Source organism: Sorex araneus, chromosome X, assembly GCF_027595985.1.
Source record: "Sorex araneus isolate mSorAra2 chromosome X, mSorAra2.pri, whole genome shotgun sequence".
Taxonomy (NCBI): Eukaryota; Metazoa; Chordata; class Mammalia; order Eulipotyphla; family Soricidae; genus Sorex; species Sorex araneus.
The window spans coordinates 146,988,392-147,132,570 of record NC_073313.1 but is presented as its reverse complement, the minus strand read 5'-3'; the positions used below and the strand labels follow the sequence as shown (position 1 = coordinate 147,132,570).

Sequence of the window (144,179 nt, the reverse complement as noted above, 5' to 3'; positions counted from 1 at the left end):
ACTCTCCAGACCACGTGGCCGCGAAGCTGCCATAGACATACCATAAGACTTTTAATACCCATTATAACCATACCATATTTGATAGGGTTCAAATTTTGGTGTGAACCATGGTAACACTTCTAAGGGCGATTGGAGGCTGCCCTAAAAGCCTCAGTCCCTCTCAGAGAGCCCGGCAAGCTACCAACAGTATCGCGCCCACACAGCATAGCCTGGCAAGCTACCCATGGCATACTCCATATGCCAACAACAGTAACAACAATTGGCCTTATTCATCTGACAAAATTCCAACTAATGTTTATGGCCCCATTCCAAAAGGACCAGCTGGATTGAGCTTAGGTAGAAGTAGTATGACTCTGCGAGGTGTTAATGTAAAAGTGGGACTCATTGACAGTGATTTTGTGAATAAAATCTCAAATATGGTTACTGTTCAAATGGATATCAGAATTTTTAAAGGGGAACATGTCGCTCAACTGCTTTTGCTTCCATGCATATTAGGGAAAAATACAAGTATTAAAAGAAAAGGTGATTTTGGAAGCACTAATGCAGAACTATTTTGGGCAAACAAGATTGCTGATGATAAGCCTACTTTGGTTATGACCTTTGAGGATGGAACAAAACAGGAGGGTATGTTAGATTCAGGTGCTAATGTTACTGCTGTCGCCTCTCATCATTGGCCTATGGTTTGGCAAAACAGTTGTGCGGACATTACTTTTTCGGTTATGGGTATGGTCACTGATATTCAACAGAGTGTGCAACCTCTTCATTGTAGTGATCCTGATGGAGACACGGCAGTCATCCAACCATATATTGCTCCACTAGCTATCACCCATGGAGACGAGACTTGTTGCAAAATCTCGGTGTGAAATATATTAAAGAAAAAGAGGTGTCTCAGCAATCGCCTTTTTAATTTGGGCCGCTGCTCAAAGAGCAGCTCTCCCAATAGTCTGGAAAAAGGTTCAGCCTGTTTGGGTTGAGCAGTGGCCCTTAACAAAAGAAACACTTAAGGCTTTAAATGAATTAGTTACAGAACAGTTTGAATTGGGACATGTTGTTTTCAGCTCTAGTCCCTGGAATTCATCAGTATTTGTTATCAAGAAAAAGACTGGTAAATGGCAAATGTTAAGTGATCTAAGAAAAGTTAATGACTGCATGGAACCAATGGGCCCTTTGCAAATGGGCCTACCTAATTTAGCCATTATTCCAAAACAATGGAATATTATTATAATTGATCTAAAGGATTGTTTCTATACCATCCCTTTGAGAGAAAAGGATAGAAAAAGATTTTGCCTTTACTGTGCCTTCCTTAAATAGTGAAACTCCTATTAAAAGATACCACTGGACTGTTTTGCCTCAAGGGATGATGATGTGTCAATAATTTGTTAATCAACCATTGGATATAATTAGGGAACAGTACCCTGACGTCAAAATTATTCACTATATGGATGTTATTCTAATCACCGCTCTACCTCATATAAATTTGCAGAAAGTTTATGAAGCTATAACTTATGAACTAGAGTCATGGGGTTTAAAAATTGCACAGGACAAAATTCAACGTCAGTTTCCTTGGGAATTTTTAGGACAAATAATAATGGAGAGTAGAATTACACCTCAAAAAGTCCAAATTTGGAGAGATAAGTTAATAACTTTAAATGACTTTCAAAAAACTATTAGGAATTTAGGATTACATAGCTTCAGGTAGTTTAGGTTTATTGGGTTACTCCTGTCACAGTGCTCCCATTCCTCTGTGTTTATTTGTAGCTTCTTTCTTAGTGTTCTGTTGACTTGTAAATAAATGTCTTTCTCTTCTCCTTGAGTCCTTTGCATAGCTTATTCAGAGCAAGTCCTTTTTGTATGGACAAAGAAGACATTTATTAATATGCCTTTGCAATTGGGATTTAATTGGCTTTGAATATTATTAATTCCCGGGCATCTGCTTTCTTGACTGTAGTCTTGGTTGCCCTCAGTTCCTAGCCCTCTAAAAGGCAGGGTCCCAATGGGGGACGAGACGGACCCAGGGCAAGTGGTAAGTTATGTGCTACCCTGGCATCGAGATGGGCCTGGCCAAAGTGCCTCATTCTTAACTGTAAGTTAAGAGTCTGATCATGGACAAGTGCTGTCATGATCTTAAAGTAATGATGAGACTAGGACCCTGCTAGGGATAGGAAAGACTAATCTGGCCTGGGCACTGTAGTCTGAGATTGAGATGACCCCAGGAGAGCAATTCTAAAAGTTTAACGCATCTCTTGCTATGCCCATACAAAATGATTAATATTAAAAATGCTTATATGTTTGTTGGACAAGGAGAGGAGAAACACAACCATGGATTTCATCATTGATGGGTCCTGCTGAAAGAGAGAATAGGTGTTCTGCTATTGTTATTGAATCTTTTAAACTTGCATTGTTACATTGTAGATTCCAGGCTCTGGCCCAGCCTAGTCTTTGGGATATAGATTTCAGGTGCTGCCTAGTTTGTAATTGACAATGTAGATTTCATGTGGCAGCCCAGCCCAATTTTGGTATGTAAATCCAAGTGCTTTTCAGCCCAAGGAAGGCTTAGGTTTTGGTTTTATATCTTCTTTCCGGAGGCCTAGATTACTGGCCTGCAGATACAAGAGAATAATGTTGTCTCAATGTTCTTCCTGTAAGATCTTTTGGTGCCTTTAGTAACTGTCAAAGTATTGCACCATGGGGTTCGGAGAGAGAGACATGGGGAGCGGAGTAGATCCAGAGAGAGGCTGGAGCTGGGAGTGTGGGAGATGGAAGCTTAAAGATTGAATAAACAGTAACAAGTCAGCAACCTTAGTTTTTTACAAGGAAATATAAATTGGCTATGGCCTTCTTGGGGTATTCCAATCTATGCCCTACAAAATTTGTTTCAAACATTGGAAGGTGATCCCTTTTTAAGTAGTCCAAGCCAACTTAGCCCAGCAGCTGAAAAAGAATTAGAAATAATTGAGGAAATTTTTAATAAGGATCACATGGTTTAGAATTGACTCTTCAGAAAGTTTAAATCTGATAGTGTTGCGTACTTCACATTCTCCTACTGGGATTTTGGTACAAGGAACTAAAATTGTGGAATGGAGTTTTTTATGTAACAAGTCTAGTAAAACATTGGTTACTTATGTAAGCAAAATATCTCAAATAAGTTTTAAAGGAAAAAGAGGAACTAGACAATTAATAGGGAGCTATCTTACTGAAATTATTGTACCATTGACTAATGAACAAATTCAAGCGCTATGAGAAATTGATGAAGATTGGCAAATTGCTTGCACATTTATCTGGGCACATATATCTGGGCAAAATTCATCACAATTTCCAAGGCAAAAGATATTTCAATTTCTTAAGTGTACTAACTGGATTTGGACTGGGCAAAATTCATCACAATTTCCAAGGCAAAAGATATTTCAATTTCTTAAGTGTACTAACTGGATTTGGACTGGGCAAAATTCATCACAATTTCCAAGGCAAAAGATATTTCAATTTCTTAAGTGTACTAACTGGATTTGGACTAACATTATAAAAGCTGAACCTATTGAGTCCGCTGTTATATTCTTCTCAGATGCTAGTAAAGAAGGAAAGACTGCTTATACTGATATGCAAAATGACAAGGTTTTACAAACTCCATATAAATAAGTTCAGAAGAATGAATTGTTTGCAATTATTTCTCTTTTACAAAATTATTCTGAATCAATAAATATTGTAACGGGCTTTCAGTATGCAGCTTGGACTGTCAATCATGTTTGCTGTTGCTTTGCCTTTGAGTGACTCTGAGCTTATTTCTTTATTTAAAAATTTGCAGCAAGTTTTGAGAGACTGTAAACATCTTTTATACATTGTTCATATGCGAGCTCATACGGATCTTCCTGTTCCGTTAGTTCAAGGCAATGATCGAGCTGATAAGTTGATTGCTTTTGTAATAAATGCAGAAAAATATTATGTCTTACATCATCAAAATGTTCGTGCATTGAAAACCAAATATACCCTTACTTGGAGGCAGGCTAAAGACATTATTAGGCAATGTCCTACTTGTCAAACAATCAATATGCCTCATATGCCTTTGGGAGCTAATCTTTGAGGTATAAAGACAAATGAAATTTGGCAAATGGATGTAACTATTGTCCCAGCTTTTGGTGAACAAAAATATGTTCACCAATCAATTGATATCAATTCACATTTTCGATGGGCTTCTGCGTTATCTTCGGAAAATGCAGGAGCTGTGATTACTCACTTGTTAGAAACATTTGCTGTTATGAGTGTTCCTAAGACAATGAAAACTGATAATGCGCTTGCTTATACCTCTGCAAAAAATGCGTGATTTTTCCTCTGCTTATGATATCAATCATATTAGGGGAATTCCGTATAACAGTACAGGAGAATCCATTGTTGAACTAGCAAATCGTTTGCTTAAAGATATGTTACTTAGACAAAAGGGGGGAATATATGCGGATTCTCCTAGATAGCAAATATCCAGAGCACTGTTCACCTGGAATTTTTTGAATTGCTCTGATGAAATGACACTGGCGGAAAAACATTGGGAAATTCAGGATAGTTCAGAAGAAATGTTTTAATAGAAAGATTTAGATAAAATTAATCAGAGGGACCCGGTCCCTGGGAGTTGGATGCCAGGCCAGATGGAAAGGAGAGGACGAGGTTTTGCTCTCATTTCAGCAAACAGAAACCACTTTTGGTGTCCTACAAAAAGACTAAAGCTTTTCAGTTAATAAGAGATAGCAAATGAAAAAACTGCAGTATGGATTCCTTTTTCATAAATTTTTGCCAGCTTTGTAAAAAAAGAAGGGCTTCTCTTCTTTTCTTTTCGGACCCAAATTTATTTATTTATATATTTTTTTAAGTTTTTATTTTATTGAATCACCTTGAAAAAAAAAATACAAAGCTTTCAAGTTTAAGTCTCAGTCATATACTGATTAAACCCCCATCCCTTCACCAGTGCACATGTTCCACCACCAAGAACCCCAATATACACCCCTCCCACCCACCCCACACCTAAGTAGCTAATGATCTTCACTTTATTCTCTCTATACTTTGAATACATTCAATATTTTGATAGAGAACTCACTATTATTATTTGGAATTTTCCCCCAACAATCAGGCCTGCTGAAAAGGCATCATTTAATAATTTCTTTTTCATTGCTCTATGAGCTAGGTTTTGGATTTCTGATATTTTAGTTCAGTTTACAGTCTAGATGCATTTCTGTAAGAAGCCGCTCTGGATGCCAAAATTGAACCCAATTTTAGCAAGCAGGAGACAGGCTAGTTGGACTGAGAAATGGGGGATAATCCAAATCTGCCGACAGGGAATTTTTACCCTGGGGACTGCCCTTCCTTTCTCTGTCCATCAGTTTTTCTTCCCTGGTTCTTAGAGGGTCAGATCGATCGATGTATGAGTGCACATGCATGTGCTTTTGTTGTCTTTCTGTATGTCTGTCTGTGTTAAGTGTTGAAATATTGAAGTCAGATTGAAATCAGAAGTAGAAATCCTTGTAACTAGGCAAACAGCCCCATCACAAAGATCAGTAATAGGTACTCCAAAAAAATTTTTTTAAAGTTTGACTGTTTTTTGGAGCTTATTAAGAGTTGTAAAATTAGAGCATGAAACCAAGGTGAAAACTCTTAAAGATTGGTATAAAAGTTTCATGATTTAAAATATCTAAAGTATAAGAACTATTAAAATTAATTAAAAATGTTTTCTTCATGCTTTGTAAAAATGATACAAGTTTTTATTATGTTAGTACATTTTTCTCTCCAAATATTATAATTTTTGTTTTTATCTGCATTATATTAAGTTGTTAAAAAGAGAATTGAAATAATTGTATATAAAAATAGGTTCAAAAGGTACTGGTTTGATTCAAAACATAAATTTTAAGAGATAACAGGTTTATTATATTAGACTGGATAATATTCCATGCATATTTTATCGGGACATCTATGAAGTTTGAGAAGGAGGAAGTTTCTAATTTTACTTATGGATGCTGGTGATTCTTTGTTCATGAGAGAAGAATCTGATAACAGGAGTCCTTCGGCAGTTACTGATTGTGGAAAAACTTGGACTGTGAAGTTCATCCAGAAATGGCATGAAAATGTTTATGTTTAGAGACTAATTGGTCTTTGTTGACAAATATCTCTGAACCAGGACTGGAAGTGAAATATTAATTTGTGTGTAGAGTTTGTATATGTAAACTCTGTATTGTAAAATGAAAAACAATTTCTGTAGAATAAGATTAGATTTTCTTAAAACAGCATTGAGGTATTACTGGAAAGATTTGTGAAAATATTTGTATTGTTTATTACTGGTCATTTTAAACAAAAAAGGAGGAAATGTTGGTGTACAACATCCCATAATCTCAGGCCTGGCTAGGCTTGTATGTTGAAATTGATTTTCTGTTACTGTTACTTTAACGGACTGTGCTTCCGGTTATGTAACTGACTTTGATACTGTTTCCATTGACCAAACTTGGTCAATGGATATCAATTTGCATATTCTGCCTATGTGGCTGAATATCATTGGTTAGAACATCAAGCTAGTTAATAAAAGGGGCTGAACAGGCTGCTCTCCGCATGCCACAGCACAACTCTGGAGACAGTCTGTAATCCTCCCAGAAAAGTATTTCTTTTGTGCGCATATCTTTTAAGATATGCCTCAGACTGTCTAACCAAACCTTACTGAAACATATGTTGCAACAAAATCCTCTTGCATTTTATTGGCATGGCTTTCCATTGTTTCTTTTAGTTCCCTAAGCATCCTCAGTATCTCCCTTCTAAATTCCTTGTCAGAGAGGTTATCTAGTACTTCATTGCTGTTGGGGTCTTCTGGGCTAGCCTCTTCAATAAGTAAGCTTGGTGGGGTTTTTTGTTCCTTTACCACTGTGACCTATGTGGCCTAGCCCTTCACACTTACTGTTACTATTCAGCTTATGATGCAGTATTAATTGAGGTGGGCTTAATGAGTTCTTGGCTAATGTGTTTCTGGTGGTTAAGCTAACCTGGTGAAACTTCCAAGTAAGTGGGTAACTTGTCGTTCTTATGGGATATGGACGGGGGAGAATAACTTGTGGTGATGGCTCCAGGAAGGAGCCCTGACATGGGCTGATACCTGTATGGGATGAGTAGAGGGTGCCCTGAACTTTGAAGCTTGGGGTGCACGTGTTGTGCCTCAATTCCCGTCTTCCGCAGACCAAGGATGGAAACAGGCTTTCTTGGGGACTGGTTAGAATCGCGGCTCCGGGAAGAAGCCCTGACACGGGGCAATACCTGGATGAGATGAGCTCTTTCATTCCTTGTTGATTCCCACTAAATTGATCTTGGGGAAATACTATGTTTTATTTTTCGTTTGTATGGTATGAATGGTATTGTTTTTTTGTTCCCTTTTTTCTACTTTATGGTTTACTTATAGAAGCACAACAGATTTATGTGCCTTAGTTTTGTAGTCTAACACTTTATAGGTTTATTGTTTCTATGAGTCCTCATGATGGAGATTAGTGCTGTTATGTTATATCATGTCATCTGCAAATGGTGATAGTTTGACTACTTCTTTTCCAGTTTTTATTACATAAATATATATACATATGTAAAAAACTAAGGCACGCCGATGGGGCGTGTGCACTCGAGGCTCTCTGGGAGGCTCTGTCTCACCACCCATGTTCAGTGTTCTGGAACCGCTGTGTGTGCTGTCGGTCAAGGGCAGGCGATGGAAGGAAGAAGGCCAAACTGGTTGCTGATTAGTTTATTTCATTCTCTCTCTCTGCTTCTCCCTCGGCTCTGAATCTCTCTCTGGATCTCTGGATCTTGGCCCCCAACCCACTCTTGCAGCCTAGTTAAATCCCCCCAGCATGAGGGGTTTGGGGCGTACACATAGGTGTGGTCACAATCAATAGGGTAAGGTTCCTTTCCCTCAGGGGCTGCTTCTCCTAGGATTGACTCTCTTTCAGCAGGAGGATCCACCCAAGGGTGGAGTCCCATAGTGTGTTTCTCCTCTCCTCATCCAGCAAACATATAAGAATTCATAATATTAATCATTTTGTATGGACACAATAAGGAATGCATTAAAGCTTATATAATTTCTCTCCTGGAGCCATCTCGATCTCAGACTACAATGCTCAGGCTGGATCAGTCTTTCCTATCCCTAGCAGGGTCCTAGTCTCGTCATTACTTTTGGATCATGACAGCATTTGTCTATGATCAAGCTCTTAACTTATAGTTAAGAATTAGGCACTTTGGCCAGGCCCATCTTGATGCCAGGGTAGCACATAACTCATCACTTGCCCTGGATCCGTCCCGTCCCTCGTTGGGACAGTTGCTAGGAACTGAGGGCAACTGAGGCTTAAGTGGAGAAAGCAGATGCCCAGGAATGAATAATATTCGAAGCCAATTAAGTCACAATTTACAAAAGCATAATATTGTCTTCTTGTGTCTATACAAAAAGGACATTGCTTTAAAGTAAATTATTCAAAAGGCATAAGAGGAGGAAAAAGGCAATATTAACTTATAAGTTCAGTATCCTAGGAAGGTCTGACCTTACAAATTAGCAGCGTCAGATTAGGGGGAGAAGCTGAATAACTGTTTTTGGGGAAAAGAGCATAGAGAAGTGATTACAGCTAAACAAAGGGATGGGAGATATTCGGGAACACCTTTATGGGTGAGACTGGGGTAAGCCTAAACTCCGGGAAAAACCGGGACAAGCTCCTCGTGGCAAGGTGGGGAGAGGACAAAGTAATGTCATCCTACATACATACATATATATATATATATATATATCTTTTGTCATAATAGTGTGACAAGAATTTCCAATGCAATGTTGAATAATAATAATAATAATGGATTTGTAACATTTATAATCTTAGAGGAAAGACTTTTAGCTATTCAGTGTTAGGTATGATATTTTTATTGATGTCTCCATCTGCTTTTGGAATCAGAATAATATTGACCTCTGGAACTACTCAGGAGTATTTCTATCTCTTTGAAATTTCTGGAAAACCCTGAAGAAGGATACAAAGAAGATTCTTTGTGAATGTTTGAAAGAAATAACTTGTGAACCCATTTGAGATAGACTTTTATTGAAGGGAAGGTATTTTTTGATAGTTCTTTCAATTTTGTGTAAACAATTGGTATGTTAGATGATCTAATTCCTCCTGATTCAGTCTTGGGAGTTTACAGGGTTTCAACATTATATTCATTTATTCTAGGACCTCCAATTTCATTTCTATTTAAACTGATATTTTTATTATTAATATAGTGTATTATAGTTTGGGTGATAGGGTTACAAGGTGTTAATGTTTCTGGTATTGAGGTATAAAGATTCTTCCCACTCCCAACACCGAAGTGCCCATGACCCTCCCAACATCCCTATGTCCACTCTGGTCAAACATCCTCTTTATTTTTTAATTTAATTTTTCGAATCATAGTTAACAATACTGTTAATGGTAGAGTTTCTTTTAGATTTCATTCCAGCACTGTACCCTCCACCAGAGTAACTCCTTGTCCTCACCATTGTACCAATATTTCCCCCATTCTATCCCCCCTTATTCCTCCCACTATAATATGCTCTATACTGAAGACCAGTTCTCATTTAGTTACATTTAGGCATTCCTTATTACAGTATGATATTTATTTATAACACATATTATCTTTACAGTGTATATTTTTATATTACCTATTACCCTGTGTTACCCCTCTCCTTATGACTAACTTCACTCAGCAAAATCTCAAGATCTATTTACATAGCAGAAAATTGGATGATTTTATAGTTTCTGATAGTCAAGCAGTATTAAACTGAATATGTGCATCATGATTTCTTTATCCAATCATCTGATCTTGGACACTTAGGGCGTCCAGCATTATGGCTATTAGCACTGTACAGGTGCTCAAGAACTTCCAATTAACTTCCTCTTATATTTTCAGCAACCTATTTTTTCACTTCCTAAACCTCATAAACTAGCCTTAGGTCTTTAGTCAGGTCTCTAGTCCAGTATCTGAGGTGAGGTATGTTGATTTTCCATAAAGATTTTCATAATATGTTTGCATAAGGTTTTGATTTTCTTTGGTATCTCTTTCAAATGCTCCCTTTTCATTTCTGATGTATTATCTTATTTCTTTTGAATCTAGTGAGGAGTTGTCAAACTTTTCTATTCTTTTTAAAATCTTGCTTTAGGTTTCATTGATATTATAATTATTTGATTTTATATTATTTATTTACACATTAAAATGGTTTTAATGTGTAAATAATATAATTATTTATATTATCTTGACCGTCGACGGAGTTTGGAATTCGGATTCCTTCTCTCACTTGAATGAAAAGTGATACTCCAAGCATAGCTCTTTCGATTCATCTTTGGGATACCCAAATAGCGTTCTCATTCTGTTTTCGTAAAGCCCAAGTCTCTGAGGCATATATTAGTGCAAGAGAAACAGTGGAGTCAAAAGAAAAGATGTTCCTGGAGCCTTCCAGAAGTTCTTCATCCTCTTAACCACTTCTTTGATGCTCTTGAAGGCCTACCATGCTGCTCTCTTCCTCCTGCACTGTTCTGGCGCCAAATCGATCCACATGTTGAGTTCTCAACCCAGGTACACATGGCTGCTGCATTCGGAGATGTTCGTTCTATTGAGAGGAAAAGGAACATCAGGGACTAGTTCATTTTTCATGAACATTGTTTTGCTGAGATTCAGCTGCAGTCAGACCTTTCCACACTTGCAGTCGAAGTTGGCCAGCATTTGTGCCACTTGGCTAATGTTTGGTGTTATGAGAACAATGTCATCAGTGAAGCAGAGGTGATGTAGTTGCCGACCGTCTATCTCCACTCCCATTCCTCCCCTTTCTAGTCATCGCAATATGTTCACTGAAGAGTTTTGGTGAAATGGTATCACCCTTCCGATCCCCTCTCTTTACGTCAATGATTACTTCCTTGTAGAACGGTGAGCTCCTGGTGGTGAATCCTTAATACAGCTTGCAGAGGATCTTGATGTACTGAGTTTGAACACAGTGTTTGGCTAGGCCTTCGATGACCACTTCAGTCTCAACAGAATTGAAGGCCTTCTTTAAATCGATGAACGTTAGACAGAGCAGCATCTTGAACTCTCAGAAACTTCAATGAGCTTGGTCAGTGTGTGGATATGTTTGATCGTGCTCAATCCATTTCGGAGCCTGGCTTGCTCATATGGTTGTCCTTCGTCGAGTGTTCTGTCTATTCTATTCAGGATGACTCGAGTAAACAACTTGCAGATGACGGACAACAGGCAAATTGGGCCTAGATAGTTGCTGAACCAGTGGATCGTATTCCTAGTCGATGTTGTCAATGACAGCATCTTCCAACATTACCACAATAGTGCCAAATAGCTCCCAGTTGATGGTCATTCTAGGAGATTTTTTCTTAAACTTTGCAGTCATTTCTCCTCACTCTGTGAAGTCAAATTTTGCATGGAGGAGACAGTGGTCCCATCCTGTTTGGAATTTTGGGACAACAGCTACATCGGTCAGGCAAAACCGTTGACCGAATATGATGTCAATTTCGTTGTGGAACTATCCACCAGGAGACTCCCATGTCCAAAGTTTAGGTTCGGCCTTCTAGAACTTTCAGTTACCACGGATGGTCTTGGTCAACATAATGAACTCAGTCTTTCACCCTGTTCGTTCCATTCTAGGCCATGGGTCCCAATGTGGAGTTCTTTATCCGATCTTCTTGGACCTATCTTGGCATTAAAATCGCCAACAATGATCTTGTAGAAGGTGTGGCCTTCTTTATAGAACTTCTCCAGCTCCATGTAGAACATCTCAATTTCTTCTTCGTCATAATTGGATGTTGGTGTGTAGACAACGAAGACAGAAACTGTCGGCAGTTGAGCCACATCTGTTCAAGTGTAATGGTCTGATTCAGGTTGTTAGGCATTTGAATGAATCAATGCTCACGGCCAAGTTCGTGTTGATAAGGACATCGATGCCACCGACACCTCTGTTGTCACATGTTCCAACGAAGAGTTTTTTTCCCGTGTCAAAAATGGCGTGATGTGATTGATGCCTTTTCTTTTTGGTCAGACCAATGATGTCATACTTGATCTTCTGTACTTAAACCATCAGGTCCTCGCTCGATGCTTCCAATACTAGCCTACATGCATTGAAAGTACAGATAGTCATTTTAGTCTTTCTTTGTTTTGGTACTCTAGTTCGTCCCTGAGATTTTATCAGGCAATCCTTGCTCATCCTTCTTAATGCTGCCATAATGGGGGCTTTTTCGGTGTGGGGCGGATGAGGCCCATTGTTGTTACTGTTTTGGGCATATCAAATACACCATGGGTAGTTTGCCAAGCTCTTCGAGAGGGATGGAGGCTTTTAGGGCAGACCCCAATCGCCCTTACAGGTGTTCCCATGGTTGAAATCATATTTGAAACCCATCAAATATGGTACGAAAATTGTGGAAAATGGGTATTAAGTGTGTTATGGTTATTAAGTGTGGTCCGGAAAGCGGCCTGGAGCATGGCAGTGGCTGTGTAGTGGAGGTAGTGGAGGTCTGCCGGTGAGGTATTTATCTGGATCTAATAGGGTAGGGCATCTGGGTTTGATCCCTGGAGCACCGGATATTGGAGAAAGCAGACAGAGGATCTTGTTTCCGGGTCTTGTTGACCCTGGAGTCTAAGGTCGCAAATTTCTGTTTTACCTGGTTCTGTGGGGCTTCACTCATGCGTGAGGTTCGCCAGAGTGTCCAGAAAGCATCCTGGAGCATGGCAATGGCTGGGTAGTGAAGAAGAATTGAGCAACAGGAAAACTAGGCATAGACACTGTAAACCAATGCATGAAGAAGAGTCGCAGTGACAATAACTGGGATTGGGGAGTTGTAGTTACTAAACAGAGGAATTAGGAGCAGCACTACAAATGGTGGAAAAACTTATCTTTATCACTTCTGATATCATGACTCCTCTACTGCAATTTGGCATTGAACAGTATATATAAAGGGAACATATTTATAGAAAGTTGATTGACTGAGGAAACACCTTTTATGCTTCAATTTTAGCAATGAGTTAACAATACATTTTGAAGGAGTGTTAAATTACATCTCCAAAATAGACTTGCAAACCAATTTTACCTCAATAAAACTCTTAATAACCAGATAAAATAAATGGCTCTAATATTAATAAACAGGGGCCTTAGTAACATGAAGATGGCAGAAAAGCATCATAAAAAGTCATTAAAATTAGAAATTACATTGGTATTGAAGGAGGAAAACTGTCAGACCAGTATCTATAAACTAAAGTTCTGATATATGGGGCTGGAGCGATAGCACAGCGGGTAGGGCATTTGCCTTGCACGCTGCCTACCCGGGTTCGATTCCCAGCATCCCATATGGTACCCTGAGCACAGCCAGGGGTAATTCCTGAATGCAGAGCCAGGAGTGACTCCTGAGCATCGCTGGGTGTGACCCCCCAAAAAAGCAAAAAAAATAAACACAATGATACACTAAATGTAAACAGATTGTACACAATATGCTCAACATTCTAGAATGCCATCTATAAGGATATTAAAAATTAACAGAGACAGACACAAAACACTGAGATGAATCAAATCTTGAAATTACCTGAATCAATTTTTAAATCAGTCATTGCAAAATTGATTCATTCATAAATTTGCCTGACATAAAGGAAAAATAACCTCAACAAACAGTAAAAATTAGTGGACAGAGAGATAATACAGGAGTTAATGTGCTTATTTTTCATTGGCCAGCCAGTTTGATAGTCAAGCATTGCCAGGAGTTCTGAGTAACACTTGGTGTGGACCACCCAAACAATGTCTCCCAAGTAATAAATAACAGAAAAAAATAACTGAAACTCGAAATTAAAATAATTATGATAACATATATTCAATTCGCACTGTTTGGACCCAAAAGTGGACTAGAAATAACAGAATATAATTAGCAAGCTTGAAAACAGATCAATATGATTTAGCTAATGAATATGAGTGAAAATAGCTCAGACTTATAAAATAATTAAATACATGCAATGTTTATATAACACTCAGAATAGAAGACTGCACAATTATAGAATATTCAAAGAAATAAAGACTAAAACCCCTTCATGTTTGACAAAATATGTCTGTAAGTTAAAAAGTAGAATGAATAAAAGTTAAGAAAATACCAAAGAAATCTACATAAAGTTATAACACATTTAACTTCTAAAAAAAGGGACAATGAGTTAATACATTTTGAAGGAGTGTGAAATTACATCTCTAAAACAGACTTGCAAACTAATGTTACCTCAGTAAAAAGTATGGTAGACTTGCACTGCACTGTAGCACTGTCCTCTCTTTGTTCATCAATTTGCTCGAACGGGTACCAGTAATGTCTCCACTGTGGGACTTGTTATTACTGTTTTTGGCATATAGAATACACCACGGATAGCTTGCCAGGCTCTGCCATGTGGGCAGGATACTCTCACTAGCTTGCCAGGCACTCCGAGAGGGACAGAGATGGTAAACTTATTAAAATATATGTAAATCTCTTCTATTTTAAAAGTTTTTAATTAAATAACTTTTTTTTTTCAAAATTAGTGATATTTGAGTTTTAGGAGTATAGTTTCTCAACAACAATCACACTAAGAATGTCCGATTTCCCCCACCAGTGTTCCCATAGTCCATCCCCACCTTTTTTTTTAAAAAAAAAGGCCGCATGATATGGCTCCTTTGCTCCTTAAAGACTATGATCCGGGAGGTCTACTAACCCATTTTGGCACCCAGAGACTTATAGAAATGCATCTAGACTGTGAGCTGAGTTAAGACCTCCTGCCGCCCGGGGAGGGGGAAGGATTTTCTCTCCCAACCCTTTATTTCTACACGGATGATAGCAGCGACAGGAGCAGCAGCGCCCATGTGGCATCTGCCATTTTATCGGACTCACAACCCAGAGGTACTTGCTTGTAGTGACATGGCGCTATAAAAAACAGAAATCCAAAACCATGCAGCCACAACAGCGGCCGTGTGAGCTCCTATAATCTTCATTCTCAGCAATGGAAAAGAAACTATCAAATGATGCCTTTTTAGCAGGTTTGATTGTTGGGGGAAATTCCAAATAATAATAGTCAGTTCTCTGTTGAAATATTGAATGTATCCAAAGCATAGAGAGAATAAAGTGAAGATCATTGGCCATTCAAGTGGGGGGATGTATATTGGGGTTCTTCGTGGGGGAACAGGTGCACTGGTGAAGGAATTGGGGTTTGATCATTATATGACTGAGACTTAAACCCGAAAGCTTTGTAACTTTTGTCAAGGTGATTCAATAAAATAAAATTTAAAAAAAGTTTTTATTAGTGAATCATCGTGAGGTACAGTTGCAAACTTATGAACTTTCGTATTTGCCTTTCAGTCATACAGTGATCATTGATCCATCCCTCCATCAGTGCCTATTCTCCTCCACCAATGTTCCCAGTATCCTTCCCACCACCCCCACCCCATCCCCTACCACCCCATCCTGCCTCTGCAGCAGAGCATTACCTTTTGTTCTCTCTCCTTTTGGGTGTTGTAGTTTGTATTAGAGGCATTGAGTGGCCTTCCCAGTACCCCAAAACACATGACTGGTTAAAGAAAGTTTGGTCTATCTGCACAATGGAATACTATACAGCTGTTGGAAATGATGAAGTAATGAAATTTGCATATAAGTGGATCAACATGGAAAATATCATGTTAAGTGAAATGAGTCAGAAAGAGAGAGATAGACATACAAAGATCGCACTCATCTGTGGAATAAAAAATAACAGAATGGGAAACTAACACCCAAGAGCAGTAGAGATAAGGACCAGGATGTCTGCCCCATCCCCACCTTTAACACTTGCCCCATCCCCAACCTGTCAACCTGAAAGGAACATTACAAATTTTTAGTTGTTGCAGCTTAGCTCTAGTATTTTCAGTGTTGTTGAGGCTGTATTTTTTATCTAAAATATATATGACATAACTGAAAAATTATTCCATATATACTTATATAAATATTTTACATAAGTATAAGTAATATTTAGCTCAGTGCCAATAACACTGTAAGCATGAGACCCAAACTACAATAACTAAACTGAAAATATGCCTGTCCAGGAGGCTACATCAGAGAGTGGGTATGGACCTTGGTGAAATTAGTGGGGGGAAGTTCATATTGGTAATGGTATTAGTGTTGGAACATTGTAAATCTGTAACTCTGTCATAAACAATTTCATAAATCTTTAATCCTTAATAAATGATGACCAATAAATAATTAACATTGCTAAAAGCACCATTATATACAGTGTTATACAAATTCAAATTTTCTGCACCATGAAAAATATATTAAAACAGAAAGATATCCTACTGAAAACTATTTACACATTATATATAGTAAAGGATTAATATTTAAGATGTATGAATAACTTACAAAAATTAAGAACATAAAAACAATAAAATGATGAAAATAACATAAATAGGCATTTCTCCAAATAAAAATATACATGCAGCCAATGGGGAAATTAAATAAAGTTAATGTCACTGAATATCAGAAAAAATCAAAATCAAAATCAAATGAGATATAACTCCAGGTAATTGAGAGCACACTACATACATATGGCTGGAAACAACAACTACTGAAGATTTTGAAAGGAAAAGCCATTTGCAGTTGGTGAGAATATTGTCTGATTTAGCCTCTATGTAAAACAGTATAAAATGTTTCAAGAACTTAAAAGTATCTATATGCCCTTGATATCTGTTCCTTGCCTAACTGCTATGGCAAGAACTTCCAGTACTACATTGAATAGGAGTGTGAGTGCAGGCAACCATATTTGTCCCCTATATAATCTCCAGGCAGCTAGGAAACCCTGTGACTCTCTCTCTTGCCACCTGAATTTGGTGGCTTCATACCGTTGCCCCACTCAGGACTGCCGATGCCATGTACAGATGTAGGAGGAAACAAGGCCCAGGCTGATTGGTGATCAGTTAATGTTTATTCCATTCTCCCCACATGCCTGTTCCAATCTCACTAATTTCCCCATTCTAGTCTGACACTGCGCCTCATTCCTGTCTCTTCCTGTCCCCGTGCTAGTCTCTCCACACTCCGACTCGTTGCCTTGGTCTCTCTCTAGTCTCTCCTCACCTCTCTGCATTGGTGGTAGCCACCACATCCCATCCAGTAGCACAATCAACATATGAAAGTCCTTCTTTCCCTCAAGGGTAAAATACCACTTAGGGGTGTTTCTCCTCTCCTTAATCCAATAATTTAATTAACATCTTAATTAACATCTTAATTATACTCCTCAATATTAGTTAATTTGTATGGACACAGTAAGAGATACAATAATCTGGTAGGGTGGCTCTCCTGAGAACATCTTGCTATAGATCTCAGACTACAGTTCTCAGGCCAGATTAATCTTTCCTAACCCTAGCAGGGTTCTAATCCAGCTGTTACTTTTTGGATCATGACAGAATTTGTCCAAGACCATTCTCTTAAATTATAGTTAAGTATTATGGCACTTTGGCCAGGCCCATTTCGATGCCAGGGTAGCTCACAGCTTGCCCTGGGTCCACCCAGTCCCTCGTCTGGACCCTGCTTTTGGGGATCTAGGAAGTAAGGGATACTGAGACTGAAGTCGAGAGAACAGAAGCCTGGGAGTGAATATCATTTGAAGTCTATTAACTCCCAACTTACAAAAGCATAGCATTAACTGTCTTCCTGTGTCTATACAAAAAGGACATTACTTTAAATTAACTATGCAAAGGACTTAAGGAGTAGAGAATAGCAATATTTGCAAGTTAACAGAATCTTATTAGGAGATAAAGATGATTGACCACAAAGAAAGAGGTTCCAAATAAACACAGAGGAATGGAAGCACTGTAATGAAAGAAACCCAATAAATCTAAGCTCCTTATGGCAAAGCTGAAAGGACAAACCAATGTTGTCCTACAGTCCTGATCTTAGGGTGAAGGTTTTTAGTTTCTCCCCATTGATGGGTTTGTGGCTGATGGCTTTGACTATATTGAGGAAAATTCCTTCAATACTCATTTTGCTGCGAGTTTTCATCATAAACAGGTGCTGGATCTCGTCAAATGCTTTCTCTGCATCTTCATATGATTATATGGTTTTTATCTTTTTCTTTTACTTATAGGATAGATTATATTGATTGATTGTGAATGATAAACCATCCTTGCATCCCTGGGATGAATCCTAATTGGTCACAGTGCATGATCTTTTTGATGAGTCATTGGATTCTGTTTGCTAGAATTTTGTGGAGGATCTTTGCATCTGTGTTCATCAGGGATATCAGCCTGTAATTATCTTTCTTCGTAGTATCTCGTGTGCTTTTGGTATCAGGGTGATATTTGTTTCATAGTAACTGTTTGGAAGTGTTTCTGATTCTTCAGTTTCCTAGAAAAGCTTGAAAAGGATTGGAAGTTTTAAAGATTTGGAAATATTTAAAGATTTGGAACAATTCACTAGTGAAACCATCTGGGCCATGACTTTTGTTTTGGGGGAGAATTTTTATTGCTGTTTCAATTTCCTTGATGGTGATAAGTCTGTTTAGGTACTTAAGGGTCTTGGTTCAGCCACGGGAGGCTATAGGAATCCAAGAATTTATCCATTTACTCGAGGTTTTCTTGTTTTGTCACATACAGCTTCCCAAAGTAATCTCTGAGGATCCTTTGACTTTCTGTAGCTTCTGTTGTGATGCCCCCCTTTTCTCTCTCCCTTTCTTTGTGAATCTTGCTAGAGATTTATTGATCTTGTGTATTTTCTTAAAGAATCAGCTCTTGGTTTTATTGATATTTTGGATTATTTTAGGGCTTCCACCTCATTATTGCAGATGATATGATACTAAGAAAACCCTAAAGACTCTACAAAAAGCTCCTAGAAAAAAATGGTTTGTGAAACAAAGTGGCAGGTCACAAAATCAAGACCCAAAAGTTCATGGCTTTCCTATATGCAAATAATAAAAGAGTAAAAAGAGATACTAAAACAACAATTCCATTTACAATAGTGCCTCATAAAATCAAGTACCTCAGAATCAGCTTAACTAAAGTGGTGAAGAACCAATACCAAAAAAATTACAAAACACTTCTTCAAGAAATAAGAGAGGACACTAGAAAAAGGAGACACATCTCCTGCTCATGGATCAGGATGATTAATATTATCAAAATGGCAATATTCCCAAAGCGCTATAAAGTTTTAATGCAGCCCCTATAAAGACAACCATGATATTCTTCACCCTATTTCCTCTAAGGATACTACTTTTTTGTAGTATTCTCAGCGGTTTTTCATAACAAACAATATAAAATATATTTTTCAGTTCTGCTGTGGGGCAGGGATTGGAGATAGGGATGGAAACACTCGAAATATGATGGTGGGTAAGTGTAATAGTGGTAGGTTTGGTGTTTGAATATTAAATGTAATAAAATATTGTGAACTACTTTATAAAGTAAAAAATACATAAAAATGTAATTGAAGGAGTTAAACAATTATAAACTGGAACACTAATATAGCAGGCAGGGTGCTTGCCTTGCATTGAGTTTGATCATAGCAACCCATATAGTGCCCCAAGACTCACCAGAAGTGACCCTTAAAGGAATAGCTAGGAGTATTACCTGAGAATCCTGAAACAGAATTCTGAATGTAGAGAACTGTATTGATGAACTTGAAGACAAAATACAAGCCAACACCAACAATAAAGTAGCAAAAGATAATGAAGGTAAAATAATCTAAGGGAATGTAAGTTTCTTAATGGATAGTAGCAGAGATATAACCTCTGGATTATAGGAATATCAGAATCATTGTAAAGAGAGTAAAAAGAAAAAAACTGGTAAAAGAGGTAGTACATCAGAACTTCTCCAGTCTCTGGAGAGAGATTATTTTACCAATTACTCTACCAAGTGAATGAATTTTCCTACTTACTAAATTCTTATTGAATGTCACAATTTAATTAAATTGAAAAGGACACCAGGAAGTAAAAAAAATCCTGTTCATTTTTTTCATGGATTTTTTCATGAATTTTTTGTTCATGGATTTTTAGAGTTATCATTGTCAAAATGAACATCCTAAGTATTTTGCAGATTTAATGGACTTCTTACAAAAATTCTGAAGGTCCTAGAGTAAGCTCTATTAAACTTTGACACAATCATAAAATTCTTCAAATTCCTATAACAAACTCTACTAAATTTTGTACTGGAGTATGAAATTCCTTAAATAACCTAAGAAATTCTAGCTGTTAGGAAAGATGAAGTCATGAAATTTGCTTATAAGTGGATGGCCAATGAAAGCCTCACGCTAAATGAAATGAGCCAGAAAGAGAGAGACAGACATAGAAAAACTGCACTCATTTGTGGAATATAAAATAACATAATTGAGACTGACACCCAAGGACAGTAGGGATAGGATCAGGAATATTGCTCTATGGTTGACAGCCTACCTCATGAGCTGGGAAAGAAGACAGCTGGAATAGAGAAGGGATCATTAAGTCAGTGATTGCTGGAGGAATTGTTCAGAATGGGAGATGTGTATTGCAAACCATAATGCCCAAAAGTAGAGAGAGTATGGGGGAAATTGTTTGCCATAGAGGCATAAGGAGGAGTGGGATGGGGAGTATACTGGGGACATTGGTGGTGGGAAATGTTTACTGGTGGAGGGAGGGGTGTTCGATCATTATATGACTGAAACTCAAGCATGAAAGCTTTGTAAATGTATCTCACAGTGATTCAATTAAAAAAATCTAAGCAATTCTAAAAAATATATGAGGTATACTATTTTCTTTCTTAAAGTGTATCATAAAACTATAGTAATCAAAATTACGTGGTACTTATATAAAGACTGACTTTCGTAACAGTTCTATAGTATTGAGAAGCCAAATATTAAACCCTCAGATTTACGGATAGTTAATCTATGACAAAATGTTGGGTTTAGGAAATGTAGTAAAAATTTCTCTTAAAGAAATGGTGCTAGGAAAATCGGTGAATAGCCACATTTTATTTTATTTTTTATTTTTTTCAACTTCTCTGTTTTATTATCATAAAACAGACAAACTACTCTTTTAAAAGGTCTGTATATAGGAGTTTGTAAGAAAGTATTCAAAGTATCCGTTAAACACTCTCTGTTAGTAGTAGAGCACTTGTTACTAGTATTTGGGATATAAGTCAAAATTTAGTCAGTGGTCCCTTGGCCAAAATATTTTTTTTTTATTGAATCACTATGTGGAAAGTTACAAAGCTTTCAGGCTTAAGTCTCAGTTACATAATGCTGGAACACCCATCCCTTCACCAGTGCATATATTACACCACCAAGATATGAGATCATGTGGCCACAGTAGCGGCCTTGAGATTCTAGATTTCTGTATTTTAGGCTTCTGCACCGCAAAAGACACAGTGACCCAAATACAAAGGCAATCTACAGAATGGAAAAGGATATTCACCCAATACCCATCCGATAAGGGGTTGATATCAAGGGTATACAAGGCACTGATTGACCTCTACAAAAAGAAAACATCCAACCCCATCAAAAAATGGGGCAAAGAAATGAACAGAAACTTTCTCAAGGAAGAAATATGAATGGCTAAAGGTACATGAAAAAATGCTCTTCATCAGTAATCATCAGGGAGATGCAGATCAAAACATCTATGAGATACCACCTCACACCACAGAGAATGGCTCATATCCAAAAGAACAAAAACAACTGCTGTTGGCGTGGTTGTGGGGAGAAAGGAACCCTCCTACACTGCAGGTGGGAATGTGGACTGGTTCAGCCCTTTTGGAAAACAATATGGCCGCTTCTCAAAAAATTGGAAATCGAGCTCCCATTTGACCCAGCAATACCACTCCTGGGAATATACTTCGGAGAAGCAAAAAAGTATAGTCAAAATTACATCTGTACCTGTATGTTCATCGCAGCACAGTTTACAATAGCCAGAATCTGGAAAATAACTAAATGTCCGAGAACAGATAACTGGTCAAAAAAACTTTGGTGCATCTATACAATGGAATACTATGTGATTGTTAGAAAGCATGAAGTCATGAACTTTGCATATAAGTGGATCAACATGGAAAGTATCATGTTGAGTGAAATGAGTCAGAAAGAAAGAGACAGACACAGAAAGATTGCACTCATATGTGGAATATAAAGTAGCAGAGAGGTACGAGCTAGCAATGATGCAACCTTTGGCAGAAAGCCCTCTGGACTTAGTTGCTAAACTACCAGAATAGCCACATTTTAAAAAAAAATTACTGCACCCCTAGTTCACACTACACTCTGAAGTTGAGATAAGGTGCTTGCCTTGAACGCAGTCAACCTGGGTCTTATCCCCAGTACCATATAGGGTCCCTTAAGCAACACCAGTAGTAAGCTCGGTATGTCTAACTCCAGTCATTGGCACCTTTGATCTTCATCCAGGGGAGTATGTCACAGAAAATGAGGCAAACAAACACATAAAGACATAAACTATCACAAACAAAGACTCTAAGATTTACAATGTCCTGGTAATCCATAATTGAGCACATAGACTGGTCATTTATTCAATAGTTAGTTGCACTTCCACACCTTGATTTCAACATGTGAGTTATTATTTGTTTACAAACACATTAAGAAAAATTAGTAAGCACACCAAAATTCATTTATGTACATATATAATAGACTACTCAGGTTGATCAACTCAGGTTGATTTACTGATCTCTACAGGTTAGGTCAGTGAGTAAGGTGCTTGCCTTGGTATAACAGTGGTATAGAGTCACATGGGTGACAGTTCTGTTTCAGTTCCTCTGGTTTTTATGCTGGGTATAAAGGGGAAAGAGTTACTTTCACATAAACAAGTACTTTTAATAGACATCTGTAGCAAGAGATAGTATTGATTTATACAAAGTAGTAGGAATAGAAAATTAAGAAAAGTTGGAAAGTTAGACCTATGAAGCATGAGGCTTCTGCTGTCCATATTCTGTGTTTTCCTTTTAGTCTTCTTTTTATAAAGTTCACAATATTTCATTACTTTTAATATTCGAACGTGAGTTCAAATGCACCTCATCACCACCATATTTAGAATATTTTCATCCCAAATCCCAAACTGTGCTCCCCCAGCAGAACTGAAACAATTAATTTTGTATTTCTTGTTATGAGTAATCTGCTAAAAATGGTCCAATAACTTTTCCTTAGAGGAAAATGTGTGAAGATATGTTGTATTTCATCTGGAACCATTAAGCCCTTGTATAAGAGATAAGATTACTAACATGTTTGTTAAAGGTTGAGTCTTGTGTGCAGCCTTATAAGATCAGTTGCCTTCTACTTTAAACTCCATCAAGTGTTGTATGCTACTCTTGGTACATCAGTGGTATAGAGTACAAGAGGTTGTGTGGCCTCCAGGAATTCTAAAATTTAGAATACGATTGAACTGGACCAATAGCAAAGCAGGTAGGACGTTTTTGCCTCGCATGCAGCCGACCTGGGTTTGATTCTTCCCTCCCTCTCAGAGAACCTGGCAAGCTACCTAAAGTATCCCGCCCGCACAGCAGAGCCTGGCAAGCTACCCATGGCATATTTATGTGCCAACAATAGTAACAACAAGTCTCACAATGGAGACGTTACTGGTGCCCGCTCGAGCAAATTGATGAACAACGGGACGACAGTGCTACAGTGCTACCAAAATTCATTTGGTATATTAAGAGCAAAGAACAGGATAGTTCATGTAGCCAATCAGCCTCAAAGTAAAAGGTAGTGACATTTTCCTGATCTAGTTTTGTCTGTGTTGCACTATAGATCGAAAAGACCCTAAACTATTTTTTCTATTCTTTTATGGGTGCAATTTTGCTTGCTCTGTAATCGATTTTGTTTTTTCTGGGCACAGTTTTTCTATCTTTTTAACATTCTAAGACCTATGCTGTTTTTCCCAGAGGAGTGTCCCAACCTCTTTGTTAGAATTTTGTTATGGGTGCAACCTCCCACATCCAAGCATCAAGAAGTAGTTCTTCAACATAGCACTACAGATAAACTCTCACTCTTTTTGTCCCTATCTTTCTCTATCTCTCCCTCACACACATACACACATTTCTCCAACATATTGAAGTCTGATAATTAGGCCAGAATCCATAAGATATAAAGAGGGTGTTGGATATCAACCCTAAATGCTTTAGGCTTTCTCAATGAATTCCTCCTTTCCTCCTCCCAGAGAAGCTTACCATGCCCTTGCTAACATCCTTAATTTAGCCAAGGTCTATCTTCAACCTCCCCTTTGTGTTGGATATTAACCCTAAGTGCTTTAGGCTTAATCAGTGTATTGTCTCCTTTCCTCCTCCTAGAGGAATTTATATTACCCTTGCTAGCATCCCTAACTTAGTTAAAGTTTATTTGTAATCTTTCCCTTGTATTTTACTTCGCATTGTCACAGTCCCCCATGTTAATCTCAATTGCTTGTAAAACAAAACTTTCTGGTAATTCTGAACTTGTATTGATACTGCTTTGTATTTGAAGTGCTGTATATTTGTACTTGCTTTTCTGTTTCCCCTATAGCCTTTTTATATGTTACCATAGAGCAATGTTCTTTGGTTAAACACAGAAAGACCATTACTGCTATGCTCCTAATATTTAGGAGTTGATTGACTCTGAAATATATCTGCTCCTAGGCATAATTACTTGATCATAACTACTTGACTCAGGCTTCAGTTTCTGTGGTTCCTGACACCCCAAAGGGGAGGTCCCACCGTGGGACTGGGATGGACCCGGGGTGAGTGGCAAAACTACCCGGAAGTGAAATGGGACATTCTAGAAAGCATAAATGCATGGTTTTCATGCAAACTGTTACAACTTTAGAGACAGGACCCTCTGGGGAAGGACTAGCTGAAATGGCCTGAGGACTTAGTCTGGGATTTACGGTAAAAGACTTGCTTGCACTCAGAGCCCAGAAAACCAAGTCTTTAAAGCCTTGATTGCTCTCAGCCCAGAGAACTAAGTGTTGGGATCTTTGTCTCTTATTGTGTTTATTTAAACAACTGCAAGTATTGATAACTTACACAATTAGAGGGAGACATAAAAGCAACGCAGTTGTCCCTGGGAGACAGAGTGTCTCCTTGAGTTGATCGCCCTAAAAAATTTTCCTCTGCCAAATGTTTATCTATGTAAATGACTATCATACCTGTGCTTACCTCAACCCCCTTCAGATGTTCTATAAGTATGCTGGCAACTCTGCATTAAACGGGCCATTTTCCTTGGAAGCTAGCCTCACATGCTGGGGGAAAGTCATCCCAGATAGAGAAGGGAGCACCAAGTAAAATGTGATTGGAAATCCCAAGTGGGGAGGGAGATGCACGCTGAAAGTAGACTAGAGACTGAACATGATGGCCACTCAATACCCCTATTACAAACCACGACTCCCAAAAGGAGATAGAGAGAACAAATTGGAATGCTCTGCCACAGAGGCGGAGCGGGGTGAAGGGGATGGAATAGAGGGGTGGGAGGGATGCTGGGTTCATAAGTGGTGGAGAATGGACACTGGTGGAGGGATGGGCTCTTGAACATTGCATGAGGGAAAAACAAGCACGAAAATGTGTGAATCTGTAACTGTACCCTCACTGTGACTCACCAATTAAAAAATAAATTATAAAAAATGGGCCATTTTCACCATCTGACTGTGGACCCCGGCCTCCCCGTCTCCCCATCCCTATCTGTCTCTGTTGGCGAGTCCTGGGGAGGCGGGGAGGTGGTTCAGGGCTACTGAACACACACAGGTGTCCAGCAGCAGCAGCAGCTACCCCAAGATCATTCATTTTTTTGTGATTACACGGACGGAAACCTAGGCAAAATTCTCCAAAACATGAACTGCTATTTTCAAATGTTTATTTTACTCTATTGTCAAAGACAATTAAAACAAAAATAAATGAATGTGACTGCATCATATTCATAAGATTTCACATAAAAAAAACTCTGACCAAAATTAAAAGAAAGTCAACTGAGTGGCATAAAATATTCACACATAACATTTAGATAATAGGCAATAGGCTAATAGTCATGAAACAAAAAAGTACTCATAAATCTCAACAACAGCAAAGATACAATAATTCCTTCAAAAAACAGGAAGAGGAGATGGACATAACACTTCACCAATGGGGACATAGATGACCTGTCGTCATATGAGGTGTTCAGGGGTTCATCATTCTTCATTATCAGGAAAATTCAAATCTCACAACATGATGATGTTATTATATCCAAAATGCTGGAAACAACTAAAGTTACTGTGAGTGTGGTAAAAAGAGAACTCTTTTATTTTTGTAAATGTATTAAATCATTGTGAGATGCAAACTTACTCATGACTGATTTTCAGTCATGCAATGTTCAACCAATGTTCAAGCACCAACCACTCACCAGTGTCTACTTCCATTAAAGAGAACCATTTTCCACTCTTGGTGAGGATGTCATCTGGTTTAGCTTTTATAGAAAACAATATGTGGATTTCTAAAAAAATAAAGCTTCAGTTTCATTCAGTAATGCAGTTTCCTGACACATAATTCCAAAATAAAAAACATCAATTTGAAAATATGTATTGATACTCATATTTATTTTAGTGTTTAGAACAATCACTAGGATATGGAAAAGTCAACATATCTAATGACTGGTGTGTGTATAAAGAATCTATGATAATTACATTTTATGAAGCATTAATACAAGGGGATAAATATTGTAATATGCTTAAACTGGAATGACTCTTGTGCATATCATGTTACATAAGATGATTCAGAAGAAGGACATATACAAGATAATCTCATTCAGATGGTATGCATAGAAAAATAAAAAATAGAATAACCGTACTGTGTGTTAAACACATGGCTTTGGATTGAGAAAACTCAGATTACTAAGCAATTTGGTAAGTGAAGGGACAAAGAAAAAACAGATCAGAAGTAACATAAGGGTATTGATGAAGGTAATGGGCATTTTGTTGGTGGTGAGGTTTAGTAAATGTATATCAAAAACAAGAGAGTATCTTGCCCGCGTGCCTGGCTATCTTCCCCGGGGCCCCTTGGAGGGGGTGGGCTCCAGCTTCCTTCTACGCCCCAAGCAGCGCTCCCTTGGCCGAAGACCTCTGGAGCCTAGCCACAGCCATGCTCAAGACCCCTCTCCACACGTTCGGATGAGCCTCATGCATGAAGGTACCGGCAGAGGAACCCAAGTGTGTGGGACCCGGGGCTGAGACCTCCAAGCCTGCTCGGATAGGGACTGGGCCTCTTCCGCCCAGATTTCCCATTTTCCAGTAGCTAGGCGGTCACACCCAGGGACTGTCCCCAGAGCCATGTAATCCCACCAATGGCCAACATCCAGAGACTTAAAACCAAGCTCCCGAAAGTGCGCGGCAGTGCAACATCTTATAGCCTACTTCTCCCTCTGGAAGAGCCTGGCAAGCTACGGAGAGTTTCCTGCCCACATGGAAGAGCCTCGCAAACGCCCCATGGTGTATTCATATGCCAAATGCCAAAACCAGTAACAATGGTGGGTCTCATTCCCCTGACCCTGAAAGAGCCTCCAATGCAGCATCATTTGGAAGGAAGAGTAAAGAGAGGCTTCTAAAATCTCAGGCTAGGATGAATGGAAACGTTACTGAGACTGCTAGAGAAATTTGACAATCAATGGGATGATGATGACGATATCAAAACCAAAAATATTAATATTATTGTAAACATATTACCAAAATCCTAACAATAAACATAATTTTTGAAAATATTATAGTGTAATGGAAGTTAACAAAGTGCTCAGAAGTATTATCTTCTAGTGTATATCAAGAATTTCAAAAGCTCCTACATTATTTTGCATGATAATGATGACTTGTATCACTTGTCATCCCATTGCTCATTGATTTGCTCAAGTGGACACCAGTAACATCCCCATTCATCTCTGTTATGTGCTAATGTAGCCCAATGTAGTATGCTCGATTTAGGAACACGAAGAGCCTCAAACCATTCGTTCAGGGTCTTGACGAAAATGTCTGACCAACTCGTAGGTGGGTTGCCAGGCATTCATTTGACGTCCCATGGAATCCAGTCAGCAACAGCTCTAGTCTAGCAGTCATCCTCAAATAGCATTATGTGTCCAACCCATCTGATTTTTGAAGCTTTGGCAAACGAGACAACATCCCTGATTCTCAATTGTCAATGGAGGTTGGAACTCCGGATTTCTTCTCTCACTTGATATTCCAAGCATAGCTCTTTCAATTCCTCTTCGGTAGAACCAAATAGGATTCTTATCCTATTTTCTTAGGGCCCAGGTCTCTGAGGCGTATGATATGTTGGTGTACAACATCCCATAATCTCAGGCCTAGCTAGGATAGGATGTTGAAATTGTTTTTCTGTTACTGTTACTTTAACTTAACAGACTATGCTTCCGGTTATGTAACTGACTTTGATACTGTTTCCGTTGACTAAATTAATTTACATATTCTGCCTATGTGGCTGAATATCATTGGTTAAAACATCAAGCTAGTTAATAAAAGGGGGCTGAACAGGCTGCTCTCCGGCAGGCCATGGCACAAAAATCTCCGGAGAGAGTTATATGATTCTCCCAGAAAATGTATATTTCTTTTGTGTCCATATCTTAAATGCCTCAGACTGTCTAACCAAACCTTACTGCAACATGTGTTGCAACGTGTTAGTGCAGGAAGAACGGTGGAGTTGAAAAGATGTGCCTGGAGCCAGAGATTCTTCATCCTCTTAACAACTTCTTCTACGCTCTTGAAGGCATTCCATGCTGCTCTCTTCCTCCTGCACAGCTCAGGTGCCAGGTCATTCGTCAGGTTTAGTTCTTGACCTAGGTATACATAACTGCTGCATTCAGAGATGTTCATTCCATTGAGATCAAATGGAACATCAGGTACTAGTCCGTTTCTCATGAACATTGTGTTGATGAAAGTCAGCTGCCGATGTTATTGATGTCTCCCTTCTTGTTCAACAGGACGGTCCTGCTGGTTAGAAGTAGATTTACTACAACTATTTAAGTGGATTACTAGCCGAGGAAAGAAGAAAGCGACACACCCTTGTTTGGATCCCACCCTTGAGTAGATCTCCTAGTAATCTGGAGTAATCTCCTTAGATGAAATTTTGTTAATCTCCTGGAGGAGTGGTCTTACCCTTCTTTGTTGATTTGTTAATGTTCAACCCACTTTGTGTCACCAACCTATGTGATTGCTATATAAACTAAGACTGTAAGAGAAGTAAGGGAAGAAGACACAGTAGCAGGGAGAGAAGACACAAAAGCAGGGAGAAGACGCAGAAGCAATGGAGAGGACACAGAAGCGGGGAAAATACAGAAACAGCACAAGGTAAAAGAGAATCAGGGAGTCATCAGAGCCAGAAGCGAGGGAAAGAAAGAGCACAAAGTGAGTGAGAGCCAGAATCAGAAGTAAGGGTCAGAGTCAAAAGTAATAGACAAAGTCAGAAATGAGAGCGAGAAGGGCTGGAGAAAGAAACGCAGAAGGGGAATGGAGATTGGAATAAACTGCAATTGATAGAGCATTGGTGCTCTATCACTCCCACCGCCCGCGTTCGCTAGTCTCACGCTGCTTCCCCCACCCCAGAAGTGCAATGGCAATAGATGGGCAAAGGAAGCAATGAGGGCCAGGGTGGTCGGTATCAATTGTAGTTTATTCCAATCTCCATTCTCCTTCTGCTTCCTCTCTCTTCAGCCCTTCTTGCTCTCACTTCTGACTATCTCTTATTTCTGACTCTGACCCTTAGTTTGTGCTCAGTCGCTTTGTCCTCTTTCTTTCCCCTGTTTCTGGCTGCGATGACTCCCTGCTTCTCTTTCACTCTGTGCTCTGCTTCTGTGTCTTCTCCACTTCTGTGTCTTCTCCCTTGCGTCTGTGTTTTCTCACTGCTTCTGTGCCTTCTTCCCTTACTTCTCCTATAGTATTAGTTTATATAGCAATCACATAGATTGGTGACACAAAGGTGGGTTGAACACTAAAAAATCAACAAAGAGGGGTAAGACCACTCCTCCAGGAGATTAACAAAATATCATCTAAGGAGATTACTCCAGATTACTAGGAAATCTGTTCAAGGGTGGGATCCAAACAAGGATGTGTTGCTTTTTTCTTTCCTCAGTTAGTAATCCACTTAAATAGATGTAGTAAATCTACTTCTAATATTTCTAACAATGTCACACTGGATGAGCACACTAAGAGATATAAACTTAATGTTTGGTTCTTCCTGGGGACATCTCACTATATATTCCAGACCACAGACCTCAGTCCAGGTTAATCTTCCTAACCCCAGGAGGGCCCTAATCTCGTGGTTACCTTTGGATCATGACAGCATTTGTCCATGATGATGCTCTTAACTTATAGTTGAGTATTGTGGTGCTTCGGCCTGGCCCATTTCGGTGCCAGGGTAGCTCAAAGCTTGCCCTGGGTCCATCCAGTTTCTCATCGGGACTCTGCTTTGGGGGTGCTAGTAACTAATGGGAAACTGATTTGAGAAAGCAGATGCCGAAGAGTAAATATTATTCGGAGTCAATCAACTCCCAAGTTACAAGAGCATAATATTAACTGTCTTCCTGTGTCCATACAAAAAGGACATTGCTTTAAACTATGCAAAAGATGAAGAAAAGCAATATTTAACTTACAAGTTCAATGTCCTAGAAGGATCTGATCTTACAAGTTAACAGAATCTGATTAGGGGAAAAGGTGATTAACTGGTTGGGAAGGAGGGTGCAGAGAAAAGTTTACAGATAAACAAAGGAATGGGAGTGACTCCGGAGCACTGTGATGGGTGTAACCCGATAAACCTAAGTTGCCTGCAGAAAGACTGAAAGGACAAACCCAATGTTATCCTACAAATCACCATCATCCAATTCCTCAGGGAGCCATGTACTCATACTGGAGTGAGAAAATGCTCTTTGCAGGAAAGGAAAGGCAATCCTAAGTCTTATTCAGGACTTTTGGTTTTATGCTTTCTAACAGAAAATAATTTCAGGAGACAAGACAAGTGGAGTAAAGACAATTTTTTGGAGGATTTTAAGGAAAGAGAAGGAGGGAGGGAAGAAGGGAGGGTGAGGCAGAGAGAGAGAGAGAATGAAGGCAAAGGAACAGAGAGCCCCCAGCACACATCCCAACATTAGATATAAAAGTGTATATCTCAAGAGTGGAGATGTGGACAACACATGTGCTCAGAAACCATCTGAACTTAGCCACAACACATGGTTACAGGCACCACAAGGGCTTGAGCAGCATACACACAACTTTCCTTTTAATGGGGTTCCTATATACACAAGGTGTGTACTGATAGCCGTAAAGCTAGTTAATTGTTACTTGCAAGAAATTTCGTTGTCATGGGTACCCTTCCCTATCTACCTGACTGCCTCACCTGTATCTCCTTTCTTGAGATTTATACTTTTATGCCTTTGTAATTTACGTAAGGGATGTGTACTGGGGATCTCTCTCCACTCTGGAGAAGCTGGTGTTCTCTCTTGGGCAAATTACTTTCTATATGTCTGTCTTTCTCTCCACCCCCTTCCTCAAAATTTCCAAATGAAACATGTTATACTTCATTCCTGAAGCTCTTTTTCTAGAGACAAATGTAACTGACCCAAATGGCCTGGGTAAGGTGTAGGACTTGAAGTTGCTGGGCCCCCAGAGGTGGCTTATGTGAGGCAGGGAGGAGAGAGATGGTTACTTTGCCCCAATATACCTCTGCCACCCCAGGACCAGCTGGGAAGGCTATAACTGATAAAGTCTGCAATAAGCCCCTATGCACCAGGGGCCAAATGCCTCCCTGCCCTCACCAGGTGTACATCAAGCTACACTGACATCTGACAGCTGCTTTGTCTTCTCAGCAAGGGAGTTTATTACCACCACCAGATTATTTGGGGATCCTCGGACTCGGGCTGGAGCAAGGAATCATTCTTTTCAGAAAAGGAGTCAAGCCTTACCCAGGGTTTCCAGGTTGTTTTTATCACAGTAAGAAATTTCAGGAGTAGAGGAGCAGTGAAGTAAAAACAAATTTTATTTGCAGGTTTTTAGTAAGGGAAAGGGTGAGAAAGAGAGAGACAGAGACAGAGTAATGAGTCCAAGAGAGAACACCAGCTTTTCCAGAGTTGAAGAGAGCCTTGAATGCTTTTTTATGGCCATATTTTGTATGAATAAGCCCTTAAGATTTGCTTGGTCTGGAATGTTTTAGAGTCTTTTGAGACCTGAGTCCTGATGGTTAATTAAATTAAAGACAGCAATTGAGCGTTATTGAGAAATTTCTTTCAGTTCCTTTCTGTAGGGACGGGTCTACTCCCCTCAAGGTCAGATGCTGGAGAAGGTCTGAGACACATAGAGACAGGACAGATATTTCAAGATTTTATTCACACACCAAAGCAAATACATACATGGGACTAAGTGCTGAGGCCACTCATACAAGGGATTCAGTGTTGAGGGTTCTCAAGACTAAGAAACTTGGAACTCCAATGTCCTCCAAGAGAGGTTTTTAAGCCCTATCCCCTCCTGCCCTGGTGCATGCCTGTGTATCTGGGTGCCCCTTGCCAGGTGCCTTCTCACAGCCTTGAGGAAAAAAAGCGGGAGCTAAGGAACAGAAACAGAGAGGTGAACACATCTTGTTACATTAACTTGAACCATTCTTGATATCTGTGGTCAGATGTCTGGCCGTTTATGTACATGCCTTTGGGAGGTCTGGCATGTTTCTTTTTACTAGGTTGGGATGTTTATCTTACTAGGTTGTAAATTCATAACCCTAAGGCACAAAATGGAGTCTGGCTTTCCAAAACAGAGTCTCCATGCTACTTTCAAATGAAGCTAGCACACAGTATAAGATTTAAGCAAATTAAAGACAGACAGAATTAACTCGTGAATAAAGATGCCACAAGTTTGCAAGGCAGAAATTTTTTGTTTCTAAGTCCAGAAGCTAGATATCTCAAGATCATAGAACTCTAGGTCATGCTAGACACATATCTGTGTTCATGTTCAAGGCCAGATCAGACCACAGGGACTCTTGGGTGATACACAGATATCACCAATGGAAATTCTGAATCTACTGACTCTAGTATTTTGGGGGGACCCTTGCCAAAGCATGGGATTGTGTTTTCTCCTGCAAATATTAAGGTAACAAATTCTTCCCACAGAATTTGCATCAGATAATGGAAATTTACAACTGACATTTAAGTCAGAAGTGGTTAAAACTCCTCAGGAGAAGAAAATTAATTAAGAGACCCTAAGAAAGACAATGCCACAGATGCCTAGGTGCCTGTTTTAGATTTTCCTCTCTATAGATTGTTGCTAACTGGTAAGAAATATGGAAGATTAGTCATCAATTCCCAAATACTCCCTTTTAGGGTGTTTGAGAAAAACACTGGCAGTTAGAGTCTCAAACATACATAATAACTGCAGGAAACTTCAATTCTCACACCTTCCCTTCTGAGGAATCCTTCTCCCAGGGAATATTTTTATGTTTGTTGATGAATCAGCAATGTAACAGACTAAAGGGGAAAAGATAAGCCTTTTTAAAACTCAGCTACATTGCTACTTTGACTTATGATTTCTAAGAATGGATAGTGGCAGGAACTGTGGCAAATAATTGTAGTCAGATTTTCAGATTATATTGATAATTAGTCTATACACTAGATGGAAATGTATGATGTTATTAAGATAAATTTGTTTCATGAAAGCCTTACAGCCAGATGTCAGACCTACTCTTGACCTTGAGAGAACTAAGCTTTATCTACAAGCATAGATATTTCTATTTCTTGGTAAACTTTGTGAGTGTTTTAACCTGTTAATGAAAAGTTTCCTAGGGACCAAATGACTGCCAGCTGGTAAGATTGCACATTCCTGCAATTAGAAATCACCCTGGAAGCCCCCTCCCCACCCCACCTCAACCCCTCACCCCCATATAGAAGACATGATTTATCAGCCTATCTTGCCCCTGGTAGCCACAGGGCTGCGCTTCATGCTTTCTTTACATCCATCCCCTGTGGATAACGGGATGTCAGACCAAATGCGCCAGTCATTTGTTCCCTTCTAATGACACCTTAAAATCTGACTTAGTCTCTCCCAGGGCACAGCTCTATTCCCAGCCTAACTAGATGTCAGTAAAGTCCCAATAAACCTATATTATTTCTTCATTTTACTTGCCTTTGTCCCTATATTCACACTGTAACCTTGGAGTTAATAAGTGCTTTTCCTAGAAAACAATGTTCTAAGAATAAAACTCTTAAACACAAATATTGTTAGTTCATAATGTGAAATAAATTTTTTCCCAGTGTAATATGTGCTATAAGATTTTTAATTGGGGGCATCCTAAATCCTGTTGGCATCTATAGAACTGATTTAATGCTTTTTGTTTAGAAAAGACTACAACAAACTTTAATAATGCATCAACAAATTGTAATTGAATACTGAAGGTAGGTAAAGGGATATGCATGATGACCTGTCTGTACCTGTATTGCAAACATAGAGGCGGACTAGGGTGGGTTAGGGGATGGCATAGTGACAGGAGGGAAACGGGACAATCATAGTGGGAAATCTACACTAATGAAGGGATGGGTATTGGAATATCCTATGATTGAAACCCAATCATGCAAAACTTTGTAACTTTGTATCTCACAGTGATTCAATAGAAATTAAAAAGAAAAAATAATAAGTAATATAGAGTAAAATATTACAGTAAGTGAGGCAATGACTAGAACATTTTCTTATTTTCTGGAAGATCAATTTATACTAAGTTCAGTAATATGATGAATTTAAATCTGTGAGATGTTATATAAGGAGCATAGATAAATATTTTAACTAAGAAAGATTATAGACAGAGATATTTTTAGGGTAAAGAAAAAAATCTTTTAAATGTGAAGTTAGTTAACTGTTTACAATAGCCAGAATCTGGAAAAAACTGAGTGCTTGAGAACAGATGACTTGTTAAAGAAACTTTGGTACATCTACACAACGGAATACTCTGCAGCTGTTAGAAAAGATGAAGTCATGAAATTTGCGTATAGGTGGATCAACTTGGAAAGTATCATGTACAGTGAAATGAGTCAGAAAGAGGGATAGACTTAGGAAGATTGCACTCATTTGTGGAATATAAAGTAACAGAATGGGAGACTAACACCCAAGAACAGTAGAGATAAGTACCAGGAGGATTACTCCACAGCTTAGAAGCTGGCTTGCATGCTTGGGGAAAAGGCAGCTCAGATAGAGCAGGGACCACCAAGTAAAGGGTGCTAGGAGGGCTTGTTCAGGATGAGAGATGCGGGCTAAAAGTAGACTCTAGACCGAACATGATGGCCACTTAATACCTCTATTGTAAACCACAATACCCAAAATGAGAGAGAGAACAAAAGGGAATTCCCTGCCACAGAGGTGGGGTGGTATGGGGGGAGGATGGGGTGGGGGTGGTGGGAGGGATGCTGGGACCATTGGTGGTGGAAATTGGGCACTGGTAGAGGGATGAAGTGTAAGCACAAAAGTTTGTAAGTCTGTAACTGTACCTCGTGGTGATTCACTAATAAAAATTAAAAAAAAACCCTGAAGCTTGTTAGTTCTAAAATGGAATGAAGAAAATTCGCAGGATGGAATGAATATAAATGAATTTGTAGAAGATTTAAAGTTCTATTTTTTGTTTTGATTTTAATGAATCACTGTGAGATACAGTTACAGACTTACAAACTTTTGTGATTACATTTCAGTCATACAATGTTCAAGTATCCATCCCAACACCAGTGCCCATTCTCCACCACCAATGTTCCCAGTATCTCTACCTCCACCCCCAACAATCCTCAACCACTGGCCTCTTTAGCAGGCACATTCCATTTTACTCTCTCTCTCCTTCTGGGTGTTAAGGTTTGTATTACCGGTACTAAGTGGCTATCATGTTTGGTCTATTGTCTACTTTCAATAGGCATATCCTATCCCGAGCCAGCCCTCCAAGCATAATTTACTTAGTGGTCCCTTTTCTATCCCAGCTGCCTTTTCCCCCAGCACGAGGTCAGCTTCCAAGCTTTGGAGTGATCCTCCTGCCCTAATTAATATCCTTGTGTTTTAGTCTCCCATTATATTACATTACATTGCACAAATGAGTGCAGTCGTTCTGTCTGTCCCTCTCTCTGCCTCATTTCACTTAGCATGATACCCACCATGCTGATCCACTTATATGCAACTCTCATGATTTCATCTTTTCTAACAGCTGCAGAGTATTCCATTGTGTATATGTACCAAAGTTTCATAACCAGCTATCTGTTCTTGGGAACTGAGTTTTTTCCATATTCTAGCTATTGTGAACAGTGCTGCAATAAACACAAAGGTGCAGATGTCATTTCCACTGTATTTTTTGCATCTCTGGGATAAACTCCTAGAAGTGGTATTGCTGGTTCAAATGGAAGCTCAATTTCTAGTTTTTTGAGAAATGTCCATATTGTTTTCCAAAAATCATTTATACTAGCAGTGAAGGAGAGTCCCCTTCTCCCCACATCCATGCCAATACCAGTTGCTTCTGTTCTTCTGGATGTGTGCCAGGTTCTGTGGTGTGAGATGATATCTCATTGTTGCTTTGATCTGCATCTCCCTGATGGTTAGTGATGAAGAACATTTTTTCATGTGCCTTTTGTTCATTTAGATTTCTTCTTTGAGAAAGTTTCCGTTCATTGCATTGCCTCATTTACTGATGGGATTGGATATTTTCTTCTTTTAGAGTTTAATTGAGGTTTTATTTTAAGAAAATAAAACGATATGCTCAAATTGGATTATTATAAGATCTTTAAATTTTATCTGCAGAATTATTCTAATATTTTTGGTGAGATCTATGGAAAAAGGTATTTGGCAAGTGCTCCAAACTCATGTAACAGTGCTCTTAGATAACTGGAAATCAAAGGTTTTATTATGGGACTCAATGAATTAAATATAACTATAATATCATAATTAATATAATATATGAACACATTAATATATTCTATATTAATATAAACAAATATTATAGTAATATAAATATCACTGTATCACTGTATCAGTCATCCCGTTGTTCATTGATTTACTTGAGTGGGTGTCAGTAATGTCTCCATTCATCCTATCCCTGAGACTATGGCAGACTCTCCTTACTCATCTTTCCCAATGCTGCCTAATTGGAGGCTCTTCCAAGGTCAGGGGAATGAGACCCGTTATTTTTACTGTTTTTGGCATATCGAATATGCTACGGGTAGCTCTCAAGGCTCTGCTGTGTGGGCAAGATACTCTCGGTAGCTTACCGGGGTCTCTGAGAGGCATATATATATATGTATATATATGTGTATGTATGTATATTTCCCTCTATGATTTGTTACCTACTGTCTGAACCCCATTAAATATGGTGTGGTCCTAACACCACAAAGACTGGTACACATCCAAAAGAACAGAAGCAACTGCTGTTGGCATGGATGTGGGGAGAAAAGGACTCTCCTACACTGCTGTTGGGAATGCCGACTGGTTCAACCCTTCTGGAAAACAATATGGTCACTCCTAATAAGTAATCGAGCTCCCATTTGACCCAGCAGTACCACTTCTAGGAATATACCCTGGGAGGCAAAAATATATAGCCAAAATGACATCTGCACATGTATGTTCATCGCAGCACTGTTTACTATAGCCAAAATATGGAAAAAACACGAATGCCCAAGAACAGATGACTGGCTAAAGAAACTTTGGTACATCTACACAATGGAATACTATGCAGCTGTCAGAAAAGATGAAGTCATGAACTTTGCATGCAAGTGGATCAACATGGAAAGTATCATGCTAAGTGAAATGAGTCAGAAAGAGAGAGACAGACAGAGAAGAATTGTGCTCATCTATGGAATATAAAACAACATAATGGAGGCCTAACACCCAAAAATAACAGAAATAAGTACCAGATTTGCTCCATGGCTTGGAGACCAGCCTCACATGCTGGGGGAAAGGGCAGCTCAGATAGAGAAGGGAATACCAAGCAAAAATATGGTGGGAGGACTCGTTCAGGATGGGAGAGGCGTTCACGGAGCAGACTATAGACTGAACACATTGACCACCCAAGACCTCCATTACTAACCACAACGCGCAAAGGGAGAGAGGGAACAGAGGGGAACTCTCTGCCAAAGAGGCGGGGTGGGGAGGGGAATGGGGTGGGAGGGTGTGGGAGGGATGATGGGGTCATCAGTGGAGAAAGGGCACTGGTGGAGGGATAGATACTCAAGCTGTATATGACTGAAACAGAAGAACAAGAATATGTAAACCTGTATCTGTACCCCCACGGTGATTCATTAATAAAAAAAATAAAATTAAAATAGAACAAAACAAAAAGAATATCACACAGCACAAACCTGTAAAATAAAAATAAATAAATAAATAAATATGGTGTGGTAATTATGAAAAATGGGTAGGGAGTGATGTGGTGTGTGGCCACAAAAGCAGCTGCGTGGTCCAGGGATATGTTCATTCATATGTGAGGCTTGGCTCGAGCATGTGAAAATGGCCTGAAGCATGGCGGCTGTTGAGAAATGGAGGTCGGCTGCTGGGGCTGGGTCCCTTGGGGTGGAGAGGGCTCTCACCCAACCCCTCTGTGGCACCCCGAGTGAAAACAGCCAGGCACAGAGTACGGTGGAATGGTTATGGGGGCCTCATTATATGGTCCCTTCCAGGAGAAGCATCAGTGAGTTCTGGAGCATGACCAAAGAGGCAAAAAATATAAATTAATTAATAGTTAATCAATATAATATCAATTAAAAGTTAATAAAATTTAAGATAATAATTAATATAAATATAGAGTAGTATATAAATAAATATATAATATAATAGAAATATATTATAATTAAATAAAATACTGTTATTTAAACCGTATGTCTTATCTCTAAAGATTTTACTGAAGCTTCTTTGATCTCTGACCCACAGCAAATGTGTAGATTACATCTTACTATGAGTAAAGTGAAACATTTGCTTTTCTCTCTTCTTGGCACCTTCAGTATGTCTCAATGTTTCATGGCACTATGTTGGTTTGCATAAATCCAGATAGGAAACCTCTCTTCTCTATATTAGTGTCTACCCCACATACAAACAAGTAATCTCAAAGATAGCTAGCTATGGGTCCACAGAGACCTCTTCCAAGGAAGCAGAGAGCTAAAATGGGATGAATTTAAAAGACACAAGAATGTCCAGTAATAGCAGGCACTGTTACGAGTACTCTACACACTTCAGGAAACCCTAGAGGCAGGCAAGTTCAAAGAAGAAATGGAACTTTCCTTTGCTATGGAAAACAAAGAAACCACAGATTTGTAAAGAAACTCTAGACCTTCAAAAGCTGACAACCACCTGGGCCCTGCTTTCAGTGTGAAGACAAGTCCTGGAGACCTGAATCTCTCATAAACCAAGACAGTGATGCAATGGACTCCTTTCTACCTGGACACTCCTACAGAAGATGAGAGACCTGAGGCCAACTCCAGCTCCTTGAGCTGACCCGAACTTCACACTGACAGAACCTAGGTAACTCTGACATGATAGCTAATATTATTTATGTCTTTATTCATATAAGATACCTACTTTGTTCTTTAACAATCACAAGTACTATCAGTAAATAACATACCCCATTGGAAAGTGCCTCATTACTCCAAATGGAGAGTTCTCCAATTTTGCTCTGCTTATACAAAGAAACAAGACAAGTTTATTAAGTCATGTGGCAAAATTCAAAGTGAAGTTTGAGTGAAAATTGTTTCTGCAGCTTGATTTTTGTAGAAAAATAAATATACATTTAATACACATCTAATGGGCTTTATTTAAAAGATACCTCCATGATTAATCCAGATGAAGTTGGGTTTACTGATGGTAGCAGCCTGGTTCATGAAGGGATTCAAAGCTGCATATGCTGCCCACTAGTCTCACCAGGATAGTGGAAGCCAAAACTTTACCAGGAAAAACATACACACACGGCATAAAAACTCTTTCTTAAGCCTGCTAATAGGCTGAGGGTCTTCCAAACACATCTATACTAATTCTAAATATGCTTTCCTAGTTCTATATGCATATGCAGTCCTTTGCAAAGAACAAGGATATTTAACAGCTAAACCTGTCCATCAAAGTGATGCCTATTGGGTCTCTGGGTGACTTATGTGAAGTGGATAGAAGAGAGAAATAGCAGTTTCAAGAAGCAAATCTGATGATTTATCCCAATTGACCTCTGCGACCTCAGGCAGAGCTGGGAAGTCTAGGACAGATAAAGTATGTGATGAGCCCCTACAGGCTATGGACCTCAAGTCCTGCCAGCCACCATGGACAGCCATCAAGCTGCACCTGACGTCCACTTGTTCTGCACAGCATAGGAGTTAATCCCCACCACCTGAGTTTTTTGAGAGCTGTGAACTCAGGCTGGAGTGAGGAGATGCTCTTTGTAAGAAAAGGAAAGTCAGAAAATCAGTCCTAGACCTTGCCCCAGCCTTTTGGGTCTTTTGCCTTTCTCACAGAAAAGAATTGAGTAAAAGATATACAGTGAAGTAAAACAAACTAACAGATTTTATTTGGAGATTTTGAGGTAGTGGATGGAGGTAGGAAAAGAGAGAGAAAGTAAAGTGCTCAAGAGCCAATGCAGGCTTCTCTAAAGGCTAAAAGAGCTCTGAATAGGCTTCAAGACCTATTTTATATTGATATTCTTCAGATTGCCTTAGCTTGAAATTTTATTGGTGATGTAGTCTGGTAGGTAGTGAACCCCCCATCCCCAAGGCAATGGAATGCATGGGAAGTAATAAAACCAATAGCCCCAAGGACTCAAAGAACCCACCTTGTGAGCTCAGAAATTAAGACTTCATTTGGTTTCAGAGACTCAGAGAAGGCTGGACCCCTCTCTGAGAGAAGCTCCAGCAGGAACAACAGCCAAGGAATGAAATTTCAAAGAAGACCATCAACCACTCCCAACTTTACACCCTTGACAACCATCCTAGCAACGGACTCTTACCTAGCTAGAAGCCATATATAAAGTAGCTTGGGAAAAATTGTAAAAGAAACCTTAAACAAAGTAAGCATGTGCATATGCTTCTAGAGCCCATGTGCTGCTTGTGTCCTCATGACCCAGCACATGTGGTGCCCAAGAACATGTGTCATCTGCATCTCCCCTCTTGAGATGTGTACTGGAACTCTCTCTATACTTGAAAACACCCACTTTCTCCCTTGAGCAGATACTCTCCCTCTTTTTCTCTCCCTCCTCCCTTTCCCCAAAAAGCCTCAAATAAAATTTGTTTTAATTTCCCTGCTCTTCTACTTCGAAATTCTTTTCTGCAAGAAAGATAAGGACCTTAAAGGCCTGGGTAAGGCCTAGAACTGGCTTCCTTTTTCTGCAAAGATAAATTCCTCAGTTAATCTTGAGGCCATGGTTCCATAAGAAATTGGGTGGTGGGGATCAACTCCAGTGCTACACAAAACACAGGATCCTGAGGTCTGGTTTCACAGCAACCTAGTGAGACCTGTGCTCATGGGCTCATCGTAGACTATCAGTCGTAGCTTTCCCAACTGGTGCTGGGGTGGCAGAGGTGGATCTGGAGAAAATGACCATCTTGCTCCTCTTCACCTCACAGAAACTACCAGTGATGGCCCACTGACTTCATTCTGAAGTAAGAGTTGATTAGATGTCAAGAAGGAAGAACTGCGAAGTCTTTGTGAATTGAGACATATCCTTATTGCAGTCGTTTGTCTTTGCCAAAGTTTGTCCTCTCTTTAGGAGGTCCAGCCTTCTTTTTGTCTGCTCTAGAACCAGATCATGGTCTTATTTGGCCTTACTTATTTTGTCCAGGTGGTGGGCTTTTCCAGCCTTGGGGCTGTTGCTTTTATTGCTTCTTAGGAAATCATTGCCAAGGGAAGGTCATTACTTATCTACTGCCTACCTCAAAAGCATAGTAAAGCAATTCAGGTACCAGCCCGGGTTGGGGCTCCTGCCCGGGGCCGCGTTCTTGCCTGGTTCCCAGGAAAGCCAGGTTTCATCCTTAATCTTTGGGGGATGGGAATTGAGGGACACAGTGTCGAATCCAAAGCTGAATAGTTCCCAGCGCTCTCTGCCACCCAATTCATGTACCAGCCCAGGTCGGGGCTCCTGCCAGGACCTGCGGCTGCTAACATGGTCGCTAGTTTTTCGTTTCCCTCCATATTCCACAAGAACCAGAAGTTACCCTTTTAGATAGAACTTTAACAAGGTTAGCTTGAACAACAGAAACACATTAGCGAATATCTCATTAAGCCCACCAAAATGAATATTGCATTATAAATAGAATAATATAATTGAGTGTGAAGGGCTGAGCCACATAGGTCACAATGGTAAAGAAACGCAGATCCCCACCACACTTACTTGTTGAAGAGGCTAGCCCAGAAGACCCTAAGAACAATGACGTGCTAGACAATCTCTCTGGCAAGGAAATTAGAAAGGAGCTACTGAGGATATTTATGGAGCTTAAAGAAACAATGGAAAGCAATAACAATAAAATACAAGAAGATCTGAAGGTTGAGATGTGGAAAACACAAACAGAAATGTCAGACGTGAAAAACCTGGTAGGAGAATTAAAAAACTCACTGGACGGCCTCAGCAGCAGTGTAACAGCTGCTGAGCACAGAATTAGTGAGCTTGAAGATGAAGTCCAGAAACTCTCTAGGAAACAACAGAAAATGGAAAAGAGACTGATAATCCGGAAACAGATGGCAAGAGAAGATCGTGATGAAGCCAAGAGGAGTAATATAAGAATTATTGGCACCCTGGAGGGACAGGAAGAAAACCCAGATGAAGAAGAAACTGTTAAAGACATCATTGCTACTATGTTTCCAGAGCTGAAGAAAACATGTGACCATATTCAGGAATCCAGAAGGGTACCAGCTAAAATAAATGCAAATAAAAATACCCCAAGACACATCCTGATCAAAATGACCAAAACCTTAGATAGAGACAAAATCCTGAAAGCAGCAAGATCAAAGAAAGAAATTGACTATAAATGAGCATCCTTAAGATTCACAGCCGACTTCTCTGATGAAACCCTCATGGCTGGAAAACAGTGGTGAAATATAGTGAAAAAACTCAATGAAATAAATGCCTCACCAAAAGTACCCAGCTAGACTCTCATTCATAACAGAAGGAAAAACACACAGTTTCACAGATAAACAAAAGCTAAGGAACTTCATAGACTGAAATTTATGGTTACAAGAACACTGAACGGGCTACTTTAAGACAAGACAGGACCCTCAAATACACCAAACTTCAACAGAAAAATGAGACAAAATCCCATAACAATAATCTCTCTCAACGTCAATGGGTTAAATGCACCAAATAAAAGGCACAGAGTGGCAGGACGGATTTGAAAATTGAACCCAACATTCTTCTGCCTGCAAGAAACACATCTCAACAGTCAGCAAACACAGGCTCAAAGTCAAAGGCTGTAAAACAATCCTACAGGTGAACAACTCCCATTAAAAATCTGGTATAGCCATCTTAGTATCAGAACACATTGATTTCAGACTGAAGAAGGTCACAAGAGAGAGTGAAGGGGATTTCTTATTGATAAAGGGTTCTGTACAACAGGAAGAACTAACAATACTATATATATGCACCTAATAAAGGACCAGCAAAGTATTTAAAACAACTACTCATAGACTTGAAGAAAGACATCTATAGCAACACAATACTAGTGGGAGAATTCAACACTTCTTTATCACCTCTTGATAGATCAATAAGACTCAAGCTTAGCAAGGATATACAGTATCTGAGGGAAGAAATGGAAGAAAGGGATATAGTAGATATATACAGAACACTTCATTCTCAAAAAGCTGAATATACATTCTTCTCAAGTGTGCATGGAACATTCTCCAAGATAGACCACATGATGAACCACAAAATATACCTCCATAAAATTAAGAAGATAGAGATTGTATCAACGATCTTCTCAGAGCACGATGCACTGAAATTAGAAATAAATCACACAAAGAAACAGAAAATGAAAGCAAACACCTGGAAATTAAACAGCTCAGTATTGAACAATGAGTGGCTTAGAAAGGATATCAAAGAGGAAATCCAAAGATTCCTGGAAAAGAACGACAATAAGGAAACGAGTTACCACAACCTATGGGAAACAGCAAAAGCTGTATTAAGAGGAAAGTTAATAGCTCTACAAGCAGTCCTCAGGAAGGAGGAGCGAGCCCACATAAGTAACCTAACCTCAAAACTTAAGAGCTTGGAGAATGACCAACAGAAGGACCCCAATCCGAACAGGAAGAAATAATAAAACTCAGAGCAGAAATTGGGCTTCCATATAACCCCACAATACCATGTCTGGGAATATATCCCGAGGATGCAAAAGAGCACAATTGAAATGACATCTGTACCTATATATTTATTGCAGCACTGTTCACAATAGCCAAAATCTGGAAACAACCCGAGTGCCCTAAAACAGATGACTGGTTAAAGAAACTTTGGTATATCTAAACAATGGAATACTATGCAGTTGTTAGGAGATGAAGTCATGAAATTTTTTTATTTTTTTATTTATTTTTTTAATTTTTGGGTCACACCCGGCTATGCACAGGGGTTACTCCTGGCTCTTCACTCAGGAATTTCCCCTGGCAGTGCTCAGGGGAACATATGGGATGCTGGGATTAGAACCCGGGTCGGCCGCGTGCAAGGCAAACGCCCTACCCGCTGTGCTATCGCTCCAGCCCGAAATTTGTTTATAAATAGGTAAACATGGAGAGTGTCATGCTAAGTGAAATAAGTCAGAAAGAGAGGGGCAGACATAGAGGGACTACACTCATTTGTGGATTGTAGGGTAGAATCACATGAGGCTGACACCCAAGGAAGGTAGATACGAGGGTCAGGGGGATTGCCCCATAGCTGGTAGACTGCTTCATGTGTAGAGGGTAGAAGGCAGATGGAATAGAGAAGGGATCTCTAAGAAAATGATGGCTATAGGAACAGTTGGGATGGGAGATGCATACCGAAAGTAGATGATGGACCAAACATGATGACCTCTCTGTGTTGCAAGCTATAATGCCCCAAATTAGAGAGAGATTATGGGAAATATTGTCTGCCATGGAGGTAGGGGGAGGGTGGGAAAGGGGGGTATACCCGGGATATTGGTGGTGGGGAATGTGCACTGGTGGAGGGATCGGTGTTTGATTTTTGTGTGATTGTAAGTCAAACATGAACGCTTGTAACTATCTCACAGTGATTCAATAAAATTTAAAAAATTTAAAAAAAGATAGTAAAGTAATCCCCAAAATAAAGGAGATAGATCAGGCAAGCAAGGAAATAGCACTTATTCACTGCTATAAGGCAGGTCCATTTGTACCACCAACTTCCTATTGAACTCAAAAGTTTAGAACTAACCAAGAATGTTGTTCATCTGGGACAAGTGTAACGGGCAAATCAGAAATATGGGAATGCTGCTCTTGCCTCACAGAAATAAATATTGCCTCCAAACAAAATACATCCTGGTAGTTGGGTCTTACTAAAAGCTTAGAAAGCAGTATCCTCTTCAGATCAATTGTTACCTAAGTGGAAAGACCTCACCAAGTTACTTGGTGGGTTTCCTGCTGAAAGAGAATCTGTCCTAGAAGAAGCATCCCCTGAGGGAAAGAACTTTACCCTATTGATTGTGACCACACCTATTTTTAATCCCTGACCCCTCATGCTGGAGGATTTAAGGAGGCTGTAAGAGGGGGTTCGGGGAAGAAGCAGAGAGAGAGAGAGAGATGGGAGTGTATAAAGAGGCGATTGGAATAAACTGCAACTGAGACCAACCAGCCTGGCCCTCGTTCCTTCCTTCGCCTGCCTCATCATCGCCATTGACATCCTCGTAGTGGGGGAAGCGGCTGGAGACTACCGAATGCGGGCAGCGGGAGAGATAGAACACCGCTGTCTTGTGTCCTGTGTAGTGCCCTGTGTGCCCTTTTTTGTGTGTTTACACACAGTCTCATTTTTGATTGCCAAATCCTACATTTTTTACTTTTAGGGAATTCACGTGCCCTTTCTGATGAAATGGGAATCAACAATTGTTCAATATAAAATTCATCCCCAGAGTTTATGCTCACCTGTAAGCTATGATAATGGGCAATACCTAAGACAATTGGCCAGATAAGGGTATTTATATTCTTGCAATCTCTTAAAGGCTTGTCAATTGTTATGATATACAAAGAACCAAATTTTCATTTAATAGGGTCAACAGGATACCAGCTCTTAAATTTCTGCTCTAATTTTATTGTTTTCTTCATTCTGCCTGGTTAGGGCTCCATTTCTTGGTGATTTTTAAAGATCTTAAGCTCTGAAATCAAAGTATTTATGAGGGCACTTTCTTCCTTTCTGTTTAAAAAGTTGCTATTTTTAACTTATTAAATCACAATGAGTCAGAACATTACTAAGCTATGCATAATTTAGCTTCAGTAATACAATGTTCCAAGACCCATCATTCTACCACTGTACATTTCTAATAACCAATGTCCCCAGTTTCCCTACAACCATCCCTAAGCCCCTCTCCCCTTGCCTACATTTACGGAAGTACCTTTATTCTTTACTCTCTATCCTTTTGTGAATTACAGTTTGCAATACAGATTCTTTATTTTTTTAATTTATTATGTTATTGAGTCACCATGTGGAAAGTTGCAAAGCTTTCAGGTTTAAGTCTCAGTTATACAATGCTCGAAAACCCATCCATTCACCAGTGCACATATTCCACCATCAAGAATCACAGTATACCTCCCCCACGCCCCCACTGCCCCAGCCCCCCACCTCACCTATGAAACTGATAAATTTCAGTTTACTTTGATTACATTCAATATTTCAACAAAAAAAAAACCTCACTATTATTGTTTGGAGTTTCTCCCCCCAAAGTCGGACCTGCTGAAAAGAAAGCATTTGATAATTTGTTTTCCATCGCTGAGAATGAAGAGATATGAGGTTGAGTGGCCACACTAGCGGCCATACGGTTTTGGATTTCTGTATTTTAGTATTTAAGTAACTAACTCCAAAGAAATATTTGCCAGAAATTGTATCATTGCAAGTTTGTACCTCTCAGCTACTTTATATTCCACATATGAGTGCAATATTTCTGTGTCTGTCTCTTTCTTTCTGACTCATTTCACTCAACATGATACTTTCCATGTTGATCCACTTATATGCAAATTTCATGACTTTCATGTTTTCTGACAGCTACATAGTATTTCATTGTGTAGATGTATCAGAGATTCTTTAACCAGTCATCTGTTTTTGGGCACTCTGGTTTTTTCAAGATTGTGGCTATTGTGAACAGTGCTGCAATGAACATAGAAATGCAGATGCCATTTCTACTATACCTTTTTGCCTATCCGGGATATATTCCCAGGAGTGGTATTGCTGGGTCAAATGGAAGCTCAATTTCTAATTTTTTGAGAATCGTCTATATTGTTTTCCAACAGGGCTGAACCAGTCGGCATTCCCACTAGCAATGAAGAAGAGTCCCTTTCTCCCCACATCCACGCCAACACCGGTTGTTTTTGATTTTTGGAATATGGGCCAGTCTCTGTGGTGTGAGATGATATTTCATTGTTGTTTTGATCTGCATCTCCCTGATGATTAGTGATGTTGAACATTTTCTCACTTGCCTCTCAGCCATTCGGATTTCTTCTTTGGGAAAGTTTCTGTTCCATCACCCCATTTTTTGATAGGGTTGGCAGTTTTCTTCTTGTGGAGTTCAACCAGTGCATTGTATATCCTTGTTGTCAACCCTTTATTGAATGGGTACTGCGTAAATATCCTTTCCCATTCTGTAGATTGTCTTTGTATTTTGGTCACTGTTTCTTTTGAGGTGCCGAAGCTTCTTAGTTTGAGATAGTCCCATTTATTTATCTCTGTTTTCACTTGCTTGGCCAGTGGCGTGTCAGCTTTGAAGATACCGTTGGCTTCAATGTCGTGGAGGGTTTTGCCGACCTTTGCAATACAGGTTCTAAGAGGTTATTGTGTTTGTTCAAGGCCTTCAGTATTTTTATCAGGAAGCTAAAGCTAGAGTAGCTTTTTTTTAACTGGGTGTTAGGTGTGGACACGAGTGCCCCAGAGATACAGGGATGTGTGGGGAGGTAGCCCACCCTAACCCAGAGAAAGCCAAAAACTTTCAGTCACAAAACCCATATGCTAAATTTTCAGCAGATTAATATCTTGGTAAGCACCATTCCAAGAGGGTAGAGTCTGAAGAGAGCCATAGGTGATTTTGGATTGTGGCAATAAGCATCTTCTTGGGACACTGTTTGGGCAGGCAAAGTAAAATCCACCCCTCCTCAAACCCACCTTTCCCCCCATTCTGTTCATCCTTGCACAAGTCTAAGATTAAGTGTAACTTTTGATCTCTTTTGAAATTTTTTTATGGGTCTCTGGACCAAGGATGATAAATGAACTTAGTAGTTTGTTGGCATGGCCTCCATAATACCTAACTTTTGGCTGTTTAATTTCTTGTTCCTGAGTTGTTGGAATCTACCAGAGGAATAGCTGCAACTTTGGGTGTGTAAGAAAAGCTGAGGGGACCGTTAGGCTGTGGATACCTTTGTCCCCAGTATCCAGGTTGACTCGCTGGTGGTACTGCACCCTCTGGGCACCAATTGCAGCAGTATCTACAGCTTCATAAGGCCAGGACTAGTACTGTTCATGGGTTGGGTGTTTTGGATGGACCCTATCCACCAGTCTGCAAAGCCTGCCAAAGGGCACACCCCCCAGCTTCATTCTCTAGATAGTTAGCACTATGGAAGGTTTTCCTCCATAATATGCTGTGAGTGGCACTCGCAGTACGAACTGGTCTGGGGAAGAAATGGTGGCACTGTCGTACTTCTATAGGTGAGTTGCCTGAGCATGGCTCTCATGGTGGGTACATGGGTGCACCTTCAACTCCGGAACCTGTTCTCCATGGTGGTGGGTTGGCCCGAATAACCCTACTCATTCACACCAAAATTGGCTGCATGGCAGCTGGTTGCCCATAGCACCAAGAGCTATGGTAATTCTTGTAGCTCTGTCAGCTTGGGGGTGCTGCCACCATCTCCATGAGTCACACTTTCGTCAATGCTCTGCTACAAGCACCCGTATGGTGCCACTTAAAGTCACTCTAACAGAAAATATTTAAAGTGCGCTTACAGTGATTCATGCAGAAATGTTATGATCCCATTGACCCAGCTATTCATAGCGCTAAGAGTTGCTACTAGTCTGCCAGCCCTTGTCCCTGATGCTGCAATTGCTGCCATGCCACCAATATCTTCTCTCCCATCTCCCCTTTCTTCCTTTTTGACGAATGATTGCAGAATTATAAACTTTCCTCTTAACACTGCTTTTGCTGTGTCCCGAATGTTCTGGAAACTCCTTTCTTCATTCTCATCTGTTTCCAGGAATCTTTTGTTTTCCTCTTTGATTTCCTCTCTAAGCCACTGGTTCTTCAGTAGTGAGCTGTTTAATTTCTACGTTTTTAATTTGACTGTCTTTTTTATTAACTTCCTCTTTCAGTGAATCTTGGTATGAAAAGAGAGTTGATGCAATTTCTGCCCTCTTAATTTTATGGAGGTATGTATATAAATATATATTTTTTAATTTTTTATTAGTGAATTACCATGAGGTACAGTTGCAGACTTATAAACTTTCATGCTTGCGTTTCAGTCATACAATGGTTGAGTGCCTATCCCTCAACCAGTGCCTATTTTCCACCATCAATGGTCCCAGCATCCCTCTCAACACCCCCATGCCATCCTCCCCCCACACCTCCCTGCCTCTGTGGCAGAGCATTCTCTTTTGCTCTCTCTCTCTCTCTCTCCTTTTGAGTGTTGTGGTTTGCAATAGATATTAAGTGACCATCATGTTCGGTCTAAAGTTACTTTCAACCCGCATCTCCCATCCTGAATAGGAGCTCCTAAGACCTTTTACTTGGTGGTCCCTTCTCTATCTGAGCTGCCTTTTCCCCCAGCATGTGAGGCCAGCTTCTAAGCTGTGGAGTAATCCTCCTGGTACTTATCTCTACTGTTCTTGGTTGTTAGACTCCCATTCTGTTACTTTATATTTCCACAAATGAGTGCAATCTTTCTATGTGTATCCCTCTCTGTCTAACTCATTTCACTGTACATAGTACTTTTATGGAGGTATATTTTTTGGGTGAACAACTTATTCTATTCTTTTTACTGTACAGTTTTTGGCATATTGAATAAACCACGGGTAGCTTGCCAAGCTCTGCCATGCAGGTGGCATATTGGTTCGCACTTCACTGATTGGTACCGTTGCCACCCCCTTACCACCACGAGGTGGTGAACCATCGAGGGGGGTTCACTCAAAGCATCCTGAATAGGATTGGCAGAACACTAGACAAAGGACAACCATGCGAGAAAGCCAGGTTCCAAAAAGGATTCAGCATGATTGACCATATCCACACAGTGACCAAGCTCATTGACGTTTTGTGAGAGTTCAAGATGCCGCTCTATCTAACATTCATTGACTTATATAAGGACTTTGATTCTGTTGCGATTGAAGTAGTTATTTAAGCTTAGCTAAATACGGCATTCAAACTCAGGACATCAGTATCCTTCGTGAGCTGTATTACGGATTCACCGCCAGGATCTCACCATTCTACAAAGAAGTGATCATTGACATTAAGAGAGGTGATTGGCAGGGAGATACCATTTCACTGAAGCTCTTCAGTGCTACCCTTGAGAATGTCATGCAACAATTGGAATGGGAGGAATGGGAGTGAAGTTAGATGATCAGGAACTACACCACATCCACTTCACTGATGACATTGTTCTAATAACACCAAATATAAGCCAAGCAGAATGAATGCTGGCCGACTTTGACCATGAGTGTAGAAATGCCTGACTGTAGCTGAATCTCACTAAGACAATGTTCTTGAAAAATGGACTATTTCTGCTCTCAATGGAACAAACATCTCCAAGTGCAGCAGTTATGGGTACCTAGGTCGAGAACACAACATGATAAATGACCTGGCACCTGAACTTTGCAGGAGGAAGAGAGTGATGTGGAACACCTTCAAGAGCATAGAAGTTGTTAAGAGGAAGAACCTCAGCTCCGGGCACATATTTTCAACTATACCATTCTTCCTGCACTAACATACACCTCAGAGACCTGAGCCTTACAAAACTGGATAAGAACGCTATTCAGGTCTCCCAAAGAGGAATTGAAAGAGCTATGCTTGGAATATCACGTGTCATTCAAGTGATAGAAGGAATCCGGAGTTCTGACCTCCATCAACGATTGAGAAACAGGGACACTGACTCATTTTCCAAGGTGTCAAAAATCAGATGGAAAAGACATATAATGCAATTTGGAGATGACCACTGTAGAGCTGCTACTGACTGGATTCCACAGGACGTCAAAAGAACACCTGGCCGCCCACCTACGAGATGGTCAGACTTCTTCATCAAGACCCTGAGTGAATGGTTTGAGGCTCTTCTTGTTCCTGGAGTGAGCCAATGCCATTGGGCTACACTAGCACATGACAGGGACAAATGGCTACATTACTGGTGCCAACTCAAGCAGATCGATGAGCAATGGGATGACAAGTGATACCAGTAATATTTTGTTGGTCACTATGTGGTCTATGTACCAGGTACACTGGAAAACGATGTTTATTCAGATTTTAGGGGATGAAAAGCCCTGTATATACCTAATAGCTCCTTCTATTTCATTTCTTCCTTCAAAGCCAGTATTTTCTTGCTCAGGTATGGTCTTATTGATATATTAAGAGGTGACAGGATAGTGATGAAATCTCCACTTACTCTTTTGTTGTTACTGGTGTCCTCCATGAAATCTATTAAATGTTGCTTCATCTATTTTGCTAGTACCTCACTGGATGCATATATATTTAAGAGTATAATTTATTCCTGTACATATAATTTGATAATTAAGAAATGATCTTCAATGTCTTTTCTGTTTTCATCCCCAAATCTACTTCATTAGATACTACTGCAGCTAATCATGCCTTTTTGAGAGTTGTCTTTTTGAAGAATTGTTTTTTACCTTTGATTTTGAGTCTGTGTTTGTTCTGACTATTCAAATGTATTTTTGTAGGCAGCAGAATGACAGATTCAATATTTTAATCCATTTTCCACTCTGTCTCTTAATTGATACATTTAGAATACTTTAACTGAGAGAGATTATTCTCATGGGGTTTTATAGATTCTTTATTTAGATGTTAGTTGTATTTGTGGAGTGTGTTTTGTCTAACAGTAGCCACTTCATTTCTTTTTTCAAAAGACTTTTTGAGCCGATAACGTTTCTGTTTATCCATGAAGTTGTGTATCATTCCTTGAAATGTGAATGAGAGTTTAGCTGGGTAAAATATTTTTGGCAAGGGCTTCATTTCATTATTTTTTATTTATTATATTCCATTGTTGAACTCTAGCATTTCACTTGATATGCTACAAATCTAAGGAATGTCCCTTTGTATATCACTTCCTACTTTGATATTTCTGCTTTAAGTGTTGTAAATTTATCTATGATTTTCATCATTCTATTTGGGATATGTCTTGGAGTGCTTGTATGAGGATTTTTCTTAGCTTTTAGCCCTTTTAACACCTTGGGCTTCTTGAATCTGGATACATGTGTTCTCCAGCACAGGGAACTTTTCAAAAATGATGTACTTATCTACTACTTCCTCACTGGGATTGCCTTCCTGTCCCTATGGGACTATGATTGCTCTCATGGTGGTGTTCCTCTTAATTTTATTCCATAATTCTCTTTTCTGCCCTTGAGTAATTTTGAGGACCTTAAGGCAACTCTGATGTTGCCTGAAGGTTGTCTGCATCTCATCTTCAAGCTCAATTCTGTCCTCAGTTGCTATTACTCTACTATATAGTGTATACAATGAGTTTTTCATATAATCTGCTGAACTTTATATTGATGACATATCTGTTTGTAGTTTTCATATTTCTTCTCTCATATCTTCCTGTATTTTATTGGCTGTTTTACTGTTTTTCTCATATATCCTGCATTTTATTGAATGTCAATTCCACAATTTATTTGAGCTCATTAAACAGGCTTACCACTTCATCTTTGAATTTTTATTTTTTATTTTTACACTTTTGGCAGTGGTCAGGTGACCATATGGGGTGTTGGGGATTGAACCAAGGTCAGCCACTTGCAAGGCAACCCTACCCACTGTACTATGACTCACTCCAGCCCTATTATCTCGTTTTTGGTGTTCACAGTTTGTGTATTTTTTATAAAAATAACTCGGGGTTTTAGAAAGATGTGGCATCAGTTGATTATTTTTATATAGTCTGTTGGGTTATAAGTTCTTTATCTAGAAAGATATAAAAGGAAAGTTTTATTAATAGGATTGCTCTTCCTCAATTAAAATCATATTATAATTTACTCAGCATTGTTGTGACTGCCCTTCCCTCTTATACCTATACTTGGTTCTTATCAGCTTCTGCATGTGTCTTAGCATTTATTAGCCTTGAGAAAGTCACTAAATTGATTTGTTTCTTCACCAGTAAAATGGTATAATAGCACATGCTCTGCTTAATTCACCAATTGTAAATGGTTGAGTAATAAAGCTTATATACTCTTAAAGTAATACCCAGGTATTAATAAACAAGAAGCAAACGGTACAGAATGCTTGACTCTTTGGTTATTACATATGGCTATGTGAGAGAGGACTCTACCGTGTTGTATTTGGCAGCCTAGATTCACATGGGAAAGTCTGAGATAGATCTCAGGTTTTATTTTCCACTTCCCCCGGGTGTAGGGAGAACACCTAAAGGTGCTCAGGGGTTACTCCTGGCTTTATGTTCAAGAATGATTCCTGATGAGATACAGGGACCATATGGAATGACCGGGATTGAACTCAAACTTGTGGCATGCAAGGCAAGTGTCCTGCAAGGCAAGTGCCCTGACCACTGTACTGTCACTACAGCCCTACCTCAGGATTTTGATTAATGAATGATATGATCACGAATAGATTGAAAATCTTTAATCTATTCATGAATCTTTAAGGAAACTCTGTTTGTTTCCCACTTCCTTAAGAATGCTTGTCATTTGGGTGAGGAGCAGTTTGTGTAGGGAATACTAGTTATTAAGAAATTTTATTCTATTTTTTTAATTTTCAATATAATTTAGAAAAATCTTGGAGCTGATTTATGAAAATGCAATAGAGCAGAATTGAAATAAGCAGCTGAGGAAATGGGGGAAGAACAACGAAACTACATTGAGGCTAATGGATAGAGACACAAAGAAAATAGTCTTATACAGTAGGCAGAGGGGGGCACATATTTTGCTTTCCAGGGGACAGAACAAAGAGGAAAATAATTGCAACTTTCTTTTCCTTAGAAATTTCCTCAAAGGAGAGAATGAAGCCATTCACCCTACCCTAGAAACACAATAGTAATTTGTGAAACAATTGTTTTTATGCCTTTTCATAGTGTAAATTAAAAACATGGTGAAAATCATGATTTAGGGAAAGAGGTAAAAAGGGGTAAGATTGTGTGTTCCAACATAGCTCTGAAGGGCAGGCTTTAGCCAAGGACAACATTCAAAATTTTCAAGGAGTGAATAACCTCCTTGTCCTCAGGAAGTCCTCCACAAATATTTGTTATTTCATCTGGGAGCAGCCATTACTTCCTGATTGATTTCTAATGATGGTGTGGCACTGTTCACTGGCCAGGATCACAGAGATACAAGGATGTTGATGTCTGTCCTGTCTTGAGAGATTTACAGTCTTAATAAGTTGTTGGCATCTCCTTATCGGATCTAACATGTCTGTTGCAAGGATCAGACAAGTGAACTGATATATTTCTGTTGGAGTGAGCAGCTAAGTGCCAGTTACAGTTTGGGGGCCCTAGCTATGCCAGGAGTCACTGGAACCTTCTAGGTTCCCAGTAATTAAATTTACCCTAGCAAGTTTGTGATCATTCAGATTACCAATATTGTTACCAATATTGTTACGGGTTGCCCCCTCTGTGCTAATAAATACATATATATATTTGATCAATATATTTATATATATACAAATATATATATACATATAAATACATTTATATGTATTTATATATACAAATACATTTCCAGATCCCACATTTTCCAGTAGCTAGGCAGTCACACCCAGAAACTGCCCCTGGCGCCATATAACCTTATCAACGGCCAACATCCAGAGATTATAAACCCAAGTTCCCAGAAGCACATTGCGGCCATGTGACATCTAATAGCCTAGTTCTCTCTCTTGGCGAACCTAACAAGCTACCGAGTGTCTATTGCCCTCTCGGGAGAGTCTGGCAAGCTCTCTTTTGTGCATTCATATCCCAAATTCAGTAACATATATATATATATATATATATATATATATATATACATACCTCTTGGAGAGCCTGGCAAGCTACCGAGAGTATCCTGCCCGCACGGCAGAGCCTGCCAAGCTACCCATGGCGTATTCGATATGCCAAAGACAGTAACGATAGGTCTCATTCTCCTGACCCTGAAAGAGCCTCCAATCATTGGGAAAAACGAGTAGGAGAGGCTGCTAAAATCTCAGGGCTGAGTGTAATAGAGACTTTACTGATGACCGCTCGAGTAAATCTATGAACAACGAGATGACAGTGACAGTGATGTAATTACTGCAGTAATCAGTTTATTACACAGATTAATCATTCTTGAATGTACAAGCTACAGAGGAGCAATTGGGTCTTTAAATATACACAAGAATTTCCATCAAACAAATTTTTACCCTTACATCCATATAGACCTAAGCAGTTAAAAACATAAGAAAAATAAGAGCTATTAGCTATGTATTAAATGAGAAACCACATACAAACCAAAGAATATGGGAAAGAGAAAGAGGGGCTGAAAGGATGAAAGTAGAACGGTAGGGAGATGTAAAATAGTTGGGGAACAAGTCCATCACACTTTATGTACTAATAGCTCCAATCCATTTAAATGTGGACAAGTTAAACTTAGACTTTAAAGTACAGGATGGGATGCAGGTGGAGTTTTATCTGTTTGGTCACACTTTCACCTAAGACACAGGTCCTTCGAAGAAAGTGAATACAGAAACAGGTTTGTGTTCTTCACTTTTCTTTTTTTTCCTTTTTTGTGCTTTTTGGGTCACACCCAGGGTTGCACAGGGATTACTCCTGGCTCTGCACTCAGGAATTATTCCTGGTGGTGCTCAGGGGACCATATACGACGCTGGGAATCGAACATGGGCCGGCCGCATGCAAGGCAAATGTCCTACCTACTGTGCTATCGCTCCAGCCCCCACCTTGCTTTTCTTAACTGTTTAAACCTTCCACTTATACACACTCTCTTATAGATCAGTGGAGCTTTTCTTCCCCATTTGAGCACACACCATACCCACCACCCCTCACCTTGACATTTTCCAAGCTTAAATCATTAAGGAACGCTTTTAATCTCACACGTAGGTTAGGTTTGGAGAACTGGCTTGTCACACACATTTCTCTGCTAGGAGGCAAATGTTGGTACAGAAGTACAGTATTTCTAGTTTGTTGTTCTGAGTACGTACAACACGCAGCACTGCTGTATCAGGTAAACATATGCACAGGGGAAGATGAGGCGTGGGCTCATAGAAAGCAGTCAAATGGAAATCAAAAGGACTTCCTCTTTCACAGTTTCCCTATCTTTTGTTTGTAGAGGAGAGGTTATCCAATAATTTCTTTAATTACATTGCATACTTCTGAGTCCATTCCCGAGTATTCTGTTGTACTTTTCTCTGTTTTGTAGATCCGGCAATCTCAGGCACTAAAGGATCATCTGGATTCGGATCACACAACAGAGAATAGATGGACAAGAGCACTTTTGAAATAGTGCTGGAGACAGCTGTGACCGTACAATATCAAGACAAATACTGCCATTACTGTTAATATTTGGATGATAGATTCTTGTTTTAAATGCAACCTTGGGTGGTTTGAAGGGATAATCTGGTGGAAAATGAATTGTCAAGAAAAATATTCCATCTTAATAGAGATTGTCATTTGGCCCCAGTATTGTAGCCTGCCAATGGAACATATCATCTCCAGCAGGACTTATTTAACACTGTGCTGGGGGTTCAGTACCAGGTCATTCAATTCCTTATGGATTCTTTTCAGAGCCATTGTGGGAGGTGGGTGGCAGCAACCCCGGGGGGCAGGGATGGTGGCATGGGAGGGATTGGGAAGGGACGAGGGGGTGCTAGGCCGCCTCACGGTGATCGCAGGTCTGCCAGAAAAGATGGGAGAGTTGGGGAGCTTGACTCTGACGTGACCAATGGAGGGCCGGGGCCCGATCGGCTCCTGAGCTTGCCACAGAGGTCACCGCATCACTCAGTGGCAGCCCCTTTATGCGCTGCATGCTGAGCCGCCGCCGCCTCGCCGCTACAAGATGCCTCTTCTTAAGCTCAGCGCTGCCTCCTCATCTGCCAAGAATCCGTTTGCCAGGTAACGAGAGCCCAGGCCTAGTGATCGGCCAGCGCCTCTGAGTTGGACAGCCGGAGTGACTGCTGGCTGCAGGTGGACGGAGGGATGTGCAGGAGAGCGGGCCTTTTATTTTTAATTTTTTATTAAATCACTGTGAGATACACAGTTTCAAAGCTTCCATAATCATGTTTAAGTTATATAATGTTCCAACACCCATCCCTACACTAGTGTACACTTCCTACCACCAATATCCTCAGTATCCCTTGCACTACCCCCACCTCCCCTCACCCCTTCACTTGCCGTGGCAGGCACTTTCTTATTCTCTCTCTAATTTTTCACAACACGGTTTGCAGTATAGATATTGAGTGGCCATAATGTTTGGTCCCTCATGGCATTTTAACCCACAGCTCCAATCCAGAGCTAAACTTCCAACCACTATTGTAACAGTGGTCCCTTCTCTATCCCTATTGCTCTCTTCTCCAGCACATGAGGCAGGCTCTTAACCAAGTACAAAATCCTGGACCTTGTTTCTATTGCCCTTGGGTGTTAGTCTTATACTATGTTATTTAATATCCAACAAATGATTGCAGTCTTCCTTGCGGCCCCTCAGAGGGGGTGGGCTTCAGTTTTCCTCCCCACCCCGAGCAGAACTCCCAGGGCTAAAGACCTCCAGAGCCTAGCCACAGCCATGCTCAAGACCCCTCTTCATATGTTCAGACGAGCCTCACGCATGAAGAAACCGGCAGAGGAACCCAGGTGTGTGGGACCTGGGGCTGAGACCTGCTCAGATCAGGACTGGGCCTCTTCCCCTCAGATTCCAGTAGCTAGGTGGTCACACCCAGGGGCTGCCCCTGGCACTGTGTAATCCCACCAGCAGCCAACATCCAGAGACTATAAAATCAAGCTTCTGGAAGCAACATCTTATAGCCTTATTCTCCCTCTGGGATAACCTGGCAAGCTACCAAGAGTTTCCTGCTCACATAGGAGAGCCTGGCAAGTTCCCCATGGCATATTCATATGCCAAAACCAGTAACAATGATGGGTCTCATTCCCCTGACCCTGAAAGAGCCTCCAATGTGCTACCATTGGAAAGGACAAGTAAAGAGAGTTTTCTAAAATCTCAGGGCTAGGACAAATGGAGACGTTACTGAGACCGTTTGAGAAATTCGATGATCAACGGGATGATGATGATAATGATGATGATTGCAGTCATTATATGTCTGTCCCTCTCCTTCTGATTTATTTCACTTAGCATGATCCTCTCTATGTCCATCCATTTATAGATGAATTTCATGACTTAATATTTCTAAACAGTTGAATAGTATTCCATTATGTAGATGTATATGTAGTTATATATAGTGTTATTGATTTACATGGGATAGACTGTCAAGTTCCCTGTGGCATATTCATATGCCAAATACAGTAGCAATCATGGGTCTTATTCTCCTGACTCTGAGAATGCCTCTAATGCGGCACCGTTGGGAAGGATGAGTAAAGAGAAGCTGCTAAAATCTCAGGGCTAGAACGAATGGAGACATTACTGGGCCCGCTCAAGCAAATCGAGGTTCAATGGGATGATAGTGATAGTGATAGTGATTATTGTTTTAGTATTAATGTTATAGTATTATAGTTTTATATAGTATTATTATTTTGTATAATAGTATCATATAGTACTATACAAAATAGAACGGCAGAGCCTGGCAAGCTACCCGTGACATATTTGATATGCAAAAAACAGTAACAGTAACAACAATAGCATGCTCTTCGTGCTCCTGGAGCGAGCAGATGCCATTGGGCTGCACTGGCATGTGACAGGGATGAATGAAGATGTTACCAGTGCCCGCTTGAGCAATCAATGAACAACGGGATGATAGTGATAGTGATATAATATTGTGGTTTCTTTAACAGGTCGTGTTTTATCAGGCACTGTGATTGTTTCCAGATTCTGACTATTGTGAACAGTGCTGCAATGAATGTACAAGTGCAAATTGCATTCTTACTATGTGTATTTGCAACCTGAGGATATATTCCCAGAAGCAGTGTTGCTGGATCATAAGGAAGCGCAATTTCTAGTTTATAGGAATGACCATACTGTTTTTCAAAAAAACTGAACCAGTATACATTCCCACAAACTATGAAGTAGAGTGCCTTTCTCCTTGCATACATGCCAGCATTGCTTTATCTAACAAGCAATGTTATCTTTTTGATGTGTACGAGTCTCTGTGGTATGAGAAGATATTTGATTGTTAATTTGATTTTTACCTCCCCAATGATTAGTTATGTAGAGAATTTTTAAATGTGCCTCTGGGCCATTTGTATTTATATTTTTTATTTCTTTTTTGTATTTTTATTTATTTTTAAAATTTACATATTTATTAATTTTTTATTAATTTATTCTTTTATTGAATCACCATGTGGAAAGTTACAAAGCTTTCAGGTTTAAGTCTCAGTCATACAACGCTCAAACACTCATCCCTTCACCAGTGCACATATTCCACCATCAAAAATCACAGTACACCTCCCCCCCAACCCCCTACCTCCCCAGCCCTACACCCCGCCTGTGTAACTGGTAAATTTCACTTTACTTTCACTTTACTTTGACTACATTCAATATTTCAACAAAAAAACACTATTATTGTTTGGAGTTTCTCCCCCCTAAAGTCGGACCTGCTGAAAAGGAAGCATTTGATAATTTGTTTTCCATCGCTGAGAATGAAGAGATATGAGGTCAAGTGGCTGCACTAGCGGCCACACGGTTTTGGATTTCTGTATTTTAATATTTAAGTAACTAAATTCAAAGAACTATCTTCCAGAAATTGCATCCTTGCAAGTTTGTACCTTTCAGCTACTTTATATTCCACATATGAATGAGTGCAATCTTTCTATATCTGTCTCTTTCTTTCTGACTCACTTCACTCAACATGATACTTTCCATGTTGATCCACTTATATGCAAATTTCATGAGTTCATGTTTTCTGACAGCTACATAGTATTCCATTGTGTAGATATACCAGAATTTCTTTAACCAGTCATCTGTTTTTGGGCACTCTGTTTTTTTCCAGATTGTGGCTATTGTAAACAGTGCTGCAATGAACATAGAAATGCAGATGTCATCTCTACTATGCCTTTTTGCCTCTCCGGGATATATTCCCAGGAGTGGTATTGCTGGGTCAAATGGAAGCTCAATTTCTAAATTTTGAGAATAATTCATATTGTTTTCCAAAAGGACTGAACCAGTCAGCATTCCCACCAGCAGTGAAGGAGAGTCCCTTTCTCCCACATCCATGCCAACACTTGTTGCTTTTATTTTTTTGGGATGTGGGCTAGTCTCTGTGGTGTGAGATGATATCTCATTGTTGTTTTGATCTGCATCTCCCTGATTAGTGATGTTGAACATTTTCTCATGTGCCTCTCAGCCATTCAGATTTCTTCTTTGGGAAAGTTTCTGTTCATTTCATCACCCCATTTTTTAATCGGTTTGGCAGTTTTCTTCTTGTGGAGTTCATCCAGTGCATTGGATATCCTTGATATCAACCCTTTATTGGATGGGTACTGTGTAAATATCCTTTCCATTCTGTAGATTGTCTTTGTATTTTGCTCACTGTTTCTTTTGAGGTGCAGAAACTTCTTAGTTTGAGATAGTCCATTTTATTTAACTCTGTTTTCACTTGCTTGGCCAGTGGAGAGTCAGCTTTGAAGATACCGTTGGCTTCAATGTCATGGAGGGTTTTGCCGACCTTGTCTTCAATGTACCTTAGGGATTCTGGTCTGATGTTGAAATCTTTAATCCATTTTGATCTGACTTTTGTACATCGTGATAGGTGGAGGACTAAACCCATTTTTTTGCATGTAGCTGTCCAGTTTTGCCAGCACAGTTTGTTATACATGCTTTCCTCGCTCCACTTCACATTTCTTGCTCCCTTATCAAATATTAGATGATCGAAAATTTGGGGTGTTTGTGTCAGGGTATTCTACCCTGTTCCATTGGTCTGCAGCTCTGCCTTTGTTCCAGTACCACGCTGCTTTAATTACTACTGCTTTGTAGTAGAGTTGGAAGATGGGGAGGTTGATTCCTCCCATTTTCTTTTTTCCAAGAATTGCTTTAGCTATTCGTGGGGGCTTATTGTTCCATATGAATATCAGGAGCGCTTGCTCTATTTCTTTGAAGAATGTCAAGGGTATCCCTATAGGGATCGCATTGAATTTGTACAATGCTTTGGGGAGTATTTCCATTTTGGCAATATTAATATTTCCAATCCATCAGCAGGGGATACCTTTCCATTTCCTCATGTCCTCTTTTATTTCCTGAAGTAGGGTTTTGTAGTTTTCATTATATAAGCCCTTTACCTCCTTAGTTAAGCTGATTCCGAGGTACTTGTTCTTTTGAGGCACATTTGTGAATGGGATTGCTTTTATCATGTTGCTTTCTTCTCTCAAATTATTTGCATATAGGAAAGCAATGGACTTTTGGGTACTGATTTAGAGCCTGCAACTTTACTATATGAGTCTATTGTTTCTAGGAGTTTCTTGGTAGAGAGTTTAGGGTTCTCTAAATATAGTATCATATCATATGAGAATAGTGAGAGATTGATTTCTTCCTTTCCTACCTGAATGTACTTAGTATCTTTTTCTTGCCTAATCGCCATTGCAAGTACTTCCAGTACTATAGTTAACAGAAGTGGAGAGCGTGGGCATCCTTGTCTCATTTCTGGTCTCAGAGGGAAGGCTCTTAGTTTTTCCCCATTGAGGATGATCCTTGCCAGAGGTTTGTGATAAACGGCTTTGACTATATTGAGGAAGGCCCCTTCTATACCCATTTTGGCATGAGTTTTCATCATAAACGGGTGCTGGATCTTGTCAAATGCTTTCTCTGCATCTATTGATATGATTATATGATTTTTATCTTTTCTTTTGTTGATATGATGGATTATGTTGATTGATTTCTGGATATTAAACCATCCTTGCATCCCCGGGATGAATCCCACTTAACTCAGTGGGTGCCCTCAACAATAGAATGACTACAGCAGAAGACAAAATCAGTATGCTTGAAGATGAGCTGCAGGCAGCCTATAGGCAACAACAATCAATGGGGAGAGACCTCAAAATAGCTCTAGGGAGAATCAGAGTCCTAGGGGATGATTTCAAGAGGAACAACATCAGAATCATTGGAGAACCAGAAGACCAGGGAACAAACCCCAATGAAAAAGCCACAGTCAAAAAAACTCATCGCTGAAAAGTTCCCAGAGCTGGAGAATACAGACATCCAGATTCAAGGAGTCAGAAAGTTGCCAGATAAAAGAGACCCTAACAGAAAAACTCCAAGACATATCAGAGTTAGGATGATGGACATAACGGATAGAGACACAATACTGCAAGCAGCAAGATCGAAGAAGGAAATCACATTCAAAGGAGCACCCCTTAGATTCACAGCAGACCTATTGGAGGAAACCCTTCAAGCCCGAAGGCAGTGGTGGCATACAGTGAAAAAACTCAATGAAATGAATGCTTGACCAAGAATACTTTATCCAGCCAAACTCTCATTCAAACTCGAAGGAACGATATACTATTTTGCGGATAAAAAACAACTGAGAAACTTCATAGACTCTAAACCAAACCTAAAAGAAGGACTAAAGTGGCTACTGTAAGACAAGACAAACCCCTACAAGCACAACGAACCCTTACAGAAAGATGGCACAAAACCCTATGACAATAATCTCTCTCAATGTCAATGGCCCAAATTCACCAATTAAGAGACACAGACTGGCAAAATGGATTCAGAGACTGAACCAAACATGCTGCTGCCTGCAAGAAACACATCTGAATACCCAGAACAAACACAGACTCACAGTCAAAGGATGGAAAACAATACTGCAAACAAACAAATCCCTCAAAAAAGCTGGGGTTGCTTTACTAGTACCGGAAAACATAGACTTCAGGTTGAAAAAGATTAGAAGGGATAGTGAAGGCCACTTTTTATTAATCACGGGATATGTAAATGAGGAAGAAATCACACTCCTAAACGTCTACGCACCCAATGAGGGACCAGCTAAATACCTAAAACAGCTGCTAACAGACCTTAAGAAGGATATTATGAGCAACACAATAGTAGTTGGAAACTTCAACACTGCCCTATCACCTCTGGACAGATCAAGAAGATTAAAACTCACCAAGGATATACTGGCTTTGAAGGAAGAAATAGAAGAGAGAATGCTAATAGATCTATACAGGGATTTATATCCCAAAAAAAAGGGAATACACATTCTTTTCCAGTGCACATGGAACATTTTCCAGAATAGACCATGTGCTGGGCCACACAACATACCTCTACAGAATCAACAAGATAGACATTGTACCAGCTATATTTTCAGACCATGATACACTGAAGATAGAAGTTAATCATGGACAGATGCAGAAAACCAAATCAAACACCTGTAAATTAAATGGCCTGATGATGAACAATGAATGAGCCAGGAAGGAAATCAAGGAATAAATCAAAAGGTACCTGGAAACAAATGAGAATGAAGACACGAGCTACCAGAACCTGTGAGACGCAGCTAAAGCGGTATTAAGGGGAAAATTCATAGCTCTGCATGCATACCTCAGGAAGGAAGAAAGGGCCCACATAAATAACTTGACTTCACAGCTCAAGACTTTAGAAAAGGACCAACAAAAGGAGCCCAAACCAGGCAGAAGGAAAGACATAATAAGACTTAGAGCAGAAATTAACGACATGGAAACCCAAAAGACAATTCGAAAGATCAATAAAACCAAGAGATGGTTCTTCAAGAAAATAAATAAGATTGATAAACCAGGAAGACTCACAAAGAAAGAGAGAGATAGAACCCTTATAAGCCGAATCAGAAATGAAAAGGGGGACATCACAACAGAAATCAAAGAAATTCAAAAGATCATCAGAGCCTTCTTTGAAAATCTGTATGCCACGAAACAAGAGAACCTAGAAGAAATGGATAAATTCCTCAACTCCTATAATCTCCCAAACCTGATCCAAGAAGACCTGGAGTAACTGTATAGTCCAATTAATATCAAGGAAATTGACATGGTAATCAAATGTCTTCTCAAAAACAAAAGTCCAGGTCCAGATGGATTCACTAGTGAGTTCTTCCAAACATTTAAAGAGGACCTATTGCCAGTTCTTCTCAAGCTTTTCCAGGAAATTGAAAAAAACAGAAGCCCTCCCAAACAGTTTCTATTAGGCCCATATCTCCCTAATACCAAAAGCAAACAAAGGCACCACACACACACAAAAAGAAAACTGCAGGCCAATATCCCTGATGAACACAGATGAAAAGATTCTCAACAAATATTAGCAAATAGAATTCAACAACTCATCAAAAAGATCAGAGCTGCGTTTTAAACCAGTCCCCAGTAAAGCCGGTTTTCCAGCCTTGGTCTGCGGGGGACAGGAATTGAGAAAAAGTGCGCGTACCGCAAGTTGAAACATTCCACGCATGCACATTCTCTGCCATCCCATCCAGGTACTAGCCCCGGCCAGGGCTCCTTCCTGGAGCTTTGTTTTCAACCAGTGGCCAGGAAAGCCAGATTCAAGCCTTGGTCTGTTGGAGACAGGAATTGAGGGACACCGCATGCATCCCAAACTGAAATGTTCTCCGCATCATCTGCCATCCCATGCAGGTACCAGCCAGGGTCTAGGATTCTCCCAGGAGCTGCGTTTTGACCAGTCCCTAGGAAAGCAGCCTTGGACTGTGGGGGCCGGATATTGAGGGACACTGCGTGAAACCCAAGATGAAATGTTCCGCGCCACCTCTGCCATCCCATCAGGGTACCAGCCCTGGTCAGGGCTCCTTCCCGGAACTGCGTTTTTAACCATTTCCCAGGAAAGTCCATTTACAGCCTTGTCTGCCGGGCATGGGAATTGAGGGACACCATGTGTGCACCCCAGGGTGAAATATTCTGCGCATCCTCTGCCATCCCTTCTAGGTAGCAGCCCAGGTCAGGACTCATTCCAGGATCTGCATTTTTAACCATTTCCCTGGAAAGCTGGTTTCCAGCCTTGATCTGCAGGGGACGGGAATTGAGGGACACCGCATGTGCACCCCAAGCTGAAATGTTCCGCACATCCTCTGCCATCTCCTCCAAATACCAGCACTTGTCAGGGCTCCTTCCCGGAGCTGTGGCTGCTAACACAGTCATGAGTTATTCTCTCCCCACCATATCCCACTAGAAGCATAAGAAATAGACAAAGTGACAAAACACTCAAAAGCATTGTACAAATTCAATGTGATCCATATAAGGATACCCTTGACATTCTTCAAAGAAATGGAGCAAGCGCTCCTGAAATTCATATGGAACAATAAACCCCCACGAACAGCTAGAGCAATTCTTCGGAAAAAGAAAATGGTAGGAATCAACCTCCACAACTTCAAACTCTCCTACAAAGCGGTAGTAATTAAGACAGCATGGTACTGGAACAAAGGCAGAGCTGCAAACCAATGGAACAGGGTCGAATACTCTGACACACACCCCCAAATATATGATCATCTAATCTTTGATAAGGGAGCAAGAAATGTGAAGTGGAGAGAGGAAAGCATGTTTAACAAATTGTGCTGGCAAAACTGGACAGCTCAACTACATGCAAAAAAATAAAAGTACAAAACTCTAATCAATAAAATAAAAGAGGACACGAGGAAATGGAAAGACATCCCCTGCTCATGGATTGGAAGAATTAATATTGTCAAGATGGCAATACTCCCCAAAGCATTGTACAAATTCAATGCGATCCCTGTAGGGATACCCTTGACATTCTTCAAAGAAATGGAGCAAGCACTCCTGAAATTCATATGGAACAATAAGCCCCCACGAATAGCTAAAGCAATTCTTGGGAAAAAGAAAATGGGAGGAACCAACCTCCCCAACTTAAAGCTCTACTACAAAGCGGTAGTCATTAAAACAGCATGGTACTGTAACAAAGGCAGAGCCACAGACCAATGGAACAGGTTTGAATACTCTGACACACCCCCCCCCAAGTATATGATAAGCTAATCTGTGATAAGGGAGCATGAAATACGAAGTAGAGCAAGGAAATCCTCTTTAATAAATGGTGCTGGCAAAACTGGACAGCTACATGCAAAAAATGGGCTTAGATCTCCACCTATCACCATGTAAAAAAGTCAGATTAAAATGGATTAAAGACTTCAACATCAGACCAGAATCCCTAAGGTACATTGACGACAAGGCCAGCAAAAACCTCCACGATATTGAAGCCAATGATATATTCAAATATGACACGCCACTGACCAAGCAAGTGAAAACAGATCTAAATAAATGGGACTATCTTGAACTAAGATTCTCCAAGTTCTTAAACCGTGAGATTACATTACTTATGTTGGCTCGCTACTCTTTTCTGAAGAATGCATGAAGAGCTATAAACTTTCCTCTTAACAAAATTTTTGCTGTGTTCCATAAGTTTTAGTAACTCGTGTCCTCATATTCGTTCATTTCCAGGACCCTTTTGATTTATTCTTTGATTTCCTTTCTAAGCCACTCGTTGTCCAAGATTGAGCTTTTTAATTCCCAGGTATTTGATTTCGTTTTCTGTTTGTGTGTGTGATTTATTTCTAATTTCAGTGCATCGTGGTCTGAGAAAATATTTGATATAACCTCTATCTTCTTAATTTTATGGAGATAGGTTTTGTTGCTCCGCATGTAGTCTATCTTGGAGAATGGTCCATGCACACTTAATAAGAATGTATATTCTGCTTTTTGAGGATGAAGTGTCCTGTATATATTTACTAAGTCCCTTTCTTTCCTTTCTTCCCTCAGATGCAGTATGTCCCTGCTAAGCTTGAGTCTTGTTGATTTTTAAAGAGGTGATAAAGCAGTGTTGAAGTCTCCCACTAGTATTGTTTGCTATTGATGTCTTTCTTCAAGTCCATGAGTAGTTGTTTTAAGGACTTTGCTGGTCCCTCATTAGGTACATATATATTTAGTATTGTTAGTTCTTCCTGTTTTACAGATACCTATATCAATAAGAAATCAACTTGACTGTCTCTTGTGACCTTCTTCACTCTGAAATCAATGTGGTCTATACTAGGTTGGCTACCCCAGCGATTTTATGGGAGTTGCTTGCATGTAAGATTGTTTTTTAGCCTTTGACATTGAGCCTGTGTTTGCTCTGACTGTTGACATGTGTTTCTTGCAGGCAGAAGAATAGCTACCTTCAAAAAATGAAGTCTGACCTCTGTCTAATATCACGCAAAATAATCAAATGAAAATGGATTAAATACCTCAATATTTTTTTTTAATTTTATTTATTTTTAATTAGAGAATCACCGTGAGGGTACAGTTACAGATTTATACACTTTTGTGCTTATACTTCCCTCATACAAAGTTCGGGAACCCATCCCTTCACCAGTGCCCATTCTCCACCACCCGTAAACCCAGCGTCCCTCCCACCCTCCCCAATCCCATCTCCCCCCCACCCCACCCTGCCACTGTGGCAAGGCATTCCCTTCTGTTCTCTCTCTCTAATTAGCTGTTGTGGTTTGCAATAAAGTTGTTGAGTGGCCGCTGTGCTCAGTCTCTAGCCCTCATTCAGCCCGCAACTCCCTTCCCCCACATGGCCTTCGACTACAATGTAGTTGGTGATCGCTTCTCTGAGTTGACCTTTCCCCGGAACGTGAGGCCAGCCTCGAAGCCATGGAGTCAACCTCCTGGTACTTATTTCTACAGTTCTTGGGTGATAGTCTCCCACTCTGTTATTCTATATACCATAGATGAGTGCAATCTTTCTATGTCTGTCTCTCTCTTCCTGACTCATTTCACTCAGCATGAAACTTTTCATGCCCATCCACTTAACTACAAAATTCTTGACCTCCTTTTTTCTAACAGCTGCATAGTATTCCATTGTATAGATGTACCAAAGTTTCCTCAACCAGTCATCCGTTCTGGGGCATTCGGGTTTTTTCCAGATTCTGGCTATTGTAAACAGTGCTGCGATAAACATACATGTGCAGATGTTGTTTCGATTGTACTTTTTTGCCTCTCTGGGATATATTCCCAGCAGTGGTATTGCTGGGTCAAATGGGAATTCAATATCTAATTTTTTGAGAATCGTCCAAATTGTTTTCCAGAAGGGCTGAACCAGTCGGCATTCCCACCAGCAGTGAAGAAGGGTCCCTTTCTCCCCACATCCTCTCCAACAGCGGTTGCTTTTGTTCTTTTGGATGTGTGCTAGTCTCTGTGGTGTGAGGTGAAATACCTCAATATTATACATGAATCTATAACGTACATAGAGGAAAATATAGGCAGAACTCTTCATGACATTGAAGCTAAAAACAACTTTAAGGATGAAACAGCACTCACCATGCAAGTGGAAGCAAACATAAACAAATGGGAATACATCAAACTAAGAAGATTCTGCACTTCAAAAGAAACAGTGACCAAAATACAGAAAGAGCCCACAGAATGGGAAAGAATATTTAGCCATTACCCATATGATAAGGGATTAATGTCTAGGATATACAAGACACTAGTAGAATTGTATAAGAATAAAACCTCCAACCCCATAAAAATATGAAAAGAAGAAATGAACAGAAATTTCCTCAAAAAAAGAAATACAAATGGGTAAAAGGCACATGAAAAAATGCTCCACATCACTAGTCATCAGTGAGATGCAAATCAAAACAACAATGATATATAATCTCACACCACAGAGACTGGCACACATTGAAAAGAACAAACGCAATCAGTGTTGGCTTGGATGTGGGGGAAAAGGGACGCTATTTCACTGTTAGTGGTAATGCCGACTGGTACAGCGTTTCTGGAAAACAATATGGACAGTCCTTCAAAAACTAAAAATTGAGCTTCCATACCACTTCTGGAAATACATCCCTTGGATGCAAAAAAAGCATAGTAGAAATGGCATCTGTATCTATATATTCACTGCAGCACTGTTCACAATAACCAAAATCTGGAAACAACCCAAGTGCCCGAGAACAGATGACTAGTTAAAGAAACTTTGATACTTTTACACAATGGAATAGTATGCTGCTGTTGGAAGAGATGAAAGCATGAAACTTGCTTATAAATGGATAGACATCAAGAGAATCATGCTAATTAAAATGAGTCAGAAAAGAGGGTCAGACATAGAAGGACTTCACTCATTTGTGGAGTATAGAATATTATCACATGAGGCTGACAACCTAGGACAGTAGAGACAAGGCAATCCAGGAGGATTGCCTCATAGCTGGAAGACTGCTCCATGAGTGGAGGGGAGAAAGCAGATGGAAAAGAGAAGGGATCACTAAGAAAATAATGGCTGGAGAAACCAATTGGGATGAGAGATGCATGCTGAAAGTAGAAAATGGAACAAACACGATGAACTCTCAGTGTCTGTGTTGCAAGCCATAATGCCCAAAACTAGAGAGATAGTATGGGGAATATTTTCTGCCATGTATGCAGGGGGAGGGTGAGAAAAGGGAGTATACCCGGGATATTGGTGGTGGGGAACGTGCACTGCTGGAGGGATGGGTTTTTGATCATTGTGAGATTGTAACCAAAACATGAAAGCTTGTAACTATCTCACAGTGATTCAATAACATTTTTTTAAATATTAAAACATAAAGTTATAGTCTCGGGCAGGGGCCGGTGCCGGCTCGAGCTCCTCCAAGATTCGACCTGGGTGGCCATGCCTTTGCACAACCACTTGGCTGCTGAACGACCAGGATCCAGAGCCAGCTATATTACTTGGGGTCCAGCAAGTGCTTGCACTCATGTCTCCAGACTGTGAACTAAGCTTTTGTTCCATGCTGCTCCAGGAAGGGAAATGATGCAATTTCCAATTTAAATCTCCCTGGACTTAATTACTAAAATCCAGAAATCCTAAACCTTATATCTCTTCATTCTCATCAGTGGAAAACTAATTATCAAATGTTTCCTTGTCAATAGGGCCGGATTCTTGGGGGATAAACTACAACAAGAATAGTGAGTTCTGTGTTGAAACTCCAACAAAAATAGTGAGTTTTGTGTTGAAATATAATCAAGGTAAAGAGAAAAGGAAGTGAAATTTATCAGTTATGCAGGGGGGTCAGGGACTGGGGGCTTGGGGAGTGGGGGGTATACTGTTTTTTTTTGTTTTTTTTTTTGTTTTTTTTTGGTGGTGGAATATGGGCTCTGGTGTTGATGGGTGTTTGAGCATTGTATAACTGAGACATAAGCCTGAGAACTTTGTAACTTTCCACATGGTGATTCAATAAAATAAATTTTTAAAAATGAATAAAAATTAAAAAATAATAAATTTAAAAAAATATGAACTTTTTATTAGTCAAATACTTTTTTTCATTGGTGTAAAATCACCTCAATATTTCCCTTATAAATTGTATAATGACAATTAGTATTAGAATATTTGCCCAAGTTAAAATACAGATCAATTTCACTGTCATTCATACCATAATGGAAAGAGTGCTAATTCAAAGATTTTTCAGACCTGGTTTTATAATCCAAGCTCTGTTACTTATGAATTTGGTGACCTCCTACAAGTTATTTATCATGTTTCTCTCCCAATTTTTTATATGAAAACAAACCTAACAGAATCATAGTTGGAGTTCAGAGAGATAGTATAGTGAGTAGGTCATTTCCCTTGAACATGGCCAACCTATCTTCACATCCCATGTGGTCCTGCCAGCATCACCACTTTGTATTAATGAGTACAGAGATGGAAATAACCCTTGAACATCACTGGTGTGACCCCAATAAACAAAATAACAAAGGGTTAAAGAAGACAGTTGATAGAAATAATATTGAAAATGTAATATGAGACACACTTACTGAACACAGGAAAGTCCTTAACAATATATAGTTAATAGATGCTTATAAAAACCTCTAAGAATTAGTTAAATTCTTGTATAGCCATCCTGTTATTATTCCTGTTTTGCATGTGATGAGTTAAAATGTTTGGTTAAAATTATACAGCTAAGGTTTAGTGGAATAAATATATAAAATAGGAGTCTGGCATTAAAGATCCTTATAATAATTAGTGTATGTTATTGAGCTAGAGCTTCAAACACTAAAGATAGGAGTCACAAAATTTTTGTAAAATTCTGCTGCACACTATGTATCCATTATCCTTAAAAACGCATATAAACAAGAAAATTTATGTGTTATATATTAGTCAAGTTCACTGATTGATATTCATCACTATAAAATTCTTGCTATATGTCTCATTCAGGTATTTAAGAATACAAAGTCCATCCTCTAAAGTTTAAACTCTACTGATTCTAAATCAGCTTCACACTGTCATAATGATCAATTCTTTTTTAAAAAGTTTTATTGAATCACCATGAGATAGGTACAAGCTTTCATGTTTGGGTTACAATCACAGAATGATCAAACAGCCATCCCTCCACTGGTGCACATTCCTTACCACCAATAGCCCCAGTGTACCACCCCTTTTACACCCTCCACCTGCCTCGGTGGCAGAAAATTTTCTCCATACTCTCTACTTTTGGGTATTATGACTTGCAACACAGACACTGAAAATTCATTATATCTGGTCCATTATTTACTTTCAGCATATATTTCCCACCCCGACTGATTCCTCCAGCAATCATTTTCTTAGTGTTCCCTTCTCTTTTCCATTTGCCTTCTACCCTCTGCTCGAGAAGCATACTTCCAGCTATGGGGCAATCCTCCTGGCCCTTGTATTTACTGTCCTTGGTTGTCAGCCTCATATTATGTTATTCTATATGCCAAAAATGTGTGCAGTCCTTCTATGTCTGCCCCTCTCTTTCTCATTCGTTTCATTTATCATGATCCTCTCCATGTCTATTCATGTATAAGCAAATTTCATGTCTTTGTCTCTCCTAACAGCTGCATAGTATTCCATTTTGTAGATATACCAAAGTTTCTTTAACCTTTGGGTTGTTTACAGATATTTGCTATTGTGAACAGTGCTGCAATAAATATATAGGTACAGATGTCATTTATACTGTACTTTTTTGCATCCTAGGGATATATTCCTAGAAGTGGTATTGCCGGGTCATATGGAAGCTCAATTTCTAGGTTTTGAAGGACTGTCCATATTGTTTTCCAGAAAGACTGGACCAGTCGGCATTCCCACCAACAGTGAAAGGGTGTCCCTTTTTCCCCACATCCACGCCAGCAGTGGTTGCTTTTGTTCTTTTGAATGTGTGCCTTTCTCTGTGGTGTGAGATGATATCTCATTGTTGTTTTGATTTGCACCCCACTAATGACTAGTGATGTGGAACATTTTTTTCATGTGCCTTTTACCCATTTGTATTTCTTTTTTGAGGAAACTTCCGTTCATTTATTCTTTCCATATTTTTATGGGGTTGGAGGTTTTATTCTTATACAATTCTACTAGTGTCTTGTATATCCTAGACATTAACCCCCTATCATATGGGTAATGGCTAAATATTCTTTCCCATTCTGTGGGCTCTTTCTGTATTTTGGTCACTGTTTCTTTTGAAGTGCAGAATCTTCTTAGTTTGATGTATTCCCATTTGTTTATATTTGCTTCCACTTGCATGGTGAGTGCTGTTTCATCCTTAAAGTTGCTTTTAGCTTCAATGTCATGAACAGTTCTGCCTACATTTTCGTCTATGTACCTTATAAATTTGCATATGATATTGAGGTCTTCAATCCAGTTTGGTCTGACTTTTTTTGCTTGTCCTTAGACAGAGGTCCGGGTTCATTTTTTTGCAGGTAGCTCTCCAGTTTTCTCAGCACCGCTTGTTGAAGAAGCTTTCCTTGTTCCACTTCACATTTCTTGCTCCTTTGTCAAAGATTAAGTGGCCATTTGTTTGGGTGTCTGTGACAGTATATTCAATCCTATTCCATTGGTCTGCAGTTCTGTCTAGCCCAATACCATGCTGTTTTTATTACTACTGCTTTGTAGTAGAGGTTGATATTGGGGGAGTTGATGCGACCCAGTTTCTTTTTCCCAAGGATTGCTTTAGCTATTCGTGGGGGTTTATTCTTCCATATGAATTTCAGGAGTGCTTTCTCTATTTCTTTGAAAAATGTCATGGGTATCATGATAGAGACCGGATTAAATATGTATAGTGCTTTGGGCAATATTGCCATTTTGATAATGTTAAGTCTCCCTATCCATGAGCAGATGATGTGTCTCAATTTCTTAGTGTCCTCTTTTATATTTTTAAGTAATGTTTTGTAATTTTCCTTGCGTAGGTCATTCACATATTTGATTAAGCCGATTCCTCTGTCTTTGCTTTTCTGAGGTACTATTGTGAATGGGACTTTTTATATTTCTTCCTTCTCTTTATTTGTTTATAAAAGGCCATAGACTTTTGGGTGTGATTTTGTAGCCCTCCTTTTACTATGATCAATTCTTATACAAACACACACACACATACACACACACATATATATATATACATATATACAGTAGTGACTTATGTTATCATAGTTATATCTTCTATGCCTGCTTGTTTGCAGTAATGACTTCTCCATAATTCTTGCTTCATATCTTTTTAAATTTTTCCAAACACTTTCCGGTAAGGTGTTGACATAATTATGGAGTAGAAAACCCTAAACTCCACACCCAACACCTAGAATAGAAACTCCATTTATTGCTGCAGAGTTATTCTCGTCAATTATATGTAAAGCAGAGTTTTGTGCACATCGTTGCCATTTTAGTTTCTTCAACTGTATGCTTCACCAGTAGCTAGGAAGACGACCTTTAAAATTTAGCATAGGGCGCTTAAGTACATCGTCTATGGTAGATACTGTGTGATTAGTCATATAAAAATCCTATTTTTCTGACCAGTTTTTCTGTACGAACCCGTGTTTTCTTGTTACTCTGGATATACTTCTGTAGCATGCATTCCAATTCTCTTAACCATTTAACATTCCTTATCCTTGTGATGTTTTTCGATGTTTTTGATTTTAGCATTAAGCTTTGCAAAATTTGAGTCTCAAATGTGAAAAAAATCTAACCAAATAAACAAAACCCAAAGATCTAATCTTTCAGTTTAAGACACTCCCCTTATTCTGATCTCATTATCTTGCTGTTTACTCTTACTAAGCCATTTACTGTAGTCCTTTTAGCTGACCACCTGCCTGCTTCTAGTGTAGTACTCCGAACTTGCTAACCTATTTATTGAAGTCCTTTTTGCTGACCACCTGCCAGCTTCCAGTGTAGTAATCGGAGCACGGGACTGAGAACACAATCCTATTACAAATTTAACCTCTGCACAGGACGAAAAATGCAATCCAGTTACAGATTTAAGCTTTACCACCTTATTAGACTTGCTACTAATTTCCTTAATCTTTCTGACCTGCTAGGATTCTAGCAATGTTTACTTATTTGTTGTTGTTGTTTTTATAATATACACTATTTCTTAAACTTCTAATTTAGTGCTTAACCTTCACTTCCATAGTTGCATATTTAAAATTGGATAACATGCATTCATCTAAATTCTATAAGGTTATTTTTCCCCTCAAGAATCTCAAATTACTTTACTGTGACATCACTGAAGATTTCTTCCTTTCTCATTTGCTATTTTACTCTCAAACACCATACTGGATTTTGTTTAATACTTTTAATTTTTTAAGTTATATTAAATCACTGTGTTTTACAAAGTTATTAATAGTTGAGTTTTACACTTATTATATTCCAGCACTAATTCCACCACTAGTATCTTCTTTTTTTATTTACAAGATCTAATTTTAATTATTTTTAAAATAGCATTTTATTGCATTTGAATATCATGGTTACAATGGTCTTAATGTTCATGCTTCAACTACAAGTCTTTCATAAGATTTAATTTTAATTTTTATACGATTTAATTTTATAAATAAAAATCTTTTTTATTGAATCATTGTGAAATAGTTACAAAGCTTTCATGTTTGAGTTTCAGTCATACAATGATCGAACATCTATCCCCCCACCAGTGTACATTTTCCACCACCAATGTTCCCAGTATCCCTCCTGCAACCCTCCCACTTCCCCCTTCCTCTATGGCAGATAATTTCTTTCTTACTCTCTCTCTACTTTTGGGCATTATGGTTTCCAATACAGATACTGAGAAGCCATCATGTTTGGCATCTTCTTTACTCCACCAGAGTTCCAAGATACCTTCCAAAACCTTCATTCCCATATCCATAGGCACATTTTTAAGTTCATTTGTTGAAGTTTGGATCTCTTGTTTTCAGTGTTGTTGACCTTATGCTTTCAATATTTAGCTATGCCACTCTTTTACACCACTCAGAAGCCCTGGACTCCTGCTTCCATTGCTTACCATCTATCTCTTCTCTCACTTTACCCCACACCTCGAATTTGTCCTTCTTTGACCTTCTCTCTACACTTTGAGGCGAAGAGTTACCTTGGCATCCTCCTGTCAGACATTGCATTACCTCATCCAGTTATTCTATATATGCGGTAAGGTAAGTAGACCATATAATTTAAGCAAAATGTTTTACATTGTCAAAATAGACAGAGAATATCACTGTATTACTGGTGTCGTGTCGTTGCTTGATCGGGAACCAGTAATGTCTCCATTCGTCCCTGTTGCATTCAGGGTCAGGAGAATGAGGCCCATTATAGTTACCATTTTTGGCATATTGAGTACGCCACAGGGAGCTTGCCAGCCTCTGCCATGCGAGATTCTTTGAATGACTAAGAATAATGGTTATTTATTATGTCTCCATTAGTGAGAAAGCAAGGGCATAAATAAGACTGATAATAATGGTTACTTAATCTCCAGACCAGAGTTTTAAAAATGTACCATAGCTATATGTTCAGTAAGCTTTGCTTTAGTCTGTGTTGTGAGAAACTTGAAGAAACTTGGAAGACAGGAAGCAATGCTAAATGCTTTTAAGAGGAAGCTTCCTCAGGGGGTCCAGGATTGATATTTTTATTGTTCTTTCACAATTTATGCTTTTGTGCATTCTGGATATTATCTACCCTATTATTAGATAGATGTTTAAAAATATTTTCACGTTTCATAGGTTACTGATTAGTTCCTTCGCTGTGCAGGCATTTTAGTTTGATGACTCCCTATATACTATGTTTGGATTTTTGGTTGCTTGTGATTTTTGAGTTTTGGGAAAACTAGATAGCCATATACAAAGAATGGAAGGATGGAAGACAGAATTAGACTTTTATCTCAGAAAATACACAATGATTAATTCAAAATAAATTAAAGACTTCAATATCATTTTTTTCTGTATGACACATCTAAAAAACGTAGGCATGATTCTCCAAAATACTGATTTCAGAGCAGTCTTCAGTGAGATGTCTCTATTAGTGAGAAAACAAGAGCATAAACAAGAAAACGATGCTACATCAAACTAACAAGCTTATGTGCATTGTGAAATAAATGAAGCTTGATAAAACCTATTGCTTTGGAAAAATATTGACACATCATGTATCAAAGAACTAATATTCAGAATAGATAAAGCAATATTCAAGATTTATCTAAAATGAAACAACAAATATCCCCGTAAAAATGTACAGATGGGATTAACAGACACTTCCTCAGAGATGATATGATGGTCAACAGATATATGAAAAAAGTTTATGTTCACTCTTTTTCAATAATGAGATATCTCACATCAACTAAAACACTTGACATTAAACTACCCAGAATTTGTAAGTGCTGGGAACGTGGCATAAAAGGAGTTCTCATTCACTGTTGGTAGGATTTCGCTTGGTTCAACCTCCCTAGAAAAAATGTTTGCATATTTCTCAAAAATTAAGAACAGTATTTCTGGGGCCCAAATGATAGTACAATAGGTAGGGTGTTTTACTTGCAATTAGCTGACCCAGGATAGATTTCTGACATCCCATATGGCCCTCTGAGCTCTCTGTGAGTGATCCCTGGGCATAGAGCCAGGAATCTACACTTAGCACTCATGGATTTGGCCTCAAAACAAAATAACTCAGAAAACAAATAGAGCTTCCATGTGAAATCTTGGTTCCAACTCCTGGAAATATACAAAAAGGAAAAATTCATATTAATCTCAAAGGATATATATATATTCATATGTTCATTGAAGCATTATTAACAATAGCCAAGATCTGGAAACAGGCCAGGTGACCAATGAGAAATAAGTAAAGAAATTGTACTATATTTACACAATGGAATACTACTCAGCTATGAGAAAAGGTGAAATATTTTACTTTTCTACAACTTGGATAGCATTGAATAATGCTGAATAAATAAAATTGGAGAGACACATTTTGAATTATTAATAAAAATGAGCTGTTCAGAAAATGTACCTAAGGCTGATGGCATTCTATTCAAAATAAAATAGCAAAGAAAGGCATTCTCAACAGTAATGTTTTTCATTCTATTTTTTATATTTTGGGATTTTTGGCATATTTGTGGTATGACTCATGACTTACTCCTTACTCTGTGCTCAGGGATCACTCCTTGCAGTACTCAGGATACCATATGTAGTGCCAGGGCTGAACTATGTGCAAAGCATGTACTCTATTGCTTTGGATCCATAAAAATGTTTCTTTAGAATATTAGTCGGGTATAAATATGAAATAGTGAAGAACAAGAATCAATGACCTTTAAAATCTATTCTAACGTCTGACTATGAAATGTATCCTTAAAATAATGAAATAATTTTAAGTGATTAATATGTGAGAAAGATAAATTCTGCTCTAAGAGATTGAGCTGGAAAGATTTAAGAACAAACTCAGGGAAACAATATAGACAATACTTGCAATAATACAGGTAAGAGTACATGTGAATGCTCAAAGTAGAAATAGTAATGGTAGAATGTACCAGATTTTCCAAATGGTCAGATGTGGACCCTATTTGAATCTTTAGTATTGTGCCTTATAACCAGTACTCATGATTTTTATGCAAATTCTCTCTAATTGTACTTCACATATGGGATTCAAGTTAATATAGCAAAAAGTTTTAAAAACTGGAGAAGCTGGTGTTTTCTCTTGAACATGTATCTCTGTAGCTCTCCCCCCTTCCACCTTTCTCAAATTCTTTAAATTAAGACTAATTTGCTACACACACAAATATAACTCAGGAAGTAACTTGAATCAGCAGATAGCACCTGGAAAAACTTTAACACGTCTTCTTAAATGTATTCCATTTAAAACTATAATAAGAAATGATAGAAATTAATATCATGATAGATAATGTTTTTCAAAAATGCCACAGTAGAATATCTCATTGTTGTATAACACTGGATTGTCTTTGCTGCTCCCGAAGGGAGCTTAAGGACTATTGAGCCACTCCTACAACAGTGAAACTGAGGCACAACTAGTAATCCTATATTGCTTTTCTCTTTCCTTTAATGTCACTTTTATGGTTTATTTAGCAATGTCCTTTTTGTATACACACAGGAAGACAATTGATGCTATGCTATGTAACATGAGAGTTAATTGATTCCAGAATAATATGTATTCCTGGGCATCCATATTTACTTGACTTAAGCCTCAGTTGACCTTAGTTCTTAGCATTCCAAGAGCAGGGACCTGATGAGGGACTGATGGACCGAGGGCAAGCTTTTAGATACCTTGACATCTAAATGGGCTAGGCCAAGCATCATAATACTGAACTATAAATTAAGAGCACAGTCATGGACAAGCACTGCCATGACCCAAAAGAGGTAACCGAATAAGGAGAATGCTGGGGTTAGGAAGACTAAACTGGCCTGAGGACTGTGGTCTGGAATATACAGTGAGATGTCCTCAGGAAGAACCAAATTTTAAGCTTGATATATCTCTTACTGTGCTCATAAAAATGATATTGCTAGAAATATTAGAAGTAAATTTACTACAACTATTTAAGTGGATTGTGTGAGACTTGGCGCGCATGTCCGGAAAGCATCCTGGAACGAGGCAGCCCCCAGGGAGTGTTTTATGGGTGTGAGCCCTGGGTCACCAGAGACTGGGGGCAGGCAAAGGATCTCTGCTCCCAGGTACCATTGAGCCCAGAGTCCAAGGTCGCAAAGTTCTGCATTACCTAGGCTCTGTGGGACTTCACTCATGTGTGAGGCTTGGCCTGACACTCCCTGCTGGTGCCAGATAACCTCTTCATCAGCCAACTTCCACTACCCAATGGCCACCTTGCTCCAGGCTGCTTTCCTGACACTCGGGTCAAGACTCACACATGAGTGAAGTCCCACAAAGCCCAGGTAATGCAGAACTAAACATGATGAATGACCTGCCACCTGAACTATACAGGAGGAAGAGAGAGGCATGGAACAACTTCAAGAGCATTGAAGAAATAGCTAAGAGGACAAAGAACCTCTGGTTCTGGGCACATATCTTTAACTCCACCATTCTTCCTGCACTAACATATGCCTAAGAGACCTGGGCCCCACGAAAACAAAATGAGAACGCTATTAGGGTCTCTCAAAGAGGAATCAAAAGAGCTATGCTTGGAGCAACATACTTCACTCAAGTGAAAGAAGGAATCCGGAGTTTTGACCTCTGTTGACGATAGAGAATCAGGGTCTATGTCTTGTTTGTCAAGGAGTCGAAAATCAGGTGGGCCGGTCATATAATGCGATTTGAAGATGACCGCTGGACTAGAGCCATTACCGACTGTATTATATAGGACAGCAAAAGAACACATCATAGCCCACCTATGAGATGATCAGACTTCTTCAAGACCCTGAACGAACAGTTTGAGGCTCTTCGTGTTTCTGGAATGAGCAGACGCCATTGGGCTACATGAGCATGCGACAGGGACGAATAGACACATTACTGGTGCCTGCTCCAGCAAATCATTGAGTAATGGGATGTCAAGTGATCTAGTGGTTTAAGTGGATTATTAGCTAGGAAAAGAAGAAAGCGACACATCCTGAATGGAATTCCACCCTTGAGCAGATATCCTAGTAATGTGGAGTAATCTCCTTAGATGAGATTTAGTCTTTGAGTTAATCTCCTGGAGGAATGGCCCTACCTCTCTTTGTTGATTTGTTAATGTTAAGCCCCACCTTTGTATCCCCACCCTACATGATTTCTATATAAACTATGCTGTATCGAGCTAGGATGGTGAGGTGGTCAGAAAATCACAGGGTTACAGGGTCAGATAGACAACCTCAGAATATAAAGACTGAAGAACTACAAAGATGGAAGACCACGGTGAAAGAGAAGAGACCAGAGACCAAAAAAGAAGAAAGTAGCAGCAGACTAGACACTAGGAGACAGAGAGAGACAGAGACTGAAGGAGAAGACAATGGCATGGACAGAAGACTTAAGAGAAGAGGACAATGTATAGGAGGTTAGATGTAGAAGAAAGACGTTAGAAGAGGACAGACTATGGAGACTGGAGAGATGAGACTGAGACTGGAAACTGGAGAGACGAGAGTTAGATAGAGACTAGAGAGACAGAAGAAGAGCACAATGGCAAACATAGCAGAGCACAAAGGAAGAAGATAGAAAGAGAACACAACAATGAAGAGAAGACAAGATGAGGAGGAAATCTGAGAGTTTGGAGACTTTGAGATCCTCAAGGAGACTAGGATGATGGAACTCTGATGACGGAGACCATGTAAGGATGGCTATGACTATGTTGTATAGGGAGAGATCAGACAACACTGGGGAGTCTGCCTTTCACTCCTCCTTTGCCAATCATCCCGGTTCCTGGGAATGCTGATCCTGGCCCACCAAATACTGTCGTCCTGTTCTGCCTGCGCCCAACCTGCACGTGTGGACTGCCTTCATGACAGCCCACTATCCCTATTTTTTCACTGTATCACTGTATCACTGTCATCCTGTTGCTCATCAATTTGTTCGAGCGGGCACCAGTAAGGTCTCCATTGTGAGACTTGTGTCGGTTTTTGGCATATTGAATACACCACAGGTAGCTTGCCAGGCTCTGCCGTGAGGGCAAGATACTCTCGGTAGCTTGCCAGGCTAGCACAGCGGGTAGGGCATTTGCCTTGCACGTGGCCCTATTTCTTATTTCTTGTATTTCTTGTATCATGTGTTGAGTGTGAAAACTCACCTCATTAGAAGGTCTGAGGTATAGCTGAGGAAAAGAGTGATGAACCCCAAGATGAGAAGCAGAAAACCTCTGAAAGATAACAAAAGATGGAAAAAAGTCTAAAAAGAAATAAACAGCATTCCAGAAACTGTGAGATAAGTTAGAGAGGAACAATATAAGACTCATTAATGTTCATGAAGGAAATTATTATGAACAACAACTAGCTGAAGAAACCATATATACCAATTTCCCAGAATTAAAGAGTTAAGCTTGAAGAATTAAGCTTAAAGAGGCCCAAAGGGTCCCAGTGAAAATAGACACAAATAGAAATAATCTCATGCTGTCTGCAATGAGAATTTCAAAAACAAAAGACAGAGATAGAATATTGAAAGCAGCAAAATCAAAAAGTAGCTTCCATAGGATGGAAATCCCATGAGAATTACAGCAGACCTATAAAATGAAAGTCTATGAGCCAGAAGAGAGTGGTTGAGTATAGCAAAAGTAAAAACTCAATGAGGGGCTATAGATAATACAAAGGGTAAGACACTTGATTTGAATATGGTCAGCCCGGATTAAATCCCAGGCACCCCATCTGGTCCCTTTTGCCTTACCAGTTATTATCCCTGAGAACAGAGCTAGGAGTAATGCCTGAGCACTGTTGAGTGTGTCAATCCCACAAGAAAATAATAATAAAAAGGAACTTAATTAAATGAACAACTACCAGAAATACTCTATTTATAATGTAATTCAAATTTTAATAAATGATAGAAAACTTCTTTGATAGGCAACAGCTTAGGGAATCATAGCCTTGAAACCAGTTTCGCTAAAGAACAGGCGGAATTATCAGCACTTTGTCAATATGTATGTCATTCAGTCATAATATTTATGGTTTCCCTCTACTATATTAAGAAAAGTTTCTTTGTTCGTAGCTTGCTAAGAGTTTTTAAACGTTTCTAGTAATGAATTCGTGTCTCATTTATTTTAAATGATGGATATCTTTTCAGGTGTATTTTCATTCATAGAGATTTTAAATTATTCGGATACAATCCATGGTCCACAAGGCGTACTCATGGCTCTGCATTTAGGGATCACTCCTTATGGGCTCAGGGGACCATATGGGCTACTACAGATCAAACCTAGGTCAGCTTCATGCAAGGCATGTGATATCTTTCCAGCCTATCATAGAGATGCTTTGCTTGTTCTTTTTTGTGTGGGAGGACACACCTGGCTGTGCTCAAGGGTTAATTATGACTTTGCTCAGGGAACACAATGGGTGGGCTCTGGGGACCATATGACATGCCATGGAATGACATTAGGTAGGCCACATGCAAGGCAAGTACACTACCCGCTGAACTATTGGTCTACCCCATCATAGATATTTTAGAACTCTCTTTTACTTGTTAATTTAGGTATTTAAGCATTACATATAATATAACATTTTCTAACATAATTAAATATTTTTTCTTAGAATAAAACCTTTATATATTTATAAACATACTCATGTTTCCCTTAAGTTTTAATGGTCCTCTCTTCATTCTTAGAAAATTATATGTCTCAGAGAAAATTTCATGAATTTTTTAATGTTTTAGCATAAAAGTATTTATACACTTAATATTTAAATTTTATGTTCCTCAGAAGTTTCCTCAAAAAAGAAATACAAATGGCCAAAAGGCACATGAAAAAATGCTCCACATCGCTAGTCATCAGGGAGATGTAAATCAAAAAAATAATGAGATATCATCTCAAACCACAGACATTGGCACACATTCAAAAGAACAAAAGCAACCAGTGCTGGCGCGGATGTGGGGAAAAAGGGACGCTCCTTCACTATTGGTGGGAATGACGACTGGTCCAGCCTTTCTGGAAAACAATATGGACAGTCCTTCAAAAACTAGAAATTGAGCTTCCATATGACCGCAATACCACTTCTGGGAATATATCCCGAAGATGCAAAAAAAGCACAGTAGAAAGAACATCTGTACCTATATATTCATCTCAGCACTGTTCACAATAGCCAAAATATGGAAACAACCTGAGTGCCCTAAAACAGATGACTGGCTAAAGAAACTTTGGTACATCTACACAATGGAATACTATGCAGCTGTTAGAGGAGATGAAGTCATGAAGTTTGCTTATAAATGGATAAACATAGAGAGTATCATGTTAAGTGAAATGAGTCAGAAAGAGAGGGAAAGACATAGAAGGACTGCACTCATTTGTTGAGTGTAGGGTAGCATCACATGAGGCTGACACCCTAGGACGATAGAAACAAGGGCCAGGGGGATTGCCTCATAGCTGGAAGATTGCTTCATGAGTGGAGTGGAGAAGGCAGATGGAATAGAGAAGGGATCACTAAGAAAATAATGGCTGGAGGAACCAGTTGGGATGGGAGATGCATGCCGAAAGTTGATGATGGACCAAACATGATGACCTCTCAGTGTCTGTGTTACAAGCCATAATGCCCAAAAGTAGAGAGAGAGTATGGGGAATATTGTCTGCCATAGAGGCAGAGGGAGGGTGGGGAAGGGGGGGGTATACCAGGGATATTTGTGGTGAGGAATGTGCACTGGTGGAGGGATGGATGTTTGATTATTTTGAGATTGTAACCCAAACATGAAAGCTTGTAACTGTCTCACAGTTAAAATGAATAAATAAATAAATAAATAAATAAATAAATAGATTTTATGTTCCTTTAACTAAGAAATGTGTATTTTTTTGGAAAAAAAGAACAACTAATCACTGATTTACTCTTGTGTGTAATTTCAAGAGTTTTTCTTTATTCCCCTTTATATATGTAGTTATTGCCACCTCCTCGATGGAAAAAAAATCTCTAACATGCGAGCTATAAGGGCAAATAATTTTGAAACAAGAAAAGCCACAGTAATTGGAACTGAGTTTTGTTTATATAATTGAGCTTATTTAGGAGGGGACGGGTGGTTCAGAGGGTCTTTGTGACACTGGTGGAGGGAAAAAGTTACTGTGGTGATGGTTGTAGTGCTGGAATGGTGTATGAAGTTATATTGAACTATATTGTAAATAATTGTACCTAAATAACTTTTAATTAGTGAAGATATAATTTAACTGCTATGGAGACACTGCTGTTTAGCAGTCACTATGCTATGTTAAGTGTGTTAATACAAAGTTCACAAACCATAGTATGAAAGCATAGTACAGGACAATTTCTAAGTCTATTTAAAAGTCAGAATAGAATCACATTTAGTATTAGTATTCTACATATTCAGGTTTAATCATAACAACTATAGTGTCGTGGCGATTCTGCAATAGTTGATTTACTGTGCTCATACAGAATGACATTGCTAGAAATACTAGAAGTAGATTTACTATAACTAATTAAGTGGATTACTAGCTGAGGAAAAAAGAAAACAACACACCATGGATAGGATCATGCCCTTAAGTCGATCTCCTAGTAATCTGGAGTAATATCCTTAGATGAGATTTTTGTTAATCTCCTGGAGGAGTGGTCTTATCCCTATTTGTTGACTTGTTAATGTCCATCCCACTTTTGTGTCACCAGCCTATGTGATTGCTATATAAATTAAGACTGTAAGAGAAGTAGGGAGAGAAGACACAGAAGGAGAGCACAAGGAGAAAGAGAATCAGGAGTCATCAGAGCCATAAGCAGGGGAAAGAAAGAGCACAAAGCGAGCAAGAGTCAGAATCAGAATGGTCAGAGTCAGATTTAGTGGTCAGAATCAGAAGTAAGGGTCCGAGTCAGAAGTGAGAACGAGAAGGTCTCCAGAGAGAGAGAGAGAGAGAAGCAAGAGGGCTCCAGAGGAAGAAGAGAGATTGGAAGAGACCTAAAGCAAGACGAGAGAGACAGAGAGAGGTCCAAGAAACCAGAGGAGAGACTACAGAGACAGAGTCAGAGATAGAGAGACAGACAAAAGAGAGTACAGTAGCACACACAGAAGCAGAGCACAAGGAGGAGCCATACCAATCCGGTCCATACACAGTGGCTCGAGAACACCGAACGCGAGCAGTGAGAGAGAGAGAGCATGCTACACCAAGAGCCTGCGAACACACATCACATCATCCCTTCCACGCACGCGCTAGTATTTTTTACATCAGCTCACTTATAAAAATTATCTATCTATCTATATGTGTGGTTTTTATTTATTGGTTTTTTATTCTAACCCATTAATTAGAATGCATATCATTATTCCAGCACCATGAAATGTTTTTTCCTTTTTGGGTCACACCCAGCGATGCTCAGGGGTTACTCCTGGCTTTGCACTCAGGAATTACTCCTGGAGGTGCTTGGGGGACCATATGGGATGCCGGGGATCGAACCCGGGTCGGCCGCGTGCAAGGCAAACACCCTACCCGCTGTGCTATCGCTCCGGCCCCCACACCATGAAATTTTGATCATTATAGTTTTAATAATACAGTTCCAAATTAGGTAATGAAAGACTTCCAAATTTCTTATATTTTAGTATACCTTTGGTTATTCATGGTATTTTCTGATTCCATACAAACTTAATTCCTGACTTATCAAATATCCTGGGAAATTATCATATGAATTTGGACGATATTTTCATTGACTGTATATAAGAGCTTAGGTATGATAGTAATTTTAATAACATTGATTTTTCCAATCCATAAGTATAAGATTTTTTTCATTTCCTAAGGTTTTCTTCTATTTTTTGATTATTTTGTTCAGTATTATCATGGTATATTTCCCTCACATATTTAGTTAAGCTGATTCCAAGATACTTGATGTTTTTGGATACTATTTAAATGGGATAGACTCCATGAACAATTTCTCATCTGATTAAGTCTTTCTGTTTAAGAATGCCACCGATCGTTCTGTACTGATTATTTTATAGCCAACCACTTTGCTGTACTGTGCCTTATTGTTTCTAGAAGTTTATTTGTGGACTTTTTATTGTCCTCTGTCTATATCATGTCATTTTCAAATAGTGATAAATTTAGTTTTTCTTTTCAAATTTTGACACTTTCAATTTGTTTTTCTTTACTGATTACTGCAGCCAGGACTTTTAATACTATGTGTTGAATAAAAGTGGAGAGAGTATATAATCTTGCCATGTACCTGATCTCAAAGGGGATTCTTTCAGTTTTTAACCTTTAAGGATGATATTGGCTTTGTGCTTGTTATAAATGGAAATTACTATTTTGAGGAAGGTTTCTTCCACCCCAATTTTGTTTAGAGATTTTATCATGAATGGATGTTGTAACTTGCAAAATGCTTTATCTGCATCAATTGATGTATGATATTATTTTATCTTTCCTTTAAATAAGTGGTGAATCATGTTAATTGATATGCATATATGAACCATCATTGAATCACCGGGGTGAATTCCACTTGATCATGTGTATGATTGTTTGAAAAGTTGTTGAATTATATAAGATAACATTTTCTTATGGGATTTTGCATTGGCAGTTAACAGGGAGATTGGTCTGAAATTTTCTTTTCTGGAAATATCTCTGTTTTGGGTATTAGTTTAATGATTGCTCCAAAGAAGGAGTTAAGAAGGATTCTTATGCCTTTGTTACTTTAGGAGAGCTTAATGGGTAAGAGCAGTACATATTCATTGATCCTTTGATAGAAGTCACGAGTGAACTCATTTAGACAGGGACTTTGTTCTTGGGGAGATTATTAATTACTGTTTAAATTTCCTTACCTGTGACTGGCCTAAGTTTTCTATTTCCTCCTAATTCAGAGTTGTACTACAGAACTCTAACAATCTGTTGGAATTCTTCCTTGCACAGCTCTCTGATTATCTGGACTGAAGAACTTGTGAGATAGCTTTGAAACCCAGCCTTGATGAGGATGAGCAGGTGCCAGGGCACCCAACGTTCCACAATGATTAATATTTCATGCTGGCCTTGCAATTACTAGCAGCTGGGGTTTGAGACAGGGTGAGCCAACACCTGTGGTATCTGTAAAACTTACTGTTCCACCCCTTCATTGGATCATAGAGAAACTGTGACATTATATCTCACATAGCCCATGTAACTATGGATTTCATCTTCTTCCCACCTTGTATTCTGCATGTAATGCATTCATTTTTGCCCTCTATATCCCGAATAAACTTTTTCATGTGACCAGAAGTTTGTGGTTTGCATGAGTGGTTTCTTCCGCTGAATTCATTGCCTATTTTTGAAGTATCAGCCCTAGTTAGTGTGATAATCTTCATGCTCCTGGGGTCCTTGTAGATGTAGGATGGCTACAAAGTGACACTCAAATAGTGATCTGGATGGTGTGAATAAATAACACGGATAACCCCCATAACAAGGTGAGTGGTAAAAATGGAACAAAATCAGTGCAAAACTGTCATTTATTAATATGGCATAGAGTTCTAAAAAATTCTGGAGCTCAGATTTCCCAGGATCAGTTAGAATCTTGACTTGAAATTATTTTCCTATACAATCTGTGGTTTCTGCAGAAAGGTACTCTGCAAGCAGATGTATGGAAGAGGGAAAGACGTAATGTATTTAACCAACTGAAACAAATGTGCCAGAGTTTCTTTAACCAATCATCTGTTCTAGGACACTTGGGTTGTTTACAGATTTTGGCTATTGTGAACAGTTGCAAGCCATAATGCCCAACAGTAGAGAGAGAGAGTATGGGGAATATGTCTGCCATGGAGGCAGGGGAGGGTGGGAAAGGGGGGAGGTATACTGGGGATATTGGTGGTGGGGAATGTGCACTGGTGGAGGGATGGGTGTTTGATCATTGTGTGATTGTAACCCAAACATGAAAGCTTGTAACTATCTCACAGTGATTCAATTTTTTTTTAAATGCTGATGTTTGGGCAACATGGGCACTGGGAGATGACATGATAAAAGTCCTAGATGGAACAATTATGGAGGAAAAAAATAAAAATAGAACTGATATCCCTCTCCATGAATATGACCTGGATCAGGAGACCCTGAAAAGGATTACAAAAGTAACTGAAAGGATTTTTGCATCTGAAAACTTAAAAATCACTAAACCTTGCCCCATATAATTTCAAAATTCAAATAGGCTTTATTCCCTCACAACTAGGTCTTGCTTAAAATAAAACGGGGGTCTGTGAAATTAAAACTTACTACTAGCCTAAACCCCATGAGGTTTTCTCCTACCCCTTACAAGCACTCTGACATCTGATCCGGCATATCTGTATGACACTCCTGCCAAAACAGACAAATTCACCAAACATTCAGATTCAGGTATTCTCTCACAGGAGCCTCTAAGTCAGAAGAAATCCCTTTTTAGAGAAATGCAGCTGCTCTTCTTGAGGAATCTACAGTAGTGCGTTTCCTCACAAGCAAGTAAATGAAACCTGATCTTTTTATTCCATCTGGGGGACCATAAACAACCTGCCAGAATCTTCCCTTCTTAGGAAACTATGGTCATAAATTCTCTGTGTCTGGTTATTCTACACTATGGAACACAAGAAAACAACTATAGTGTACTATTCCCACTTCCACATCCGACCGCCCACCCTCACCCACACAGGCACTCTCTCACATTCAGCAACAGTGTCTTTGCCTGCATCCTGCTCTCTCTCAGATGATGTTGACAGGCTAAGCCATTCATTAGTGTAATTAATTACATTTATTAATAAATCTTGAAGGGATGCCCATTTTGAGTTCATGGTTAGATGAGTAAATGTTAAATCTCTACTAAAGAATAAAGAGCACTGAAAATAGTAATATCTCACTTGGTTTAAATGATTTGGCCATTACTTAACTTGCTGTCTTAATACTAGAAGAGCTCTTTGTATGCTCCCCTGGGAACAAGATTTGGAGCAGAGTGCAAGGGTGAGGAAACACTGGAGAATCTCAACCAGCCAACAGGGCTCCATTTGCCCTGAAGACATCCTGTCTCTCTTTTCCTATATTGGCTATTCTTCTGTCATTGTGAAAGGGTCAGAGAAACATGAAATTGATCGCTAGAGCAAATCTGCAAGTGTGGTGTCCACCTCTATGTTTGTATTCAATTGACTTTCTGTTTGTGTTTGAAAATTTTGAATGTCAGCTGCTTTCAGACCTGCTCAACCATGCTGAGAACAAAGGGAAATTGAAATTCTCAATCAAAATTTCTTACTGGAAAAATTAAATGATTCCTAATGCCTGGAATTGGTTTGAGCTTCAGAACCTGTGCCGTTTGAGTAAGACTGTGAAAGTGAATTATGAGATCCATCTATTTAATTTTAAGGAGAAATTATGCTTCTTGGCAAACAACAGTGGTAAAGTAGCTATCAAATTAATGAAAATTTTCTCATAATTTCATATAGGCTTAGTAAAAGTCATCACCTCCTTTCTGTGTCTAAAAGCATGTGTTTTTTGTTCCTGTATAAAATTGTTAGACATTCTGGCATGGAAAACTCATGATTTTATGTAATTGTGTTAAAATAAAAATACCAGTCCAACTCTATCAAAAGTTAGGAAGAAGAAATGAACAGAAATTTCTTAAGGAAGAAATTTAAATTGCCAAAAGGCACATAAAAAGATGCTCTACATCAATAATCATCAGGTAGATGTGTGAGTGTTCCCAAAGAAAGACATGGAAACACAGGGGACTCAAATGATTAGTGGCCGAGACTGGTTCCCCCAGCTGGTCTATAGCAGCAAGGGATAGATGAAGGAAAGGGAAATGGAGAGACAGGGACTGGGCCTCAGGCTGGTTGGTAGTCAGTAAGTTTCTCTTCCCCAGCTTAGTCCTATCTTTCCCTTCAGAGCGCAACCATAGTTGTAGTTTTGGTCATAGTCCCAGTCATAATAGTTCCATCATTCTAGTCTCCTTTTAGATCTCAAAGTCTTCTAACCATTTACATTTTCTTCCTTATTTCATCATAGTCTCATAGTCCTCTACTTCCAGACATCATTGTCATCTGGTTCTCCTTCTAGTCGTCGCAGACCCTCTAGTCCTCAAAGACCTCAAAGTCTTAAAGTTCCTTCTTTCTCCTTACAGCATAGTTACATAGCAACCATGAAGGATGGGGTACACATAGGTGGGATTAAATATTGTCATAACAACAAACAGAGATAAAGCCACTCCTACAGGGGAAGTTCTAGGAGATTAACTCAAGGACAAAATCTCATTTGAGGGTTCAGCACTCTAGATTACTAGGAGATCTGCTCAAGGGTGGGATTCCATCCAGTGTGTATTGCTTTCTCCTTTCTTCAGCTAGTAATATATATAACCAATCATAGTAAATTTACTTCTTACTAATATTTCTGGGGCTGGAGCGATAGCATAGCGGTTGGGCGTTCGCCTTTCACGCGGCAGACCCGAGTTTGATTCCTCCACGCCTCTCGGAGAGCCCGGCAAGCTACCGAGAGTATGGAGCCCTCGCAGCAGAGCCTGGAAAACTACCCGTGCATATTGGATTTGCCAAAAACAGTAACAATAATTCTCTCAATGAGAGACGTTACTGGTGCCCGCTAGAACAAATCGATGAGCAATGGGATGACTAATATTTGTAGTCATTTTGTACTGTGTAGTAAGAAATATAGCAATCTTAAAGGTTGGCTCTTCCTGGGGACATCTCAGTATATATTCCAGACCACAGTCCTCAGGCCAGGTTAGTCTTTCCTAACCCCAGAAGTGTCCTTATTCAGTTACTTCTTTATGGGTCATGACAGAGTTTGTTTCATGACCGTGTTATTAACATATTATACTTATGGTGCTTAGCTTGTCTCATTTCAATGCCACTGTAGCTTACAGCTTGTCCTGGGTCCATCCAGTCCCTTTGTCAGGACCCTCCTTTCAGAGTGCTAGGAACTAAGGTCAACTGAGGCTTAAGACAAGTAAATATGCATGCCAAGCAGTAAATATTATTTTGGAGTCAATTAACCCCCATGTTACATAGAGTTATGTAACCCCCATGTTTCATACAACATAGTCATATATTGACACATGACTGTCTTCATGTGTCAATAGAAAAAGGACATTGCTAAATAAGCCATGAAAATGACATAAAGGTAAGAGAAAATCAATATAGGATTATCACTGCTTGATGAATTTGTGTGTGCCTCAGGGGCACTGTTGTGGGAGTGGCTCAATAAACCTAATCTCCCTGAGGGAGGAGCAAGTACAACCCAATGTTATCCAACAGAGATGCAAATCAAAATAAGGAGATATCATCTCATACCACAGATGTTGGCACTCATCTTAAAAAAAGAAGAACAACCAATGATGACGTGAATGTGGGGAGAGAGGGAATTTCTTTCATTGTTGATGGGAATGCTGGGTTGTCTACCCATTTTGGAAAGCAGTATGAGTATTCCTCAAAACACTAAAAATTAAGCTTCTATTGCACCCAGAAATACCACTACTAGGAATATATCCTGGGGGCACAAAAAACACTAAAAAATGCCATCTGCACTTCTGTGTTCATTGTGGCATTATTCACAATAGCCAGAATCTGGAAACAACCCAAGTGCCTGAGAACAGATAACTGGATAAAGAAACTATAGTACATCTACAAAATAGAATACTATGTGACTGTTAAGAAAAATGAAATCATGAAATATACTTATAAATGGATAGACCTGCAGAGTGAGTAAAACGAATCAGGAGACTGAAGACATAGCATGATTGCAGTCATTTGTGGGACATAAAAATCATAGTATAAGACTAATACTCAAGGGCAGAAGAAATATGGGCCAGGAAGATTGGTCTATGGTTTGTTGGAAGATTCCCTCAAGTCCTGGGGAAAAGGCAGTTGAGTTAGAGAAGGAACCACTAGGACAATGATAGTTGGAAATGATCACTCTGGATAACAACTGCGTGCTGAAAGTAGATGAAGGTATAAATCTCTCCGTATCCGTATTTCAAACCATAATACCCAACAGGGAGGAGAAAGAGGAGAGAGAAAGGAGCGAAGAGAGAGACAGAGGTCCGTGCCTTAGAAACAGGCTGAATATCTTTGGCGGTGGGAGGGAAACTGGGAAGAGAGGGAAATAGTTGTGGAGGTAAATGTACACTGGTGAAGCAATGGGTGTTGGAATAATGTACAACTGAAAACCGAGCATAAAAAGCCCTGCAACTGTGTATCTTATGGTGTCCTAATTTAAAAATACAAAAAGTAAAAATTGGTTCAAAGGGTAATAATTTAGATTAAGACATAGTTTTCTTTTTAAAAATGTTTTATTATTGAATCACTGTGAGATACAGTTACAGACTTATAAACTTTCATGCTTGCGTTTCAAGTCATACAATGACTGAGTAACTATCCCTCCAACAGTGCCCATTTCCACCACCAATTGTCCCCGAACACCTCCCACAAAGCCCACTCCATCTCAGCCACCCTACCCCGCCTCTGTGGCAGGGCATTCCCTTTTGCTCTCTCTCTCTCCTTTTGGGTATTGTGGCTTGTTATAGAGGTATTAAGTGGCCTCCATGTTCTGTTCATAGTCTATTTTCAGCCCATTTCTCCCATCCCAAGCAGACCCTCCTAACACCCTTTGCTTAGTGGTACATTTTCTATCTGAGCTTCTTTTCCTCCCAGCATGTGAGGCCGGCTTCCAAACTGTGGGGTAATCCTCCCGGTACTTATCTCTACTATTCTTGGGTATTAGCCTCCAGTTCTGTTACTTTGTATTCCACAAATGAATGCAATCTATGTCTTTCCGTCTCTTTCTGACTCATTTCACTTAACATGATACCTTCCATGTTGATCCATCTGCATGCAAAATTTCATGACTTCATCTTTTCTAACAGCTGCATAGTATTCCATTGTGAATATGTACCAAAGTTTCTTTAACCAGTCCTCTGTTCTCTGGCACTCGGGACTTTTCCAGATTCTGGCTATTGAAAACAGTGCTGCAATGAACATATAGGTGCAGATGTGATTTTTACTATACTTTTTGCATCTCCTGGATATATTGCAAGAAGTGGTATTGCTGGGTCAAATGGAAGCTCATTTTCTAATTTTTTGAGAAACGTCCATACTGTTTTCCAAAAGGGCTCAACAAGTCAGCATTCCCACCAGCAGTGAAGAACATTCCATTTTTCCCCACATTCATGCCAACACCGGTTGATTTTGTTCTTTTGGATGTGTGCTAGTCTCTGTGGTGTGAGATCGTATCTAATTGTTGTTTTGATCTTCCTCTCACTGATCACTAGTGATGAGGAGCATTTTTTCATGAGTCTTTTGGCCATTCGGATTTATTCTTTGAAAAAGTTTCTGTTCATTTCTTCGCTCCATTTTCTGATGGGGTTGGATGTTTTCTTCTTGTGAGTTCAACTAGTGCCTTATAAATACTTGATGTCAACCACTTACCAGATGCATATTGTGTGAATATCCTTTTCCATTCTGTAGACTGTCTTTTTATTCTGGTCAATGTATCTTTTGGGGTGCAGAAGCTTCTCAGTTAAAGGTTGTCCCATTTGTTTATATCTATTTCTACTTGCCTGGTCAGTGGCAAGTCATCTTTGAAGATACCTGAAGCTTCGAAGTTGTGGAGGGTTTTGCAGACCTTGCCGTCAATGAACCTTCTGGACTTTGGTCTGATGTTGAGGTCTTTAATCTATTTTGATATGACTTTTGTGCATTGTGATATGTATAGGTCTGAGCCCATTTTTGCATGTATCTGTCCGGTGTTGCCAGCACCATTTGATAAATAAGATTTCCTTGCACAACTTCACATTTCTTGTTTCTTTATCAAAGATTATATAGACATATTTGAGGGTGTGTAAGGATATTCCACTCTGCTCTATTGGTCTGATGCTCTGCCTTTTTTCCAGTACCATGCAGTTTTAATTATTACCGCTTTGTAGTAGAGTTTGAGATTGGGGAAGGAGATGCTTCCTATCATTTTCCCCAAAATTGATTTAGTATTCATTGGGATTTGTTGTTCCATACAAATTTCAGAAGCGTTTGTTCTATTTCTTTGAAAAATATCATAGGTAACCTTATAGGGATCACATTGAATCTGTATAATGCTTTGGAGAGTATTGCCATCTTCATAATGTTAATTCTCCCAATCTATAAGCTGGGATGTGTTTCGATTTCCTCGTGTCCTCTTTTATTTCGTGAAGTAACGTTTTGTAGTTTTCTTTGTGCAGGTTCTTCACCTCCTTAGATAAGCTGATTCCGAGGTACTTGATTTTCTGAGGCATGATTGTGAACAGGGTTGCTTTTTTCATATCACTTTCTTCTCTCTCATTATTTGCATATAGGAAAACCATGGACTTTTCGGCATTGATTTTATAGCCTGCAACTTTACTATACAAGTCTAGGAGTTTCTTGGTAGAGGCTTTGGGGTTCTCAAAATATAGTATCATATCATCTTCGAATAATGAGAGCTTGATTTCTTCCTTTCCTATCTGGATGCTCTTACTGTCTTTTTCTTGCCTAATAGCTATTGCTAGTACTTCCAGTTCTATATTAAACAGAAGTGGTGAAAGTGGGAATCCTTGTTTTTTCTTTGATCTCAGAGGGAAGGCCCTGAGTTTTTCCCCATTGAGGATAATGACTGCTATAGGCTTATGGTAGATGGCTTTGACTATATTGAGGAAGGTCCCTTTATACCCATTTATGTGAGAGTTTTTTATCATGAATGGCTGCTGGATCTTGTCAAACATATTACCTGCATCTATTGATATGACAATATGGATTTTATCTTTTCTTTTGTTGATATGGTGGATTATGTCGATTGACTTCCGAATGTTGAACCATACTTGCATTCACGGGATGAATCCTACTTGGGCGTGGTGTATGGTCTTTTTGATGATTTGTTGAATTCTATTTGCTAATATTTTGTTGTGGATCTTCATATCAGAATTCATCAGAAATATCAGCCTTTAGTTTTATTTTTTGTGGTGTCTCTGTTTGCTTTTGGTATTAAGGTAATATGGGCCTCATAGAAACTGTTTGGTAGTGTTTGTGTTTCCTTGATTTTCTGGGAAAGCTTGAAAAGAACTAGCAATAGGTCCTCTTTAAATATTTGGAAGAATTCGCTAGTGAATCCATCTATACCTGGACTTTTGTTTCTGGGGAGATTTTTTTTTTAATTTTATTTATTTTTAATTAGAGAATCACCGTGAGGGTACAGTTACAGATTTATACACTTTTGTGCTTATACTTCCCTCATACAAAGTTCGGGAACCCATCCCTTCACCAGTGCCCATTCTCCACCACCCGTAAACCCAGCGTCCCTCCCACCCTCCCCAATCCCATCTCCCCCCCACCCCACCCTGCCACTGTGGCAAGGCATTCCCTTCTGTTCTCTCTCTCTAATTAGCTGTTGTGGTTTGCAATAAAGGTGTTGAGTGGCCTCTGTGCTCAGTCTCTAGCCCTCATTCAGCCCGCAACTCCCTTCCCCGACATGGCCTTCGACTACAATGTAGTTGGTGATCGCTTCTCTGAGTTGACCTTTCCCCGGAACGTGAGGCCAGCCTCGAAGCCATGGAGTCAACCTCCTGGTACTTATTTCTACAGTTCTTGGGTGTTAGTTTCCCCCTCTGTTATTCTATATACCATAGATGAGTGCAATCTTTCTATGTATGTCTCTCTCTTTCTGACTCATTTCACTCAGCATGAAACTTTTCATGCCCATCCACTTAACTACAAAATTCTTGACCTCCTTTTTCCTAACAGCTGCATAGTATTCCATTGTATAGATGTACCAAAGTTTCCTCAACCAGTCATCCGTTCTGGGGCATTCGGGTTTTTTCCAGATTCTGGCTATTGTAAACAGTGCTGCGATGAACATACATGTGCAGATGTTGTTTCGATTGTACGTTTTTGCCTCTCTGGGATATATTCCCAGCAGTGGTATTGCTGGGTCAAATGGGAATTCAATATCTAATTTTTTGAGAGTCGTCCAAATTGTTTTCCAGAAGGGCTGAACCAGTCGGCATTGCCACCAGCAGTGAAGAAGGGTCCCTTTCTCCCCACATCCTCTCCAACAGCGGTTGTTTTTGTTCTTTTGGATGTGTGCTAGTCTCTGTGGTGTGAGGTGGTATCTCATGGTTGTTTTGATCTGCATCTCTCTGATGATTAGTGATGCAGAGCACTTTTTCATGTGCCTTTTGGCCATTCGTATTTCTTCCTTGGTAAAGTTTCTGTTCATTTCTTCGCCCCATTTTTTGATGGGATTGGATGTTTTCTTCTTGTAGAGTTCAACCAGTGCTTTATATACCATTGATATCAACCCCTTATCTGATGGGTATTGTGTAAATATCCTTTCCCATTCTGTGGATAGTCTTTGGATTCTGGTCAATGTATCTCTTGCGGTGCAGAAGCTTTTTAGTTTAATGTAGTCCCATTTGTTGATCTCTGTTTTTACTAGATTGCTTAGTTCCGTGCCACCTTTGAAGATACCTTTATCTTCAATATCGTGAAGGGTTTCGCCGACCTTGTCTTCAATGTACCTTATGGTTTGTGGTCTAATGTTGAGGTCTTTAATCCATTTTTATCTCACTTTTGTGCATGGTGTCAGGTCAAGGTCTAAACCCATTTTTTTGCATGTGGTTGTCCAGTTGTGCCAGCACCATTTGTTAAAGAGGCTTTCCTTGCTCCACTTCACATCTCTTGCTCCCTTATCAAAGATTAGATGGTCATACATTTGGGGTTGTGTGTAGGGATATTCCACCCTGTTCCATTGGTCTACGGCTCTGCCTTTGTTCCAGTACCATGCTGTTTTAATTGTTACTGCTTTGTAGTAAAGTTTGAGGTTGGGGATGGTGATGCCTCCCATCATCTTTTTCCCAAGAAATGTTTTAGCTATCCTTGGACGTTTGTTATTCCATATGAATTTTAGGATTGCTTGATCCATTTCTTTGAAGAGTGTCATGGGTATATTTATAGGGATCGCATTGAATCTGTATAATGCTTTAGGGAGTATTGCCATTTTGACAACATTGATTCTCCCTATCCACGAGCAGGGTATATGTTTCCATTTCCTCATGTCCTCTTTGATTTCATGGAGTAGCGTTATGTAGTTTTCTTTGTAAAGGTCTTTTACTTCCTTGGTTAAGCTGATTCCGAGGTACTTGATTTTCTGGGGCACGATTGTGAATGGGATTGCTTTTTTCATGTCCCTTTCCTCTGCCTCATTGTTTGCATATATGAAGGCCATGGATTTTTGGGTATTGATTTTGTAGCCTGCAACTTTACTGTATAAGTCTATTGTTTCTAAGAGTTTCTTAGTAGAGGTTTTAGGCTTCTCTAGATATAGTATCATGTCGTCTGCAAATAGTGAGAGTTTGATTTCTTCCCTTCCTATCTGGATGCCCTTAATCTCTTTTTCTTGTCTAATAGCTATCGCAAGTACTTCCAGTACTATATTGAAGAGGAGTGGTGAGAGTGGGCATCCTTGTCTTGTGCCTGATCACAGAGGAAAGGCCCTTAGTTTTTCCCCGTTGAGGATAATGCTTGCCGTAGGCTTGTGATAGATGGCTTCGACTATCTTGAGGAAAGTTCCTCCAAACCCCATTTTGGCGAGGGTTTTCATCATGAAAGGATGTTGGATCTTGTCAAATGCTTTCTCTGCATCTATTGATATGATCATATGGTTTTTATCTTTACTTTTGTTGATATGCTGGATTATGTTGATTGATTTCCGAATGTTAAACCATCCTTGCATCCCTGGGATGAATCCCACTTGGTCGTGATGTATGATCTTTTTGATGAGTTGTTGGATCCTATTTGCCAGTATTTTGTTGAGGATCTTCGCATCGGTGTTCATCAGGGATATTGGTCTGTAATTTTCTTTCTTAGTGATGTCTTTGTTTGCTTTTGGTATTAGGGAGATGTGTGCTTCATAGAAACTGTTTGGGAGATTTCCTGTTTTTTCAATTTCCTGGAAAAGTTTGAGGAAAACAGGCAGCAGGTCTTCTTTAAATGTTTGGAAGAATTCACCAGTGAAGCCATCTGGGCCTGGGCTTTTGTTTTTGGGGAGGTTTTTGATCGCAGCTTCAATTTCCTTAACATTGATGGGTCTATTCAGGTATTCCAAGTCTTCTTTGTTCAGTCTTGGGAGATTGTAAGAATCGAGGAATCCATCCATTTCTTTTAGGTTCTCCTGTTTTGTGGCATATAGACTTTCGAAGTAGTCTCTAATGATCTTTTGAATCTCACTGGTTTCTGTTATGATGTCCCCCTTTTCATTTCTGATTCGATTTATTAGGGTTCTTTCTCTTTCTTTCTTTGTGAGTCTTGCTAGCGGTTTATCAATCTTGTTTATTTTCTCGAAGAACCAGCTCTTTGTTTCATTGATCTTTCGGATTGTCTTTTTGGTTTCCATGTCATTAATTTCTGCTCTAATTTTTATTATTTCTTTCCTTCGATCTGGTTTGGGTTCCCTTTTCTGGTCCTTTTCTAAGGTCTTGAGTCGTGAAGTCAAGCTGTCTATGTGGGCCCTTTCTTCCTTCCTGAGGAATGCTTGGAGAGCTATAAATTTTCCCCTTAACACGGCTTTAGCTGCGTCCCATAGGTTTTGGCAGCTCGTGTCTTCATTCTCATTTGTTTCTAAGTATTTTTTTATTTCTTCCTTGATTTCCTTCCTGACCCACTCATTGTTCAACATTGAATTGTTTAATTTCCAAGTGTTTGACTTGATTCTCCGTGTCAGTGAGTGGTTAGCTTCTATCTTCAGCGCATCGTGGTCTGAAAAGATGGTTGATACAATTTCTATTTTTCCGATTCTATTGAGGTATGTTCTGGGGCCCAGTACATGGTCTATTTTAGAAAATGTTCCGTGTGCACTGGAAAAGAATGTGTATTCTTTCTTTTGGGGGTGTAAGGCCCTGTATAGGTCTATTAGGCCTCTCTCTTCAATTTCTTCTTTCAGAGTCAGTGTTTCCTTGTTGAGTTTTGTTCTTGTCGATCTATCTAGAGGCGATAAGGCCATATTGAAGTCTCCGACTACTATTGTGCTGTTAGTGATGTCCTCTTTGAAGTCTGCTAGGAGTTGTTTTAAATATTTAGCTGGTCGCTCATTAGGTGCATATATGTTTAAGAGTGTGATTTCTTCCTGTTGAACATATCCCTTGATAAACAGAAAATGACCTTCGCTGTCCCTTTTAATCTTTTTCAACCTGAAATCTATGTTGTCGGATATTAGGATGGCCACTCCAGCTTTTTTACGGGGGTTGTTTGCTTGCAGGATTGTTTTCCATCCTTTGACTTTGAGTCTATGTTTACTCTGTTTGTTCAGGTGTGTTTCTTGCAGGCAGCAGAATGATGGGTTTAATTTCTGGATCCATTTTGCCACTCTGTGTCTCTTGATGGGTGCATTTAGGCCGTTGACGTTGAGAGAGATTATTGTGATAGGATTTTGTGTCATATTTCTGTGGTATTTGTTGTTTTTATGTGGCTCCACCTTGTCTTACAGTAGCCCCTTGAGACCTTCTTTCAAGTTTGGTTTTGAGTCTATGAAGGACCTGAGCTGTTGTTTATCCGAGAAGTAGTGTATGGTTCCTTCGAGTTTGAGTGAGAGTTTAGCCGGATAAAGTATTCTTGGTGAGGCATTCATTTCGTTGAGTCTTTTCACTATGTCCCACCATTGTCTTCGGGCTCGGAGGGTTTCCTCTGACAGGTCTGCTGTAAATCTGAGGGGTGCTCCTTTGTATGTAATTTCCTTCTTTGACCTTGCTGCTTGCAGAATTGTGTCTCTATCCATAGCATCCGTCATTCTGACTGTGATATGCCTTGGAGTCTTTTTATTCGGGTCTCTTTTTGCTGGTACTATTCGGACTCCTTGTATCTGGATGCCTGCCTTCTCCAGCTCTGGGAATTTCTTAGCAATGATGTCTTTGACTGTGTTTTTTTCATTGGGGTTACTTGCCTGTGGTTCTGGTACTCCAATGATTCTTATGTTGTTTCTCTTGAAGTCATCCCCCAGGGCTCTGATTCGCTCTATAGCCATTTTGAGGTCTTTGGCCATGATTTGTTGTTGTCTATAAGCTTTCTGCAGCTCATCTTCCAGGTCGCTGATTCTTTCTTCAGCTGTAGTCATTCTACTGTTGAGGGCATCTAGTGAGATTTTTATTTCATCTACCGATTCCTTTATTTGTGAGATTTCCGTTCGAAGATTTGAAATTTCTGCTCTCATTTCTGCTCTCATTTCTTCCTGAATTTTCTTGGTAGACCGTTCCAGCGCTTCATTCATCTCCTCCCTTAGTTTATTGGATGTCTGTTCCATGGTTGCTTCGAGTAGGTCGACTCTCCTCCAGATCTCCTCTCTAAATTGTTTATCTGAGAGGTCATAGATGTGAGTAGCCCCCATTGATGTTTCTGGAATTTTTTCTTCTCCCTCTCTTGGTGGAGGGGATTTTCGCTGCTTCTTCATATTGTTACGGAAGTATAGAGTTGGAGCTCTGTAGTTATTTGTTCCTTTTTCCTTCTTGTGGAAAGAAGTTTTTCTGATCGTGCTAAACTTCCCTTATTAACTGAGAGCTTTTATAGTGTCAGACTAAGCTAATGGCTATTTTGTGTGTTAGAGATTGCAAAAGTGAATTTTCAAAAACATACAAGTACTGATTGAGCTGAGGTAACAAAGAATAACTGCGGCCGCGTTAGCCTTGGCCGCTCTGAGAGGAGGCCACGCCCACTTTTAGACCACGCCCACTAACATACAGGACACGCCCCCAGTGTCTTCCTGCGAGGGCGGGCCGCAGTTAGGGGGCCCGGGGAGGAGCCGGGGCGCAGAGGACACGGGCTGGGGCGGCTGGAAGGTCTCGGGGAGTCCAGGCGGCGGGAAGCGGGGCACGGGAGGGCCTTCTGGGGAGATTTTTGATTACAGTTTCAATTTTCTCAATAGTAATGGGTCTACTCAGATATTACAGATCATCTTAGTTCAGCGTTGGGAAATTATAAGAATCTTGGAATTTAACCATTTCTTCTAGATTGTCTTGTTTTGTAGTATACAGACTTTTGAAGTAGTCTCTGAATATCTTTTGAATTTCTTTAGTTTCTGTTGTGATGCCCCACTTTTCATTTCTGATTTGGTTTATTAGAGTTCTCACTCTCTTTCTTTGTGAGTCTTGCTAGTGGTACATCAATCTTGTTTATTTTCTCAAAGAATCAGCTCTTTGCTTCATTGATCTTTCGGATTTTCTTTTGAGTTTTCATGTCATTGATTTATTCTCTAAATTTTATTATTTCTTTCGTTATGCCTGGTTTGGACTCCTTTTGTTGGTCCTTTTCTAAGATCTTGAGCTGTGAGGTCAAGTTATTTATGTGGGCCCTTTCTTCCTTCCTGAGATATGCTTGCAGGGCTATACATTTTCCCCTTAACATGGCTTTACCTGCATCCCACAGGTTTGAGTAGCTCCTATCTTCATTCTCATTTGTTTACAGGTAACTTTTGATTTCTTAATTGATTTTTCCCTGGCCCACCCATTGTTCAACGTTGAGTTATTTAATGTCCACTTGTGTGATTTGGTTCTCTGTGTCTGTGTACGACTAACTTCTATCTTCATTGCATCATGATCTGAGAAGATAGTTGATAGAATTTCTATCTTCTTGATTCTATTGAGGTATTCTTTGTGGCCCAGTGCATGAACTATTTTGCAAATATTCCGTACGCACTGGAAAAGTATGTGTATTCTTTTTATAGGGATGTGAAGCCCTGTATAGATCTATTAGCCCTTTCTTCTATTTCTTCCTTCAAGGCCAGTGTTTCCTTGCTGAGTTTTGATCTTGTTGATCTATCCAGAGGTGATAATGTGGTGCTAAAATCTCCAACTATTATTGTGTTGCTATCAATGTCCTCCCTAAAATCTATTAGATGTTGTTTGAAGTATTTAGCTGGTCCCTCATTAGGTGCATATACGTTTAGGAGTGTGAGTTCTTCCTGCTGTATGTATCCGTTGATTAGTAAGAAATGGCCTTCGCTGTCCCTTTTAATCTTTTTCAACCTTAAATCTATATTGTCCAATACTAGTATGGCCACCCCGGCCTTTTGAGGGAGTTGTTTGCTTGAAGGATTGTTTTCCATCATTTGACTTTGAGTCTGTGTTTGCTCTGACCATTCAGATGTGTTTCTTGTAGGCAGCAGAATGCTGGGTTCAGTTTCCAAATCCATTTTGCCATTCTGTGTCTCCTGATTGGATGTATTTACCCCATTGATGTTGAGAGAGATTATTGTCATGGTGTTTTGTGCCATCTTTCTGTAGGGGTTTGTTGTGATGGTAGGGATTTTTCTTTTCTTACAGGAGCCCCTTTATTCCTTATTTTAACTTTGGTTTTGAGTCTATGAAACTCCTGAGCTGTTGTTTATCCATGAAATTGTGTATGGTTCCTTCAAATTTGAGTGACGTTTAGCCAGATAGAGTATTCTTGGTGAGACGTACATTTCATTAAGTTTTTTTTAACTATATCCTACCATCATCTTTGTGCTTGGAGGGTTTCCTCTGATAGGTCTGCTGTGAATCTAAGGGGTGCTCCCTTGTATGTCATTTCCTTTTTTGACCTTGATTCTTGCAGTATTATCTCCCTATCCATGACATCCATCATTCTGACCATGAAATGTCTTGGAGTATTTTTTTAGGGTCTTTTCCAGCTGGCACCATTTGGGCTCCTAGGATCTGGACTTCTGCATTTTCCAGCTCTGGGAAATTTTCAGCAATGATTTAATTAACTGTGGCTTTTTCATTAGGATTGCCTCCCTGTCCTTCTGGTACTCTGATGATTCTAATCTTATTCCTCTTGGAATCATCTCCTAGGTCTCTGATTCACCCTAGAGCTCTTTTAACATATTTTCCATTGTTTGTTGTAGCCTGTGAGCTTTCTGCAGCTCTTCTTCAAGCTCACTGATTCTATTTTCAATTGTATCCATTCTACTGTTAAGGGCACCCACTGTGTTTTTTATTTCATCTACCGAGTCTTATATTCGTGACATTTCTCAATGTAGCTTTCCTATTTCTTTTTTTTAAATTTTTTTTTATTGGATCACCATGTGGAAAGTTACAAAGCTTTCAGGATTAAGTCTCAGTTACACAATGCTCGAACACCCAGCCCTTCACCAGTGCACATATTCCACCACCAAGAACCACAGTAAACCTTCCCCCACCCCCCACCCTGCCTGTGTAGCCGATAAATTTCACTTTACTTTCTCTTTACTTTGTTTCCATTCAATATTTAAACAAAAAACTCACTATTATTGTTTGGAGTTTCCCACCCCCCCAAAGTCGGACCTGCATTCCAGGATGCATTTGATAATTTGTTTTCCATTGCTGAGAATGAAGATATAAGAGGTTGTGTGGTCACAATAGCTGCCGTGAGGTTTTCGATTTCTGTATTTTAGTATTTTAGTAGCTAAGCCCAGAGGGCTTTCTGCCAGAAGTTGCTAGTACCTCTCTGCTACTTTGACTGATACATGAGTGCAGTCTTTCTATGTCTGTCTCTTTCTTTCTGACTCATTTCACTCAACATGATACTTTTCTTCCCATGTTTTTTTCTCTGACTGTTCCACTTTTTCTTTAAGTTCGTTGATCTTTCTCAGCATTTCATCTCTGAATTATTTATCAGAGACATCATATTTGTGGGTAATTCCTGTTGAGGTTTTTGGACTCTTTTATTCATCCTCTCCTCTCGATGGAGATTTACACTGTTTCTTCATATTGTAGCAGTTATATAGAGGTGGGACCTTCCAGTTCAATAGCACTGTTCTCTCTTAGTAAAGTCTCTGGTGAAGGTTCGGGGGATGTGTTCTTTTACATTGTGCTTGTATAGCTTCTTGTGCTCATTGTCATTTTGGTGCAATTGGAAAATACTTGTGCTCATCATTATTTTGGTGCAATTGGAATAGGCTAGTGGCTTATTGGCCTTTTTTTGTTTGAGGTAGCTGGAAATTCTCTACAAATTTAGGTAATGTGGATTGAGACATGAGTCAAGTATACTAGAAGAGGGGTAAATAACTGCAGCAGCATAAGTGGCCACCCCCAGAGGCCACGCCCCCTGAAGCGGAGGCCATGCCCACTACCGAGGAGTCCACACCTCCTCCTGTCCCTATGTGGGGCAGGGGCACCTTGTGAGGGTGGCTGGTGCACCTGGATGAGGAAACAGGAAGCTGGGGATCTATGGCGGCAGCTAAGAGCAGCAAGACATAGATTTCTAATGCTATATAATTGAATAATTTTTTTCTACCAACATTAGGGAGCCAGGGTTAATTTTGGTCACCTAAACAGGAAATTAATATAATCTTTCAAGATTCCTGGCTGGTGCAAAAATAAAATAATGTTATTTTTCCTAATTACTTCTAAGTTTAGTTATCTTTTCTAGAAGACAAACATGTATGTACAAAAGTTTAACACATTTAGGAGTATGTGATCACTGAAACTCTTTGTAACACTTAGAAAAAATATTTTTTACTGAAACATTCACAAATTCTGGGAAAAAAATGTTCATTTGTAACTCGGAATGAGTTCTCAGTCTCATGTTATTGTTTTATTATTACGGAGATAATTTCTGATAACAGATTGAAGAGAAAAAAAGAGACTGTTTTAAAATACAATCACACCCGCTACAGAGGCGGGATGGGGTGGGGGGATGGAACTGGGGTGGGTGAGGGCGATACTGGGTTCATTGGTGGTGCAGAATGGACACTGGTGGAGGGATGGGCTCTTAAACATTGCATGAGGGAAAAACAAACACGAAAATATGTGAATCTGTAACTGTACCCTCATTGTGACTCACTAATTAAAAAATAAATTAATTAAAAAATAAAATAAAATACAATCATAGCTAAAAAGAGCTGCATCAACTTCAGTGGTTTTTGTCACTGTCCCTGTCACTGTTATCCCGTTGTTCGTCGATTTGTTCGAGCAGGTACCAGTAACGTCTCTCATTGTGAGACTTATTGTTACTGTTTCTAAGAATGGATAATTGGCAAAAAAATGTGGTAAATAACTTCTTTCAGCGCTTTTCTGACTACAATGTTGAATAATCTGCCCAGTATTAACACATTAACATAATTAAACATAGTACTGGTGTCCAGTATAATGTACTGCATGCTGTTTTTAAAATAACATTATTTCATGTCACTCTTGTCACAAGATCTCAAATCTGATACTGACCTTAAGAAAGCTTTATCCACAAGTGTGAATTTCTTTACTGTTTCATGACAATATATGAGTTTTAACCCTATAATTTCTCCACATTTCCCTAGAAACCAATGCTTTAGGGATAAAACTTTCAAAATCAGGTATGTTTTTGTTGATTCATATATGTAACCAACTTTTTTGCCAAATGTAGTATATGCCTTAAGCCATTTGCACATCTAGAATTAATGTAATGCTTTTATTTAGAGAGATCCGCAGGGAAACTTTAATAACAAGCACCGCAGAAAATTATTTTTCACCCAAAATGAGATAATGTTTAGCAATTTATTTCCAAATTTAATGGAAGATAAATTGTGATAAGTTTTAAAAGTTAAGGAAATTATAAAGGAAGATAGCAGACAAATGTTTCTGACTCATGTTATAGTGCCTCCCCTACACAGCAGGAGCTAACCCATGGGGTCAGCAGACCAATGAGCTATGGCAACTATCACACACACACACACACACACACACTTTAAACTTCCCTAAAAATTTTTTTCTTCATGTAATCATTGATAACTATTCCTGTGTTATATAGGTGATTCCCATGAGTTCTGAAGAGGCAAAACAAAAACAAAAATAGTTTGTTCTTCCTTTCTACAATGTTTTGCCCCAACTTCCCACTTTATACTAACAATTTTTTCTATGTTTCTTGCCAACAATGGCAATTTAAATATATTACTGGTATTCCTTATAATCTTCAAGGCCAAGGCATTGATGAAAAAGCTCATAGAAATTTAAAAGCACAGATCCCTGGATGCTTTATCTATGAATTTATTTTCATTATTTTTTTATTTTTGGGTCACACCCGGTGACACACAGGGGTCACTCCTGGCTCATGCACTCAGGAATTACTCCTGGCGGTGCTAGGGGGACCATATGGGATGCTGGGATTCGAACCTGGGTCAGCCACGTGCAAGACAAACGTCCTACCCGCTGTGCTATTGCTCCAGCCCCAATTTTCATTATTTTTATGTGGCCCCCAGGAAAACCTTATACAACAGGAGTATGTAATTTTGGACCTGAACCAACTCCAAAGATTACATAAACACACCCATCTGGGTCAAAATAGGCAACGAACCTGTGTTAGAAAACTTCTAATCTTAAGTAATGGCTATGCTTATGTCTCCACAGATAATGTCTCCCCAAATAAGCTATGAATTTCACTTTGATTGGTCAGAAAAAGCAACTTAACCTCACAAGCAATTGGGAGAACCGTATCCCCTATTTTCCAGACTAGAACTGACATTGAAAAGACTAGAATCCTTGCCAGAAAAAAATATGCAAGCCTTGACCCTGACAAGAAGACACTCACAAATACAGGAGAAACTGTTATTAAAGTGACGCACACCCCTTTTACTCTGAAAATTTTTTGATCATGTTTGTGATTTTCTCTTGCAGCCCCACAGCACATCACTGGACTTACATTTCTCATCCAACTTTATTGCTGGTTGTTGAATGAACCAGGCCAAGACTCCAAATTTGGACCAATGACCTATTAAATTAGAACCTTCTTAGCATTTCCAGTCTCCCAAGTTTCTTGACAAAGAAGACACATTTTTTTACTCTAGAATATTCTCTTAACTCTATTTGTATATATCAACCTGTGTGCCTGAGACTATGTGACCAAAGATACAAAACATATTTCCTTATCCTCTCACCCAACATTCTGTCTATGTTTTAATCATTTACTTTCTGTTAAAATTTCTCTTTCCAGACTTAAAAATATGGATCATCCTGATGTTCTTGTGTCCAAAAAGTCATTTCCACCAAACACGGGAAACCCAAACTCTCTCGCTGAGAATAGTGTCACTCCCCCACCCCAGGAAAGCCTTTTTCCAAAAAATGTTTTGATATAATTGATTGGGGTACCACTGAAAAGCTCATTTCTGATTGCTCTGATAGTGATGACTTTACAATGTTTCAGTCTTTGTCATTCTTTGTTTGGTATCTTCTGGAATTATCGCACCAAAGATTGTACTCATTATGAGGTACAAAAGACTTAGGTATGGAATGATGAATGCCTACAACAACACAACTCAGGGTCATAAAGAATAAAACCCTCTACCTTGAGCATAAATATTTAAGGAAGACGGCCATGGTCCGGTGGCCCAGTAGCATTTGGATAGGAAATTTCTCGGCCAAAGAATTTAGTAAATCTGTTCATGACCTACATTGCAATGATAATGATACTTTTTTGATTCAGTCTTGTGTGTAAACTACCTATGTTTTTGCTCATGGAACTATAACCTTTGATGAAAAGCTTAAAACTATCAGCTATAATGATTGTTCTTTGTTTTCCTTTTAAAATGCCTCTTGTTTCCATATAGCAATAGATTCAGTATTGTGCTGCTATAAGCACAGTCCCGCGTTTGGTTGCTTATAAACCTGATTAGGGAGTGGCAGCACTCCACACTAAAATGATTCTTGGATGACTTCTATATGCTAAAGAGATGCTCCTGCAGATTTGTTGAACTCTTTAATATTGCCATCATTGGGCTCATTTTCATCACAGTCACAACAGTGGTTGCTGGATTTGCCCTGCAGACCTCCATGCAGACTCAAGATGTTATAGAGCAATGGCACAATGACTTTCACAACCTCTGTACTCTTCAATCCACTATCAACAAGGATGTAGAAGAAGGACTTAACACCTTACAACAAGTCTTATTTTGGGTCAAGGGACAGGTTGATGCATTATAATAGAAAACCACTCTTCTTTGTGACTGGAATAGTTCTTCTATATGTTTGAAGCATGAAAGTTTGAAGGAGTCCTCACATGAGTAGGAGAATATCAAATATAACTTGCGAGATCTTAAAGTGTGTAGCTCCCTCAATGCCCAAGCTCTCCAGAAATAAATTGTTAGGTTTTTCCATAAAACAATAGCAGGAGTGCAGTATGAGGGCCTGCTGGTCATATGAGAAAGTTTAAATAACTGATGCCTTGTAATGCTTAGACCCACATTCTTGATAGCAGAGCATAACTCATGCTATGTGAAATGTTGAAGTGGTACTGATAATTGTACTTGTATTATTGTTCTTATGATTGTGCCTGCTACAATGAAGAAAAGCCTATGCAGAGGAACATCCACTCTCAAACCCATTTCATCCCTCTTGACTTAAAATTCAAAACAATCCAAAAGATCAGTGAAACCAAGAGCTGGTTCTTTGAGAAAATAAACAAGATAGATAAAACACTAGCAAGACTCACAAGGAATAAGAGAGACCCCTAATAAACAGAATCAGAAACAAAAATGGAGATATCACAACAGAAACCACAGAAATTCAAAGTATAATCAGAGATTACTTTGAAAATCTTTATGCTATGCAACTAGACATCTTCAAAAAGATGGATAAATTTCTGGACTCCTATAATCTCCCAAAGCTGACCCAAGAAGACTTGGACTACCTGAAGAGACCTATCACTATCAAGGAAATTGAAATAGTAATCAAAAGTCTCCCGAAAAAAAAAAAAACCTGGACCAGATGGATTCACTAGTGAATTCTTCCAAACCTTCAAAGAAGACCTACTCCCAATCCTGTCTAAGCTTTTCCAAGAAATTGAAAAAACAGAAACTTCCAAATAGTTTCTATGAGGCAAATATAAGCCTCATACCAAAAGCAGACAGACACACCACAAAAATAGAATTACAGACCAATATAATTGATGCAAAGATCCTCAACAAAATACTAGCAAACAGTATCTGATGGCTCATCAAAAAAATCATATACCATGACCAAGTAGGATTCATCCCAGGGATGCATGGATGGTTTAACATTCTCAAATCAATCAACATAATACAGCATATCAATAAAAGGAAAGATAAAAACCATATGATCATATCAATAGATTCAGAGAAGGCATTTGACAAAATCCAGCACCCATTTATGATAAAAACTCTCAGCAAAATGGAAGTCGAAAAAAATTTCCTCAATATAGTCAAAGCCATCTACCACAAGCAAACAGCAAGCATTATTCTCAATGGGGAGAAGCAGGGAATTTTCCCTCTAAGATCGGGTATAAGACAAGGCTGACAACTTACACCACTTCTATTCAAAATAGTACTGAAGGTACTTGCCATAGCCCTTAGGTAAGAAAAGGATATAAAAGGCATCAAAATAGGAAAGGAAGAAGTCAAGCTATCACTATTAGCAAGGATTAGAGGAATATCTGAGAGGGAGGACATGTTCTAGAAAGGGAAAATAAAAAGACAACCACCATTGACTGAGCCCTTCCAGAATCCTCTTTCGCATCCAGAGGGAACAGGGATACTGATCTTGAAGATCCCTCTTCCATACCACCACAACATGAAAAAACAGCGCAAATCCCCACCACAAGGAGAGGACGATGAAAGGAGTCCAGAAACCTCAATAGGCGTTTCCTGCAAACTTGAGCTCTCTGATAAGGAATTCAGAGTTGAAATCCTCAAGATGTTCAATGAACTCAATGGAAAGATTGAAAACTTAAAGGAGGACCTGCAAGAAACAATACAATAGACAGCCGAGAAATTACGGGAATAAATGAGAGCAGAAATAAAAAACCTACAAAGCGAAATGAAAGATTCGGTGGATGAAATAAAAAAAAAACTCTGTGGCTGCCCTCAACAATGGAAAGACTACAGCGGAAGAAAGAATCAGTGAGCTTGAAGATGACCCGCAAGAAGCCCACAGGCAACAACAAACAATGGGAAGAGACCTCAAAATAGCTCTAGGGTGAATCAGAGTCCTAGGGGGTGATTTCAAGAGGAACAACATTAGAATCATTGGAGTACCAGAAGGACAGGGAAGCAACCCCAATGAAAAAGCCACAGTCAAACAAATCATTGCTGAAAAGTTCCCAGAGCTGGAGAATGCAGGCATCCAGATTCAAGATGCCCGGAGGGTGTCAGCTAAAAGAGACCCTAACAGAAAAACCCAAAGACATATCATAGTTATAATGATGGACATCTTGGAGAGAGACACAATACTGCAAGCAGAAAGGTAGAAGAAGTAAATCACATACAAAGAAGCAGCCCTTAGATTCACAGCAGACCTATCAGAGGAAAGCCTCCAAGCCCGAAGGCAGTGGTGGGATATAGTGAAAAAACTCAATGAAATGAACACATCCCCAAGAATACTTTATCCGGCTAAACTCTCATTCAAACTCGAAGGAATGATACACTATTTTCTGGATAAAAAAAGCTCAGGATCTTCATAGACTCAAAACTAAACCTAAAAGAAGCACTAAAGGGGCTATTGTAAGACAAGAAGAAGGCCTACAAGCACAACAAACCCTTACAGAAAGATGGCACAAAATCCCATAACAATAATCTCTCTTAATGTCAATGGTCTAAATTCACCAATTAAGAGATACAGAGTCGCAAAATGGATTCAGAGACTGAACCCAGCATTTTGCTGCCTGCAAAAAATGCATCCGAATAACCAGAACAAACACAGACTCAAAGTCAAAGGATGGAAAACATTCCTGCAAGCAAACAACTCCCTTAACATAGCTGTGGTGGCCTTACTAGTATTGGACAACATAGATTTCAGGTTGAAAAATACTAGAAAGCATGGGGAAGGCCATTTTTAATTAATCAAGCAAGGTATATGTACACCAGGAAGAAATCACACTCCTAAACGTGTATACACCCATTGAGGGACCAGCTAAATACCTACAACAACTGCTAACAGACCTTAAGAAGGACATCTCGTGCAACACAATAGTAATTAGAGACTTCAACACCGCCCTATCTTCCCTGGATAGATCAAGAAGATTAAGACCCACCAAAAAATTCAGGCTTTGAAGGAAGAAAGAGAAGAGAAAAGGCTAATAGATCTATACAGGCCTTTGTATCACCAAAAAAGGGAATACACATTCTTTTCCAGTGCACATGGAACATTTTCCAGAATAGACCATGTGCTGGGCCACACAACATACCTCAGCAGAATCAGGAAGATAGACATTGTATAAGCTATCTTTTCAGACCATGATGCACTGAAGATAGAAGTTAATCACACAAGGACGCAGAAAACCAAATCAAACACCTGGAAATTAAACAACTTGATGTTGAACAATGAGTGGGTTTGGAAGGAAATCAAGGAAGAAATCAAAAGATACCTGGAAACAAATGTGAATGAAGGCATGAGCTACCAGAACCTGTGGGACGCAGCTAAAGCCTTGCTAAGGGGAAACTTTATAGCTATGCAAGCATTCCTCAAGAAGGAAGAAAGGGCCCACATAAATAACTTGACTTCACAGCTTAAGATTTTAGAAAAAGACCAATAAAAGGAGCCTAAACTAGGCAGAAGGAAAGAAATACTAATACATAGAGTAGAAATCAACGACATGGAAAACCAAAAGACAATCCGAAAGATCAACGAAACCAAGAGCTGGTTCTTCGAGAAAGTAAACAAGATTGATAAAACATTAGCAAGACTCACTTAGAAAGAGAGAGAAAACTTATAAACAGAATCATAAATGAAAAGGGGGACATCACAACATAAACCAAAGAAATTCAAAACAGTATCAGAAACTATTTTGAAAAATTGTATGCCATGAAACAAGAGAAGCTAGAAGAAATGGATACATTCCTGGATTCCTACAATCTCCCAAGGCTGATCCAAGAAGACCAGGAATACCTGAAAAGTTTTATAAATATCAAGGAAATTGAAACTGAAATCAAAAGTCTTCCAAAAAACAAAAGCCCAGGACCAGATGGATTCAGTAGCGAATTCTTCCAAACATTTAAAGAGGACATGTAGCCAATTCTTCTCAAGCTTTTCCAGGAAATTGAAAAATCAGAAAACCTTCCAAACAGGTTCTACGAGGCTCATATCTCCCTAATACCAAAAGCAAACAAAGACACCACAAAAAAAAAAAGAAAACTACAGGCCGATATCTATGATGTACACGGATGCAAAGATACTCAACAAAATATTAGCAAACAGAATTCAACAACTCATCAAAAAGATCATACACCACAACTAAATGGGATTCATTCAGGGGATGCAAGTATGGTTTAACATTCAGAAATCAATCAACATAATCCATCATATCAACAAAAGAAAAGATAAGAAACATATGATCATATCAATAGATACAGAGAATGTATTTGACAAGTTCCAGCACCAATTTTTGATGAAAACTCTCACCAAAATGGGTATTGAGTGGACCATCCTCAATAGAGTTAAAACCACCTACCACATGCCTATGGCAAGCATCATCCTCAACGGGGATAACCTAAGAGACTTCCCTCTGAGATCAGGAAGGAGAGAGGATGCCCACTCTTTCCACTCTTATTCAATATAGTACTGGAAGTACTTGCAATAGCAGTTAGGCAGGAAAAAGTTATTAAGGGCATTCATGCAGGAAAGGAAGAAATCAACTCTCACTATTTGATGATGATATGATTCTATACTTAGAGAACCCTAAAACATTTACCAAGAAACTCTTAGAAGTAATAGACTTGTATAGTAAAGCTGCAGGCTATAAAATCAACACCCAAAAGTCCATGGCTTTCATATATGAAAATAATGAGAGAGAAGAAAGCGACATGATAAAAGCAATCCCATTCACAATGTGCCTCAAACGATCAAATGCCCTGGAATCAACTTAACTCAGGAGGTAAAGGACTTGTAGAATGAAAACTACAAAACACTACTTCAGGAAATAAAAGAGGACACGAGGAAATGGAACGATATCCCATGCTCATGGATTTGATGAATTAATATTATCAAAATGGCAATACTCCCCAAAGAATTGTACAAATTCAATGCAACCCCTATAAGAATACACTTGACATTCTTCTAAGAAATGGAGCAAGCGCTCCTGAAATTCATATGGAACAATAAGCCCCCACAAATAGCTAAAGCAATTCTTGGGAAAAAAGAAAATGGGAAGAATCAACCTCACTAACTTCAAACTCCACTACAACATGGTAGTAATTAAAACAGCATGGTACTGGAACAAAGGCAGAATCGCAGACCAATGGAACAGGGTTCAATATTCTGATACTCTCTCTCCAAATATATTATCATCTAATCTTTGATAAGGTAGCAAGACATGTAAAGTGGAGCAAGGAAAGCATGTTTAACAAACTGTGCTTGCAAAACTGGACAGCTATTTGCAAAAAAAAAGGACTCAGATCTCCACCTATCACCATGTACAAAAGTCAGATCAAAATGTATTAAAGACCTCAACATCAGACCAGAATTCCTAAGGTACATTGAAGACAAGGTCGGCAAAACCTTCCAAGACATTGTAGCCAACGGTATCTTCAAAGCTGACATGCCACTGGCCAAGAAAGTTGAAACAGAGATAAATAAATGAGACTACCTTAAATAAGAAGCTCCTGCACCTCTAAAGATACAGTGACCAAAGTCAGGGACAAGACAAGGATGCCCATTCTCACCACTTCTGTTCAATATAGTACTGGAAGTACTTGCAATAGCTGTTATGTAAGAAAAATATATTATGGGCATCCAGATCGGAAAGAAAGAAATCAAACACTCACTATTTGCAGATGATATGATACTATATCTAGAGAAGCCTAAAATCTCCACTAAGAAAATCCTAGAAAAAAATGACATGTACAGCAAAGTTGCAGGCTATAAAATCAATATCCAAAAATCCATGGCGTTCCTATATGCAAACAATGGGACAGAGGAAAGAAACATGAAAAATGCAATCCCATTCATAATCGTGCCTCAGAAAATCAAGTACCTCGGAATCAGCCTAACTAGAGAGGTTATGGATATCTCCAAATAAAACTCTAAAACGCTACTCCATGAAATAAAAGAGGACATGAGGAAATGAAAACATATCCCCTGCTTATGGATAGGGAGAATCAACATTGTCAAAATGGAAATACTCCCCAGAGCATTATACAGATTCAACACGATCCCTATAAGGATACCCATGACATAATTCAATGAAATGGATCAATGAATCCTAAAATTCATATGGAACAGCAAAAACCCACGGATAGCTAAAACAATGCTTGGGGAAAAGATGATGGGAGGCATCACCCTCCCTAACTGCACACTTAAATACAAAGGGTAACAATTAAAACAGCATGGTACTGGAACATATGCAGAGCCGTAGACCAATGGCACAGGGTGTAATATCTCTACACAAACCCCCAAATGTATGATCATCTAATATATGATAAGGGAGCAAGAAACGCAAAGTGGAGCAAGGAAACACTCTTAAACAAATGACGCTGGCACAACTGGACAACCACATGCAAAAGAATGGGCTTAAACCTCAACCTGACACCATGCACAAAAGTCAGATCAAAATGAATTAAAGACCTCAACATCAGACCACAAACCATAAGGTAAATTGAAGACAAGGTCGGCAAAACCCTCCACGACATTGAAGCTAAACATATCTTCAAAGATTACATGAAACTGACCAACCAAGTGGAAACAGAGATAAACAAATGGGGCTACATTAAACTAAAAAGCAGTGTGAATATTTTCTTGCATGTGCTTTAAATCTTTTATCTGAACGGATTTTGTGTTACAAAAAATTAATTCAGGGCACGGTGATTTAAATTGGCATTAATGTTGGGTTTTATACATACAGCATTCCAAGACTATGACAGTGTGTTCATTTCTCTCTGCCTCTATTGTCTCAGTTCATGCCCCTCAAACCCCCAAACACACATCCTGAACTCTAAACCTAATGTCCAGAAATTCTGTAGAGCAGCTATCATGTTTAAGAACTTTTATTTTTGATGCAACTTCATCAGTTTAGTTTTGTTTTTGCTGACTTTGCCAATGGAGACAAATCACCAAAACTCCCAAAGAGGACGATATCCTGGACCAGTGGCTTTTTAAAATTATTTTATTGAGTCACCCTGAGATACAGAGATACAAAGCTGATTGTAGTTGGGTTTCAGTAATACAGTGTTCCACCTGTGTATATTTTTCCACCTGTGTATATTTTCCACCACCAATGTCTCCAGTTTCCCTTTTCCCAGTCTGTCTCTATGGCAGTCACCTTCTTTCTATGTCTCTGTCTTTATCTCTGTCTCTGTCTCTGGTTCTCTCTTTATTTCTCCACTTTGGGGCATTACGGTTTGCAATACAATTATGTTTGTTTCTGTACTTATTTCAGCACTCAGGTCCTATCAAGAGTGATCATTTACAACTATCTTCGTAATGGTACTTCTTTCTCTGTCCTAATTGCCTTTTCCCCCAGAAATTGGTATTGGTTTCCATCTGTGGACTAATCCTACTAATCCTACTTGTTTCTACTGTACTTGATTATTGGTTCTCATATTATTTTCTTCTTACATCCCACAAAAGAGTTCAATCAATGTATGTCCATCCCTCTCCCTCTGACTCATTTCACTCAGCATGATATTCTTCTTGTCCATCCATTTGTAGGCAAACTTTATAATTTTTGTTTTCCTAACAGTTGCACAGTATTCCATCATTGAGAATAACAGTATTTTCAACCAGTCATCTTTGCTCAGGGCACTCAGGTCGTTTCCAGATTCTGGCTATTGTGAATAGTGCTCCAAAGAATATAGGAACTTAGATAGCATTGCTGCTGTGTGTTTTTTGGCTACCCAGGGAATATTCCCAAAGTGATATTGCTAGGTCCTATGGGAGCTCAATTTCTAGGATTTAATAAATTGCCATATAGTTTTACAAAAGGATGGAGCAGTCTGCTTTCCCACAAATAATGAAGAAGAGTCCCTTTCTCTCCTCATCCTCGCCAGCACCGGTTGCTCTTGATTTTTTTGTTGTATGCCATTTTCCATGGTGTGAGATTATTTATAATTGCTGGTTTTTATTTGTGATATATAGCATTTTTCTGTGTGTCTTCTGGCCACTTGTATATATTCTTTGAGAAATTTTCTATTCAATTATTTTACCCATGTTTTTGATGGATTGGAGATTTTTACTCTTATAGTTCTACCATTGCCTTATGTATCTTGGATATTAATCCCTTATCAGATGGGTATTGGTTTATTTTTTCCAAATAAGGGGGTTATTGCTGTACTTTGGTCACTGTTTCTTTTCAGCTGCAGAACGTTTTTAGTTTAACTTAGCCCCATTTGTTTTTTGCTTCTACTTACTTAGTCAGTGGTGTTTCACCTTTGACGATGCCTTTAGCTTCAATGTTGTGGAGGATTTTGCCAATATTTTCTTTAAAATACCCTCTGGATTCTAGTCTGATGTTGAAGTCTTTAAACCCTTTTTCTGTATGGTGTTAGGTAGAGTTCTGAGCCCATTTTTCTGGCAACTACCTGTCCAGTTATGCCAGCACCATTTGTTAAATAGGCTTAACTTACTCAAATATCAAAGATTAGTTGATCATATATTTGAGGGTATGTGTAAGGATATTCAACCCTATTCCACTTGTCTGGCGATCTGTCTTTATTCCAATACCAAGCTATTTTAATTATTACGTTCTTCAGTACAGTTTCAGGTTGGGAAAGGTGATGTTTCCCATACCCCCCACCCAAGAATTGCTTTAGCTATTTGTGGGAGCTTAGTTTTCCATATGAATTTCAGGAGTGTTTAAATAATTTCCTTGAAAGATGTCTTGGGTATCATTATAGAGATTGCATTGAATCTGGATAATGCTTTGGGGAATATTGCCATTTTAACAATGTTGATGCTCTCAATACATGAGTAGGGGGTGCGTTTCTGTTTCCTCGTGATCTCTTTTATTTCTTGAAGTAGCATTTTATAGTTTTCTTTGTACAGGTCCTTTACCTTCTTAGTTAAGCTGAATCCAAGGTACTTGATTTTCTGAGGCATGGTTGTGAACAGGACTGTTTGTTTCTTATCATTTTCTTCTCTCTCATGATTTGCATACAGGAAAGCCATGCATTTTAGGGAATTGATTTTATGGTCTGTGGTTTTCCTCTACAAGTCTATCGTTTTAGGAGCTTCTTTGTAGACACTTTAGGGTTCTCTAAGTATAGTATCATGTCATCTGCAAATAGTGAGAGATTGATTTCTTCCTCTTCTGTCTGAATGCCCTTAATATCTTTTACTTGACCAATTGCTATGGCAATTACTCCGTTAGTATATTGAATAGAAGTGGTGAGAGTGGGCATCCTTGACTGGACCCTGATCTTAGAGAGAAATCTTTTAGTTTTTCCCCATTGAGGATAATGCTTGCCATAGGCTTGGATTAGTTGCTTTTGACTATATTGAAGAAAGTTTCTTCAATTCGCATTTTTCTGAGAGTTTTGATCATAGATGGCTGCTGGATCTTGTCAAATGCTTTCTCTGTGTCTATTGATATGATCACAATTTTTACCATTTATTTTATTGCTATGATAGATTATGTTGATTGTCTTGCAAATGTTAAACCATTCTTTCATTTCTGGACAAATCCCATTTAGCCATGGTGTACGATATATTTAATGAGTCCTTAGATTCTATTTGCTAATATTTTGTTGAGGATCTGTGTTCATCAGGTATATCGGCATATGATTTTATTTTTTTGTGATGTTACTGTCTACTTTAGGTATTAGGGTGAAATGTGCCTCAAAGAAACTGTTTGGGAGTATTTCTCTTTTCTCAATTTCCTGGAAAAGCTTGAAATGGACTGGCAATAAGTCCTCTTTAAATGTTTGAAAGTATTCACTAGTGAATCCATCTGGACCTGGGCTTTCGTTTTTGGGAAGAATTTTAATTACTGTTTAGATTTCTTTGATAGTGATAGGTCTATTAAAGTATTCCAAATCTTCTTAGTTCAGCTTGGGAGGTTATAGGAATCCAGGAATTCATTTATTTCTCCTAGGTTCTCTTGTTTGATAGCATGCAGACTTTCAAAGCCATCTCTGATGATCTTTTAAATTTCTTTTGTTTCTGTTGTGTTGTACCCATTATCATTTCTGGTTCGGTTTGTTAGGGTTCTCTCTCTTTCTTTGAGAGACTTGCTAGTGGTTTCTTTTTTATTTTAAAATATTTTAAGATTTTATTTATTTTATTTTATTTTTATTTTTTTATTTTCCCCCTTTTTAAAAAAAAATTTAAATAATTTTATTAGTGAATCACCATGAGGTACAGTTACAGACTTATAAACTTCTGTGCTTACATTTCAGTCATACAATGATCAAGTATCCATCCCTTCAGCAGTGCCTATTTTCCACCACCAATGGTCCCAGCGTCCCTTCCACTTGCTAGTGGTTTCTATATCTTGTTTATTTTTTCAAAGAATCAGCTCCTGTTTTCACCGATGTTTTGGATTGTATATCATTTTGGAATCTATATCATTTCTTTCTGCTCTAAATTCTATTATTTCTTTCCTCCTGACTGATTTGGACTGCTTTTGTTGGTCATTTTCTAAGATCTTAAGCTGTGAAATCAAGTTATTTATGTGGGCCCTTTCTTCCTTCTTGAGAAACGCTTACAGAGCTATAAATTTTCTCTTAACATTGCGTTAGCTGTGTCCCACAAGTTCTGGTATCTAGTGTTTTCATTCTCATTTGTGTCCAGGAGTCTTTTGATTTCTTCCTGATTTCTTCTCTGATCCATTTGTTGTTCAACATTGAGCTGTTGAATTTCAAAGTGTTTGATTTGATTCTCCGTTTCTGTGTGTGATTAATTGCCATTTTCATTGCACTGTGGTCTGAAAAGAGAGTTTGTACAATTTCTATCTTCCTGGTACTATTGAGATATGATTTGTGGCCCAACATGAGGTCTGTCTTGGAAAATGTTCCATGTGCATTGGAAAAGAATGTGTATTCGGATTTGGGGGGATGAAAAGCCTTGTATACATCTATTAGGCTTCTTTCTCCCATTTCTTCCTTCAAAGCCAGTACTTCTTTGCTGAGTTTTTGTCTTCTTGATTTATCCAGAGATGAAAAGGTAGTGTTGAAATCTCCAACTACTATTGTGTTGCTACCAATATCCTCCTTGAAGTCTATTGGCAGTTGTTTTAAGTATTTTGCTGGTCTCTCATTGGTACATACATGTTTGGGAATGTGATTTCTTCCTGATGTACATATCACTTGATTGTTAAAAAAAATGGCATTTGTTGTCCCTTCTAATATTTTTCAGCATGAAATTAATGTTTTCAGATACTTGTATGGCCACCCCAACTTTTTAGAGGGAGTTGTTTGCTTAAAGGACTGTTTTCTATCCTTTGAGATTGAATATGTGTTTGCTCTGATTGTTCAAATGTGTTTGTTGTAGGCAGCAGAATGTTGGATTCAGTTCATTTTCATCCATTTTTACCACTCTGTGTCTCTAAATTTGTGCATTTAGACATTGAGAGAGATTATTATGATTGGGTTTTGTGCCATAATTCTGTGGAAGTTTGATATGCTTGTCTTTTCTTACATTAGCCCCTTCAGTCATTCTTTTAAAGTTGGTTTTGAGTCTATGAAGTTCCTGAGTTTCTGTTTATCCAGGAAAGCATGTATCGTTCCTTCAAATATGAGTGAAAGTCTAACAGGATACAGTATTCTTGGTGAGGTGTTCAATACATTGAGATTTTTAACTATATTCAACCACTATATTTGGGCTCAGACAGTTTCCTCTCATAGGTAGGTCTGCTGTAAAACTAAGGGATGCTTTTTTGTATGTCATTTACTTTTTTTGACCTTGCTGCTTTCAGTATGTGTTTCTATCTGTGGTATTCATCATTGTGATTATGATGTCTCGGAGTCTTTTTGTTTGGGTATCTTTTACCTGGTACCCTACGGGCTTCTTGGATCTGGATGCTTACATTCTCCAGCTCAGGGAAATTCTCAGCAGTGTTATCTTTAACTCTTTCTACTTCATTGCGGTCGCCTCCCTCTCCTGGTGGTACTTCGATGGTTTTTATGTTGTTCTTTTTGAATTCATCCTGTAGGTCTTTTATCTTGTCCTTGAGCTATCTTGATGTCTTTTTCCGTTGTATATTGAGGTCTCCGTTGTATATTGACCTATCTTGAGGTCATTTTCTGTGCTTTCTGTCTGTGCTTTCTGTAGCTAACCATTAAAATCACTGATTCTGTTTTCAGTAGTGTCATTCTACTGTTGAGGACACCCACTGAGAATTTCATTTCATCTACAAATTATTTGTGTTAGTGACCCTTCTGTTTGTAGCTTTCTTATTTCTGCTCTCATTTCTCTCTGTATTTTATTGGATGTCTGTTCCACTGTTTCTTTAATATGCTCTTTTATTTTACTGAATGTCTGTTCCACCGTTTCTTTCAGCTCATTGAATATTGTCTATATTTCATCTCTGAATTCTTTATTGGAGAGATTGTATTTGTTGGTGTTTCCTGTTGAGGTTTCTGGGGTCTTTTTATCATCTACTTCTAATGGTGGGGATCTGAACTGTTTCCTATGTTGCTGTATTAGTATGGAGAGGGATCCTTCCAGTTCACTATCAGTGTCCCCCTCTTTCTGCAAAAGAGGATTCTGGATGAGCTCAGTCGATGCTTGTTTCCTTTTTCCCCTTCAAGAATACTGACTTCCTCTTTGGTGCTCTGTGTGACTTATGTGGGGTCTCTAGTGCAACTTCAGAGGATGTGTTGTTTTATATTAGTCTTGTTAATATTCTTATGTTCACTGTTATTTGGTGAGTTTTGGGAGTGCTTTGATTGGAATAGGCTAGTGGACTATTGTCCTAATGTGTTTGGGATAGTCAGGCTGTCCTCATAAGAATTAGGTAATGAAGCCCTCCACCCTTTCACCACCCTCCAGCACTGCTGTGCCTGGTTTGTTCCCTCTGGCAGGTCAGTGAACCGGACATTGACCGCCATTTCCCTGCGCTTAAACCTCCCCCCCCCGCCACCGCCTGCTGTCTTTCCTTCAGATCCTGAGCTCCCACCCTGCCTGAGCACTGCCTCTCCAACCCTTCGCCACCCTCCAGCACCACTGCGCCTGGTTTGCTCCCTCCGGCAGGTCAGTTAACATGGACCGCCACCCCTCTCCAACCAGGCACCCACCCACATCGTGTTAGTGGGCATGGCTTCCTCAGAAGTGGGCGTGCCTATGTTGGAACCAGCTGCAGTTATTTTCCTCATACGAAGCAATCTATTTTTACATCTCAGTCTTCATCACCTATGTCCCAAGAGGGAATAGGGATAGTGATCTTGAAGGTCAGTCCTCCGTACAAGCACCACAATGTGAAGAAACAGCGCAAATCTCCACCACAAGAAGAGGATGAGGAATGGAGTCCAGATGCCTCAATAGGCATTTCCCACAAACCTGAGCTTTCTGATAAAGAATTCCGAGATTAAATAAAGATAAAATGAACAGAAGATGTTCAATCAACACAATGTAAAGAATGACCGGGTATCCATTAAATTAACGGAGGACCTGACAGGAGCAATGAAAAGGACAGCCCAGAAAATACAGGAAGAAATGAGAGCAGAAATAAAAAGCCACAAAAAGAAATGTCACAAATAAAGGATTTGAATCAGTGGTTACCCTCAACAATAGAATGGCTACAGCCGAAGACAGAATCACTAGCTTGAAGATGAGCTGCAGGAAGCATACAGGCAACAACAATGGGAAGAGACCTCAAAATGGCTCTAGGGCGAATCAGAATCCTAGGGGATGATTTCAAGAGGAATAATATTAAAATCATCAGAGTACCAGAAATAGAGGAGAGAAAACCCAGTGAAAAAGCCACAGTCAAAAGAATCGTTGCTGAAAAGTTCCCAGAGCTGGAGAATGCAGACATCCAGATTCAAGGAGCCCAAAGGGTGCCAGATAAAAGAAACCCTAACAGAAAAACTCCAAGGCATATCATAGTTAGAATGATGGACGTCACGGATAGAGGCACGGTACTGCAAGCAGCTAGGTCAAAGAAGGAAATCATATACAAAAATTCACAGCAGACCTATTGGAGGAAACCCTCAAGACCGAAGGCAATGGTGGGATATAGTGAAAAAACTCAATGAAATGAACGCTACACAAAGAATAACTTATCTGGCTAAACTCTCATTCAAACTTGAAGTAACTATACACTATTTTGTGGAATAGCAACAGCTTAGGAAATTCATAGATTCAAAACCATACCTAAAAGAAGGACTAAAGAGTCTATTGCAAGACAAGAGAAACCCCTACAAGCACAACAAACCCTTACAGAAAGATGCCACAACACCTCATAACAATAATCTCTCTCAATTTCACTGGTCTAAATTAAACGATTAACAGACACAGACTGACAAATGGATTCAGAGATTGAACCCAATATTCTGCTTCCTACAAGAAACACATGTGAACAGCCAGAACAAACAGACTCAAAGTCAAAAGATGGAAAAGAATCCTGAAAGCAAATAATTCCCTCATAAATCTGGGGTGGCTTCACTAGTATTGAACAACATAGATCTCAGGTTGAAAAAGCTTAGAAGGGACAGTGAAGGCCATTTTTTATCAATCAAGAGATATGTACAGAAGGAAGAAATCACACTCCTAAATGTGTATGCACCCCATGAGGAACCAACTAAATACCTAGAACAGCTGCTAACAGACCTTAAGAAGGACATTGCGAGCAACAAAATAGTCGTTGGAGATTTCAACGCCTCCCTATCACCTCTGGATAGATCAAGAAATTAAAAACCCAGCAAAGAAATATTGGCTTTGAACAAAGAAATAGAAGAAAGAGGGCTAAGAGATTTATACGCGACTTTATATCCCCCCAAAAGAATATACATTCTTCTCCAGCGCACATGGAACATTTTCCAGAATAGACCATGTGCTGGGCCACACAACACACCTCAACAGAATCAGAAACATAGACATTGTACCAGCTATCTTTTCAGAACATGATGCACGAAATAAAGAAGATAATCATGTACAGACGCACAAAACCAAATCAAACACCTGGAAATTAAACAACTCAATATTGAACAATGAGGGGATCAGGAAGAAAATCAAGGAAGAAATCAAACGGTACCTGGAAACAAATAGGAATAAGGACACGAGCTACCAGAACGTATGGGATGCAGCTAAAGCTGTGATAAGGGGAAAATTTATAGCCCTTCACTGCACTCATTTGTGGAGTGTAGAGTACATCACATGAGGATGACACCCAAGGACGGTAGATACAAGGGCCAGGGGGATTGCCCCATAGGTGGAGTATTGCTTTATGAGCGGAGGGGAGAAGGCATATGGAATAGAGAAGGGATCACTAGAAAATGATGGCTGGAGGAACCAGTTGGGATGGGAGATGCATGCCGAATGTAGATAATGGGACAAACATGATTACCTCTCAGTGTCTGTGTTGCAAGCTATAACGCCCAAAAGTAGAGAGAGAGTATGGGGAATATTGTCTGCCTTACAGGCATGGGAGGAGTGTATACAGGGGGGTATACCCGGGATATTGGTGGTGGAGAATGTGCATTGGTGGAGGGATGACTGTTTGATCATTCTGAGATTGTAACCCAAACATGAAAGCTTGTAAGTAAAATTAATATATATATATATATATATATATAGTCCTTCAAGTGTTTCTCAGAAATGGATAAAGGGTCCACATAAATAAATTGACTTCACAGTGCAAGATTTAAGAAAAGAAACAACATAAGGAGCCCAAACCACCCAGAAGGAAGGAGATAATAAAACTTAGAGCAGAAATCAAGGACATGGAAACCCAAAAGACAATCGGAAAGGTCAATGAAACCAAGAGCTGGTTCTTTGAGAAAATAAACACGATTGATGAACCACTAGCAAGACACAGAAAGAAAGAGAGAGAGCCCTAATAAACCGAATCAGAAATGAAAAGTGGGATATCATAACAGAAACCAAAGGAATTCCAAAGATCACTAGAGATTACTTTGAAAATCTGTATGGCACAAAACAGAACCTAGAAGAAATGGATAAATTCCTGAATTCCTATAACCTCCCAAGGCTGAATCAAGAAGACCTGCAATACCTGAATAGTATTATTAATATCAAGGAAATTGAAACTGTAATCAAAAGTTTTCCCAAAAATAAAAGCCCAGGTCCAGATGGATTCACTAGCGAATTCTTCCAAACATTTAAAGAGGATCTATTGCCAATTCTTCTCAAGATTTTCCAGGAAACTGAAAAAAGAGAAGCCCTCCAAAACAGTAGTTCTATGAGGCTTATATCTCCCAAATACCAAAACAAACAAAGACACCACAAAAAAATAAAACTACAGGGCAATATTCCTGATGAAAACAGATGCAAAGATTCTCAACAAAATATTAGCAAATAGAATTCAACAGCTCATCAAAAAGATCATACACCACGACCAAGTGGAATTCATCCCAGAGATGCAAGGATTGTTTGACATCCAGATATCAATCAACATAATCCATCATATCAAGAAAAGAAAAGATAAAAATCATATAATTATATAAATAGATGAAGAGAAATCACTGAAAAGATCCAGCACCCGTTTATGATGAAAATTCTCGCCAAAGTGGGTATAGAAGGGACTTTTCTCATTATAGTCAAAGGCATTTATCATGCGTCTACAGCAAGCATTGTCCTCAGTGGGGAAAAACTAAGAGCTCTAAGGTCAGGGACGTTCCCTCTAAGGTCAGGGACGAGAAAAGGATGCCCACTCTGTCTACTTCTGTTCAATATAGTACTGGAAGTACTTGCAATAGTGATTAGGCAAGAAAAAAACATTAAGGGCATTTAGATTGGAAAGGAAGAAATCAAGCTCTCACTATTCGCCCATGATATGATACTATACTTAGAGAACCCTAAAACCTCTACCAAGAAACTCCTAGAAACAATAGACTCATACAGCAAAATTGCAGGTTATAAAATCAATACCCAAAAGTCCATGACTTATCTATATGCAAATAACGAGAGAGAAAAAACTGACATGATAAAAGCAATCCCATTCACAAATGTACCTCAAAAGATCAAGTACCTGGAATCAGCTTAATTAAGGAGGTAAATGACTTGTATAATGAAAAGTACAAAACACTATTTCAGGAAATAGAAGAGGACACTAGGAAATAAAAAGATATTCTCTGTTCATGGATTTAGAAAATTAACATTGTGAAGATTGCAACAGTCCTCAAAGTATTGTATAGATTCAATGTGATCCCTATAAGGATATCCATGACATTCTTCAAAGAAATTGGGCAAACACTCCTGAAATCCATATGGAACAACAAGCCCCCACGAATAGCTAAAGCAATTCTTGGGAAAAAGAAAATGGGAGGAATCAACCTCCCCAACTTCAAACTCTACTACAAAGTGGTAATAATTAATTTTTTAATTATTACCATGCTGTTTTCAGCATGGTACTAGAAAAAAGGCAGAGCCACAGACCAATGGAACAAGGCTGAATATTCTGACACAGCACCACAAATATATGATCATCTAATCTTTTAAAAGGGAGAAAGAAATGTGAACTTGAGCAAGGAAGCATTTTTAACAAATTTTTCTTACAAAACCGGACAGCTACTTGCAAAATATGGGCTCAGATCTCCACCTTTCACCATCTAATAAATGAGATCAAATGGATTAATGACCTCAACATCAGACCAGAATCCCTAAGGGTCATTGATAACAAAGAAGGAAAAACCCTCCACCACATTGAAGCCAATGGTATCTTCAAATATGACACGCCACTTGCCAAGCAAGTGAAAAAAGATAAATAAATGGGACCATCTTAAACTAAGAAGCTTCTGCACCTCAAAAGAAACAGTGACCAAAGTACAGAGACATTTTACAGAATGGGAAAGGATATTTACCCAATACCCATCCGATAAGGGGTTGATACCAAGGATATACAAGGCACTGATTGAACTCCAAACGAAGAAAACTGCCAACCTGATCAAAAAATGGGGTGATGAAATGAACACAAACTTTCTCAAAGAATAAATCTGAATGGCTCAGAGGCACATGAGAAAATGCTCCTCATCACTAATCATCAGGGAGATGCAGATCAAAACAACTATGAGATACCACCTCACACCACAGAGACTGGCCCACATTCAAAAAAAAAAATCAACCGGTGTTGGCGTGGATGTGGGGAGAAAGGGACTCTTCTTCACTGCTGGTGGGAATGCCTACTAGTTCAGCCCTTTGGCAAAACAATATGGACGATTCTCAAAAAATTAGAAATTGAGCTCCCATTTGACCCAGCAATACCAGTACTGGTAATATATACCAGAGAGGCAAAGCAGTATAGTAAAAATGATATCTGCATTTGTTTTTTTTTCTTTTTTGGGGGAGTCACACCCGTCAATGCACAGGGGTCACTCCTGGCTCTGCACTCTGGAATTACCCCTGGCGGTGCTCAGGGGACCATATGGGATGCTGGGAATCGAACCCGGGTCAGCCGCATGCAAGGCAAACACCCTACCTGTTGTGCTATCACTCCAGCCCCATGAAATCTGCATTTATATGTTCATTGCAGCACTGTTTATGATTGCCAAAATCTGGAAAGAACCGGAGTGCCCAAAAACAGATGAATGATTAAAGAAACTTGGTACATCTAAGCAATGGAATACTATGCAGCTGTTAGAAAAGATGAAGCCATAAAATTTGCATATAAGTGGATCAACATGGAAAGTATCATGTTGAGTGAAATGAGTCAGAAAGAATGAGACAGGCATAGAAAGATCGCACTCATATGTCAAATATAAAGTAGCAGAATGGGAGACTAACACCCATTAGTAGTAGAGATAAGAACCAGGAGTTCTTATCTCTGTTTCAAAACTGGCCTCACATGCTGGGGAAAAAAGCAGCTGATATAGAGAAGGAAACACCTAGTAGAGAATGTTGGAAGGACCCACTCAGGTTGAAAACTGTGTGGCGTAAGTAGACTATAGACCGAACATGATGGCCACTCAATATCTCTATTGCAAACTACAACATCCAACAGAAGAGAGAACAAAATTGAATGTCCTACTACAGATGCATGGTGGGGTGGTGGGGGTTGGGGTGGGGGTGGTGGGAGGGATACTGGGAACATTGGTGGAGGAGAATGGGCACTGGTGGAGGGATGTAAACTAAATGGAAACATGAAAGTTCATGAGTTTGTAACTACCTCACGTTGATTCACTAATAAAAATTTTAAAATAAAGAATTAGGTAATGAAGGTTGATATTTGAGTTCAAAGCACTATGAAAGGGAAAAGTGACTGTGGCCACGTGTGTGGCCAGTGCCCCGGGGGTCATTTCACTAACTGCATCTGTACATGTGGGGGAGTGGCCATGTTTGTGCAGGTCCTGGATTAGAGTTTTCCTTTCGTCACACTTCTAAAACTGCCCGAGTCCCCTCTGGCCTAGGTGCTCATCTGGGCCCCTTAGCTGAGAAGGGATCTTTCAGTTCACTGCAGCTGCTTGTTTGGTATGTAGACCCGGAGGTCATGCCCTCTGCTGCTGCTCTCTTAAAGTTTTTTGTTCTTGGGGGATATTTCCTATCTTCTGCTGTCTGGAGGTTTTCTGCATCTGATGTTGGAGCTCACTGAGCTCATTGTGTCCTCAGCAGCTGTTACTCTACTTTTGAGGTCTTCCAATGAATTTTTATTTATCCTACCAAGTTTCTCAGCTCTGTCATTTCTGTTTGTTTTGTCCTTATTTTGGTCTCATATCATCTTATGTTTTATTGGTCATCTGTTCTATTATTTCTTCAACCTCCTTATACATCCTCAAAAATTTCTCTCTAAAATCCTTAAAAGAAAGGTTATAGGGCTTGCTGGTTGAGTTATACTGGTTGAGTCTTCCAGCTAACATAAACACATATACTCTCACCAAGCATTGTGAGGTTCTGCATTCTATCTCATTGTGACATCTGCAGTTATAGTTTTTTTTTTTCTTTTGAGATTTATTTGGGGGTATATCCAACTACAGTTAGTCTGTCTTTGTATGTTTTTGATGAGTTATGGAGAGGTAAAGAAATGCTCTGTCTTGGAGCTTACTTTAGGTGCTGTGTTCTTCTAGGGGAGTGATAATCCTGAAGTGGGGGGGGTGCAAGATGGTGATCCTGCCCACTAAGCCAGCCACTGACACCAGTTTCTGTCACTCAGTGTCCTGAATTGGGCTCTCTACAAATAATTTTTAATGACAGATTTTGTAGGAAAAAATGCAATCTCTTCCCATACACTGCTTTTTTTGATGTATATACAGAAATCCTAGGTGATTCTAGAAGGACTTTCTGGCAATACACTCTACAGGAATCAATCAAGATATAATATGGATCGTGACTCAATTTCAAAACCACCTAAGCCATCCAGGGCTGGTTTCATTCAAGCAACGATTTAGCACGCCTGTTCAGAGAAGCAAAACAGCCATGAAAAAACGTGGGTGTTTCCACCTCCGAAATGATAGAACCTTCAGAGTAGCTGACAGCATAACCAAAAGAATTTTATCTAGGTAAAATTTCATTTATCATTTTTACTTTTTCAAAGAATCAGATCCTGGTTCCATTGATTTTTGAATTGATTTCTTGGTTTCTATATTGTTTATTTCTGCTCTGGGTTTTACTATTTCAATCTATGATTGTTTGATGAAACTTCTCCACAATTTTCAAAAAGTGTGTGTAGGTTTTTGAATAACACATTGTCTTCTTTCTTAGTTTAGGCCAGCAATACTATATTTTCCCCTTTTATTGTGTCCTTTGCTATATCCCACAGTCTCATATACTTTATCTTAATTATCATTAGTTTCAAGGATTTTTTAATATTTGTTCCTTGATTTCTGCTTTGAATTAGTTATATTTTAGCAGTTTTAATCTTTCAGCTTCCAAAAGCTGGAAGTTTTCCTCATGTAATTTTTGTGTTTCCCTTTTGTCTTCAGAAATGGCATTGTGTTTGGAGAGGTTAATTTGTAATATTTCTATATTTGTAAAATTATTTGTTATGTCTTTGCATGTGTTGTCTTTTGGAAAATTCAAAACACACTGGAGAGAATGTTTATTCAGCCTTTTAGGGATGGAGAGCACTGTAGATTACCAATACTCACAATTCTTTAAGTTCCTCTTTAGGACACTTGTCTCTTCAAAGATATTTTGTCCGGTTGATCTGACTAGTGGTAGAAGTACCAAGTGGCTGAAGTATAACAGTACCATTGTGTTCATTTCAATGTGTTTATAAGGGTTTGTGAGTAGGTTTATGAACTTTGCTGACCCTTTGTTCAGAAGATACCATCTGGACATAAAACATGAGATTTATCAAGGGTTATTTCTTTGACCAGCTATTCTTTTCCTTTACTTTTTCCTCTTTTTCTGGTACCCCCATAATTTGGATATTATCTTTCTTGCTATTATCTATGAAGGATCTTATAGTTATTCTATTCATTTTCTTGTCTCTCCTATTGCAACTTCATTTCTTATAATAATATTTTATTTTTAATATTGCTGTATGGTTCTCCACATTCTAAATGATGTTGCTGTCTTATTATTGTCTTCTTTAACTACTTCAATTTTATTTGTACATTGCTACCTTAGATAATTTGATCCTTTATGTGACTTTGGAATTTCCTTTCCATTGATTAACTTATTTCCACTGACACTGCAGAGTATCATTTTGAGTTCACCGTAGATGAGCCTTTAGGCTTTACTTGAAATGTGTGATTTGCCGGGTCTTCTGTTTGTGTCTACAGGGCAAGTGAATTCCTTTGATTATCCATTGTCCTTTGAAATTTGTGGGTGTTTAGAGATGAGTTTTAGATTCCCAGTTATCTTAGATCTCATTTGATTCATTATTTTTCACTAAACTTAATACTTATTGGTTAGAATTGGTTAGAATAACCAATTGGTTAGAATCAATGTACAAATAAAATTCTAACCATTTCTGTGCTATTTCAGTGCCTATCCCAGATGAATATTATAATCAGCCCCCTTACATACCTAAGTTGTTACGAAGGTATTTGAAGAGACTTTTTAATGTTTTTTATTAAAACATTATGACTTAAAAAGTTATAAATAGTTGTGTTTTATTTTTTATTAGTCAATCACAGTGGGGTACAGTTGCAGTTATGAATTTTCATGCTTTAGTTCCAGTCACAAAATGATCAAGTACCCATTCCTCCACCAGTTCCCATTCTCCACCAGCACTGATCCCAGTATAACTCCCACCAACCCCACCCCATCCACACCCATACCACCCCGACTCTGTGGCAGGGCATTCCCTTTCGTTTCTCTATCCTTTTGAGTCGTGTGGCTTGCAATAGAGGTATTGAGTGGACAATAGAGGTATTGCTTGGTCTATAGTCAACTTTCAGCACGCATCTCCCATCCCAAGCGGGTTCTCCAAACACCTTTTGATTGGTATTCGCTTCTCTATGTGAGCTGCCTTTTCTACCAGCATGTGTGGTGGGCTTCCAAGCCATGGAGCAGACCTCCTGGGATTTATCTCAACTATTCTTGGGTGTTAACCTCCCATTCTGTTACTTTATATTACACACATGAGTACAATTTTCTACTTCTGTCCCTCTCTTTATAACTCATTTCACTTAACATGATACTTTCCATGCTGTTCCATTTTATGCAAATTTCATGACTTCATCTTTTCTAACAGCTGCATAGTATTCCATTGTGCAGATGTACCAAAGTTTCTTCAACCAGTCGTCTGACCTCAGGCACTCAGGTTTTTTCTAGATGCCGACTATTGTAAACAGTGCTGCAATGAACATACACGTGCAGATGTCATTTCAACTATACTTTTTTTCCTCTTTCAGATATATTCCCAGAACTGGTATTGTTGGGTCAAATGGGAGCTCAATTTTTAATTTTTTGACAACTGTCGATAGTGTTCTCTAAAAGGTCTGAAGCAGTCAGCATTGTAACCAGCAATGAATGAGATTCCCTTTCTCCCCACATCCTCACCAACACCGGTCGTTTTTGTACTTTTGGATGTGGGCCAGTCTCTGTGGAGTTTTGTGTCTCATTGTTGTTTTGATCTGCATCTCCCTGATGATTAGTGATGAAGAGGATATTTTCATGTGCCTTTTGACCATTTGGATTTCTTCTTTGAGAAAGTTTCTGTTCACCACCCCATTTTCTTTTGGGGTTGTATGTTTTCATCTTGTAAAGTTCAACCAGTGCCTTGTAAATCCTTGATATCCACCCCATATCAGATGGGTATTTGGTGAATATCCTTTCCCATTCTGTAGACTGTCTTTGTATTCTGGTTACTGTTTCTTTTGAGGTGCAGAAGCTTCTTGGTTCTAAGGTAGTTCCATTTGTTTACCTCTGTTTCCACTTGCTTGGCCAGTGGCGTTTCTTCTTTGAAGATAACGTTAGCTACAATGTCGTGGTGGGTTTTGCCAACTTTGTCTTCAATGTACCTTATAGAGCTCATTCATCCATTTTGATTGGACTTTTGTGCATGATGTTAGGTAGAGATCTGAGCCCATTTTTTTTCATGTAGCTGTCTGGTTTTGGCCGCACCATTTGTTAAAGAGGCTTTCCTTGCTTCGCTTCACAATTATTGCTCCCTTATCAAAGATTATATAATCATATGTTTGAGGTTGTGTGTCAGGATATTCAACCCTGTTTAATTGGTCTACAGATCTGCCTTTGTTCCAGTACAATGTTCCAGCATTCTGTTTAAATTATTAATGCTTTGTAGTAGAGTTTGAGGTTGGGGAAGGTGATGCTTCCCATCTACTGTTTTTACTAAGGATTGCTTTAGGTATTCGAGTGGGTTTGCTGTTCCATATGAATTTCAGGACTGTTTGCTTTATTTCTTTGAAGAATGTCATGGGTATCCTTATAGGGATCACATTGAATCTGTACAGTGCTTTGAGGAGTGTTGCCATCTTCACAATGTTAATTCTCTAAATTCATTAGCAGGGGATATGTTGCCATTTCCTCCTGTCCTCCTTTATCTCATGAAGTAGTATTTTGTAGTTTTCTTTGTACAGGTCCTTTACCTCCTTAGTTAAGCTGAATCCAAGGAACTTGATATTCTGAGGCATGATTGTGAATGAGATTGCTTTTTTAATGTCACTTTCTTCTCTCTCATTGTTTGTGTATAGGAAAGCCATGGACATTTGTTTATTGATCTTACAGCCTGCAACTTTACTATACAAATCTATTGCTTGTAGGAGTTTTAGGTAGATGCTTTAGGATTCTCTAAGTATAGTATCATATCATCTGCAAATAGTGATTGATTTCTTCCTTTCCTACCTGAATGCACTTAATTTCTTTTTCTTGCATAACCGCTGTTGTAAGTATTTCCAGTACTATATTGAACAAAAGTGGTGAGACTGGGCATATTCTTCTCATCCCTGATCTTAGAGGGAAGGCTTTTAGGTTTTCCTCATTGAGGATGATACTTGCCATAGGCTTGTGGTAGATGGCTTTGACTATATTGAGGAAAGTCCCTTCTGTACCCATTTTGGAGAGCGTTTACATCATAATCAGGTGTTGGATCTTGTCAAATACTTTCCCTACATCTATTGATATGATCATATGGTTTTGAACTTTTTTCTTGATATATTGGATTATGTTGATTGATATCTGAATGTTAAACCATACTTGAATCTCCGTGATGAATTCCACTTGGTCATGATTGAATAATATAATTTTTGATGAGTTGTTAGATTCTATTTGCTAATATTTTGTTGAGAATCTTCACATCTGTGTTCATCAGGGATATCAGCCTGTAGTTTTCTTTTTTGTGGTGTCTTTATTTGCTTTTGTTTTAGGGAGATATATGCCTCATAGAAACTTTTTGGAAGAGTTTCTGTTTCTTCAGTTTCCTGGAAAAGCTTGAAAAGAACTGACAATGTTCTTTTATGTTTGGAAAAATTGACTAGTGAATCCATCTGGACCTGGGATTTTGTGTTTTGGAAGACTTTTGATTACAGTTTCAATTTCTTTGATATTAATAGGTCTATTCAGGTATTCCAGATCTTCTTGATTCAGTCTTGGGAGATTACAGTAATCCAGGAATTTATCTATTTCTTCTAGGCTCTATTGTTTCGTGGAATACACACTTCCTTTTTTTTAAATATACTTATTTTTTAATTAGTGAGCCACAGTGAAGGTACAGTTACAGATTCAAACATTTTTGTGCTTGTTTTTCCCTCAGGCAATGTTTGAGAGACCATCCCTCCGGCAGTGTCCCTTCTCCACCAACAATGAACCCAGTATCCCTCCCACCCCCCAATCCCATCCCCCCACCCCACCCCGCATCTGTGGCAGGACATTCCAGTTAGTTCTCTCTCTCCTTTTGGGTGCTGTGGTTTGCAGTAGGGGTATTGCGTGGCCATCATGTTTAATCTCTAGTCTACTTTCAGCATGCATCTCCTTCCCCGCGCGGGATTTCCAATCACATTTTACTTGGTATTCCCTTCTCTATCTGGGATGACTTTCTCCCAGCGTGTGAGGCCAGCCTCCAACCTATGGACCCCAATTCCTGGTATTATATATTACTATTCTTGGGTATTAGTCTCCTACTCTGTTGTTCTATATTCCACAGATGAGTGCAATCTTTCTATGTCTGTCTCTCTCTTTCTGGCTTATTTCACTTAGCATGATACTTTGCATGTTGATCCACTTATATGCAAAGTTCACGACTTCATTTTCTAATAGCTGCATAGTATTCCAAATATTATGGATGTACCAAAGTTTCTTTAAACAGTCATCTGTTCTGGAATACAGACTTTCAAAGTAGTTTCTGATAATGTTTTTAAATTTTTTGCTTTTAATTTCAATGTCCCCCTTTTCATTTCTGAATAGGTTTATTAGGGTTCTCTCTCTCTCATTCTTTGTGAGTCTTGCTAATGTTTTATCAATCTTGTTTCTTTTCTCAAAGAACCAGCTCTTGATTTCATTGATCTTTCGGATTGTCTTTTGGGTCCAAAAGATAATAAAAGGAGTCCAAATAAGGCAGAAGGAAATAAATAATGAAACTTAGAGCAGAAATCAATGACATTTCCATTTTATTGGACTCCTTTTATTGGACCTTTCCTAAGATCTTGAGCTGTGCAATCAAGTTATTTATGTCGACCCTTTCTTCCTTCCTGAGAAATGCTTGCAGAGCTATAAAATTTCCCCTTAACAAAGCTTTAGCTGCGTTCCTCAGGTTCTGGTAGCTCAGGTCTTCATTCTCATTTGTTTCCACGTACCTTTTGATTTCTTACTTTATTTCCATCCTGACCCACTCATTTTTCAACATTGAGTTGTTTAATTTCCAGGTTTTTTATTTGATTATCTGCATCTGTGCATAGTTTACTTCTATCTTGATTGCATAATTATCTGAAATGATATTTGATACAATGTCTCTTCCTGATACTGTTGGGGTGTGTTTTGTGATCAAGCATGTGGTCTGTTTTGGAAAATGTTCCATGTGCTCTGGAAAAGAATGTGTATTCTTTTTTGGGTGGATGTAAAGTCCTGTATAGATCTATTAATTCTCTCTCTTCTATTTCTTCCTTCAAAGACAGTGTTTACCTTCTGATATTTTATCTTGTTTATCTATCCAAAAGTGCTAAGTTAGCGTTGAAATCTTCAACTACTATTGTGTTGCTACCAATGTCCTTCCATAAATCTATTAGCAGTGGTTTTAAGTATTTTACTGGTCCCTCATTGGCTAAGTATACGTTTAGGAGTGTGATTTTTTTTCCTGGTGTACATATCCCTTGATTAATAAAAAAAGTCTTTTGCTGTCCCGTCTAATCTTTTTCAACTTGAAATCTATATTGTCAGATACTAGTAAGGCCACCCCCGCTTTTTTGAGGGAGTTGCTTGCTTGCAGGATTGTTTTCCATCCTTTCACTTTGAGTCTGTGTTTGCTATGACCGTTCAGATGTGTTTCTTGTAGGCAGCAGAATGTTGGTTTCAGTTTCTGGATCCATTTTGCCACTCTGTGTCTCTTAATTTGTGCATTTAGACCATTGGCATTGAGAGATATTATTGTCATGGGATCTTGTGCCATATTTCTGTGAGGGTTTTTTGTGCTTGTGGGGGTTTTATTTGTCTTACAGTAGTGTCTTTAGTCCTTTTTTAAGTTTTGTTTTGAGTCTATGAAGTTCCTGAGCTGTTGTTTATCCATGAACTATTGTATTGTTCCTTGAGATTTGAATGAGAGTTTAGCCGTATAAAGTATTCTAGGTGAGGTGGTGAGGTGTTTGTTTCGTTGAGTGTTTTTTTTTTCCTACTATATCCCACCATCGTCTTCAGGCTTGGAAGGTTTCCTCTGTTAAGTCTGGTGTAAATATCAGGGGTACTCCTTTGTATGTGATTTTCTTCTTTGACCTTGCTGCTTTCAGTATTGTGTCTCTGTCTGTGACATTTGTCATTCTAACTATGATGTGTCTTGAAGACTTTTTATTAGGGTCCCTATTAGATGGCATCCTTTGGGCTCCTTGGATCTGGATGCCTATATTCTCCAGCTCTGGGAACTTTTCAGAAATGATTTTTTATACTGTGGCCTTTTCATTGAGGTTGCTTCCCTGACCTTCTGGTTCTCCAATAATTCTAATGTTGTTTGCCCTAGGGTTATTTTGAGGTCTTTTCCCATTGTTTACTGTTGCGTATAGGCTTCCTGCAGCTCATCTTCAAGCTTATCAATTCTGTCTTCGGCTGTAGCCATTGTACTATTGAGGGTACCCACTGAGTTTTTCATTTCATCTACCAAATTATTTATTCTTGACAATTCTGTGTATAGATTACTAATTTCTGCTCTCATTTATACCTGTATTTTGTTGGCTGCCCATCCCACAGTTTCTTTCATGTCCTCTTTTAATTTACTGGATGTCTGTGCCACCATTTCTTTGAGTTCAGTGAACATCTTATGCACTTCTCTGAATTCTTTGCCAAAGAAATTAGATTTTGGGGTACCACCTAATGATGTTTCTGGACTCCTTTCTTCATCCTCTTCTCGTGTTGGCAATTTGCCGTTTCTTCATGTTGTTGTGGTTTTTATGGAGGTGTTACTGTCCAGTTCACTATCACTATTCCCTCTTGTTTTGCGAACGGATTCTGGATGAGTTTTGTCGATGGTGTTCCCCTTATCCCCTTCTAGAGTATGTCTTTCCTCACAGGTGTTCCTCTGCAACATATGTGAGGCCTCTAGTGAAACTTTTCAGAGGATGTCATTTTTTATATTGGGCTTGTACAGCTATTGTGATCACCAGTATTTTGGTGAAATTGGAATAAACTAATGGGCTATTGGCCTATTGTGTTTAGATAGCTATAATGTTCCTTACAGAGTTGGGTGATAAAGATTTATATATGTCTCCAGATTTCTGGGAAAGTGGAAAATAACTGTGGCTGCCAGCCCCAAAAGAGGCCACTCCCACTGCTGCAGAGGCCATGCCCCCTACTGCACTTTAGGTGGGGTATAGGCTGGGTGAGGTCACACACCTGGGATGGGGAGCAAAGACGCGGCCCTGGAGGATGGTGGCACTAGCTCACAGGTTGGCTATCTGGTAAGCAGAGGTGGGGAAGGTTCTGGGTCCGAGGGCGCTGGCACAGGGGATAGTTGTGTTTTAGACATTCCATATTTCAACACCAATCACACCACCAGTGTCAACTTCCCTTCACTAATGTTCCCAGATTCCCTCATAATCCCTACCCCCACTTTAGGCTACCCTCTTGACAGGCACCTTTTAAGTTTGATTGCTCAAATTTGTGTCTCTCTTTTTGGGAATAGCACACACACTCAGAAGTGCTTGGCACTTACTTCTGGTATTCTCTGGATGTCAGCGTTGTTATTTCTGTGGTTTGAATATTTGGCTCTATTATTCCTTAACACCAATTGTGTACCTGAATCCTTTAACCTGGCTCCCATTGCTTCTTATCTGTCTCTGCTTCCCCTCCCTCCCAAAGCCTTTTTCCATTATACTCCTCCCTATACTCTGGGGAAAAGGTTGATTTGGTAATTCTTCTTTTAAAACATTGTATTCTCTCATCCAGTTATTGTAAATACCACATGTATCTGCTATTATCCTGATATCAATTATATACAGTATTTAGATATAAGTGTTACCATATAAGTGGCATCATGTAAGTGATTTTTCTTCTCACTTACTTCATTTAACATGTTTTTCAGTTCCAACTATGTTCCTGAAAATTTCAAGCTATCATCATCCCTTACAAGTATTCCATTGTTTTTATATACCATATCTCCGTTATCTACTTATCTGTCATTGGACATCTAGGTTGATTCCAAATCTTAGCTATAGTATTGAGTTCTTCAATTAATAATGGTGTGATTATTTTTTAAATATTTTAGAGTTTTTGAGAACTTACAAGCCCTTAGGTTTAGTGAGATTGAAGGAGTACATTTCTCCTGTCTATACAGTTTTTCATGGATGGATGGCTTCCAAGTAAGCTATTGAGGACTGTTCTTTTTACGAAATGTGCATGAATAACCAGAAATCACCAGATTATAAAGAACTTTCTTATATTAAAGTCTAAGTCAGAAGTAAGGATTTATTGTTTAAGCAATATCCACTCATAGTTTTTTTCAAGTTAGTGATTTCTGGTTTTCTGATTTCTTTGAGAATTCCAAGCGTGAATTCTTCCTCCTGAAATATTCACATTTATTTTTGTAGTCTCATGCTCCAAGCCTGCTAGGATCGGACTTTGCCTTCTCCACCCAGACACCCCGTTTTCCAGTAGCTTGGCAGCCACACCCACAAACTGCCCCCTAAGCCATGTAATCCCATCAATGGCCAACATCCAGAGACTATAAAACAACACCTCCGGAAGTTCTTATAGCCTACTTTTCCCTTTCAGAGAACCTGGCAAAGTACTGAGAGCATCCTGCCCGCACGGCAGAGCCTGGCAAGCTCTCCATAACAAATTCGATATGCCAAATACAGTAACAACAATAGGTATCATTCTCCTTACCCTAAAAGAGCCTCCGATGTGGCACCTCTGGGAAGAATGAATAAGGAGAGGCTGCTAAAATTGTTGAGTTGTGATATAGAACATTTTTCTTGTGTCTTTGGCCATTCAAATTTTTTAAGAATGGTTTCTGTTCAATTTTTTCAACCTATTTTGATGGGGATTGTAAAATACTAAAGCACGCCGAGGGGCGTGTGCACTCGCAGGTTCTCCGGGCGGCACTATCTCACCGCCCACGTTCGGTGCTCTGGAACCACTCTGTGTGCTGTCAGTCAAGGACAGGCGATGGAAGGAAGAAGGTCAAACTGGTTGCTCGATCAGTTTATTTCATTCTCTCTCTCTGCTTCTCTCCCGGCTCTGGATCTCTCTCTGGATCCCTGGATCTGGCCCCAACCCACTCTTACAGCCTAGTTAAATCCCCCGCATGAGGGGGTTGGGGCTTACACATAGGTGTGGTCATCAATAGGAGTAAAGTTCTTTTACTCCATCAATAGGAGTAAAGTTCTTTTCCCTCAGGGGATGCTTCTCCTAGGACTGATTCTCTTTCAGCAGGAGGATCCACCCAAGGGCGGAGTCCCATGAGTGTATTTCTCCTCTCCTCATCCAGCAAACATATAAGCATTCATAATATTAATCATTTTGTATGGCCACAATAAGAAATGCATTAAAGCTTATAGAATTGCTCTCCTGGGGCCATCTCGATCTCAGACTACAGTGCTTAGGCCGGATCAGTCTTTCCTATCCCTAGCAGGGTCCTAGTCTAGTCATTACTTTTGGATCATGACAGCATTTGTCTATGATCAAGCTCTTAACTTATAGTTAAGAATTAGGCACTTTGGCCAGGCCCATCTTGATGCCAGGGTAGCACATAACTCACCACTTGCCCTGGATCCGTCCCGTCCCTCGTCGGGACTCTGCTTTTGGGGTGCTAGGAACTGAGGGCAACTGAGGCTTAAGTCAAGAAAGCAGATGCCCGGGAGGAATAATATTCGAGGCCAATTAAATCCCGAGTTACAAAAGCATAATATTGTCTTCCTGTGTCTGTACAAAAATGACATAACTTTGAATAAACTATGCAAAGGACTCAAGGAGAAGAGAAAAACAATATATACAAGTCAACAGAACATTAAGAAAGAAGCTACAAATAAACACAAGGAATGAGAGCACTGTAACGGGAGTAACCCAATAAACCTAAATTACCAGAGGCTATGTTATCCTACAGGGGGCAAGATGTTTATTTCTTGTAAAGTTCTGCTACTTCCTTATACATCTTTGATATTAATCCTTATCAGATGGGTCTTTGAAAAATAACTTTTGCTGTCCTGTGGAAATCATACTTTTTAATAATTTATTCATTTTTAATTAGTGAATCATCATGAAGGTACAGTTACAGATTTATACATTTTTGTGCTCATGTTTCCCCCATACAAATTTCGAGAACCCATCCTTTCACCAGTGCCCATTCTCTGCCACCAGTAAACCCAGCATCCCTTCCACCCTCCCAAGTCCCATCTCCCCCCACCCCACACTGCCACTATGGCAGGGTATTCCCTTTTGTTCTCTCTCTCTGATTAGGTGTTGTGGTTTGCAATAAAGGTGTTGCGTGGCCATTGAGTTCAGTCTCTAGTCTACATTCGGCACGCATCACCCTTCCCCTGCATGACCTCCGACCACATTTTACTTGGTGTTCCCTTCTCTGAGTTGCCCAGAATGAGAGACCAGCCTCCATGCCATGGAGTCAACCTCCTGGTGCTTATTTCTACTATTCTTGGGTGTTAGTCTCCTAGACTATTATTCTATATTCCAAAGATGAGTGCAATCTTTCTATGTCTGTCTCTCTCTTTCTGACTCATTTCACTTAGCATAATACTTTCCAGGCTGATCCACTTATATGCAAACCTCATGATCTCAATTTTTCTAACAGCTGCATAGTATTCCATTGTATAGATGTACCAAAGTTTCTTCAACCAGTCATCTGTTCTAGGGCACTCGGGTTTTTTCCAGATTCTGACTATTGTAAACAGTGCTGCGATGAACATATAAGTGCAGATGTCATTTCGACTATACTGTTTTGCTCCTCTGGGATATATTCCCAGCAGTGGTATTGCTGGGTCAAATGGGAGCTCAGCCTCTAATTTTATGATAATCGTCCATATTGTTTTCCAAAAGGGCTGAACCAGTTGGCATTCCCACCAGCAGTGTAGAAGGGTCGCTTTCTCCCCACATCCTCTCCAACAACGGTTGCTTTTGTTCTTTTGGATGTTTGCTAGTCTCTGCGGTGTGAGGTGGTATCTCATAGTTGTTTTGATCTGCATCTCTCTAATGATTAGTGATGTGGAGCACTTTTTCATGTGCCTTTTGGCCATTCGTATCTCTTCCTTGGAAAAGTTTCTGTTCATTTCTTCGCCACATTTTTTGATGGTTTTCCCTGCACTAATGGGTTGTTGAGAATTGTATGAACTATTTGCATACAAAAGATTGAAAATTGATCTATTGTACAGTTAAGTAGATGTATCCAAGTCCCTACTCACAAAAGTGCCTCAGATAATCAAGTACCTCGGAATCATCTTAACTAAAGAGATGAAGGATTTATAAAAAGAAAATTACAAAATACAACTTCAAGATTTGAGAGGATACTAGGAAATGGAGACACATCCCCTGCATATGGATAGGGAGGATTAACATCAAAATGGCAATAATCCCAAAAGCACTAAAAAGATTTAATATGTTTCCAATAAGTATACCCATGACATTCTTCAAAAAAATAGACAAACTTCTGAAATTTAGGTGGAGCAATAAACCCCCACAAATAACAAAACCAATCCTTGTGGGGGGGAAATGTGGATGGCATCACCTTCCTCAACTTCAAACTATAGTACAAAGCAGTAACAATTAAAACAGCATGGCATTGGGCTAGAAACAGACCTACAAACCAGTGGAACAAGTTGGAGCTGAATATTCTGTCACAGACTCTCAAATATATGATCACTTAATCTTTGGTAAAGGAGCAAGAAATATGAAGTGAAACAAGGAAAACCTCTTCAACAACTGGTGCTGGTAAAACTGGACAGCCTTATGCAAAAATATTAACGTAGACCTGTCTAACGGCAAGCACAAAAGTCAAAAAAATGTGGATCAAAGATCTCAATATGAGATACAAGGAGGAAATGTAGGCAGAACCTTCCATGAAATTGAAGCTAAAAGATTCTTTAAGGATGAAACACCACTGCCCAAGCAAGCGAAAACAAACATAAACAAATGGGACTATTTTAAACTAAGAAGCCTTTACAACTCAAAGGAAACAGTGACCAAAATACAGAGAGAAAGCACGGAATGGGAAAGAATATTTACCCAATACCCATCTGATAAGAGGTTAATATCCAGGATATACAAGGCACTAGTAGAATTGTACAAGAAAAATCTTCCAACCCAATCACAAAATGGACAAAATAAATGAACAGAAGCTTCCTCATAAAAAATGCAAATGGCCAAAAGGCAAATGAATAAATGTTCTACATCGCTAATCATCAGAGAGATGGAAATCAAAACAACAATGAGATTTTATCTCACACCACAGAGACTGGCAAACATCAAATGGAAGAAGAACCATTAGTGCTGGCGCAGAAGTGGGGATAAAGTTGGTGGGAATGCTAACTGTCCAGCATTTTTTTACATTTTTATTTTTTAAATAATTTTTTTTATTTTTTAATTAGTGAGTCACAGTGAGGGTACAGTCAGAGATTTACACATTTTCGTGCTTGATTTTCCCTCATGCAATATATGAGAGCCCATCCATCCACCAGTGTCCATTCTCCACCACGAATGAACCCAGTATCCCTCCCCCACAATCACACACCCCGCACCTCACCCCACCTCTGTGGCGGGGCATTCCAATTAGAAATCTCTCTTTCCTTTTGGGTGTTGTGGTTTGCAATAGGGGTATTGAGTGGTCATCCTGTTCAGTCTCTAGTCTACTTTCAGCATGGATCTCCCTTCCCGCACAGGATCTCCGGTCACACATTACTTGGTGTTCCCTTCTCTATCTGGATTGCTTTCCCTCAACGTGTGAGGCCAGCTTCCAAGGTATGGAGACAACCTGCTGGCATTATATACTACTATTCTTGGGTATTAGTCTCCTACTCTGTTGTTCTACACTCCACAGATGAGTGCGATATTTCTAAGTATGTCCCTCTCTTTCTGGATCATTTCACTTTGCATGATACTTTCCAGGCTGATGCACTTATACGCAAAGTTCATGACTTCATTCTTTCTAACAGCTGCTTAGTACTCCATTGTATAGATATACCAAAGTTTCTTTAACCAGTCATCTGTTCTAGGGCACTCGGGCTTTTTCCAAATTCTGGCTATTGTAAACAGTGCTGCGATGGACATATAAGTGCAGATGACATTTCGACTATACTTTTTTATTTCTCCGGAATATATTCCCAGAAGTAGTATTGCTCGATCAAATGGAAGTGCGATTTCTAATATTTTGAGAAGGGTCCATATTGTTTTCCAAAGGGGCTGGACCAGTCGGCATTCCCACCAGCAGTGTAGAAGGGTTCCTTTCTCCGCACACTCTCTCCAACAGCAGTTGCTTTTGTTCTTTTGCATGTGTGCCATTCTCTGTGGTGTGAGGTGGCATCTCATGGTTGTTTTGATTTGCATCTCCCTGATGATTAGTGATGCAGAACATTTTTCATGTGCCTTTTGGCCATTCGTATCTCTTCCATGGAAAAGTTTCTGTTCATATCTTCGCCCCATTTTCTGATGGGGTTGGATGACTTCTTCTTGAAGAGTTCAACCAGTGCTTTATATACCATTGATATCAAGCCTTTATTGGATGGGTATTGGGTGAATATCCTTTTGCATTCTGTAGATTGCCTTTGTATTCTGGTAACTGTGTCTTTTGCGTTGCAGAAGCTTTTTCGTTTAATATAGTCACATTTGTTTATCTCTGTTTCTACTTGATTGCTTAGTTCTGTGTCCTCTTTGAAGACACCTTTAGCTTCAATATCGTGAAGGATTTTGCCGACCTTGTCTTCGAGGTACCTTATGGATTGTGGTCTGATGTTGAGGTCTTTAATCCATTTTGATCTGATTTTTGTGCATGGTGTCAGGTCAAGGTCAAAGTCCATTCATTTGCATGTGGTTCTCCAGCTATGCCGGAACCATTTGTTGAAGAGGCTTTCCTTGCTGCACTTCACATTTCTTTCCCCCTTATCAAAGAGTAGATGATCATACATTTGGGGTTGTGTTTAGGGATATTCCTCTCTGTTCCATTGGTCTGCGGCTCTGCCTTTGTTACAGTACCATGCTGTTTTAATTGTTACCTCTTTATAGTACAGATTAAGGTTGGGGAGGGTGATGCCTCCCATCATCTTTTTCTCAAGAATTGTTTTAGATATTGTGGGCATTTATTGTTCCATATGAATTTCAAGATTGCTTGATTTATTTCTTTGAAGAATGTCATAGGTATCTTTATAGGGATCACGTTAAATCTCTATAATGCTTTGGGGGAGTATTGCCATTTTGACAATATTGATTCTCTCTATCCATGTGCAGAGGATATGTTTTCATTTCCTCATGTCCTATTTTATTTCATGGAGTAGCGTATTATAGTTATCTCTGTAGAGGTCCTATACTTCTTTAGTTAAGCTGATTCCAAGGTATTTGATTTTCTGGGGCACAATTGTGAACGGGATTGCTTTTTTCATGTCCCTTTCCTCTGTCTCATTGTTTGCATATAGGAAGGCCATGGATTTTTGGGTATTGATTTTATAGCCTGAGATTTTACTGTACAGGTCAATTGTTTCCAAGAATTTCTTACTAGAGCTTTTAGGCTTCTCAAGGTATATCGTCTGCGAATAGTGAGAGTTTGATTTCTTCCTTTCCTATCTGAATGCCCTTAATATATTTTTCTTTCCTAATGGCTATTGATAGTACTTCCAGTACTATATTAACGAGAAGTGGTGATAGTGGGCATCCTTGTCTTGTCCCTGTTCTTAGAGGAAAGGCCCTTATTTTTCCCCCATTGTTGATAATGCTTCCATAGGGTCGTGGTAGATGGCTTTGACTATCTTGAAGAAAGTTCCTCCAAAACCCATTTTGGTGAGAGTTTTTATCGTGAACCGATGTTGGATCTGGTCAAATGCTTTCTCTGCATTTATTGATATGATCATATGGTTTTTATCTTTATTTTTGTTGATGTGATGGATTATGTT

The 144,179-nt window shown here is 39.2% G+C and overlaps 1 pseudogene; it reads right to left on the bottom strand.

Annotated features, from left to right (window-relative positions):
- Window positions 1-56,567: 56,567 nt before the first annotated feature.
- LOC101546396 (ubiquitin-conjugating enzyme E2 D2-like) lies at window positions 56,568-57,000 on the bottom strand (annotated as a pseudogene).
- Window positions 57,001-144,179: the final 87,179 nt, after the last annotated feature.